The sequence below is a fragment of the Paramisgurnus dabryanus genome, chromosome 5, assembly GCF_030506205.2.
Source record: "Paramisgurnus dabryanus chromosome 5, PD_genome_1.1, whole genome shotgun sequence".
Taxonomy (NCBI): domain Eukaryota; kingdom Metazoa; phylum Chordata; class Actinopteri; order Cypriniformes; family Cobitidae; genus Paramisgurnus; species Paramisgurnus dabryanus.
Genome location: NC_133341.1, coordinates 6,850,913 through 6,967,471, shown reverse-complemented (window position 1 = coordinate 6,967,471; position 116,559 = coordinate 6,850,913). Strand labels below are relative to the sequence as shown.

The 116,559-nt window shown below is 39.0% G+C and overlaps 1 protein-coding gene and 1 pseudogene across 1 annotated transcript; one reads left to right on the top strand and one right to left on the bottom strand.

The window, feature by feature from the left end:
• Positions 1-1,419: 1,419 nt before the first annotated feature.
• On the bottom strand, positions 1,420-48,109 carry tmem161b (transmembrane protein 161B). The gene is made up of 12 exons (XM_065267247.2): positions 47,860-48,109; positions 20,898-21,001; positions 19,796-19,882; positions 16,730-16,827; positions 16,465-16,621; positions 11,322-11,473; positions 7,718-7,778; positions 7,297-7,437; positions 6,307-6,420; positions 5,729-5,903; positions 3,670-3,766; positions 1,420-3,568 (listed from the first exon to the last, which is right to left on the bottom strand). The coding sequence occupies exons 1-12, from the start codon at positions 47,860-47,862 to the stop codon at positions 3,303-3,305; spliced, it is 1,455 nt and encodes a 484-aa protein (XP_065123319.1). The 5' UTR covers positions 47,863-48,109; the 3' UTR covers positions 1,420-3,302.
• Positions 28,722-28,838, top strand: LOC135744758 (5S ribosomal RNA; annotated as a pseudogene).
• Positions 48,110-116,559: the final 68,450 nt, after the last annotated feature.

Below are 116,559 nucleotides of genomic sequence, written 5' to 3'. Positions count from 1 at the left end.
AAACAAGAGGCACAAGGGACCCATTAAGGTCAACTATGGGCTAAAGATGATTATAGATTAGCAGAAACAGAAAATAATAAGACCGTTATATCAATGATTAAACTATTATATAATGCAATTTATATATAGCATTTAAAGTAAACTACATTAAATTTCATCTAATTGATTCCTCAGAATAAATTGTAGATCAAAATACTGCATATGACCCCCACAAAAGCAATCTTGTTAAACAGTAAACCTTTAAAAGTAGTTTTTTTTTGTCTGGCCTACACTCTCAGAAAAAAAGTACAAATGTTGTCACTTTTAAAAAGGTTATGATATAAACCATTTTGGTACAGGTATGTACCTATGAGGTATCAGTACTTTTTAGGAAGCAAAAATTTATACCTTTAAGGTACCTTGTTTAGGTACTTTATTTCTGAGAGTGTACTGTATCTTCATTGTCTTTTCTTTCTGATGCTAAATCAAATTATATCCAGTAGCCTGTCTTTGACTAAACGCCATGATCTTAGGATAAGCAGATTTAATTTTGGACCAGATAACTATGCTTTTTATGTAAAACGTATGCATATACTATAAATAAGCCTCCCTCATGTTAAATGTTTCCTTGGCAACAAACCTTTAAATGAAGGCTTCATTCACTCATGGAAACGTGTCAGTACCAGCTGCTTCCATTAGGGGGCAGTCACTTCTGTTCAAATGCAATTTTGAGTATTAATAACATTACAAATCACTCTTCAAGGAACATCCAGCCTAAATTACTCACTTTTAAAATAATAACAACAACAACAACAGTACATCACTGAGTAGCTTCCACTGGCTTCATCTTAGATGGTAGATGTATCATTTCAAATTGGTTTTGAGAGCTTTTTTGCCAAATCAAAGCATTTTTACTTTTGTTAAGTGTAAAAGCCCTCAATCTATTATTTTCTGGACAAAAGAATAAAGTTTGGGCAGCCATTATTACAAGTTCTCTTTTTCTGCTCTCAACTGAGCGAACACAATAATGAAACTTTCATTATGTAGCCCAGACTGTGGTTCGGTCATTAAAAAGATACCTTTGGAGAAGATTCTCTCTTTTGTGAAATACTAACGACACTCAATGGAACTGTTTGGTGGGCCTCTGATAAAATGAATTGCGTGAATGGGTTCTAAGGAAAAGAAAAGAGCCTCTTTGGCTGTTTGTTTTGGAATTTGTCTCATTGATCCAAGAGTGGCAACTAAATGAGGAAGACCAGTGTTCATTTCATATTAACAATACCACTCAGAAAAACGTTACCGGAGCAATCACATGGACGAGTATTATTCATAGGTTGAGATCTAGACAATTTATATCTTCATTGTGTTAGTCACCCCCACACAGAACTCTGAAATAACAACAATGTAAATATTAAAACAAGACCAAATGAAACCGATATATAGATTCTTTCTTTACAATCATTTATTAAACAAATTGAAAATGTAATAAATAAAGATCATAAGTACCTAAAATACATTAAAACAAGACGAAAATGTTTAGGCTTACAGATTTTAAAACAACATCCCAGGTATTTTCCTATAGAGAAATAAGAAAACAATAAGAAAACAACAAAAAACAAAAATGATTTGTCTTTTATGTCCCAATTTAATACGGATTTGTTCTGAGCCTAACAAACTGTTATTTGGCATTAAAGTTAGACATGTTTAAAGACATGCTCATTGAAAATAACTTAAAGGGGTCATATATTTAGTAAGATTAACACAGTTTTAGTTCATATTGGTCACTTGCTTTGTCTAGGGGAAAAAAAAGGTAAATAATCAACTTTAGGCAAAGGACAAAACCCTAGAGGTTGTAAAACTAAAATGGCCCAGCTTACAATTATCAAAGGTTGTGAATGTTTACAGCTAAAATGAACACTCTTTTGGGTCCATCAATCATCACAGCTTGATAATCAACAAAGCAAACAACAGGAAAATTGATGTTTGGTCAAGCTATATTAACAAAAAATTATTGTTAGGTGTGCTGTTTATTATAACTGACAGTCGTTCACAATATAAATGCACTTGAAATCACATTTGTAATTTAACTATTATCGGTCAACTGTCGAAAGCCAATATTGTGTCATATTTTGCTATACTTATTTATTTGTGGCCCCAAGTGTAGATTTGTTCAAATAAAATCATTTTTCAAAAGTAACATGTTGTAACTACAATTGCAAATCACATAGGGTCGATACATTCATTGTCTGCATATCCTCTAAAAATTCTAAATGTAGTGAAAATAAGACTTACAGTAGGATAACACTTGCTAAAAATGACTTTAGATCTGCCCCTGTGCAATATTCGTAATGTCTTGCCCAATTCCCACAATATTAGAGTGGATTGAAAGTAAAACACAAGTTTTTTTGATCAAGCCCCATATTCTGATTTGGCCTTTTATGCTCAGTGTTTTTGTGTATGCGGTTCTGATTTTGTGTAGGAAGTATTGTATGTACTTAATTGGGAGTACATTAGACTTTTTTATGTAAGTGAGCTTCTATGCTTGATCAAAATGCCTTTTTAGATTTATACCCATAAGCAGCAGGAGTCACTTGGAGCCCGCAGGCACTGATGTTGACACGAACCATCACTCATTCATATGCACACGCACTTAAATTAGCTCTCAGTCTTTTAAGAGTCAAACTAAATGCTCCTCGTAAGAGAGCTGGCTTCAGTCTGTCTGAAATGGACAAATAAATACATCTTTAATACATACTTTTCTTCAGTCACACCCCTCACACTTATGCTTGACTAAAACACTGTTTTCTTTTCACATATCAGCAGTGAAATCCTTCCCTATGGCAGAGTCACGTTTCTACTTTGGAGAAGTTAAAACAATTTAAGAAAAAGCACACTTTACAACAATTCTGTCTCTTTTGAAAATCTTATCTCGCATCCATTTGGAACTCTAAAATATACAATACCCTATATCCAAGATCAATGTTCCTGCAAAGTAAGACTTCTTTAAACCTTTCAAACTTCTGCTGGTTCTAGGCCATCACCCTAATAAATCAGTAATGTTTTTAAGATCTACCCCAGAGGCCATCCTCCACGGACTGGCGTGTATAAAATTCAGCATGTCTGGAAAAACAGTGACTTTAATATTCCAATTGTCCTGTTTGTATTTGGCAAGTTGAATAACTTAACCACAAAAAGTCTCTAGAGGAAATTCAGCAGAAAAGAACTCTGCTGATACGGTTGTAAGAATGGGGAATGCTTTGCCACATGTTGCACAGTTCAGTCGGAGAAGCCCGGACCCTTGGGTGCGCCACAATATCCAGATGTTACGCTGCCATCAGGTACTGGTGGTAAAAGAGGCCGAAGAGAGAGGTGGAAAACAGACAGGCAGCAATCCACCAAGTGAAAAATGACAGGATGCCTCTAAACAGCAAAGGGGTGAATACAGTCCTAAGCCCCCCCAGAGCAACGGATAACTGGGCCACAGCTTGAGCGGCTTGCATCTCTGCTTGTCCCGCCTCAGCGGGGTTAAAGTCTTCAATTGGTAGACAGGGCAAACTTTCTTCGGGGTAAACCACCCACGAGTATCCACCTAAGGGTTACAACAACCGTTGAAGAAAAATTCTAGAAAACCTACGGGGACAATTGTTCTTATTTTAGTGTGAATGTGTTGAAAAGACTTGATAAACTCACCCAATGTCTTTAGCAGCAAGGTAGTATGTAAAAGCATCACCAGAGGTGCAACGTACTGTAGAGCTATCACACACAGGTAGTAAAAAACTCGGGCGACCTGTGTGGCAAAACAAATTTGCGGTTAAAACATTTAGGTAAATTTACTTCAAAACAAGCAGCTTCGCAAGAGAAGAGCTCATCAAAGAGACTCTGAAACTATCACTGAGAGCTTAAGTACAGAGGGAGGCTGTAAGCATACGATTCTTCCACAGATGTAAGACCAGACGACCATGTGACTCTACAGCCATTTGCGAGTCTCACTTATGGCTTGGAACATCAAACAGGCTCTTTCCTCAGCTCCAGCTGTGGAGTGCTGTGGGTTTTGATCTGTGCACTCCACTAAACTCAAATAGCCTCCTCATTTTAGAGCTTTGTGGGCAACAATACTACATGGTCCTTTTTCAATCCGACATATTTCCACCTTTAAGGAATGTGGACACAGTAATGTAGACCCCTGGAGCAGATGCCACAAGAGGGTCCCTGAGTGCATTTATTAAGCAGTATCAGACGAAGCATCACAAAAACGACCTTGGCACCATATTAAATACACAACTTAATGTAGTAATGATCAAATCTTGCAAAATAAGATGGCAACACATTGCATTTCAGGTCAATTGTATATCATTAGCATTACTATGTCAAGAAAGTTATGACTGCTTGCTATCGCATCAACCTTAAATGTGGTCTAAATAAAAGCTAGTTTTCTGCTCTCATGTATCAGTAGGCAGGGCTTGACATTAACTTTTTGAGGAACTTGTCCTTCGGACAAGTAAATTTGTGTTTCACTTGTCCATGCACAAAAGTCACTTGTCCGGGTAAAGATTTATAATATAATGTATTTTTTGTGTTTAGCTAATCAGTGGCGGAGCAAGGGATTTTTCATGGGTGGCCAGGCAGGGGCCAGCAGTTACTCTGGGGTGGCACATAAAATCTCTATCATCCAACCTTAAAATACTTTTAAGTATTATAGGTGTGTTAATCAGAATAATGTATAACATACAATTGCTACAATACTTAAATTTTTATTAAAATGAATTGAGATTAACATACAATTTATAGTCATAATTCAACCTCCATGTTTTTTTAAACTATTTAATCAAATAAAACTTTTGAAATTTACTTTGAAACCAGAATTTTACCTCCCATTGCTGGAAAAAAACTATAGAGACCAGAAAAGCATGTAAATTTTTAAGGCTACTTTAATGTAATTTACTAAGATTCATTTGGCTGCTTCTTGCTACTCTTTCTGAAGAAGGATGCTATATCTGCTGCCTTTCTCTTCATTTTTCCCACAGTTTAAGGATTGTCTGACATTAAAACACTAAAGCAAAACATTAAAACATTACCATGTTTTAAAAAACGTATTAGCGTAAATGTATCCAGATTATCTGTTATATATAAAATCAATCTTAATTCTAGCATTTACGCTGTAATGTTCGCGTGGGATTTTTAATGTACAGTGACGAATCATATTCAAATCGGCTGTCATGCGGCACACACATAGGCGCGCAGAAAGAGAGATTCTCATTATAAAACAGATTCTTAAACAAGATTTTAAGCCCATTATGTGTTTTTACAGAACTTTAGAAGAGAAAACGCAGTGATGAAAACGCGGTTGAAGTGTCTGTCATTTATATTCACGCCGGAGCCTGAAGAAACATCACTCTCCACTCCGTCCCGCGAATCCCGCCCCTCCGTGTTCGTCGATCAGGTTTCATGCGCGCGCAGCTTGTTTAGTAACAATAAACAGTTAACATGTAAACGTGTGTGTGTGTGTGTGTCGGCGCGCTGCGCTCTCTGTTCAATATTCCGCTCGGTGTTTGCGCTGCGCATTCTGCTCTCTCGTTGACGGCACATAACGTTAAGTAACATTGTTTAAAATTTAACTTGTCCAGTCGGACAACTAATTTTCTCTTACACTTGTCCTACAAAAAATCCACTTGTCCCGGACAAGCGGACAAGCCTTAATGTCGAGCCCTGGTAGGAACACAGCAAGACAGTTAGCGATAGGTCTACACACCATCTTTTGGAGCTCAACTGTAGAAATCCGTCCTGCTTCCTTTTTCATCTGCAGGACGCCCTTCTGAGCCAGGTTGAGGTAGGCCTGGAGATGGTGTCGCATCATGGCTAGTCTAAGCACACACAGAAGTAAAATCACCCAGAGACGCAGTGTGTCATACGCCTTCTCAGACATTCTGCAAGCAAACAAATGACAAAGATGCACTTAATAAGAGGGTAAAACACCACAAATAATGAGTCACTATGAACACACTCCACTTTTATTCTGTCAAATGTCCTAATTAAATGACTTCTTTAGACTAAATTACACTTGGTTTGATATTTTGTATGCATTCTCTATTTTGTAATGACATTCATATATGTTTACATATGTTAACAGTTTACTAAAGAATGCAAATGCAAATAACTGCTGTATTCATGTATGTATCACCATGTCAAAAATCGAAACAAATGCAGTAAGCAAAAATGTAATACCGTGGTATGATATTTAAACAACAATCAACTTGTAATTGATCTAAAACAATTCAAAGTAAACTAGTAATGAAAAATTGTAGCTTTACTGATTTTTGAGATACTCACAAAGGCACACCATCTTTCCCAAATGTGGGATTAATGAGGCAATCCTTGGTTATGGGCTTCACCCATAGCAGGACCATGATTAACGGAGACATGAAGTTGATATGCAGTAAAGTCCTAAAGGATGAACAGATGAAATGTTTAGCCATCAATATCAGCAGACTGGTAAACATTAGGGCTGCACAATAAATTGCATTTGATTGTCAAGCGCATCTCTTCAGTAAAGCTAGTTTATTTGATTAGTAGTAAATCGCCATCACCTGCTTTCAGATGGAGCAGCATTTACTACACAAAGCTGTAGTTAACTGACAAGTGGGGAAATTTGGCATTAATATTTGTGGTCGTATCGCCTGGGATATGTATGCGATATGGCCCAGCTTGTCAGGGAACTACAGCTTTATGTAGTAAATGCAGCTCCATCTAAAAGCAGGTGATGGCAATATACTACAAATCAAGGATCTGTCTTTACAGACTACATGCACATGACTTTCCCATGTGATTTATCGTGCAGCCCTAGTAAACATCAACTGTCATGATGTGCAATTGCTTTTAATACACAATTTCTTCAGGACTAGAAGCACAGACACATGTAAACCAGGCCTAAAAGGGGTCTAACTGTAAGCTCATAGTGTAATGGAAGCAGGTATGAAGAGCTGGCTACGCTGAAGAGGATTAGCTAGGTGAGATGTGTTGTGCCAAACCCCTCTTTTGTAGCACAGCACCCTAAAGCCGAACACAGGCTGAAAATTGAGACCAGGTCCATCTGCTTTCATACTTGTCTGCTAACCTGCCGAGTTTATAAATTACACTGTTACACTCTACAGGGATTTATAAAAAAACATTGTTGGTGGCTATAGTATTTCAATAAAAGCAAACAAGCTGATTGAATTCAGGCTGACTAACTAAATCATCCATTTCAGAACTAATTCATAACTGTCAAATATAAGGACAAAGTTGTAATATAAGTATCAGATAAATGGCTTGTATATTTACTGTGTGACTTTGCAGTTGTTAAGTGTGAGGGCATCAAGATGCATCTGGGCCAGTCGCAAGCCAGGGAAGGTGAGGAAGGCTCCAATGAGAGAGCATATCAGTGCCAGAATCAGCTTAAAGGTCAGTTTGGATATGGGACCCCTATGGAGACAAAGGAAAAGAGCAAGGCCTGTTCACGACAGGGAAGCACAACCATCACATACACAACCTAATCCGAAGCCACATGGACAGGGCATACTGTACACACATGCACGCACGCACGCATACACGCACACACACACGCATACACACGCATACACACGCATACACACACACACACACACACACACACACACACACACACACACACACACACACACACACATGCATTCTCTAAAGTATTGAGAATGGAAGTGGTGGTATACTGGCCAGTACTACTCACTGAGATTCAAGGCCCTGGTTCTCCAGAAACTGCATGGCACTATCGGAGAAATTAGCAAAGCCTATAAAATGAGAGAAGATTAAACAGTTAATCTTAAACAAAACTAAATCAAAATACACAAATTAATTTAAGGTACAGCTAGGGTGCAAAGTTATTAACAAATGAAAAAACGTGTAAAAACTAACCATTTTGACCGAATTAACCATTGATTAGCCAACATTGCCTCAATAGTTTAAAATATAATGCAAGAATGATAGACTGGTCTTGTTAATGTAAGTGATACATTTCAAATCAAAGACCTTAAATCATTATTAGAGAATTCTGAAAGAACATAAATTTAGCTAGGATGTGAAATAATGCTTTGATGCTCAATGACATAGGCAAGACAAAGGGTACATCATTCTTTATTCATATGGAATAAACTTTTAATAAACTAATGGAAGACAGTTTCATGGGATGCAAGTATTTAGTCACCAGTTCCCTTTCAGTCTGTCACTTCGACATCACTTCGGTGACCGACGTATTGTGAACTCAATTAGAGAATAGCAATTAGCTTGGATGTGTTGCCGCCTTCAGGCCAGGTATGGCATGGAGTGGACTCAACCTCCCCCACCTGAACCATCGCGCCTCAATGATTTGTTTCTGGGGGCTGCCTGCGCTGCAGTGCCTGCATCCAGTAACTTTTTTTCCCTGAGATGCATGAAGAGCTAACTAGGTCGCGGGGTTCTCTTTCTCCTCCCGCAACCGACCTTGGGCACCTTCACCCCTCACCTGTCTCGATGGTGGGGCAGCTAAGGGCTACACAGCTGTCCTAACAGTGGAGAGGCCGGTCGCAATGCAATTGTGTCCGGCCACCGCTGCCTCTTGGAGGGACAAGCCAGCCCTGCCCTTGCGAGTTTGCAAGCACTCATCCACTTTAACTGCAAGTGCATAGGGGCCCTTATGGGCAGGTGGCCTCTGCACGCTATGGAATTGCTGCAGGTCCATCAGGCCAAGGCACTTTCTCCGGAAACATGCCGTTTCTCAGCTATGCGTTTGAGGGGCGGGCTTACGAAAGTCGTGGAGGGGGCCCTCACTCTCATGAAAGAGCACAGCATTCACATCCTCGCTTATCTCGACAACTGGCTCATCAGAGCACAATCCCAAGAGATGCTTTGCAAACACAGAAACCTAGTGCTCAGGCACCTCGCCCATCTAGGTCTATGGGTCAACTGGGAGAAGAGCAAGCTCTGCCCCATGCAGATCATCTCTTTTCTTGGTATGGAACTGGACTTGATTGAACTAACGACACACCTAACAAAAGGATGTGTACAGTTAGTATTGAATTGCTTGAATGTGTTTAATGGCAAGATAGGGGTCCCACTGAAACTATTTCCGAGGCTCCTGGGGCATATGGCAGCTTCCTTCACTCCATGGCCAGACCCCTCATTTCTAGTGGGGTGGTGTACCCCAACTGCACCGGCACGGGACCCCAACTGCCCTGGCACATCAACTGCCTCGAGTTGTGGACAGTATATCTTTCACTTGACCGACTCAAAAGCAAGATTTAAGGCAAAGATGTCCTATTCCGCACAGACAGTTCTAGAAACAACCACCAAGGTGGTCTGCGCTCTCTTGGCATGTCACAACTAGCCCGCCACTTCCTCTTGTGGAGTTAGAAGATTCTGAGGTCCCTTTGCACTGTCCACATTCCAGGTTTGCTTAGTGTAGCGGCTGACTCGCTCTAATGAGCAGCATGCCCCGGTCAGCGGAGAATCCACCCCCTGGCGGTCCAGCTGATTTGGAGACACTTCAGCAAAGCACAGGTAGATCTGTTAGCCTCCCCAGAGATGACCTACTGCCACCCGTTTTACTCTATGACCGGGGGAACACTCAGTTCAAATGCGAACCTGTTCGTTGAGTGGTCTTCCTTTCTTCAAGAGGCCCCCGGACATGTTCAATCTCTCTTTTCTTCAGCAGCGGTTGGAGAGGAGGCTGTCCCTCTCGCCCGAAATGTCTCCAGGGGCTCCCTTCTAGCCTTTGCAGTCAGCGAGTATCAAGTTTCGTTTAATGAAAACATTGATGCTGACTACATTGGCCTCAGTACAGAGGGTAGGGGACCTACACTAATTTTGGCCGATGATTTGAGCCACTTCAGGCCCACTGACTCCATTCTAACACTGGCTTCGTGCCCAAGGTTCCCACAACTCTTTACAGAGATCAGGTGGTGAGCATGCAAGTGCTGCCCCCGGAGAAGGCAGAAGCAGCCTTAGCTTTGTTGTGTCCCGTACGCGCTCTGCGACTTTAAGTAGACTGAACATCAAGCTTCAGGACCTCAGACGAGCTCTTTGTCTGTTACGATAGACAGCAGAAGGGGAAAAGCTGTCTCCAAGCAGAGGATGTCACACTGGATAGTGGACACTATTGCCCTTGCCTCAGATCCAAAGCACGGCGTGCATGCACTCTACGAGAAGCATAAAGTCCTCGTGGGTTCCTCACTGGCAGACATTTGTAGAGCTGCAGGCTGGGCAAAACCTAACATTTTTACTATGTTTTATAGTGTTCGTGTCAAGTCGGTTTCCTCCCGTGTTCTCTCCTTAAACTGATAAAAACACTGCAAGCCCGGCTTGTGTGTCGGCCTGCAGCACTATTATGGCGCTATATTAGTGCCATAAATCCTTTTTAAGTAAAATTTTGTACTTTCTCCAATGCCCTTGGCAGTCAGACATAGTGAAGCATCTCTGCCAGACTTTCATTAGCTGAATTCTTGAAAACCTATGTTAAGGCTTCCATATGAGTGACCCCTACAGGCGGATCCCATATGCATAATGTTCGTGGAGTAAAAACTAAGCCCATGTTTTCCCTCAGCAGAGTTGCCTCTGTGGTCCCTGTACAGGTGTAGTCTCAGTAGAAAGCCACCCCAGAGACATCAATATGTAGTAAAACCCTATGTGGTTATTCCGTATTGTAATCACCACATAAGACACCTCAAAGAAATGTGGCTCCACAGCGTTCCCAGCAACCATCTATGTGGGTACGCTTCCCAGTGTTATCTAAGGTTAATGTAGTGGGTTAAAGAACAAGTAGTGACCGGCCTTCTCTGCATAAGACCCATGTTCCGCCTACCCTAAAAACAAGTGGCTGAAGGTTTATGCAGGGCACTGGAAGGTTCAGCACCCATTGCGCTTTGCAAGGGAATCCCAATACGTCGTTCACCAACATAACATCGAAGTGACCAACTGAAAGGGAATGTCTCCGTTACATATGTAACCTTTGTTTCCTGAAAGAGGGAAAAGAGACATCACATTGCCATGGTTTGCTGTACCATTTCTGAGTCGGCCGGGCACTAGATGCTTGGCTTTCTCTGCGAAAATAGCTTATTAATACATTGCAAATATTGCATGTCAACATTCATTGGCTCTTTATATGTTTCTCGAAGCATATAGGTCTCTCTTAGTGAGTCCCCAATACGTCAGTCACTGACATGACGTCTCTGTTCTCTTCCTTCAGGGAACGAGGATTACATATGTAACCGAGACATTACTGAAGAGTGTTTGGACCCTGCAAAACTCTCAAATAAATCTGTTATCTGATTGTATAATAAAAAGTCACAGTAATATTGTACCTGTCTCAAGACCAAATTCCAGGTAGTTTTCTGTGACTATAAGAATAGCCATGGCTTTAACAAAAAAGAAGGCGGCAAACGTGATGCAGAGGGAACGCTCACCACCCTCCTCTAGTCTGAAGTAGTGAGCCGTGAGGGAAAAAAGGATCTTCCTGATAGAAGCAGAAGCTAAGGAACATATTTATCAAGAACAGTTCAAAAGTACAGGTGTACATGTACTCATGTTGAGCCCCTTCTTTAAAGGTCAATTTTGTCAATAAAACCAATAGCAGGGCAGAAAAAAAATAGGCCTAAACTAAAAGATTTTGCTGATGGCCACTGGCTTCTGTTAAAGGTGCAGTGTGTAAATTTGAGAAAGATCTCTTGACAGAAATGCAAAATAATATACAAAACTATATAATCAGGGGTGTATAAAGACCTTGCATAATAAACCCTTATGTTTTTAATACCTTAGAATGAGACGTTTTTATCTACATTCCGAGGGTCCCCTTACATGGAAGTCGCCATTTTGTGCCACCATGTTTCTACAGAAGCCCTTAACGGACAAACTTTTTTTACGAAGCTGTCTCCGAAGATGACACGTTTGTCAAGTGGTGGCTACCGTAGCTTCTCTATGCTTTTTAAAAGCGATGGGTGAGCAGTTTACTGAACCATTGGTTGCAATTCGCAACCTCACCACTAGATCCCACTAAAATTTACACGCTGCAACTTTAAGATGGCGGCACTATTAGTGCTTATTACATGGCTGGTTGGTTGGAATGCTTGATTCCGATTGGTCAGTCACAACATTTGAATGTTTGTTTCCAGATAACAACCGCTCAAAACTAATAACACGCGATAACCCGGATACTGCAAATCATTTTGACAGGTACAGTAATATTACACAAAAATTAAATGTATATATGTATTTTAGTAACATATATGAAAAAATTAAACCAAAAAAATAAACATGTTTTCCTCGCAGAAGGTCTGCATTTGTAAAAATTTGCAAAAAAACTGATTAAGCTTTGGATCTTAGTATTCCTGTAAAAAAATTGTATATGGTCCTATTCAGGTAAATGGTAAATGGACTGCATTTATATAGCGCTTTTAACAGACCTATGGCCATCCAAAGCGCTTTACAATTAGCCTCACATTCACCCATTCACTCACACATTCATACACTGACGGCGGTGTAAGCCATGCAAGGCGCCAGCCAGCTTGTCGGGAGCAGCTAGGGTTAGGTAACTTGCTCAAGGACACCTCGTCACTTGGTCCGGTGGAGCCAGGGATTGAACACCAACCTTCCGGTTTGTAGATAACCTACATGAACCACTGAGCCACTGCCGCCCCATACAGTGGTTCTCAAACTGGGGGCTGCAAAATGGTGCCAAGGGGGCCCCAGTTATATGACTTTTTATAAAATATATTAATTTGTCATAAATTCAGAAAAACAAGGATACTTACCAAAAGTACAACAATGTATAATTTAATGTTTTGTTTAATTCTAAGTTTTAGAATGTTTTATGTTTTCATAAATTTTCTTTAAGGGGGCCATGAAGGGATGAACCCTACACAAGAGGGGCCACAAGCAAAAAACCTTTGAGAACTACTGATCCAACAGACATTATTCAGGGAAGTCATCATATTTTAGCCTGGTAGAACCATCCTCTGCTATTTTGCTTCGCTTCATAGACAGAGTCTGGCTGGGCATAATTGACAATCGTTTTCCTTCTCATGGGAGGGGCTTGTCTGAAGTTTAAAATCATTGGTCTAAACGTAAGCCAATCACATAACGTTTGGATATGATGTGCGTTATGCGCCAGCTCAGCCGCATCAAATTTCTGCTGTAAAACACACGCATGATGTGAAAACAAACCCATCGAGCGAAATACCGAAGTTAACATGGCTATGAACGACTTCTGCAGATTATGTAAAGTAAATCGGGCCAGAGCTAGTTGAACACTATCCTTACGGTGTCTTTCCACTCACGTCTAAGTGGAGGAACGCCCCTCTCTCCTCTCAAACTCTTCCACCAGACGGCCATAACCATATGTAAATGAAATCTTCCTACCTTTTTTTCTGGTTAATCAGGAACGTCACCAAAGAATGTTTGCCCACGCGTCCTCCACCATTAACTGTGAACAATGAAATTTCCTTCCATGATATCTCGATTGTTGTGCACGTCAAGCTGTGCTGCACACAGTTTCTCGCTGACGATCGATAATAGTTGATAAATTAAACTTTTCCCAAAACCTGTCGGGAGTAGGGCAACAACATAATCTCCATTCAAAATGTTTAACAAACACTTTTCTTGTTCGGGATTAAGTTGGCAAGTGCCGGTTCTCCACAACAGAGCAAATAGCTTTCTGTGCCTCCATGTCCACTACAAACTACAACCGTACATTCGGCGCTTAGCGTCTACGTCACGGCTCTCAGCCCGCCCTCTGTTCATTGATTCGCCGGTTGTTTTGAGACCTGAGGAAAACGGTTTGAATGGGAGGTATCTCAGACTGAGTACAGAAGCGTAATGAAATTTAGCGGAAGTACAAAGTCTGACGTAGTCAGGCTAATCATATTTAACATGAATGAAAAAAAGGCTGCAAGGGACATTAGTGATGCCCACTTTTATGAAATATTTGGCCCGCACCACTGTATCTATTTTTACAACCCACCCCGCACCTGAGATCATTAAAATAGACCTACTAGGCATTTGTAATGTAAATGAAAAGGAGTATTGTTTCAGCCTAAAAGTGCTTGGTAACAGCCATTAGATTACATCTCTCTGTAAAGTGGCAAACAACATACGCCTATGAACAAAAGAAACTAGCATGGTCATATTAATATAGATAAAGGATAATGATAAACATTTTTAACATTTACAAAGCAGTATTTGTATTATCTATTCACAAATTCCTGACCTTCATTTCTCCCGCACCTCGTCTTCCATCTTCACTTTTATTTCTTCATTTGTTTGTTGTTGTGTATGGCAGCGGGAGCTGCTTGACGCTTTCGTGATGTGACGCCAAAGGTTTGGGGATATCAAGTTACGTTGCTACGTAATTTAACCTTATCAACCCGCCACAAAATAAAGTGACAATTTCTTTACCCGCCCCAACCAGAGTTTTTATTTGCTATATTAATCAAAACATCTTCACTGACTACGGCCCATGTTGCATGACTTACGCATTTATTGTCAGTGCAGAGAAAAGCTTTAAAAAAAAAAGTAAAAATCAGCCCTTAAACAATAGATAATATAGAAATTGGTCGAAGATAATCTCCCTAATACGCAACAAAGAAAAAACAACAAGAAAAAAAATAGCCAGCTGCCCTTCTATGTCATGTATGCTTTCCAGTGTATGCATTGAATATACTAATCTAGGGTCAATCATTCAACTTCTGGCTACATTGCACAAATATGCCAGGCAAGCGGGTGGCCATCTGAGAAAATGTCTCAGTGACCATCACTTTGACAAGGCCATTTTTCCTCACCACACTCTCCACTGAGATCAGGAAAAATGGCTCCTTCCTACCCACATCCAGCCATTTGTACATATACAGACCTATCATCATTGTCATCATCTTCATCACCCACCAGCCTTCCTTCCTTCCTCTCCTTTTCCCAGGCAAATCAGTCTAGTGGGCCATGAAAATTGTGTGTCCAATCTTCTGTGGCAGGCTGTGGTAGGTGAAGAGCATTGACAAGCGAACGGAGATTGATCTTTGTGGACTGTACCGAGGTTAATGTGTGTGATTTGGTAAGCCACTAGAAGGGGAAAGTAGCAGGTAGAAGGTAACAGGTGCAGCTTTCATCACCCGCGTCTAGACTGACCCCGCTGAGATTGTTAAAATGGAGCTTCTCAACAAAGTTTTTTTTTTACAAAAGTTGTTTTAACATGTGGTGACTTTGGCGCCTTTAACTATGGATTTGATGAAAAATACTAACTATGTATAAAGTCATTAGCAGAGAAATTCTACTCTATTAAGAAGTTACTTGCAACCAGGTTTAATAAAATTTCAAAGCACTTCTTAACTAATATCAATGAGAAATGGAACTGGCCATTTAAATATACCTCTAACTTTCATTCAACTTTGGTGTTAAACTCGCAACATGAGGACATGAATGATTCGTACAAGCTGGAGATATCGCAGGCGATATGTCCGCGATAATTGATGGCATATGGCCCAGCTTGTCAGGAAACTACAACTTTGTGTAGTAAATGCTGCTCCATCTGAAAGCAGGTGATGGCGATTTACTACTTATCAAGGATCCGGCTTTCCTGACGACATGCGCATGACAATCACATGCGATTTCTCATCCAGCCCTACAGACCACAACCAAAGATTTGTTTCGTAATGTTATGCAGAGCCAATCTTCTGACACCATCACTACGATTGTGGCGACACGTGCAAATAAAATACAGGCTTGACTTTAGTTGCTTGTTTAAACAGACGTGACTGTAATCTGCTGCATGAACAGGACATATCCAGTCTCACAGCTGTAAGTAACTGTGGTTGTTGAGAGTTTTCAATCCCAAGTATCCGAGAGAAAATCAGATCATGGACTTTGACCGCGAAACAAGCTGCTGTTCATGTCCAGTACACAGCGGAGGTGGAGAAACAATAATCTTAATAATATCTTGTAGTGTGAATATGTTTGAGATGAAAATCAAATTTTTATTTATTTATATGCCTCTGTGGTGTTTTTAATATGTTTTAAATCAAATCATGTGCAAATTCATAATTTAACAGCACTTTTTAAGAATTATTAGCAATAAAACACCAAAGAAATAAACAACTGAAGACATACCGCTTCCATACACACTTGACTTATCCTTAACCCAAAACTTTCCACTGTTTAACACAGCTAACAATTTATTACTATTATTAAGCAAATATCCTGCTCTTGTATCCTATTCTGTTCTGCCCCGGCTTCACTACTATTCCTGTTTGTAAACTACCAAAGTAAGTAGACTATGCTTCTTGTTGTCTCCTAAGACATAATGGTGATTGCACCCTCATTTGTAAGTTGTTTTGGATAAAAGAGTCTGCTAAAATAATATATGTAAATGAAATGTAGACATAGTAGACAAATATAGCCATTCACAACAAGATAAAAGGAAAAGTAACAAATTCATCAGTAGTTCAACCTCAGGAAGGATACACAACAAAGGCTAAGACTAGCAGGCTCCACACCACACTAATGTTCATCTCCTCACTGGACTCAACCACGCAAAAGTACAACTCAGTGATGAGATAAACTAATGTGGCCGCAACTGTGAAGTCCACCAACCACTGAAATTCAGGGAAGTAATGCAGCGCTGCACAAAAAGAAGACAGACACAGAGGACATTTAAAAAGCATACTGACCAATAAGATTTTTGAATGCAATGTGGTTCATTATGGTATTTTAAAAACAGTTGACCTACCCAGAGTGTCCACTTCTGCAATGCACTTGGTCTCCAGTTGCAGGTCAATGTCTTTAGGGATGGTCAACGGCTTGTTCTCTAAGTGCCCATTGTATTTCCTGAGAAGCGAGATGTAAAAGCAGCACACAAATAGTTTTTGTAGAAAATGAAGGGCAGGATGATTTGCTGGCAGATAATTCTGTCAAAAATAAAGCTGTCATCACTGCAGGCTGACAGATTATTGGCTAACACAGAGGTCTTCAACATTTTTGGGGGCAGGGACCCCTTAGATGAGAGAGGCGTGGAGCAGGGACCCCCTGATACTAAATGTGTAAACCAGATATATTTAAGTAAGCAGTAAGGTACGAGAGGCTGCTTTTTCATATTATGCACAACGTAAAGTGGAGTAAACTACAACTATTAACCAATCAAAACCAAGGACTGTAACTATTTTATAAATAGAAAAACATATTGTCACACAGCCATACTAAGACAGTACATTAGCACTATTATGCTGTTGTAATACATGTGTATTTTTTGGTGAAAGTGGATTTAGTTTAATTATTATTATACTGTAAGATATGCAGTGTAATACATTTTCATTTTACTGTGAGATGGACAATTACACATTTACCTGAACCTGGGCTTTCAGTTTATAAAGATGACTGATCATGGTGAATGGCACAAATATTGTCTATTCTGGTGGGGATACAGGTTGTGACACTTTTTTTCTTCTGAGGTCTGGTGCCTTTCTCGTGGATCATCATTATCACAAGTTTCTGTTACACTCGTTTATTTTCTACAAAGCGGCATGTGAGACTCAAGAGAACAATATGCAACGAGTCTGCGCACATCTCTTTGGAGCAACTTTTTTAGATGTGGATTTCAACCTGACTATAAATCTTGCACCAAGCACTATCAATTTTTAAATGCGAGCAATAATTTGGTCACAGTTTATAATGCAGATGCAGTGTAGTGTCATTTGCCTGTTGAAATAGCGCTTTAGCAATTACAAATCTGAACAAAGTAAAACAGCCGTCCAAGATTAGAAATATAAATGAGACAACATGTCGCACTGATTCTACAATACAATTCTGAAAGAAAGACACACTTGCCTATAATATTTACCTGTTGTATGATGCTTTTTCTGTCGCTTCTGCTGCTTCCTGAGTGGACATTAACTCTTTCGCCGCCATTGATAATCTAACTCGTCAAATAAGAAAAAACGCTTCCCTGCCAATGACAAGAATTTCCGGCTTTCTGCAATACCGCTATTATCCACCAGGTGGCGCACTTTTGCAACTTATACAAACCGTAAGTAGCACCTTACATGAAAGAGAAAGAACTCTGTGTATGTTTTAAAGATCGATCTGCATCTAATCTCTATGAAAAGTCCTTCACAAAAACAGAATTATCTCAGCTTTTTGCCCAACATTGGGTGTTTTTGAAGAAACCTACCCATATTTGAGAGGTGATAAGAAGAGAACTAATGAAGGTAGGATGAAACTTTTTTTTAAAAATGCTGGCGGGAAAAGATTTAATAATCTTCAAATATTTTATTTTGGTCCACTGGCTAAACTTTTGCTGAATGCGCGTCTTCAAGCCTATGCGGCTACGCACCTGTGTAACTTAAAGAGGACATGTAACGTTTTGTAGATATGTTTAACGTTTTTAGCAAAAAAATAGCTTGTGATTAAACATCATTTGGCGGCCCCCCTGAGGCCCCCCGGTTGAAGACCAATGGGTGATTAACAGATGATTTACTGTTTTGGCTTGCTTACAAATGATTTGTTGTCTTGACTCGCTGGCAAAACTGTGATAATGCAAAAGCACTATAACACACCTATTCTTTTTGTGCAAGAGCGTATGCAAACAATGCAGTTCACTTACTTAATCTCCTGTTGTTGATATAATTTTTTTCTGGTTGTTACTCATTTTTTTTTAAAGTAAAGACCTAAGGCACAATTCAACAAAGTTTAATTAAATAATGGAGTATAGTTTAAGACGCCTGTTAGTATGCATTTTAAACAGTTTAAATAAATTACATAAGTAATACCATGGAGTCATTGTCATGCGTTAAACAAAACGAAGTGAAACAAAACAAGAAGAATTAAAAAAACGCTTGTTGGCAATCAACAACAAAGAAAACCTTTTGGGATTTAAACAGCATAAGGGTGAGTAAATAATGACTAATTTTTACTAACCCTTCATGAGAATTGCACAATGCAATTTTGTCACAATTTTGAGGATGTATACTATTTTTGGTGGACTACTGATTATTATCCAATTTAATGTAATATAGAATTTTGGATCGTTATCTATTTATTCAGTGTCCTAAAAACAAAGAAAAGGTCAATCTGTGGGATCTGCAACTATGTCGAAGTGAAAAGAAGATTTTTCAGAGACTAGCCCCAGCTGTCATCTCTGTGTCTATTGGATACCAAGCGCTGGAGTCTGCACATTTTACTGGGGATTAGAGGAGCCTTCCCTCCTCTTGAAAAAGAGCTAAATCCATTCAATGTTCAAATCAAACATATTTCGACCCATCTCTAATGCTGTCTGCATGGCAAAGAATGCAGAGATGAATGTCAGGGTCTGCTGGGAGCTGTGGGATATTGGAAAGGGGCACAGGTCTCAGAGTGAACTGGTCTAGTCTGCACACCTTCTGCCCTGTGGCTCCAAGCAAGCTGAACCTGAGACTCTTGGATGTCTCCTCTGGGCCCGCTGTTGTTTACATAGGTCAGTATGCATGATGGTATTCAGCATAAAAGCACTGTGGGCATCATAGTTTCTCTGCTCTGGATTTCAGCATACCTGCCTGACAAAATGGCCCAAGAGCTCCCTGCAGAGCAGAAATGGGCTTTTGTCTGTGAACAGGAGATTGGTATAATAGAGCTGACGATCAAAACTAAGCTGCTAGACATAGGCTGGCCTATCCTTTTAGAGAGAAGCATTTTATGCATAGTCCACAGCTTTTATCCACAGCGGTATATGAGCAAAAAAGCTGCTTGATCTTTGTTGTAGCCAGAAATGTTCTTCAAATGCAAGTCAAATCTAGAGATGTTACACAATGATTTTATGTTGTACCTGTCTTTTTTGTTCTTGGCTCCTTTCTGCTGTTTTCCAGCCAAAGTCCTCAACTCATCTTCTGTTGGGTGCTGGTACCAACGCAGACTAACATTGACAAAAAAAGTATCTTACCATCCAAACAATAAAAATAACTCTTAAAAGCAAATATAACACACTCTGCATTGGTGGTAGGAACAAACTTTTCAAAATCAGTGCAAACTAAGCAATTATGGATGGAAATAATATGTAAGGATATAATTAACGCAATATCCACTATGCTACAACATATATTAAATAACCGGTTGGACACGGATGTTATATATTACAGCTCTCCAATTTTTTATTGTCAGTAGAGATTTATCTAATCAATTTTTGTTATTTGCAAGAGTGTTTTCTTATTTCAGGGTAATTTTACTTTTTTCCCCAAAAGCTTTATTTTCAATTCACATTCAGGAACACACTCTTTTAAAACAGACTGTCTGACTGTTACAGGACACCACAGGCTCTGCAGAGTTACTTATCTAATACTAAAAACTAAGACTATAATAAAAATGGAATGGCTACAGGGGCTGTTAACTCATCACAGTTTTACATTTCTAGGCTATTTTTGTACATTTAGAAATATATTTAAAATTACATTTGAAAAAAAAAATATTATTGTTTTGCTGTATGGGTATGCTGCTTTCAGTTCTTTTGCTTCAAGTTTATACTTCCTCACTGAAAATTTAAATTACATTTAATAATGAGAGCCTCCTGGGCAACACATTAAGCTCTGCACTCAAGCCAGAGTTTTCCCAAACTATTTTTTGTAGCCAAAAACAAGCACAGATGAATTATTGAGCATATGTGGATAAGTTGTTTACTCTGGCACTAATTAGGGAGGAAACAAGTGTGGCTTCGTTAGTGGCTCTCTTGGGTTGTTGCGCTTTTTGATGATACCCTTTGGTCTTACTGATGCACCACAATGGTGCATTTTTGATGGCCTCCTAATTTAAACAAGAAAACATGGAATACAGTTGCAAAGTGAAGCAGGTTTGTGCTGTTAAGGCTGCATTTTAAATTTACTTTGACCATTGAGAAGGTTGTCAGAATGGCACACTGGGCTGTACTTTCTCATTACCTGCCACTGCAGAGGAGCCATCGTGCAAACGAAAAGTGGGGTATGATCTTCTGAATCACACTGGCCATAACCATGGTAACCACCAGTTGCACACTGATCACACCCTAAATAAAGAGTAAAATATTAGAACACTTACTGACAGGACCAGAAATACAACACAATATAATAGTTTGCACAAAAAATAAACCTCATAAATTCTAGATTTTAAACTTTCTAACTAGACATAATTTAATTGTGACTGAACGTGACTATATAGGTAAAACATTAGGAACAGGAACTAGAGGTCGACCGATAGTGGATTTTACCGATACCGATAACCAAGTTGGTCCCTACTTGCTGACAACCAATTAATCAACTGTTTTAAAACGGATACTGGATAAAAACAAACATAACACTTAAAGTGAAACAGTGTTGAATGTATCACAAAAGTAATAAAACAACAGTACTGAATCATGAAAATGTGATAAATGAAATAAAGGTAAAAGAAAAATATTAAAGAGTAACTAAACCCCTGGTCAGAGCCTGACTCCACCCACTGACAATATTTGAAAAATGCAAGAAAAGTGGGCAGATCCCAACGGAGATAGAGGGGACGAACTAAGCTCTTACCAAGTGTGTGGTGAGATCGTAACAAGGGCGTGGTGAGCTTGAAACTGCTTACGTCACGAGTCATTTTTTGGACCCAACATCCAATAGGAAAATTCAACTGCAATAGCCACCGTTCAACCTGAAGAGGGCAGCACTCAGACGTTTTTACACCATATATTGCAGTATTGAAACACTTTATATCTAAATGTCAAAAAAGTTACTAAAATCAATTAACAGCACTAATAAAGCATCATTCTTACAGATCATTAACTAAAAAAAGTTGGTTTAGGGTTTAGTTACTCTTTAATTATATTGAAGTACTGAAGTAAATACTTCTGTGAAATACTTCCACTGGTAAAATTGAAATAACAAAAATATTATATGTTTAGTCTTGTACTTGATTTCCTCATGTTTAAACATTTAATGATTATCTTATCAAAATAACAAAAGATGTATTGCAGTGATGATAAAAATGAACGGAATTCAGATTTTGATTTGTTGCTTTCTCTCTCTTGATTAACTTAAAATATGGATAAAAGTAACTAGCTGAAAATAAACAAATGCAAATCGATTTTAATAATCATGACATTAAACATTTGGGTTGGATTTATCTGGGTGTATTTGTTTTTACCAGCCACTTTCTTGTTTTTAACCGACAAATGTGTAACTGCATGTGGAAATTAATACTACAAGATCTACAATACTTAAGCAGTTTATATAATCTCAAGTCTTATGCTGCGTTTACACCAACCACGGTAGAGGCGGCAAGCGTGAGCGATTTCAATGTTAAGTCAATGAGAAGACGCGTTGACACGCGTCTGGAGGTCCCACGGCGCGGAAGACGCGGTTCCACCTCATTCGTGCCTAGTTCGTGCGAATGGTGTGAATTGAGCGTATGCCGCGGTACGAGCACTATGCGCGAATGGTGTTTTTTGTGCATTTTGCGTTTTGTGTATTTTGCGTTTGACGAGAATTTGCGCCTGATGCCCAAGTTGAGAAATTTTAACTTTGGCAGATTTTCGCGCCGCGTTAACCAATCAGGAGCCTGCAGGAGCCCCGCCTGGAGTCACTCATTCAGCATGAAGGCTTGATATTTTCCTTGAGCAGTCACCCAGAGCTATACGGCACAAGTTCTTATTTCTCACTTGGAAGAGTGTCAGTGAGAACATTGGGCAACCTGGTAAGTTGTAATAACATTTCACTTTTGAGTCAGATGACGTTTATCGATCCGTGCCGTTTATTTTCCCCCTAAAGTAAGGTAACTAAATACAAACCGGTAAATCTCTCGATAAATGCAATCAACATCAGCCATCCTACAAACAGACAACCACATAACACTTGCCCCTCCCACAAGAAGCGGATTTGGCTTCTGACGTCATCAAATGCTTGCTTTTTCAAATGAATGCATTCAAACTGTTCAAGCGGCAAACTAGGCGTGGTAGGCGGGATTTTGACACCTGAAACACGGTTGGTGTAAACGCAGCATTAATGAAATACATTTACTCTCTTATAAACACACAAACCATAAACTGATATACATTTCATTAAATGAGTAGGGATGATTAAGTAAAAAAAAAACACCTTTAAGATGTTTTCTTTTTATGTGAAATATAAGATCAGAACATACAGAGCAGAACATTGTCGGACTTGTCTGTTCAGCCTCTTACACACTGCAAACTACTTTCGGTAGTGACAACCACATTTAAATGCCCGAGTGAATCCCCTAAATGTTCGTTTTATGTCTGCACGAAAATGTGATGATTAAAAAAAGAGATAACAATAGCAACATTCTGCTGTCTCGCGTGCTCATAACTCACAGCTTTGACCAAAATAATTTAACAGCGTTATGTTTTGCACGCATTTGTGAGGCTGATCCACAGCGCAGTGTTGCCAGGTCCTCGTCTTTTTTGTACTTATATACCGTTGTGGTGCTTAAACGTTTATGGCTTTTGGTTCATGAAACGATCAAGTTTTTGGTGTTATTAAAGTGTGAACATGCTGATATGAATATTTTGATCTTTGAGATAAAGCGTTTTGATTTATTTCGGCTAATTATTAGATTTTTCTTGTTCACTGTTTTTTTTTTGTGCAAGATCTGGCAAACAGTAGTCAGCAAACGCTCGTGCCTCCGTTATTTTCTGCACCGCGCATACAGAAGACTTTTTCCCCTTCTAGGCATTTATTTTTTCAAAAGAAAGACCTGTCATGAGGCACGTTTAAACACTTTATTAACTACTTGTTGTTCAGTTTGGTTATGTTCACACTAGGGATGTCAAATTATGCATTTTCCCATATTCAATGATCATTTAAATTAACGATCAATCAATCGAATAATCGTTAACAGTAATAGTGCAATAAGCCATTACAGCAGTGGCATATAGCCAATGACATAAAAGTGTGCGTAAAAACGCCAGCTTCCTCACGCCAATTCATAGATTTTATTTTGTCTAAATAATATGCTAGTGGGATTGTAAAATGAGTCAATGTAGTTGGTGTTTTGATAAAAATCATCAATTTAATCTCGTAATGAAATATAATGACTAATAGACACAGTAAACTCCGCCTCATAACGGGCACTCCACACAGTCGCATGCATCCATGACAAAATAAAAGTTTCATTATCATCAAGTGTTATTTTTCTAGTTGTTCACCTCGCTTTCTGCGTCGTCGATATACACCGCTTGTTGTAATTATATCTAGGGCTGGAACGACGCGTCGACGTAGTCGATTACGTCGATTACGTAATTACGTCGATTTGCCGGAAATGCGTCGATGCGTCGCATTGTTTACGTTTTCAAATGAAGGCGGCTTCAGCTCCGACCGGATAATACAAGTGTTATACCAAACAGCCAGAACGTGATCAAAAGTGTGGGAATACTTTAAGCAGAGACCAAATAAAACACATACTGTGTAAAACTGAAATGGCATACCACAGCAGCGCAACATCTGTGCATGATCATCTTAAAAGAAAACAACCTGGAGCTCTCCGACCTCAGAATGACGCGACGGCTGCGTAAGTATTTTAATTTTTACAGTAAGTTTTTATACAACAATAGAATCAATGCAGGCATATATGGTGCTTAATACAGCTGTGTTTACATCTTAGTTTAATACGAGCTGCGAGACGCCTGACAGACACGACATTGCATCGCGTCTGGGCAGTATGTTGAAACAGTAAATAAAGAGCGGGACAAGTTTAACTTTTTATATTAAGAAGTTATGAAATAATAAGTTACTGTGTTACACTGAGATAGGCATGTGCCCGCGTGCACTGAAAGCCAGCTGGCAGCGCGGAGTTCCCATAGCTTATTTTTTTGCTATGTGCGCAGATATTATAAAAGCTCGTCTCGAAAGGTATTCCTGACATGCGTTTATTTAAAGTAACAGCAGCGTAAACGCCGTTTATAAAATATTAGAAGATCATGCTAACTAAATTTGTATTTACCCGAGACTTAAGAAAAGTTAAATGTTAAAGTTGATGCTAAATGAGAATGCAGTAACGGTACTACTGATAGTAATAATATTAACAGTAATAATATAATGGTTACATTTTATAATAAGGGTTCATGAATCACAATGAACTTATTTTTACTTCAGTCTGAACTAATGCTGAGTAAATGCATGTACTAATCATAAACGAAGTGAAGAGTCATCATTAAGTACAACATGACATGTTTTTTAGTTAATGTATTAATAAACAATGATTTCATGTGAGTCATTTTGTAGTTAATGATGACTCTTCATTAGTTTATGATTAGCACTAGGGCTGGAACAATAAAGAGCAGGACATGTTTTTATATTAATAAGGAGTTATTATTCAGTTTGATTTATTTTTATTTTACTTCTTTAATATTAATATATTTTATTTGTTTAAGGTGAATAATGCCCCTTTTGCACTGTTTATGTTAGGCTGAATTAATGTTGGACTTGTTTTTATGTGATTTGTTATATTTTCCTTGGCACTGGCACTGTTTGTGTATTTGTTTAATTGAGAAAATGCTTCAATAAAATGTTGGCATTAATAGCAGATGTTACATTTATTATTTGTAAAAAAAAATCTTTATTTAGACTATTCGATTAATCGAAAAAATAATCGATAGACTAATCGGTTGAAAAAATAGTCGAAATTTGCAGCTCTAATTATATCCAAGAAGCACACGAAAGGGCACTTTTCCCGTCGTTACCTCAGCTTTAGACCTGCGGCGTACTTTCAGCAAAGATGGTTATGTTATGAAGACTTCAACCTTCCATTAGAAAACCCGCAACAGTATTTAGCATGTAGCGCCTCAGCCAGTCATGATGATGATCAATGATATATGTTGCGGGCGTTCAGAGTGTAACGACAGTCAGTTACAGTTTACATTTAACAGTTTCTTGCCAGAATTTAAGTTTTTCATTTTAATCTGTTTATTAAAAACGGCTTCTGGACGCCTTCCCTGTGTAAAGCAGCGTTAGCAGCGTTAATTTGCTAATCTTGCAGGCTTCCCTGAAGAGGGTCTTTGCTTTAAGTATCCTAACTGTGTTTAGATTTTCGGCATCAGACCCTCTCAGATCCTCTGCGGATGCCATTTTGTTGCGTTAGCAGCCAGCCTCGTCTCGAATGAGGACAAAAAGCCCAAGTGTGTGTTTGGCATCGAGCATCGTTGTGATCATGGCTAGTTTAACTTCTTTGCGCTTGGTTAGTTTTTTCACCAGCTGTGTATGTGCTTTGCGCAGGCGCCGGACACACGTGCTTGCTTTTTCGACAATCGTTAAGTTTTATCGATTTAATTCTTATCGACAATTAATCGAAGACCGATTAATTGTTAACATCCCTAGTTCACACTATGCAGAGTTTCTGTAAATGCGGTTGTCACTACCTGCATTTTGCAGGAGTTAATTCGATTGTAGAATGCGGTTGTCAGTACCGTAAATTACTGAACTGTGTGTGTACAGAACAGGATTAAGTATTAAGAGGTGAAGTGACAACCGAATAATATGCAGTGTGTACGGGACCATCGGCTGGTGCATTTGGCTGGTGGTGGGTGCTAATTTCCATCCCTGCACCACATCCAAAAGCCAGGGAGCACTTTTGTGCAGAAACACCATTTGTGCCACAAAAGAAGAACCATTACAAACGCTAAGTCTTGAGGCATATTAATGTTCTTCTGTTCTTCAGAAGAGGTGAGAGCATGACACAGCTAATCGTTAAAAATCACTACAATTATAGCAAAAGACTTTGCAAAGCAGATTAAGTTTGTTTGCTGGATTTGTTTGTTTAAATATGGCATAAAATTTACTTCAAACAGATAGCCAGCCAAACCTCCCTTCAAATAGCAGTGATAAGAGGTCGACTGATTCATCGGATTTGCTGATTAATCCGTGCCGATAACAATAACTAGTGTTCATCAGCAAACATTCTGACCAATAGTTTTTTCCGGTTGCGTTTGTTGCATACTCAACAGGGAAGACAGCAGGGAAGCTATGCTACTGATCTGCATTAAACAGTAGTAGATCGCCCTCTACTGGCGAAAACTAACACCATTAATGCCTCTTGCTGATTGTTGTGACACGTGATGTGATACGCAACGCAGCAACAGGGAATCATGATCGCACGTGAATGTAAAATCAAGTAAAAAGGTACAGTACACTAGAGTTCACGTTGTCATATTATTAGGGCTGCAGGATGTGAGGAAAAGTTGCGATGTGCGGTGGCATTGTTTAATGTTGCTATGACGATGTGAGTTGCGATAAATATTTTATATTTTGTCATGTTTTAGGGGCCATTCACATGTCGCGCCTAAAAACGCGTGGAAAACGCTAGACACGTAGGTTATTGTCACATGATCTGCACGCTGGCGCTTGTGTCATTATGAAACGGTAAATGTTTTTGAAAAGCCTGGAAAAACGAGCGCATCGCACCGTGTGCGAGTCGCAACCGCAACGCTTCTAGAGTGCACATTGTGCATGCCTACATTTGAAATAATGAACTTGAGCAGGCAATAGACGCAATATGTGAATCACTTCTTCCACAGTACCTGTGTTTGCAGCGTCATCTCTCCTAAATCCAAAATAATTACATGATATAGCTGAAGTGCTGTTCCTTTTCACCACAAGGTCTTCGTCTGACAACACATTTTCCTCACTCTTCTCTCCTTTCTCCGCCATCGTTTTTTGCTAACAGGCACAGCGTTGCAACTGACACCTCACAAATCAATCTGAGCGTAGCTGACTTGGGGGTTCCCCTGATTGGCCTAATAGCATGAACGCGCAAACCATCCATGCTTTCCAAACTGCCTACTTCCATACTATATAGTAGAGCCCGACCGATTTATCGTTTTGCCGATTTTATCGGCCGATATGAGCCTGTCGCAGATATATCTGTATCGGCGTATAAGCCGCAGATATGAAGCCGATATGAACGTTCCTTACAGAAGACATTAAATGCTTTTGAAAGATGTAAGTACTTGTTTGTCCAGCAGAGTGCGCCCTACTGGTTGCTAATGGTGACCCAGGTCACTCACTGTAGTGACACCAGCCAACCCCCCTTCACTTCAGTCAGTCCCTCAGTTCAGGTGGTGGCAGTCACACGGTTTCTTCACAACATTTTACACCTGGTATTAAGACGCGCTTTGGTCGATTGGATTATAAGTGGGCGAGAAAGACACATTCCGGTTTACATTTGGTGTTTTTAATCCGTCTCTTTTGTCCACTTGCGAGTTGTTTAAAACGCAAGCGGAAGAAATGACGCAAGGCGGAGAAAGGACGCGCTTTAACTGTCGCGCAGTCTGTGGGAGTACAGCTGCTTGTGCTGTACTGAACATGCTCATTTCAAAGCAATTGATTAAATAAGCTCGCGCAACTTTACACCCTTGTTAAATTAAAGAGGCGGAGAGAAGACGCGTTTTATAAAAGTTTAAAGTACCGGCAGAACACTGTGGGTTCGCGTCATAAAAACGTTGTGCAGTACATTAAACATAAGCCTACATCAGTATGTTGTCAGTAAAGCATTGTCGTCTAAACAGTAAGTTTCTAATTAATTTGTGAAGTACATAACTTACTGTAAAGCAAATAAACAATGACTTTATAAGTTTCCATTTTCAAAATAAGCCCAATATAACATTATTCTCGTCAAAACTGACAATCATTTAAGTTATATGTATTTTGTTTTGTTTGTGTTTTAAAGTTATTTATAATTAGTCAAGTTTACTGTTTTGTGCACTTATATCAGAATCATTTTGGATAATAAAGTTTATTGCCAGCAGCCATATCACCCTGTAGCCCAAGACAGCTTGCCCACTGAAGCTAAGCAGGGCTGAGCCTGGTTAGTACTTGGATGGGAGACCACCTGGGAAAACCAGGTTGCTGCTGGTAGAGGTGTTAGTGAGACCAGCAGGGGGTGCTCACCCTGTGGTCTGTGTGGGTCCTAATGCCCCAGTATAGTGACGGGGACACTATACTGTCAAAAAAGCACCGTCCTTCGGATGAGACGTTAAACCGAGGTCCTGACTCTCCGTGGTCATTAAAAATCCCAGGATGTCCTTCGAAAAAGAGTAGGGGTGTGCCCCGGCATCCTGGCCAAACTTGCCCATTGGCCTACTAATCATCCCTCATACTAATTGGCTATATCACTCGGTCTCCTCTCCACTAATAAGCTGGTGTGTGGTGGGCGTTCTGGCGCAATATGGCTGCCGTCGCATCATCCAGGTGGATGCTGCACATTGGTGGTGGTTGAGGAGATTCCCCCATTCATATGTAAAGCGCTTTGAGCACTGGAAAAGCGCTATATAAATGTAACTAATTAATTAATTGTTAACTTGTAAAACACACCTGCCTATATTACATATCTTTGTCACGTCATTTTAAGTGTCTGATCACCACATTTGTGAGTGATCATTGCAAAAAAAGTATTTACATATAGTATATTCTGTTAATGTATATAGTGTATTATATGTACAGTAGCCTGCTGTAGTATAATATACTGTAGTATATGTGTACTGTACTATAATATACACAAAGAATATCGGCCGATATATCGTTATCGGTGTTTTTTTACTCCCTAATATCTGTATCGGCATCGGCCCCAAAAATCGGTCGGGCTCTACTATATAGTATGCAAAGAGTATGATAAGTAGTGCTTTTCGCCTACTATATAGTATGGAAGTATGCAGTTTGGGACGCAGGGCATGTCTTCAAGACTAAACGTGATAGGTCAAACGTTTATTACATGCGCTTACCGTTTTCCCTTCATTCATCGCGTCAAGGCTTTCTGTTGCGATGTGTTCATCGCGTGAGTTCATATTGCGATGACGATGAAAATTCGATGTAACGTTCAGCCCTACATATTATCTATTACAAATTACATACCCGTATAAGTAAGAAATAGATACTGCATTAGTTGTAACTTATATATTTCCTAACAAGGCTGATATGATGCTAAAATTAAAAGGCTACCTTAAGCGTAGAAATAAACAACAGCACACAAATATGAAACAATATGTACATGTCTTGATTTTTGCTGCGTTTTGCCGTAGTTATTACCAATCACGTTTGTAACGTTTGTAATAGGCTAAATACATTTTTAAAGCGTCCGATTAGAGAATGTCATTTAACCTTTATGCAGCTGAGAGAAAAGTAAATTACAAACAGTTATGGTCTGGTTTCTGCAGATATTTATAATCACTGTAATACATCATTTGGATTTATGTGCTCTTTAGGCATTTTGAGAAATCACAGGCTCGACAATGCGACTCTTTTTTGTCATAAGCTTGCATGGCGTCTTTTTTATACACCGGGAGTAGCACACAGATACGCGGTTTCTTTATACATTTATAAAGTCAGGCATGTCTGCACAAACTGCGTGTCCTCTACACAGTGCAAACTTGAGGCCACTCTGATCTGAACAGTGAGAGGTTTATGATCGCTGTACACAGCGCAGTATAGTCAAACAGACATAGCCTGCTGTAGTTTTATGATAAACTTCTATCATAACTTGTTTATGATAAACAAAAAAAAAAGCGTAATACTGACATAATTTAATTTGTAATTTTTTACAAAAGTTTATGCTTTACGGTTTATATAGTTTGAATCCGTTTTATTGTTCTGTGATGTGTTACTTGCAACACAGTTTCAAGGCAAGTCGTGTTATAGTAACAAACATTTTTATTAATTTATTCGTGTTTGATGACACAAATTTCCGCAGTTTTTCGTGTCTCTGGAGACAAATGTCTTTTTCGTCCTTCCAAGCACGAATTTCTGTCAATGGCTGTTCATGTCTGTGGCACGGCTTTCTTTGGTTAAGTATTTTTTAGTTTGCTTACTCTAAGGTTTGTTGATGGTTAATATTCATATTTACTTTTTACTTAAAATACAAATATTTTGTAAATTTTGTCAAATATTTTTTTCAATTTCTTTATTCTAATTTGGTAATAAAGTTTAACACAACTTTGTTGTGTAATGTTTGAGCTCAGTGAATGAGTTATGAGTGTTGTGTTTGAATTCAGTAAATGGTCAAAAACTATCGGTTAATTTATCGGTTATCGGCAGTTAGTGCCCACCTTGGTTATCGTTATTGGCAAAATCCAATACCGGTCGACCTCTAACGGTGATCACAGTCTCCCCTCATCTTTTGGAAACCAAAACATTTGTTATTTTTGATAAGGTATTTGTTCCAGAGTTCAGTTTAGCCACTAGTCAGACCATTAATCAAACATAGACAGGAAGTTAAGTTCCGCCCAGACACATAACCATGACAACACACATGCGTCAGATCAAACTGTCTTTATATTAAAACTATGACTAAGTTCCTAGAGAAGGCGGCATACGTACACTAGGGTTGGGTACGCTTCACATTTTTGCCGGTAACGGTTCCGATACCTGGAATTTGATACCGGTACCCACCGGTACCTTTATCGGTACTTTACCCTGACTTAAGTGACTTTCAGTGGACATAATAAGCCCAAACCTCTCATTTTTAACATTTAGTTTTTTTATTTTGAAATGTTCAATAATACACACAATCTTTACAAAAAAAAATAAATCCCTACAACATCCAGGGCATATGTCTTACATATAAATAAAATAAATAAATAAAAGATATAAGTAAGACAAATGATCAATGAACATTCATAAACACATCATAAAAGCAACATATAAGTATACTTTTATGTAGAAAACAATGCTAGCAGTTGTTTTTTAGAAAAATCAGCATGTCAACTTTCTCAGGTAAAAGCCGTGCCCGCTCCACACTCACTGTGTCCCCTGCTGTAGAGAACACTCGCTCTGAGGATGTATAAGAGGACTTTATTTAAGTCGTGGTACGGAGCACAACATTTTACGTCTTTTCTGACTTTTAGCTTGAACACACAGTGTACAACGTTATCTTTAGGCTTTCATTGATAAAACTAAAGCGGCTGATCTCAGTGTAGTTTCATTTTGCGAGCGCGTTGTGCGATCGATCTTATTTCATTAATTGCGCTGAAAAATCAGAGAAAGCTACAACATATGTACAAAACACTGTGCAGCATGTTTGCATACAACCCAAGTAGCGCCATAGTATTAGTTTGCGTCCATTTAACCCGTCATTCCTCCAGCTTGCGTTAAAACGAAAGCAGAGGGACTTCCCCGCAGTCTCCACAGACCACCACTCAAAGTAATCAGGACAGAAGCGGTCGAAAGTGGACAAAAGAGATGGACTAGTGTTGATAAATAGGGAAGTGTTGCTGCGGACCCAAGGGAGTGTAGTGCCTTTTTTTGTGCAATATGGACATGTGACACATTTAGAATAAATAAACTTTAAAAATACTACTGAACAGCGCAAGCCGGAAGCGGCGTGCCAGTCACGCGTCCTGCGAGAACAGCATTAGTGAAACAAAACACAAGAGCAATACTTTTAATAAGGTAGCCTAACATTTTTCTAACAAACAAACACTCCCCTATCAGAAATTAGCAGCACTGTAATTGCTGAAAACGTAAAGGGTAGGCTGCTTAAATAAAGCAACGAAAATAAATGAACGAAGTTCAACAAACGGTAGCATACTTTCAAAATCAAGTTTATTTATAACACTCACACCATCCAATATGTTTTTTTCATCAGTAGAACAATAAAGAAGATATTTTGCAGAAACCCTAGGGCTCCGTCATGCAAGTCAACCGATCCGCACACTTTAAGAGCTAAAGCATATATATCCAATACAAACGTAATCCCCCATAACTCTGTGTGACATATTGACGTCTTGTGAAGCAAATCAATCAGTTTTTTGCAAGAAACTGAACGTTATTTACAACACTATTAGCGTGAATGCCAAAGCAGGAAGCACGCTTTACGTTCGAGGCGATCTCTTCAACTGGTGGCATTTGGTGGCTGTTGGCTATGGATGTTGGTCTCTCTGCGCCACCTATAGAGCGGGAGCGTGAAGCGCACTTCCTACTTGGCAAAAGCTCTGCATTAACCAGTGTTGGGCAAGTTACTGAAAATTAGTAATTAGTTACAGTTACTAGTTACTTCTTTTAAAAGTAATTGAGTTACTCTGTCAGTTACTGTATATCAAAAGTAATTAGTTACTAGGGAAAGTAACTTTTAAGTTACTTTTATGTCTGCTTTTTAAATGTAAATATGAACAGTACAGTCAAACAATAAAATGATATGAATGGGCTATTTTACACGTAAGACTAACATATCACATACTGTTGGATCCTATTTTGCTTTAGATTCAACCTTTGAATATTTTTGTTAGAAATTATCTTAATATGTAAGCTTAGTTTATTTATGTATATCATTTAGACCATTTAGACAAATATTTTGTGTGTTTACAAAAATATATAATGTGTTAAAATTGTGTTGTGTCTCTTTAAAAATTTGGAGACAATTGAGTCAACATGTCATATTTTCTAAAATAAATTATAATTTTTCTGATTCCATATTTATTTTAATAAGTTAGAAACGTCTCCGCTGTGTCCTGCTGACAGGCGCGGTGCGCTTGCAGCAGGTGACGCAAATTATGGGTCCTCCGAAGGTTAGACCGTCTCATTTCAGTTCTCTTCGCGAACTTCTGAGGCTTCCACCTTGAAAGACCGAGTGCTCACCTTTTTAGGTCGCATGCTTAGCAGGGCGCGGCCATGGAATTGGGACACAGCGTGTGAAGCTTGCGGTGGTAGTGCGCTCTTTGGTCATATATTGTTTGTATATGTTTTCTGTTGGATTTAAATGATACTCGGGATTAAAGGAAGATATTTAATCAGAAGACAGAGTACGTTACGTGGATGATTTTGTCAGACGGACACAGCGAGTGGATCGTTTTGTCGGATACGGAGCAAGTGAAACCAAAACTGAAACTTAATGCGCACTCACACATACTATGGAGTTTTAACAGTTGTCATCCCAGCAGGATGAAGCACAGTGTGAATATTTTTCTGGAAACAACAATCGCGGATCGTTCTCTTCCATGAAGGCCGATGTAAACATCTAAGATATATATTAACATTTCTCAGATGTATTGCTTTTGTGGACAACAAATGCCAGTTAATGTCATACTAGAATTGCATGGCAAAGATCATTTAGAAACATGAGACCGGATGGATTATGACTTGAGCACAATTTTTAAATAAAAGGTATGTTGTCCCGTTTAGATTTTTCATGTTCATTCTATACGCACTGTCAGCTATGATGAAGTTTAATGATTCATTGCGCCGCCCACCACGGTCATGCGACGTAAATCAGAAATGTCTTGTCTGTAAGTGTTATTTTTTTTACAAAATAGAGTAAGCGAGTAACAAACTCATTTAAATTTCAGTAATTGTAATTGCGTTACTTGATTTAAAAAAATCCTTCGTTATATACTCGTTACTGATAAAAGTAGTGGAATTACAGTAACCAGTAGACCATTGTCTGCATCATCCTTTGTGAAATGTAACCACACGTTAGATCGCTTTCTGTTAGCCATTGAGCAAGTTGCAAAGGGGTGTCACTTGTCACACAATCTCTGTCTCGCGCACACGCTTTCGCTATGTACCAGCGCGCTGACGTGTTCTCCCAGGAACCGAAATTGAGCATCGATTGATTTTATGTAAATCGATACTCGGTAGTACCACACAATTCGGTCGGTGCCTATAAAAGTACAGAGTTCGGTGCCCATCCCTTTTACATTCAAAAATGTAAAACAAAATACAGTTCATCCTAATGTGGCAATTTAAAAAAATGTGTAACCCGATAAAATATAATCATATCACAAAATTCCTCAAATTTTACAGGAAAAAACGCTCCACACAGCCAGGACAGGGACTGATTTCTGTTCTCCAAATGTAAAAACCTCTACAAATAATCTTGACCTCCTCCGTCAGGCACATACTCTGTACTTGCTAGGGCTGGGCCGGTTTGGATTTTTTTTTACCGCGGTCGGTAATCAACAAATTCCCGCGGTTTTGCGGTTTATTGGCAAGACAATGAGTTAAATAACATGCATGATTTATTTATCTTTAATACAAAACACGTGCAAATTACTTAAGGAACATGTAAAGTGAATTTTATTTCCTTCCACATTTCTTCAATTTCAACATTCAACAACTTGAACAATTAGTATTATCAGTTAAAAAAAATGTTAACGCATTGTGCGTGTCCACACGTGCCTACAGACATTTCGCCACTTTTCTATCCTTAATTTGTGAATAGCCTGTACTGACGCAAATTATTGCTGCCCTGATGGTCTGGTAAAATAAACATTTGTATGAGAAATCACTTGTACTGCATATGTGTCCGTGCTTGAGTATAGCTGGGAAGCTGCACGGAGACGCGTGTGTGTGTGTGTGTGTGTGCAAGATGACGCGGTCTGTCTCGCGCGCGCCTGGGCAGTCCGCCTCTGTTGTGCGTGCTTGGACAGACCGCTTCTATCCTCGACCCTTACCATAAACATCTGTCTTTTTCCACAAACAGAGAAAGAAGACGCAAAAGCAAAACTTTTTGAAATGTGTCCTGCTTTAGAAATGGCCACTGTTGTAGGCTAGATCAGAGGTCCCCAACCACCGGGTCGCGACCCAGTACTGGGTCGTGGACAAGTTGCCACCGGGTCACAAGAACGTCCTGAAAAAATGTGTATAATAGCCACGTAATAGCTTAATCGGGTATTTTGTATTGTAAGAGCCGACTTCAAATAACATCAAACATTTCCACTTTTTAACAGAGCCGCGCTCTCTCTCTTTTTCTCCGCCTCTCTCTCTCTCTACCAGCGCATCAGTGATCACATTGCTGTCATTAAAGTTTGAGCATACAGTACTTTTAAAACACAATCGATTAAAGAATTGCGGAGGTATGACTTTATGAATCATTTGCAAATGTACGTCGCAATGATGTACATATGCGGAGACGTTCAAATGTGTGACAGCGCAAATGACTGAAAAGTAATTATTTTATTCTTCTTTAAAACAACTTCAGAATTATCCATCGATCGTAGCACCATGATCAAAATAAACTATTAGGCTAATAATATTTTAACGGCTACACTTTTAACGTACATTTAAAAGGAACCTAAACTTGTCAATCATCATTAATCATGGTAAACGATCTGCGCCCAGCCGCAATTCTTCTGGCATCTCTCCTCCTTCACTGCATTTTTCTTCTCTTCTGTTACTTGGAATTGGGTCTCGAGCCCGACCAAGATTCGAGCTGCCTTCGAGAACCGCAAGCCAAGTTCGTTTAGGTTCCATTAATTATTAAGACTAAATGGGCAGGCAAACTAGTAAAAACAATGAAAGTAAAAAACAATCCGCCAAAATATGGTTTTACACGTCTATAGAAAATATACTATAGCCTATAAAGCAATTATTCATTTTACTAATGCATGGTTGTTATCTTTACTTCCGTAAAAGGAGGATTCTCAGCACGTTTGAACAGCAACTCTACTTTAAACGAGTGACAGACAACGTCACCTGTATTTCTACTCAATGACAATTTAATATTAAAATCATATCAGTTAAAGTTCAGTTAACAAGTTGCGGTTGTTAACAAGCTGCGTGTATAACATCCGCACATAACACACAGGTGCAGGCCAATGTTTCAAGTTTTTTTTTTTTTTTTGCGGTTATGACGGTGAGGAGCTCAGACCCGCGGCATGGGTCACGTGACCGCAGTATGGCGGTAATCCGGTTACCGCCCCAGGCCTAGTACTTGCTCTTAACATCTCAGCAACAAACTAACATGGAAAGACTGCTGGCATCAATGGGCAATTTTAATGTATTTTTCTTGATCACAATTAAGTTTTATGGTTATGGCTAGAGGTGCACGATTCAGAAAATTTCACATTTCGATTCGATTCTGATTCTAAGGCTCAAGATTCGATTCAAAATCAATTTTCGATTCAAAAACGATTCTCAATTAGTAGATATACAATTTTAAAGAAAAGAAACACAACAAATTAAATGTAGTTTGATATTACTTGATGTCTTTATGCAAAAATAAAAACTGATATGAAGCAATTAGATGACCCCTTTTATCAAAGTCTATTAAATACAATAATATAGTATATTAATGATAGACAGTGCAGGTCTATAGATTATAAATGTGACTGGTGTTATAATGGTTATTATTAGGGATGCTCCGATCAATCGGCCACCGATCGTAATCGGCCGATAACGGCATTAAATGACGCGATCTGCATTAAATTTGCAGATCTCATAAGCCGATCTTTCTGTTTACTTTTGTCATCATAGCGTTCCTGATGCGGCTGCAATTAGAGACCATTTTAGACAGTGCGAGCATTTTGTAACCCGTTGCTCATGTGTGACGTGCAGATTTGGATCTCTCTCTCTCTGCCTTTACAGAGATATGCGTATTTTCTATGAGGACGCGCTCCGGTCCTCAGCGCGATGCGTCTTTACATCCCTATCAAACAGCGTATACAACACATATCTATCGCGGACAATTGCATCCTCATGCCGAAAGTTTATTACTTGCATTCGTTTTAAAGTTTTGAAGGTTTAAACTTCCATTGTCCTCACAGCTGCTCTTGTTTGCGGACACCCACCGCATGCATACACAGCAGCCGGTCATCAGTGCATGTGAAGAGAATGATCTCTCCCACGTCTTAAAGCTACAGTATCCTAATTCATCTCTCAATGAAATTACTCTCTGCTCATCAGTGAAAAACTGTTGTACTTCATACGAATGCGTGTATATTTAATTCATACAGTTAAGACTGTGAAGTGTTTTACTTTAATTACTTTTAACAGACATAAACCTTTTTAAAGGCATATTACATTTCTCTTTGCAAGAAGAAATATTTGTTGTGCTTATTTATTTGATTCTCTATTAAAACAATAATATACCTAATTTATAGTTAGTTTCATTTCTAAAAATGGTGTTAACTCTGCTAGATCAGTGGTTTTCAAACCCTGGGTCGCGACCCTCTGGTGGGTCGCTGAAATTAAAAACCGGGTCGCCACTCGCCAGAAAGATTTCAAAAAAAGGTTACTAAAATAATTTATTCAATTTTATTATAAAAACTATAATAATTACAACACACTTGAATAAAAGCACAGTAAAATATCTTTTAAATACACTAAATAAAAAAATACTCCACCACTGTGTCACATGACCCATGTGCGTGCGCAGCTTACTGTATTAAATTCATAGACAGCAGATTAAATTGCGCACGGGGTCACAGCCATTTTTTAAATGATGCAAGGGGAAATAAAAACTCCTAAATAAAAATAAAAATGTGTTTGGTCTGATTTAACAAAATATATATTTTTAATGTATTTGATTGGTTTGTCGAAAGTGAGCGCGGAAATGTTTAGTTGTTTGCTAAGCAAAGCGCCACCGTTATGACACGGTTGAGTTTTGCAGTAAGACTGACACGTTATGGTTCTGCTGTTATCTTTGAACTATTTTCGCTGCTGAAACCACAAAAACAGTCAACATTGCATCTAAAATGTAAGTGGCTTAATATTAATTACTTGTTTAGTGAACTGTCATGAAATCTGTCACATTTTCAACCGTGATGTGATGCTGCTTAACTGTATCATGTTATTAAAAACTTCACATTTTTAGCGCAGTATGTTTAACCCACTTTGTCAGTGTTAACTCAATTTGTGTTTGCTGCACTTATTTGTTTAACTTAGCGTTATTACATTATGCACTTTCGGTTGTCATTGAGACTAAAGGATGCAGAATCATTAGCGTGTTTTGGTGATTGTTATTGGCGTTTTAATCTAACGTTACTTGTCCCTGATAAGCGGACAAGCATTGATGTCGAGCCCTGCGACGTGTTTTTAGACTGCTTCAGTATAAGCTAGGTCCAATCTTTAAGACTCCTCCGTTGTGTTGCGTATGTCAGTTCTTCCTCGTTTTTTGCCCATTTTCATAATTAATGATAATATGAATTGCAGTGAGGTTGATCTCATTTGTGCCCCCTGAAAAAATGAAATGCCCATCCGTGAATTTGTGTCTGGCGTCGGGTCTGCTCATTAGGTAATACATACAGATGCGCGCGTGCACGTTTCACCGGGCTCACTCCATTATGACGGCTTTCGGCTCCGCCCTGCTTCATGCTACTAAGGGGGGGGGGGGGGTAGAGTGTGGGTCGCATAATTTTTATTTTTTTAAATTAGGGTCGCTCCTAAAAAAGTTTGAAAAACACTGTGCTAGATTATAGATAAAAGATTCCCATTCCACTGCCATTCTCTGATCGGCACTGATCGGCGATCGGCAGATCATGATCTTGGTGATCGGTGATCTGCCCCAAAAATGCTGATCGGAGCATCTCTAGTTATTATTTCTATTAGATAGAGCAGAAACAGGAAAAGTGCCTCTCTTTCTATTTCTCTCTTGCCAATTAAAAAAAAGCTAAATCCACTCATTATTTCAAAAGTCTACTTGCTGTCCCAGTGACAGGGGACTTTACGTTACAGCTTTGCGTTTTGTAAATCTTGAGTCAGCTTGACCTTTGCTCGTTCAGTGCAATAGGCTTAACATTTGCATTGTCTTTTGCTACCATCTCTGTGCAAACTTTTTAGATTTTAGAAAAGATATGGTTTATTAATAATAATAGTATAAAAAAATGGGAGAAAGAAAATCCAGCGCGTGGTCGTGACTTTCAAAACAAGAGCCATTTGTTATCGGCATAGAAACCGCAGGCACGCTGAAACTGCACACAAGCTTTAGCGCGGTAGCACTCAAGGCCATTCACCGATCGACTCGGGTTTTACACACAATATTAATCAGACTTGGGACCCTAAGTAATTTAACTATGACTGACCCGGACCCGACTGACCATTTCAAATACAAATCCGGAACCAAACAGGCCGCGGGTGCTCCGTTGAAGTCTTCTAATGGTAAAACTCTGCTCAAGTTCAGAAACATGAAGGATATGACACAAGCTTGTTCGCGTCACATCCCAATTCATTGAGAAACAGAGAGCAAGTGAACGCACACCAAACTCATCATGTCGTACACAAAATGTCATTATTAAAGTGTGTCATCATCACGGAAAAACAAAAAAGACAAAATTTGATGCCAGATATACTTGGGCACTTGTTAATATACCTAGGCAGCGCGCCCATAAGTAAAGTCAATGTGTGGGAAACACTGTGACAAGAGTGTGGTGTGCAGGGGTCAGTGTGAATTCGCCGCAGCGCCATCTATGGGAATACTAAGATAAACTCATTTCAGGACAAAAGTAACACGGCATTACAAAAAATATATGAATCGATTTTTGGAATTCTATGAATCGATTCTGAATCGGCAAAGCTTGAATCGCGATTCAAACGTGAATCGATTTTTTTGCACACCCCTAGTTATGGCCAAGAGTAGGACTGCACGATTAATCATTTTTAAACCGAAATCGCGATTCGGATGGGTGCGATTTTCGAATCGCAAAAGCTGCGATTATTTCGATTCAGAACTATCAAATATAACAATGATCTAGTACGCAGTTTTTGACAGTTCGCTTCATGCGCATTTTACGTTTGATGCAGTTTAAACCAATAGAGGGCATTAACACTGAGGTGCCATTGCGCGAGCAGCAGTTCAACTCCCCAACAAAGTGTACGGCCATATGATTACCGCGATGCGGAAAACACGGACATAATCACGAAATGCATACAAATGGAATTAACTGCACAACGCGGAATGTCATGGAAGTTGGCAGATTTTTGATTCAGTCATTTTTAAAACCCATTATAACTCATTAACCGGCAAATGAAAGGACAGAAATGCGCAAAAACATTTCCCTTTTGTGTAATGTTGGACTTAAAGAAAGGTGTATATACGTCCGTTTCTCGTCATGCATCGCAAACAATGACAAGTGCCTCATCAGACTTTAAGCAGGTTTCATTAAAGCCCATGACACAGCAGACGAAAGAGGTACAGTATACTTTCTTGCACGCGCACATCCGCACCGCTTTGAAAGTATATTTACAGGCACGAGGGTTCATGAAGCGCGCACACAGAGAGCACTCAGCACACGCGTGATTACTAAACTTAAGTTTTCTTTCTTGTCTAATTGAACATAAACAGCTGGATGTTTATCAGTACATTAAAGCAGAGCAGTTTTAAAGCTGTCTTGTGTCTTAAAGTGACAGACAGTAACCTGGTGCTTTCTGTGTCAGAAATGTTTATTACACACCAAAAATTAAAATCACTCCTTACTCTTAACTGAACAAGCTTCTGCAGCTCCACATTTAAAATCGTACAGTAAGGACTGTGCAGTGTTTTATTTGTATTTTTTGCTTATGTTAAATCATAGATTCTAATAACTAATATATTTACATTTATTACAGATGCCTGAAAAGTAAAACAAGATGATTATAGTCTTATGATTAAAAGAAAAAAACTAAACATTTGCTTGTCAGAAGCATTGTTGTAGTGACAGCCAAAATACATTGGCCTATATGTTATTTTAAATAAAACTTTCAATAAATTTTTGTTAAACTGTATTTTCTTAATGTTCTTAGAAAGATGCTGTGCTACTGTTTATTTAAGACCTCTTAAACATTGTACCAAGGTGTCTGCAGGACTTTGCTCTTCTGCAGACACCTTGGTACAATGTTTAAGAGGTCTTAAATAAACAGTAGCACAGCATCTTTCTTTGGTGCTATTAAAACCACCACAACAAACCTGGATGTAGCTTTTTTATTATATACCAATGATTCGCACTTTAAAACGCGAATCGCAATTTTGATCAGAAAAATTGCAATTAGATTTTTTCTCCGAATCGTGCAGCCTGTTGAAATATAATTTGAAGTCAATGTTTTTGTTTTGTTAATTATTATCATATGTATCTGTTCACCTAAATATGAAAGAAACAGCAAGGTAATGGAAGCTATTAGCTGGAATGCATGCCTTTGTTTTCATAGGGCATATTGACCATTTGTTATCTACTCAAAGGGAGATGATCTGGGATGCGTTTACACAGACCCCATCCTGCCGTAATGGTTATCTGATCAAAGGGGGATGATCAGGAATGCGTTTACAGCTGTCCTTTCTTGCCTGACTGTAACCTCTCTTTCATGTTTATATTGTAATCTAAAGGCATTGTTTCCATCTGAAGGGACTGCCCCCTTCGAATGGCTTTAAATGTAATGCATGTATACCCAAAGTCAGACTTGGTTACTGCAGCTCCCCGAGCTCTATGCTCTGATTCCAAGAACGCGTTCTGCAATAAAGACTACTGCTCGAGGAAATCCAAGTCTCTTGGTCTTCGCTAAAAAAGTTTCCAACAGATGGTGCCGTGACCCGGATGGAGCTTCTCATTTCACCAAATATCTACAAACATCACTCCAGACTCATTTTTCAGCTCAACTTTGATTTGGTGAGTGTCACACTATCAAAAGAACCTCTACAGACCAGTACATGTGTTTAAGTGTTAACAAACAGCTGCAGGGTTCTGTTAACAAATGTTGGTTTACCCTCTGTTTAGGCAGGGAAGATTAGCATAGCGTGCTAAAATTTGTGTTATCCTCTGTTCATCAGAGAAGAAATTTTGGTTATCCTCTGTTTAGGCAGAGAAGAATTTGGTTATCCTCTGCTTGGTCAGAGAAGAAGCTTGGTGTATCTTTTGTGTATCAGGGAAGAAGCATTTTGGTTAACTTCTGTTTAGTCAGAGAAGTTTGGTTTAACTTGTTTACCACAGATTGTTAAAAGAAATCCACTTTAAGGAAATAATGGTTAAAAGGCATCCTAGACTGATTCCCACAACTGAGAAAGGTGGACTTGAAACCCCTTTATGGTCAGACAATGAGTTTAGCTCAATCCTGAATAATCACATGGATTCTATTGTGTCAGAATCAGTTAGACAGAATCTAACACAGAAATTTGGTATTGATCCAGATAGGACGTGGACTTTTAAAGAGTGTAAGAAAGTTTTGGGGGCCTGTGTTAGAAAGAACAACACAAAAGGCATTATCTACTGTTACAGAGAATACAGTTTGGCTTTAGCTGCAAAGCAAACTGAGTGTATTGCAAAACTAGAGAAGAAAATTCAAGATTTGTATTCTCATGCCATTTCTCCTAATGAGAAGATAAGCCATAACATGTCTTCACCAGAAGACATTCAGAAACAACACTCAGATGTCCATCCTGACTTACAATCTGTTAGACAGGAACACAGTGTTTGTGTTAATCACAGAAATAATACAAGTGACAAAGCATGTGATTCAGTTAAGGTGTGTGGAGCAAGGAAAAAGGCTCAAAGTGAAAATGTTGGAACTACATTTCCTTCAATGTCAGTAGTTCAGCTACAAGATGTAGCTCCAGAAACAATAGATAGACTTGCTGAGAGTTTGCCATCAGCATATGCTAATTTTTCTGAGTTCAGAGGAGCACTGTCCAGAAAAATCTGTTTGTATGACTTGTCTTTAGCTAACATACTGCAGCTTATGTCACAAATTTTGTCTGAATCAGAATTCAGTACTTTTGAAACTGCTGTTAAAAGTTATGAGTTACAGGATGCAAATAAAGATGGGTTAAGAGAAGGAGTGTTAGCCATACTGAGGGACATTGTTGGACCAAAGGTTGATTGGACTAAGATCACTAGTTGTGTGCAAAGAAAGAATGAAACTGTGAGTGAATACACAGAAAGGTTTTGTCAGTCAGCTGCAGCATACAGTGGGATAGCAAATAATCCTGAGGACGTATTAAATCATAAAGGACCACTAGTCCGCTAATGGTTTGATGGCCTTTCATCTGAATACAGAAATGCCCTGCCCTTCCTAGACCTTACATGGTCTAATGCAACTCTGAGAGGCAATTTGGACAGATTAACCACTTGGGAACGAGATTCTGATGTTAAGACAAATGTCAAAATAGCAGCAGCATTGCTGAATAAGGCTAAAAAAGAAAGTGGGCCAAATAAATGTCTTAGGAAGGACATCAAATGTCACTACTGCGGGAAGCAAGGACATTATTTAAAAGAGTGTAGGAGAGGCAAAAAGATACTTGGAGAAATTAACAGTGTTTCTCAGCTCTTACAGAGCCTGCTCACAATACTAAAGCAGCCCCTCCCTTCTACACCTAATCTGTGGGGCAACTTGCTAAGGGTCTAATCATTATGGCTTTGGGAGATTATTGTTGTATTAAATTTTACAAGGATGAAATCTGGATGATGTCTACTATGACTGATGTTTCTTTAGAGGATTTTGTTGTGGTTTAAGAATTGATTTTACAGTTTAAAAGGGGGATGAGTTTATTTAGAATTTAAGATGTTGATAGCTCCTATGTTGACAGGGACAGACTAGGACACATTGACCAGTGAGGAGCCCAGGGCAGAACCAAATGCAATAAGCGTCGGGGGCCAAACCCTGTGGTGAAGATTCCCTCATAGCTTTTTCCCCTCATGTAGTTCATCCTCACCTCACCTGGTCCTTAGGTAACTAAAACAGACTAGGGTAAAAAATAAAAATCTATACGATCACAAGGAAGTTAAAATGATATGATAACAACGATATTTTAAACATAAAATGTAGTATGAGAGTACTGCTCTTTCGTGTCTTTCTTTTTGTGTTGCAGATACTGGACATGACAGTGACACCCTGGTGTGAGTCACCCTGGAAATCCATCAGTGTGGACAAAAGAGTCATTTCGCAAAGAATTTGGAGTGTCAAAAAATAAACATACTGTAACATCTGAAATGACTGTTAGAAGCAAAACACAACGCATCTACATTCAAGGACTGCAGAACTTTCAGTATACAGTTTTGGTTCCAGAAAAAAAAACAGAATCATGATATTCTGTGCCAATTCACACACTTCAAATTTGACTGTAACTTCCAATGTTACAAGACTAGAAGATGGGACATTATGTTAACCAACATATGTCAAAGAATGGACTTATGAAGGGTTAGAATTAAATTATGTGAGAGTTATTTAGAACTCTCAAAGGGGGAATTGTTGAAATATAATTTGAAGTCAATGTTTTTGTTTTGTTAATTATTATCATTTGTATCTGTTCACCTAAATATGAAAGAAACAGCAAGGTAATGGAAGCTATTAGCTGGAATGCATGCCTTTGTTTTCATAGGGCATATTGACCATTTGTTATCTACTCAAAGGGGGATGATCTGGGATGCGTTTACACAGACCCCATCCTGCCGTAATGGTTATCTGATCAAAGGGGGATGATCAGGAATGCGTTTACAGCTGTCCTTTCTTGCCTGACTGTAACCTCTCTTTCATGTTTATATTGTAATCTAAAGGCATTGTTTCCATCTGAAGGGACTGCCCCCTTCGAATGGCTTTAAATGTAATGCATGTATACCCAAAGTCAGACTTGGTAACTGCAGCTCCCCGAGCTCTATGCTCTGATTCCAAGAACGCTTTCTGCAATAAAGACTACTGCTTGAGGAAATCCAAGTCTCCTGGTCTTCGCTAAAAAAGTTTCCAACAAGCCCTAGCCAAGAGCTACATAGCCTCTTGTCCACTAGGGCTGGGTGATATATCAAGTGAGATTCTCATCAGTAGTTCACCAACAAGCTATGCAATATCGCCTTCATTAGTGTGGACAAATCGCCTGCGATAATGAATGCGATTTTGCCTGGATTGTCAGTGAGCTACAGCTCTGTGTAATAAATGCTGCTCCATCTGAAAGCCGGTGATGGCGATTTACTAATCAAGGAATCAGCTTTACTGACAAGATGCATGACAATACCTTCCAATATATCCCCCAGCCATATTGTCCACCAAAACATAAGGATAAGTAAACAATGACAGAATATACATTTTTGAAAGAACTGTTCCTTTAGAATAGTTCACCCAAAAAAATTTTTTTTTATCATTTACGCACCTTTATGTTTTTCTTTACCTGTATGAGTTTCTATATTCTGTTGAACAGACACAAATAAATACTTTGATAAAAGATGGTAAGCACACAGCTGATGGTACCCATTAACTTCCATGGTACTTATTTTTTCTATTATGGAAGTCAACAAGTACCGCTTATAAGGGATAACTGATTGCTTTTGTTTTCACACTGGTTTTCAATTCCCCACCTGCACTTTTACCTCATTCACACCTACAGGTTGCCAAACCCCATTACACAACTAGACCAACATAACTACTCCTCCACTGTATAAGCTAGGGCTGGGTGCATGGAATGATGTAACCCCTTCATCTTGGATATTAGGGATGGGCATTCGATTACATTTTTTTAGTCGATTGTCGGGAGAATTATCGATCGACTATCGATTAATCATTAATATTTTTATAATAAAAAATAATTATTTAACTTTTATAATTCAAAAATGTTGAATAAAAATACAGCATGTTTTCCTCCATGAGACCTTTATTACAAGATCAACTTGTGGAAGACAGTTAAACTAAATTTAGTTAGACAAACAGAATATATATGCGCTTGAATATGCGGTGCTCTAAAGCAGCGGAACCTGCAGCTGCGAGCCGCATTTTTAAACAGAGACCTCATTTGTTCCAAAAAATCATGACCTCTTCATAATTATTCTTTTGAAATCAAAACAGAAGGTCACAGATAACGGAGTATGGTGTCAAATATTGCACCCTGGTGGTAAAATGTTGAATTGCTGCCACACAGTAAAATTCATTTAATTGCTTCAAGACATATGCTACGCTAGGCAACGCAATCTGCATTAGATAAAAAAAGTATTCGATTAATCAATAACAAATCAACTTCATCGACGAAATTCTTAACGATCAATTATCGATCATCGATTAATCATGCCCATCCCAATTGGATATGGCACAATTTTTTTTCCTAAAAGTGGTGAACCTAACATTAATGCCTATTTAACTGTTAATGGATATTAATAGACAGTTTAATATAAAGCAGTGTCACAACTTACTAAACAACCTAGACAGTCTTCTTAAAAGTGTGACATGAAAATTAAAGATGTCCCCCTTGTTGAACAAGTTTGATCTGAGGTCAAGAGGTTGGGCCAGAAAGATGTTCAAAGCAGCACGAAGCACTTGTCATTCTCACTGGAAGAATAATGCACAGGGGCCAAATAAGCTTTAAGAGGGGGCACTGAACATGGACTGATTATGTGCTTGATGACATGTCATCTTTTGTGATTTTATAGATTTCATTACCCATTTTAGTGCTGATGTGTTGTTGCCTAAAATTTAACTAAAGATTACTGTGCTAGTTTAATATAAGAAATTTAGAACTATTCTTTAACCTAATAATCCTATTATTGAGTAAAATATTAATCATAACACTGCATCTACACATAAATGACATGGTCGATATAATCTAATGATTGTTGTATAAAATCTAATTATGTTTTGCCTGCAGCAGTTCAGAATAAAAAGTTTATAGTTAATATTGATAAAGAATAAATGGAGAAGTTAGGCCTTACAAAGTAATAGCTCATGTCTTTATAAAATGTGACAGGTTAGAAGCTGAGATTTCGCTAAATGCTGAAACTATATCCTTTATTTTTCTTGTTCTATAGCTTGCGTTGATGGCTTATGCACTGCTAATATAAAAATAATATAGTTGTCTTTGTTTATGGAGTATGAGATCTTTACTGGTGTGATAATACCCATGCCCTTCCAAGCTGTCCTCCACTGGAGGGCATTTTAAGGTCAACACAACCCCAGAGGTTACCTGCACCAGGTGAGCCACAACTTCTAACCAGCATCATCTTTTTGTCAGCTTTACATGTATAACACTGACCAGTGAAATGGTATTAACTATAACAATTTTTGATTATGTTTTAAAAAATAAAAAATAAATAAAACACACACATCCCTGTGATGTAATGTCAACTCAAATCTGATGATTTGAGCAATGACACAGAACAGCACAATCGTCAGCATGAATTTATAATCAGCAAATAATTAAAAACACAGTCTTAAATAATAAAACATCATCTCAAAGAAACATGTCACTACGGTAATTGCGTTTAAGATCACAAAATCTAAACAGTGCATCACTAACCATATTGATGGTGCAGTGCAGTGATAGATCTCAACGCCGGCTGACACTCTGAGCTCCCGAGTCGGAAATCCAGCGGCACGGAGCACATAAGCCTGTCTTACGTTGCTGTTATTTGAGAGCACTGTGTTGACAAGTAAAATTTAGACCCCATGCACTTCTAACTTAGCATCTCCACTGATCCTTAACTGATTCACAAGCAGCTCCGCTGTGTTTTCAACTGCAATAGAGGTCACGCTAAGACTCTCGGTTCTGAGCTGCCAATGGCAGCCTGTGAGTTTCCAGGATTGTTATGACCAAGACAAAAAACATTCATTTGTTATAAATGGTAAGAAATTAAACAAAGTGAAATTTTACTCATATACCTTCACGTTATTAAGTTATTTTGGAATCAAAACCATCAATTTCCTTTTACTTTTTAAACAGGCACTATTTTGAGGTGCTGCAGCCTCTTGTAGGACCCCTTCACCGGAAGTAGTGAATGAAGTACATGTGACTTTTTCCTACCGGTGTTGTTAACACCGTGACAACTTTGGTGAATGTTATGATTAAATTGTTTCATTTATTTACTTTTAGTAGCAGAACAAAACAACAATTCACATCTTAGCGAAATAATCCCCGCACGTTTAAAAAAAATGCGTTACCTGCTGACGGATAAGATCAACCCATTCACCTTAATGCCTTATAGTGACCCTGTCATATGTATGAATAGAACTTGAAATGGGAATCTGTTTTTCATTTTGCATTTAATATGTCATTGAAATTAATAAATATATTTTTTTAAATAATTTCTTTGGACCAGGTTGTTTAGACAAAGGCTGGCTACTTTGAAGAAGCTAAATATATAAAATGAATTTACATTTTTCCTTTTGTGGTTTTTAATATTTTGTTGGTGTTACTTTTATACTAAAATTTAAAAACGTTATGCAGGTGTGTCCCAACTTTTTGCCTGGTAGTGTAATATCCTCTGTTCCCTGTGTCCCTGTTACAGTTTACAGTAAATAAGATCTTTCTCCACTGTGTTTACTAAAGACCTTTGTAGGCATATATAGTGGGTGTTTGTTTAACTGCTGTTTGTAACTGTCAAATATGAATGGATTTGATGTTTTAAGAGTGTCATATTTTTCCCTTTATTGTGTTGTTTTCAGATTGCCTTTTAGCTTTTACCACTTTTAATTTGTCTTGTATATGAAGTCAGTAGCTTTCAAAGCATCATAATTTTCCCACCTATGATTGATTTTGGCAAACTGCATCAGAACATTATTTTAGAGGTCAGCATTATATATTACTATTCATTTTTAATATCTCCCTATAGATAATTTATTATAACATGTTAAAATTGCCACTTTGTAGGTGTTAGCAAAAATTTACAGTTTTTGGGTGTGTCCTTTTAAATGCAAATTAGCTGATATCGGCACTAAATGGCAGTGCCGTGGTTGGATAGTGCAGATTTATAAGGGGCAGTATAACTAGGGCTGGGCCGATCCACTTTTCCCAGTACCGATACGATTTCGATACCTGTATTCTGAGTATCGACCGATCCCGAGTCAATACTACTATTTTTCTTGATCCATTTAGAATTGTGTGTGTATAAACACATATATATATATATATATATATATATATATATATATATATATATATATATATATATACGCACACATATACACACAAAACATGTTGCACAAAATCAGGAGAATATCATGTCAAGTGAATTATTTTTTAAATGAGACACAAGTTAAAAGAATGTAAGTGTTCTTAAATATTTATTAATTATTTTTGAGTGGACATACGACTGAGCAAATAATAGTTCAAGTACATTTTAACTTAATTGCGCAAACTGTCACAAAACTTGTTTCATGTGTGTGTGTGTGCGTGCGTCCGTGCGTGCGTGTCTGTGTGTGTGTGTGTGTGTGTGTGTGTGTGTGTGTGTGTGTGTGTGTGTGTGTGTGTGTGTGTGTGTGTGTGTGTGTGTGTGTGTGTGTGTCTGTGTCTGTGTGTGTCTGTGTGTGTCTGTGTCTGTCTGTGTGTCTCTGTGTCTGTGTTTGTGTCTGTGTCTGTGTGTGTCTGTGTGTGTGTGTGTGTGTGTCTGTGTCTTTGTGTGTGTGTGTGTGTGTGTGTGTGTGTGTGTCTGTCTGTGTCTGTCTGTGTATGTCTGTGTGTGTGTCTGTGTGTCTGTGTGTGTGTGTGTGTGTGTGTGTGTGTGTGTGTGTGTGTGTGTGTGTGTGTGTGTGTGTCTGTGTCTGTGTGTGTGTGTGTCTGTCTGTGTCTGTCTGTGTGTCTCTGTGTCTGTGTCTGTGTCTGTGTCTGTGTGTGTGTGTGTGTGTGTGTGTGTGTGTGTGTGTGTGTGTGTGTGTGTGTGTGTGTGTGTGTGTGTGTGTGTGTGTGTGTGTGTGTGTGTGTGTGTGTGTGTGTGTGTGACATATTTAATTCACGCTACTCCAGTGTATTAACTCGGCGAGCACCAAACCATTCAGTTTTTGTGACAAATATCTTCATATACGCATTGGTGCTTTTATAATAGTTTGACTTTTCTGTATCATGACAGTAACAACCACAAGTAACGCACAGTTTCGGATTTGGATCGGCCCCGTTTTTCCGATACTCGATCCAGCAAAAAAGGTCTGGATCGACCCGATATCCGATCCAAAGTATTGGATTGGCCCACCCCTAAGTATAACCCCATTCTGACATCACAAGGGGAGTAAAAATTGAATTACTTATTTTATACATCACATTTCAGAGTGATTTACCAAAACTTAGTTACTGGGATGTTCCTTTTTTTACGTTTTTTAGGTTGATGGAAGCACTGGGGACCCATTTATAGCACTTAAACGTAAAACAATTTCATGATATGTTCCCTTTAAAACCAAAAACAATGTTCTAGTTTAATCATGGTTACCACAATATAACCATAGTTTTGCTACAAAAAAAATCATGGTTACTGTAGTGGTTTTGCCAGTTGTAATAAATAGGCTTAAACTACAAAAACATGGTTAATTGTGATAAGAGTTTAAAGGACAAGTTTGGTATTTCACACTTAAAGCCCTGTTTTCAGATCTTTTGCAGCGATTTTTGTGTGAGCATATCAGTGAACACCTCTGATCACTCGGTGAGTTTCACGTCTTTGTAAACGAAAGTTTAATGCATTTTAGGAACGATTGTTCGAGTGCACCTATGCACCCATTGTAGAGGTGGGAGGTGATAGAACAAACACCCGAAAATTCTCGGGCCAGCATCATGATGTCACACGGTGATGATTTCCAAGGGGGCGGAATCAAAGATGGGGAAGATTGGTCCCTCCCGGAAGCGTGTCCGCCCGGACGGAAGAGTCGAAACACCGGAACTTCCGGTAAACGCCGCGAGGCGTAATCAAGCCGATTAAACACAGGTGTGGATGGTAAACGTAGCGGCTGGGGATTGGACGCTGTGGAGAAGAGAGAGGTATAAAAGACAGCCTTTAATACAAAGAGATGTTCATTGTTGGGGTTGATTATTGGAGCTGCGGTGGCCGTGTGGTGTCAACAAACCATTTCGGTGATAGAGAGGAAGGACCTGGGCACAGTCTTGGAAACAGTAAGGAGTTCGTTTACTGGGAACAAAGCAGAAGAGGAAAATAGAGCCAGCGGTTGAGTAAGTGATAACCCTGAAGAGTTTGGATACGAATGGATTTATGTGCATTACTGTTGTGTTTGGAGAATTGAGGAGGAATGACTTACCCCAATAGTTGCTGATGAAGATCCGAGTGGTGTATTTGAATACGGGTGAAGAGGATCCCATTGGTCTGTAGGAGAAGGAGACAAAGGAGGTCATTGCTAAACCATTGTGAGTAATCAGTGTTTGATACAGTGTGTATTGTGGAGCTGTCTTGTCCAACGTGTGTTGTGAGCTCTCAGTATTCAGGTCGACGGCCCTGCCACGGAGTGGTGGGAGAGCCGGGGAGTAACGATCCTGGGAGGAACACGGGGCGCCACAGCGATGTCTATCTTGCTGGTTTTCGCTTCCAACGCCAACTGGTCCCAGGTGAAACTCGAGGAAGACGGGGTTGCGACCTTAATGTGCACAAAGAATGCTGTGGGTGAGTTTGAGCTTTTGCTGTGAGAATACACTTTGAGTTAGTGCAGTGGTGTGATGTGTTTGAATTGTCGGTAGCCCCCCTCCCTTCGCTGAATCCGCCGTGGGAGAACAAGAGGCTGTGGAGACCGGTTAAACAACCCATTGTATATGCTGTGTGCGTGACCCTGTATTAAAGCTTCAGTTGTGACGTCGGTTCCGGTCATCCTAACTCGCCTCTGCTTATTGTAAGGAGCTGCCCTACTAACCAGTGTGAGCTCCTGGATCTGTAACTGTAATTCCTTTTGTGCCACAGCTAAAAGCCTGCAGAAGAGAGAAAGAACCTGAATACCCCGCCTGTGAAGTACTTACCTGCACGTCGTCATAAGTCGACTAGGTGAGAGTCGAAACCCCAGTGTCTGCTACGAAACCTTCTGTGTTACAGCTACAAGCCTGCAGAAAGAGAGAAAGAACCTGAATACCATGCCTGTGAAGTACTTACCTGCATGTCGTCATAAGTCGACTAGGTGAGAGTTGAAACCCCAGTGCCTGTTACGAAACCTTCTGTGTTACAGCTGAAAGTCTATAGTAGGAGAGAGAGAACCTGAATGCCATACCTGTGAGCTACGAGCCTGTAGAAGGAGCGAACCCGAATACCATACCTGCAAAGTACTTACCTGCACGTCATCATAAATCGACTAGGTGAGAGTTGAAACCTCCGTATCTGCTACGAAACCCTCTGTGTTACAGCTACAAGCCTGCAGAAAGAGAGAGAACCTGCATACCATACCTGTGAGCTAAAGCCTGAAGAAGGAGAGAACCTGAATACCATACCTGTGAGGTACTTACCTGTATGTCGTCGCGGTGAGAGTGAAATTCCCAGTGTCTGTTACGTAATCCTCTGTGTTACAGCTAAAGATTGCAGAAGGAGAGAACCTGAATACCATACCTGTGAGGTACTTACCTGTATGTCGTCACGGTGAGAGTGAAAGTCCCATGCTGCGTCCGAAACCGCCTACTACATACTATATAGTACGCGAAAAGCAGTAGGCGAGGCGAGTAGTATGTCCGAATACATAATATTCGAAAAACAGTATGCGAAAAGTACCCGGATGACCTACTACTTCTGGTTAGATTTTGCAGTGTGCATACGATGGACGCTTCACTATCCCATGATGCCCCGGACGAGGAGTTATCCAACGAAGAAGAAGAGGCACGCGGCTGTTTTCGCGCTGAAAGACATGACGTGATGACGACGTATGTCACGTGATGTAGCAACATGGCGGATGTAGTACGTCCAAATCTTATTCATACTACCAGGATTCATACTATACAGTACCTACTGTTTTAACGCCAAGTAAGTAGGTACTTCATCCAATTCAGTACCTACTATACAGTATGCGGTTTCGGACGCAGCCCCAGTGTCTGTTACGTAATCCTCTGTGTTACAGCTAAAGCTTGCAGAAGGAGAGAACCTGCATATCGTACTTGTGAAGTACTTACCGAACACCACCCTAGGAAAGCATCAAGGGGATACCCAGCCTGACGCCAACAAGACCCCCAGGGCTCCGCAACATTTAACCACCACTTACCTTGTTTTAATCTGCTTCCAGGAGGAAAAGGAGGGTGCCACGGGATCAAGGAGCCAAGGCATAGGAGCTCTGCCCTGCTGCCCCCCCCCCTTTCTTCCCGGCTCACCTGGAGAGCAGAAGGAGATACCCTTATTTTAATTCACCCTTGCCCTTTTTCCTATCTATTTTAAGTAAATTAAATAAAGTGACTTTTAAATTTTACTTACGCTTGTGTTTGTCTGGTCATTGGGTTGACTTTGGGACCTCCTCGAGGTGGAAACTAGGAAGGGGCGTGGCTTGTTTACATCTGTGGTCCGCCCCGACCTGTGACAATAGGTCCAAATTTCAGTCAAATTTCAGTTCTATTTCATCATAAACAATCTGAAAACAGGGCTTTAAGTGTAAAATACCGAACTTGTCCTTTAACTTTGAATGCTCCTAAATTTGTGAATTTTTAAGCTTGAACATTGATTTGTTAAATTGGCACCTGACAGCCATAAACATCTGATTATTAATTTAGTTAAAGGACACACTTAATTAGCAGAAATATGTACATTTAGATGCTTAATTCATGCCATGCCTTAGTGTACATGACCCTGTGCACCATTTTTATGTTTGATATAGAGACCAGTTAAAGAGTAACTAAACCCTAAACCAACTTTTTTTAGTTAATGATCTGTAAGAATGGGGCTTTATTAGTGCTGTTCATTGATTTTAGTAAGTTTTTTGACATTTGGATACAAAGTGTTTCAATACTACAATATATGGTGTAAAACGTCTGAGTGCTGCCCTCTTCAGGTTGAACGGTGGCCATTGCAGTTGAATTTTCCTATTGGATGTTGGGTCCAAAAAAATGACTCGTGACGTAAACAGGTTCAAGCTCACCAAGCCCTTGTTACGATCTCACAACACACTTAGTTCATCCCCTCTATCTCCATTGGGATCTGCCCACTTTTCTTGCATTTTTAAATATTGCCAGTGGGTGAAGTCAGGCTCTGACCAGGGGTTTAGTTACGCTTTTATAAGGGAATACTTTTTTGAAGGACGTGTGTTATTGTAATTACATGTGTAAAGCCAATTTCCTGAATAAAGTTTTACAACAACAAATCAGTACTAAATTCCTATATGCTTTGTGTCAGCATCCTACCCCCTGTTGTTTTGCCTCCTTGTCTCTATAGAGGTCCCCTTAGTTCATCTCTCTCTTAGTTCTTCCTCATGTGGCCTTATTAGGCTTATGTAAGTCACCTGTGCCTTGTTTGTTTCTCATAGAGTATTTAAGTTGTGTTTTTTCCCCTTGTCCCTCACTTGGTTTTTGAGTCTTGGCTGTGTGTTTCCAGCTTAGTTTTTCCTGGCCATTTCAAGCTACCTCAAGTAAGGTATTCTTTATTATTTGAGTGTGAATGTTCTTTAGTTTTATTTTCTCCCCTCGTAGAGTTTTTTGTTTTTCCTTGTAGTTTTCTCATTGGAATTTATTCCTCTGTCTGAGAAGAACTTTTGTTGGATTTTTCATGCAAAACCTTTGTTTTAATAAATCAACATTAGCTGGAGTTCTGCCTTAAGTGTTTCATTTGGGTCCAACATCACTGCCTCTGTGGCCAAGTGGTAGATTTCTCTGATCACCACACCAGAGACCTGGGTTCAATCTCAGCCTGTGACAGAAAAACCAAGTCAGTCATGAACCCAAAAACACTTGGTCCCAAGGACCTGTTTGCAATGATCACTCAACATGAGGCATTGTTTCAGCGTCATGAAGCTGTTCTCAGCTGACAAGAAGAGCTGATGACCAAACACTCTCAACTTCTGGGTGATCTAATGTGTTCCATCTGCCAGCTCTTTGAACGCCTCCCTGGCCCCTCCCCTTCCTCTGTATTACCTCCATGTGGTGACAGGTCTTCTCCAGTGGCGGAGCCCTGACTACCATCTCCCAAACCCTTTCTTGGAGATCCTAGTTCCTGCCAAGGTTTCCTCACTCAGTGCTCCCTCACCTTTGAGCTCCAACCCTCAAGTTTTCCTACAGATCGCTCCAAGATAGCTTACATTATTACACTTCTCTCAGACAAGGCCCTTTCCTGGGCCTATGCAGTGTGGCAATCACAGGATGCCTGTTGTGAGTCCTACGCGGCATTTGTGGAAGAGTTCAAGCGAGTGTTTGATCATCCTATCAGTGGTCGGTATGCTTCCATGATATGCACGCTCTTAAGGCTGTGCAATTGGGCAAGTAGTTGAATTAGTTGAAAGGGGTGTGTTCAAAAAAATAGCAGTGTGGCATTCAATAACTGAGGTCATCAATTTTGTGAAGAAACAGGTGTGAATCAGGTGGCCCCATTTAAGGATGAAGCAAACACTTGTTGAACATGCATTTGAAAGCTGAGGAAAATGGGTCGTTCAAGACATTGTTCAGAAGAACAGCGTACTTTGATTAAAAAGTTGATTGGAGAGGGGAAAACCTATAAAGAGGTGCAAAAAATGATAGGCTGTTCAGCTAAAATGATCGCCAATGCCTTAAAATGGAGAGCAAAACCAGAGAGACGTGGAAGAAAACGGAAGACAACCATCAAAATGGATAGAAGAATAACCAGAATGGCAAAGGCTCAGCCAATGATCACCTCCAGGATGATCAAAGACAGTCTGGAGTTACCTGTAAGTACTGTGACAGTTAGAAGACGTCTGTGTGAAGCTATTTTCAAGAATCCCCGCAAAGTCCCTCTGTTAAAAAAAAGGCATGTGCAGAAGAGGTTACAATTTGCTAAAGAACACATCAACTGGCCTAAAGAGAAATGGAGGAAGATTTTGTGGACTGATGAGAATAAAATTGTTCTTTTTGGGTCCAAGGGCCACAGGCAGTTTGTGAGACGACCCCCAAACTCTGAATTCAAGCCACAGTACACAGTGAAGACAGTGAAGCATGGAGCATGATATGGGCATGTTTCTCCTACTATGGTGTTGGGCCTATTTATCGCATACCAGGGATCATGGATCAGTTTGCATATGTTAAAATACTTGAAGAGGTCATGTTGCCCTATGCGGAAGAGGACATGCCCTTGAAATGGTTGTTTCAACAAGACAATGACCCAAAACACACTAGTAAACGGGCAAAGTCTTGGTTCCAAACCAACAAAATTAATGTTATGGAGTGGCCAGCCCAATCTCCAGACCTTAATCCAATTGAGAACTTGTGGGGTGATATCAAAAATGCTGTTTCTGAAGCAAAACCAAGAAATGTGAATGAATTGTTAAAGAATCATGGAGTGGAATAACAGCTGAGAGGTGCCACAAGTTGGTTGACTCCATGCCACACAGATGTCAAGCAGTTTTAAAAAACTGTGGTCATACAACTAAATATTAGTTTAGTGATTCACAGGATTGCAAAATCCCAGAAAAAAAAATGTTTGTACAAAATAGTTTTGAGTTTGTACAGTCAAAGGTAGACACTGCTATTTTTTTGAACACACCCCTTTCAACTAATTGCCCAATTGCACAGCCTTAAGAGCGTGCATATCATGAATGCTGGGTCTTGTTTGTTTTCTGAGAATCTACTGAACCTACTGGTAACTTGTTTGCCACGTAGCAATAAAAAATATACTAAAAACCTTGATTATTCTGGTTAGTCACATTGTACTGCTATTATTTTGAACAAGACTGTAGATGGCAGACCTCTGGAACCTGGCAAAGTTACAGAGGCCACTCAGTCCCTGCGACTTACTACCTTTTAACACCAGCAGGAGGAGACCTTTTATCTTATTGACTCCCCCGAGTATCCTATTATCCTGGGTCACCCTTGGCTGTGCAGACATAATCCCATAATTGACTGGCCCACTGGCACCATTCTTAGTTGAGGTTTTACTTGCCAACTTACCTGTCTACCTCAGAGTCCCTCAGCCCCTAGTTCTGATTTTCAAGAGTCTATTGTCTATCTCGAGTCCCCAGTGTTTATCATCAGTTTAAAGCAGTATTCTGCAAGACCTGGGCTACCTCCTTATCACCTCACTGCACTTACGACTGTGCTATTGATCTTCTCCCTGGTTCCTGCCCTCCCAGAGGTCGAATCTTCTCTTTATCTCCTCCCGAGCGCTCAGCTATGGATGTCTATATTAAGGAGTCCTTGGCAGCTGGCATTATCTGGACCTCCACTTCTCCAGCTGGGGCAGGTTTCTTCTTTGTTGAGAAGAAAGATGGAGGTCTTCGGCCTTGTAAAGATTACCGGGGCCTCAACAAGATCACAGTTCGGAATCAATACCCCCTACCTCTCATGGCCACTGCTTTTGAGCTGCTTCAAGGAGCTTCAATATTCACTAAGCTGGATCTCCGTAATGCTTACCATCTCATGCGGATCCGGTAAGGGGATGAATGGCAAACAGCCTTCAACACTCCCACAGGCCACTATGAGTATCTTGTGATGTCATTCAGGCTTACCAATGCCCCAGCTGTGTTTCAGGCACTAATTAATGACGTTCTCCAGGACATACTCAATAAATTTGTCTTTGTATATCTTGACGATATACTCATTTTCTCAAAGTCACTGCAGGAGCACGAGGGGCATGTCAGCAGGGTTCTCCAGACTCCTTGACAATCACCTCTACGTAAAACCAGAGAAGTGTGAATTTCATGTAACCCAGGCCCAATTTCTCGGATTCATCATCACTCCTGGCCACCTGGAGATGGAACCCAAGAAAGTCAAAGCAGTCCACAACTGGCCCATACCTGCCACAGTCAAGGAGGTTCAACTTTTCATTGGCTTTTCAAACTTCCACAGAAAGTTCATTAAGAATTTCAGTTCTGTTGTGGCCCGCTTGACAGCACTTACCAAGGGAGGAGGAACCAAGATTCACTGGGGTCTGGAAGCAGCACGGGCCTTTGAAGATCTCAAGCGTCGATTCACTTCTGCTCCTATTCTTTTGATCCCTGACCCAAAGAGACATTTTGTGGTGGAGGTGGACGCCTCAGAGGTGGGGGTAGGAGCCATCCTGTCACAGAGGGCTGAAGATGGAAAATTACACCCTTGCGCCTTCATGTCTCGCCGCCTGTCGGATGCTAAGCGCAACTACCACGTGGGGGATCGTGAGTTGCTTGCAGTAAAACTTACTTTGGAGGAGTGGCGCCACTGGCTTGAGGGGGCTCAGCACCCTTTCCAGGTTCTTACAGACCACAAGAATCTGGAATATCTCCAACAGGCTAAGAGGTTGAACCTTCGGCAAGCTCGATGGTCCTTGTTTTTTAACCCTCTGGGGTCTAAGGGGTTTTTAGGGCCCTGGGGAAGTTTTGACATGCACTGACATTTGTGCTTTTTTCAGTTGCTTAACTCTTTCCCCGCCATTGACGAGATATCTCGTCAATTAAGAGAAAACGCTTCCCCGCCAATGACGAGATTTTCCGTCTTTCCGCAATACCGCTATTACTTTTTAAAACCGGAAGTATTGCCCTATGGCAAGCTGCTGCATGTCCGTGTCTGTTTTAAAGATCGCTCTGAATGGGATCTCTATGAAAAGTCCGTCACAAAAATGGAATTATTTTTGCTTTTTGGTCAAAATATGGTGTTTTTGCAAAAACCTACCCATATTCAAAAGCTGATTGCAAAAGAACCACTAAAGGTAGGATGAAACGTTTTTTTTGTTTGAAAGCAGAGGGTCTGTTCTTTCATTTGGTATATTGTATGTTTATTTATTTAAAGAAGAACATTTTCTGGAAGGCATTAAACTTTGGTGAAAATCATGAAAAACGCTGGCGCTGGCTGGCAACTTTTTTTAAAGACGCTGGCGGTGAAAGAGTTAAAAACATATTAATGGCAAAAGTCTCATAACACTGCGTTCAGCACAAACTGGGCTACAATATTATATGATCAACATGTATGTACATGTTTGTATTTTTGAGAGAAAAATGTTTATGCGTAGTTTTTGAAAAAGCTAAATCTTTAAGTCACTGATATAAGTCCACAAAACCCATACTAAACATGTTTTCCCAAGACTTTTCAAAACAGGATCTAGTAGTCTAGAGTTTTTTCTTCAAAATGATGTGAAAATCATTTGGCCTGCTCATTCACATAAAACAATATATTGATTTACAATTTCTAAGACACTTTTGCTCGGGAAAGGCTGTATGCGTGGGGGTGGGAAAGCTCCTGAATAATCAGTTATTGACAGCTGAGGAACAATAGAGTTGAATAATGAGCCACATAATGAGCCTTGTGGGGATGTTTAACAGGAATGTAACTTTCTCTGTAGTAAAACCATGATAAGGTTTACTTGGGAATTTATAACAAACATTTTCAATAAAATGTAAACACACACACATTATATATATATATATATATATATATATATATATACACACACACACACACAAACACACACACGCACGCACGCACGCACACACACACACACACACACACACACACACACACATTAAAAGAAATATTTTCTATTAATTTCACAAGTATACCTTTAAAAACCATAGTAATCATGGTGAAGGTACTGTTTGGATAGTAGAAACACAACAAGGGACAAGCGTGATAAACGTATCAATGTTTGTTCACAGCCGCCGCCATTACTCCCTCACGTGTTGATCATGAAAGCAGTACAAGGAATGTTTGCACACGCGAGTGATCCTGTGTTTAATAAACTTGCTGTGCGGAGATATACGTCAATAAACAAGGTTTTAGATGTGTTTAGATGCGTCTTAATACAAAGTGCATCAAATGTGAGACATAATGTGTTTGTGTGTGCATTTGGCCGTCGATCGCGTCTGACGGAAGCACAAAGAAAACATTAGCGTCTGGAGATAGTTTTTATTTACAGGCGAGAGTAAACAAGTAGATGTGATGTTTGCAATCGCATCTTTTATAAGAATACCACAAAGCGCGTCAAATGTGAGGCATCGTGTGTTTGTGTGTGCTTTTGGACATCGATCTCGCGTCACAGTGACGAAGCACACACACTCGCGTCTTGTGTTTGTGTGTGCGTTTGGACATCGATCTTGCGTCACACTGACGAAGCACACACACTCGCATCTGGAGATAACTTTAGTTACAGTCGCCAGTAAACAAGTAGATGTCATGTTTCCAGCACTCGGATTAAAACTCAACACAGCACTGAATGGCTGCAGAGACGGAGTCTCCATTGACTGGGTTGACTAATGAATATGGATGATCTCAGCTTTTCTCTTCAATGGAGCGGGGCATGGCTCATTATAGATAATGAAGTAACAGGAGAAAGACGGTACATCTCCCTCTTCTAATACAGTTAACAACGAATTACAATATTTGTTTTCGATTTCACTCACATCATTTAAAAGAAAACATTTCAAGCATTATGTAGACATGTATCTTTTGTTTCTATGACAAGTATTCTTTAAGTTACAGTTAATTTTTCTGACGCGTTTCTGAAAGGACTTCACTGAGGGAGGGAGAACAAAACGCGCATCATGTTTATTTTCTTAATTTTGCGAAAAGCACAACATTCTGTTTTTATTGTGAGTGGACAGAAACACTTTAACGTTTTAAATGATGTATAAGTAATATCTGTGTGTCCAAAATCAGCAGAGTTATCTAAGTCTCTTTGTGGAGTGATTGAAAAATAAAGAGTTTGCGGCGCGCGCGTCGCAGTTGACCCCAGAGTGTTAATCGATTCCAGTTTCTCCTATCTTACAGACCTGGCACCAAAAATGTGAAGCCGGATGCCCTGTCCTGAGCATACTCTCCTGAGACACAAGAAAAGCCTTTGGCATCGATTATTCCTAGCTCTAGGATCATTGCACCCCTTCAATGGGAACTGGAGAGAGGCCCTTGCCCATGAGCCTGATCCAGGTGGTGGTCCCACTGGATGCCTTTACGTTCCTAAATCTGCCCGGGCCCGGGTCCTGCAATGGGGTCATGAGTCTCTTTTGACATGCCATCCAGGAAGTGCTCGCAAACTTGACTTCCTCCAGCGGCGGTTTTGGTGGCATCAATCAAGAATGATGTTAAGGTATATGTAGATGCCTGCATTGTGTGCAACCAGGGAAAATCTACACATCAGCGACCACAGGGATCGCTTCATGCCTTACCTGTTCCCCGCAGACCATGGTCGCACCATTCTCTAGACTTTGTGACAGGACTTCCACCATCCCAAAGCAACACTGTCATCCTGGTGGTTGTAGATCGGTTCTCTAAGGCTGCCCGGTTCATTCCCCTGCCCAAGCTGCCTTCGGCCAAGGAGACTGCTGAGCTCCTCATGAACCATGTCTTCTGCTTATTTGGTATTCCCCTGGACATTGTCTCTGACAGGGGTCCCCAGTTCTCATCCCGGTTCTGGTCGGCCTTTTGCAAGCTTATTGGCGCCACAGCCAGCCTGTCATCTGGGTTTCATCCTTAATCTAATGGCCAGACGGAACGGATTAATCAAGTTCTGGAGACCACCCTGCGCTGTATGGCGGCCAATAATCCTATATCTTGGGCCACCTACATCATTTGGGCGGAATATGCCCACAACACCCTCCAGTCCTCTGCCACTGGACTATACCCCTTCGAATGCAAGTTTGGATATACTCCCCCTTTATTTCCCAAAGAAGAAGCTCAAGTTGGTGTACCTTCTGCCCAGCGCTTTGTCCAACGTTGTCGACTGACCTGTAGAAAGGCCAGGCATAATCTCCTTCAGGCCTCTCAATGATACCAAAGTCAGGCTAACCGCCGCCGCCGGACAGCCCCTAGTTTCCGAGCAGGTCAAAGAGTTTGGCTAGCAACCAAGAACCTACCCCTCCGGGTTGAGTCCAAGAAGCTTTCCCAGAAATTAATCGGGCCTTTCCGCATAGCAAGGAAAGTTAACCCTGTTTCTTATCGTTTGTTTCTCCCTCGTTCCCTTAGAATTAACCCCACATTTCATGTCTCATTACTAAAACCTGTCTTGTTATCCTTTTGCCCCCCTCACAGACCCCCTCCACCTCCCAGGATCATCAACGGCCAGCCAGCCTACACAGTGTGCCGGATACTGGACTCCCGGAGGGTCCAGAACTTATTACAGTATCTGGTGGACTGGGAGGGCTACGGGCTGGAGGAACGGTCCTGGGTTCCAGCCAAGGACATCCTGGACCCAAGCTTGATCTGAGATTTTTGCACCCAGAGGCGAGGATGTTCTGGAAGGAACGTCAGGAGCGATTCCTAAATGAGGGGTCCTGTCAGCATCCTACCTCCTGTTGTTTCGCCTCCTTTCCTCTAGAGGTCGCCCTAGTTCCTCTCTCTCTTAGTTCTTCCTCATGTGGCCTTATTAGGCTTATGTAAGTCACCTGTGCCTTGTTTCTCATAGAGTATTTAAGTTGTGTTTTTTCCCCTTGTCCCTCACTTGGTTTGAGTCTTGGCTGTGTGTTTCCAGCTTAGTTTTTCCTGGCCATTTCAAGCTACCTCAAGTAAGGTAGTCTTTATTATTTGATTGTAAATGTTCTTTAGTTTTATTTTCTCCCCTCATGGAGTTTTTTGTTTTTCCTTGTAGTTTTTTTCCATTGCAATTTATTCCTCTGTCTGAGAAGAACTTTTGTTGGATTTTTCATGCAAAACCTTTTTTTTTAATAAATCAACATTAGCTGGAGTTTGCCTTAAGTGTTTCATTTGTGTCTAACATCACTGCCTCTGTGGCCAACTGGTAGATTTCTCTGATCACCACACCAGAGACCCGGGTTAAATCCCAGCCCGTGACACGTTGTCTCTCTGGATATTTAAGGAAATCTTGTAAATGGTTCAGGGGGATTTTTTTATATTTAGGAATACACCCCCATGAAGCTGTATTTTTGACATAGCATCATGTATTTAATTTTACTTTGAGGAATCTGTAACCAGATCTTCATCATTTGCAAGGTATGCAATATTCTAATTTGATTATATTTGTTTCTTCGTAAATAGTAAATTACAATGTATCCTTGTTACCGCAATGACTGAAATCAGGCTAGTAGCAGACTATTCCAGTCTAGATGGCATAGTGGTACATCAGCAGAGGATTTTGGAGATCAGACTAGCACTTGGCATTAGTTTAAGTTAAATTAGATGTGTGGATGCTAATAGTGTATTTCCTGTTTAGAGTAACATAAATTTTGTCTGACCACTCTAAATCAGATGAGCCTCAACCTTTGGTTATTTCAATAATATTCTAAGTTGCATAGAATATTATGGCACGGTTATACAAAGCTATAATTGGAGAAGACGGTCCGTTTTTGTTTTATGATAGTGGCCGTGAACCTCTGTTTAGAAATAACTATTGTAATAATTAATTGCACCTCTATGGGGACTAAATAAAGTATATTCAGAGATGAGCAAGCATAAGGCGAACTTCTGAGCATATGGTCCAACTTCTAGCAGCGACCAAGCCTGGTTCGATTGTGATGGGCCCTCATGATTATTAAATATTAATAAACAGCCAGTGTGTGAGTCCAAAGCGTAGCCGAATGAACGGATGCGGTAACACTTTATTTCGATAGTCCACTTTAGACATTTTACTAACTATAAGTAACTTTGCAACTACTTATCAACTACCAATCTTTAGAGAATTAGTAGAATGTCTGCTTAATATCTACTAACACTTTATTGTGATGAAATCTCAACAGACATTCAACTGTCTATAAGTATCTTTGCAGGTGCATGTCAACTTATTCCACTAACCCAAACCTCTTCCCTAACCCCAACCCTTACAGTCTACTAATACACTAATGACAGTTAGTTGACGTATAGTTGCAAATTATTGAAAGTTAGTTGACATGTAGTTGCAAAGTTATTTATAGTTAGTAGAATGTCTAAAGTGGACTATCAAAATAAAGTGTAACCACGGATGCAATACCAAGTAGAGCTAAATCAGAATAATCTTACATCCACCAAAATTCTGTAATACTGTAATTGTTACTAATGATCAATCCGATTTGTATTAACTTTATCTTTTGGAGTCAGATAACACTACCTAAATTGCATAATGCCAAAACGTCATCAATTAGCGCCAGAAAAGACTGAATGCGCTAGAATTCTTCACCATGCCATTGGTTTCTGCCATTTGGGCCAACGGATGGATGGGTGTAATATTTTTCCCCTTACACATGTATAAAAGGATAAGATATGCCCCTCATACAGTCCCGCTGGTGTCAGCACCAAATATATATATATTTTTTTAATCAGCATAAATTTTCCTTACAATATATCCAAACTCTTCAGATATTTAGAAACATGCCTTGAAGAGAATGTCAAACCTACGAGTATATTTAATGACAGAGTCTTTATAATATTTGAAATTCACAGGTGTTAATAAATGTGGTTTTCTTTTATCATTTTTGGTTTTTACAGTTTGATGGCAAATTTCCTTCATTGCTATCCATACGGCATGTTTTCTTTTTTTTTTTAGAAAAGCCATATCTGGGTCAGAAGAGAATCACAGTAAACATTCACAGGCATTTCTGCTTTTCATCCTAGCTTTCTCCTTGGTGTCTGTTCCCTTATTTCAGCTCTGCAATATAAATATAAAACACTACTGCCCAGCTTTTGTATTTCAAACCCACTTGTTTCTAAAAGGCACTTGTTATATTTCATGTTTTTTTTAACCCTTGTGCATCAATTTAAAAAAGTTACACATAGGTTCACAGGGGACAAAAATGTCCATGTCCAAAAAGTGTCATAAAAATATTATAGATTTATATTTTTTTCCACTTTCACTGATGCCATTCTTTTAACCAGCATCAGCTCTAATCACAATGACCAAACATTCATTAATTTTCCGAATTTTAACCCTTTAAATGCTGGTTTGTTTACACAATGTCACTGCTGTTTTTATGAAAAAAAAAATTTAATTATTTTCATTTTACTAAATGCTAAGTAGATTTTTTTTCTTTGAGTATTACAGCCTTGGATATGTCAATGATTAACAACAACATTAATTTTTATGCATTCATATTTTTTATGCAGTATCAGATAAAAAAAAGTTACCTCTCAGGTCCATAAAGGACAAAAATGTCCATATCAAAAAAGTGTCATAAAAATATTATAGATTAATATTTTTTTCCACTTTTACTGATCCCATTTTTTAACCAGCATCAGCTCTAATCACAATGACCAAACATTCATTAATTTTCAGAATTTTAACCCTTCAAATGCTGGTTTGTTTACACAATGCCACTTTTGTTTTTTATGAACAAAAACGACACCTCCTTTGCAGCGGTTGTAGTCTTGTGATATCCAGTACAATATATTTTTTTTTTCATTCAAACACGCACACACACACACGCACACACACACACACACACACACACACACACACACACACACACACACACACACACACACACACACACACACGCACGCACACACACACACACACACACACACACACACACACGCGCACATTCTGGTTTCCATGTTTTGTGGGGACATTTCATAGACGTAATGCATTTTATACCATACAAACTGTATATTCTATTCCCCTTACCTACCCCATTCTCTAACCCCAACCATCACAGAAACCCTTCTACTACTTCACATTTTTAAGAAACATCATTCTGTTTGATTTATAAGCTTGTTTTCTCATGGGGACCTCAAAATGTCCCCACAAGGTCACAAAAATACTGGTACTCCTATCTTTGTGGGGACAATTGGTCACCACAACGTGATAATTACCAGGTACACACACACATACACATAATATTTTCAGTACACACATACAAACCACACTCTGACATCCATACCAACACACCCACACAATTATAGCTTCATAATATATCTAATTGGCTCTATAATATGCATAAGCAGAAAACAACAATAAAGCGATAATTTGCGGTAACACTTTATTTCGATAGTCCACTTTAGACATTTTACTAACTATAAGTAACTTTGCATCTACTTATTAACTACCAATCTTTAGAGAACTAGTAGAATGTTTGCTTAATATCTACTAACACTTTATTGCGATGATATCTCAACAGACAATCAACTGTCTATAAGTATCTTTGCAGGTGCATGTCAACTTATTCCACTAACCCAAACCTCTTCCCTAACCCCAACCCTTACAGTCTACTTATACTCTAATGACAGTTAGTTGACGTATAGTTGCAAAAAATTGAATGTTAGTTGACATGTAGTTGCAAAGTTATTTGAAGAGTTTGGTTCCAAAACGCAATAAATCCATTTTGACAAATTTTGGTAAAAACATGTTTTCTATACCAAGAAAGTGACAAGATGAAAACCACTATTTTCTGTTACAAACTTTCACATAGCATCTTTAGGTTATAAAAACATAAAAAATTCAAATCCATAACTTGATTTTCAAAGATTTATTATAAAAACTGATTATTTTTTTCCACAAAATGCAATAAATCCATGACAAGTTTTTATTCAAAGTGCTATAAATCTATTGAATCAATAGCCTATATAAATGTACATTCATCTTTGCCATGTTATATTCATTTAGTTGACTAGTTGTACACACTAATTAAAAATATAAACATTAATGTCATTAATCAAAACACTTACTTTGTCATATTAAGAACACTGTCATTGCTGCAGTTATACTTGACGTCGTGGCTTAACGTTTTTCACAGCGATCAGCTGTAAAATGTTTTGGTCCTGCTCGATTTTCGTTGACTTTGAGTAAAATTATGGAAAGTTTTTCATAAGATCCCCTGGGGTCAAAGTGTTAGCATGACAGAAGCTTGATGCTGTCGGCCCGGGCAAACAAGCACCCGTCTCTTGCGTAAATTATTAGATGTTGATGGCTTACGTTTCTTTCCCGTCACAGAAAACCATCACAGGTTTATCAATGCCATTAAAGTATTATTTTGTTTTTGTTTGTTTGTTCACGAAGTACATAGTAGATGAGGATAACTAGGATTCCGTGTACTCAGCGCGCCGCCATTGTTTGTTTACATTGCGTGAATGGTGCGCTGCAATCTGTGGAGTGGATTTATGGCATTCTGTAGAAAAGGGAGTGGCGTTTATTGCATTTTGGAAAAAAAGGGAGAAAAGATGACAGAATAACACGGCGGATAATGGATTTTGCGTAAAATTAAGAATTTACTTTTTAATACTGACCTGATATAATACTGATTCTGGCAGGAACTCATTTTTTTCAAAAATGGCGTTTATTGCGTTTTGGAACCAAACTCTTCATTTATAGTTAGTAGAATGTCTAAAGTGGACTATCAAAATAAAGTGTAACCTAATTTGCTTTATATGCCAAACCTAAAAAAATGGCACCATCTGGTAAAAAATAGTAAAAATTTAAATTTTGAAGCCTTGCCAACAGAATGAAAGCCTGTTAACAAAGATTGCATCATTTTATAGTTGAATGGCACCGGGATTAAAAATTGTAGTTTTAATGGGTTTCAATGGGGACATTTTTGTCCAAAAGGTCCTGAGAGGAAGTATTTTGTGTACCTAGTAGGAAATAGATTTTTTAAAGGAAATGAAGGTGAAATATTAAAATTCCAATAAAAATGCACACCTGTGGCAAATTTTATGCAGTTAGCATTAACGCAGGCAAAGTTATCAAAAAAACAAAACTGAAAAGGACAAAAATATCCTCAAGGATGCACAAGGGTTAATGAAACATTATGGGCCCTATTTTAACGATCTGAAACGCAAGTGCGAAGCGCAACGCGCAAGTGAGTTTGTGGGCGGATCTTGGGCGCTGTTGCTATTTTCCCGGCGTGAGAAATAACTCTTGCACCGGGCGCAAATCAATAAGAGGTTGGTCTGAAGTAGGTTCATTATTCATAGGTGTGGCTTGGGCGTAACGTCAAATAAACCAATCAGAACGCTATCCAACATTCCCTTTAAACGCAAGGGCGCAAGTTCCATGGTGGGTTGCTATTATTATGACGGATTTACCAGGCGTACACCAGGAGCGGTTCACAGCCGAGGAGACCCACGTCAAAGACAGAGAAGTTGTTTTGTATGGGGATAGGAGAAACCCGCCCAAATCAGCATAGGTTAAACAGGCGTGAGAGGAAATAGCCACAATTGTCTCATCAGCTGGCATCCCCATCGTTGCGCCAGCATAAATCGGGCACGCCGTGTTACGGGAGGTGGATCTGCCTCTACACAGACGCCAGCAGAGGACATCGCTGCGTCCACCCTCACCGCTGAAAGGGTTTGGGGGCTTTGAAATCGGACCCAAGAAACGCAAGCAAGGTCCAACCCCAAAGTACTCTTACAAATCAAGTTCATATACATTAAGGTTTCTTATGAAAACATTTTAATTATTATTTACATAAAATAAACGTAATACAGCCACACAACAAAGTTATGAAAATATTTTAATCGTTATTTGCATGAGAATAAATAAAAACTATCACCACAATGCTCACCACTATGATTCCCCTTATCTCGTGTATTAATATTTTTAAGTGTAACAATTTATGATTTGCAAAAATAACTGTTGCATCTGTGTAGATTAGATAAGCAAAGTGTATGCGCGTTGTGCACGCTATACATTATGGTCAAGCATGCGCCCTTAAAATAGCATAATGAACAACGCGCAACGCGCAACTGACTTTAAACTTTTTTTTCTGGTCAGTGGCGCAATTGTTTTTTGAAACTGCAAAATAGCATCAGGGATGGTTTGCGCCGGAACACGCCTCTATTTTTGCGCTGAACCACCCAGGGAGCGCAAGTTCATTCCCTAGTTTGCCGACGTGCTTCTGTGACGGGAAAAACCCGCTGTGCGCCGGGGCAAAATACGAATGATACATGCGTCACGGACAAAGTCAATTGCGCTGGGTGCAAGATAGAGCCCTATATGTATATATGTGTATATATATATATATATATATATATATATATATATATATATATATATATATATATATATATATATATATATATATATATATATATATATATATACTGTATATATATATATATATATATATATATATATATATATATATATATATATATATATATATAACAGAATTGTGTTTGAATGATGTTTCTTGGAAATCTGAAATAGCAGAAAGTTTTATGTGAGGGTTGGGGTTATAGGGGAATAGAATATACACTTTGTACAGTATGAAAACCATTACGTCTATGACATGTCCTCACAAATAATGTAAACCACTGTGAGTGTTTGTGTTTGTTTGTTTTTGCTATATATACAAAAATACAGTTATACCCCTATCAATGCCAATAAAATATTAAAATACACTTTTTCCAGTTTTTTATATTTAATCATCATACACTCTTCCTCAAAGAACCATTCAGAAGAACAATTTCTTCCCCACTGTTTTATAATCTAAATAACAATTTTATATTTTAAACATAAAGGTTCTTTGGATGTTGTAGGTTCTTTATAGATCCATTCAGTCAGTAATGGTTCTTCCATGATATTGTGTGTGCAGAATGGTATAGTGTAATGGCTATTGACTATGTGTCAATTTATAATTTGTTATATATAAAAACATTATTAGTATAATATTATTATTATTAATATTATTATTTAAATGCACTTATCTACCTTAGCTTTATACAGGATTTATTTTTTCTGTTGTTTCAAGCAAAGGAAGTGTGGCATTTACATCCAGTCCACTTAGAAATATTTTACATTTCCTATCAAATGTCATACAATTTTTCTAGAGACATAATATTGTATAAAGGAATTAAATTGGTGGTGCTTTTCCTGCATATACACTCTCAATGTAAATGTCACCTCCAGTACATTGTTAACATTAGACCCTGCTCTTATGCCCCAAACATCTTTTACACAGGGAATGATGGAAGAAATACTATGAAAATAAATGTATGCTTCTTGTACATTTTTAGTGAAACCACAGGGAAAGAGTGAATTTTTTGGCTTTAGGCATGTTCTTGAAACAAACACATTAAATTCTAAATATATCTTGTAAACACATCTTTCAAACTGTAATGCTGCATATATTTCTGGCAACTCACAGGCAATGGTGTAACAGGATTATTGCGTTTAGAAAAGCATGTCTTTCTTAACGTTTAGTGTTTTCTAAATGAGGCTTTTTCAACATACACCAAGCCGCTTTGAAAGATGGGTGGACCATCTCGAAGAGGCGCGCTTTGTGGGCCCATTGGGTCAGATAGATTCCCTGCTGTGAACTCCTACACCTTACAATTCATCTAACCCTACTGGTGCCCACTCTGTTGCCCATGGGCGGCGCTAGAGGTGGGCTAGCGGGGCTTGAGCCCCGGATCTATTTTGTAAAGCCCCGATTGTTATAATATGCGCGTCACTAATTTTAATCTGTTAAAATATTTTCTATTACACCCAAACTGTTAATCTCTCGTCAAGAACTGTCAACTTGCTTGTTTGATAATTTATGTAAACGGTTAAAAACGCGTGTTATAGACCTTTCTTTTCCCTTCCAAAGCGCGTGAGAGGTGGCGCGTCTTTCGTTGCTATGTACGCAACCATGAGCGCGCTCTCCGTGACGGCGAGTAAACTGAATGCGTGATCGGATTTAAATTGCTCATATGCACCACAGGTCAATCATATCATTGCCACCATGCAATCAGTTAATCTTGTCGGGACTTTGGAGTTTTCGTCTAGAGAAGATCTGTTACTCTCTCTGTCTGTGGGGTTACTCAGCTGTTACTCAAAGAGCTGCGCGGGGTTATTTCACGCCAAGTCACAGCTTATAGCAACACATATACTGTAGAGATGGAGATGTAACACATACTAAACCACGGATTAAAAATAGAGTCATCAGTGCCCAGGTTAATGAAAGAGGAAAGATGAGGAGAAAGGTGCAAAAAATAAAAATCTGTATGCTATGAAGCTCACTCATCTCAATATTGTATGAAGTATATATCATTATGTTGCTTGCTGTGTCTGTGCTTAAGTTACACATAGAGCAGTAGCCTTATTCAGTTTAACAGAGATTGAACATAACCAAGTCAAGTCTGTAACTTAAAAAAATCCTAAATAAATCAAAACAGAAACACTACCTGGTTGCAGAAAATGTAAAATCATTAATACATTCATACTCAGGAATTTAATGTGTTAGTTTAGTGCCAAGTTTTTAATAAAGTTATTTAAGATAATGTTAAGAAAATGTTTATACTGTTAAATATACAGTGCAATATAAACAGTGCTTTCTGTGGTAAATAATAGAAAAATATGTAATTTACAGAAATATTGTGTATTTTATGTTAAAATAGCTCTGCAGCCCTGCAACGAGATGTCAATCTTGGGTTTGAGTTTGAGATCCAGGAACATATCCTGGATGAAATTCTTATTTATCCTGGCTGAATTAAGAGATGAGTGTGAAAGGGGGAAAATATGACATTAAAAAGAAATCCAACAAGAAAAATTAAGATGTATATTAAAGAGAAAACAGTTGTGGATAAAATAAAGGAACAAGGAATTAAGTGGAGAGTAAAAAAAGAGCCAATATGTTAAGAAAAAAACTGTTGGCCCCCCTTTGACTTACATTAGTCAAAGTCATGGGGGAGTAGTGTTAGGTTTACTAATATTTTTTAAAATATATTATTTTGTGTTCTGCAGAAGTCATATAGGTTTAAAATGACAAGAAGTGGGGTAAAAGATGACAGAATTTTTATTTTGAGGTGAACAACTACTTTGATATCAGTGTAAAGTGTTCTCAGTTTAACTCAGTGGAACATTGTTAATTTAATGAGCACTATTAAAAAGTTAATCTGTCAAAAATAATACCACTTAGAAAATGTTTATCATGTTTTAGCTATTAAAAGTGTATTTTTGACACATGCTTGGATGTCTTTGGGCTAAGCCCCGGATATCCACTGACCCTAGAACCGCCCCTGCTGTTGCCTAATAGCAAAAGCCCCTTAAGCCCAGTGCTGCTCGGCACAGAAACAGAAAAAGACGTTATCCCCATGTCCTTTATGCATATAACTATAAAATAAGCCTCACATACAGTATGCCAGAAAAGTGGATATAAAAAAGTCGAAGAAAATTTCCAAATGCAATTTTTAGAAATCCAGCAGCCACACTAAGACATCCTGAGCAAAAATGGCCTGCTGTGTATATTATATGTCTACTAAGGGTATTAGATTGAATAGAATCTGCCACAGCTCTGCATGGCACGTGCAATCCAGAAATGTGATAATTAAAATAGTGGGGCAGGCGGGCTCTTCTAGCCTAAGCTTTTATATGGAGCCAGTCCGCAGCCTTATTATTTTGCATTGGGTTGATGGCGGACCAAAAAGGAATCACGGACACGCACAGCTGACATGGCACATCATTAAAACAGTAAGATCACGGGGATGAAAGCTGTCTGAATGCAGTACAATTATTTGCTGTTATTTGCATGTCCGGTTCCATACTTCTTTTCTGATTGTATTATGTATCTGCTTTAGAACGATCAGGTTTGTGTCAAAATAAGCAGAAAATTATTTCAAGGCACCATTTTCGTGGCACCATAGGATAATTTGCACTGACATTCCTAATACATAATTTAATTTAGCCTTTTTTTTTGCCTAATTTATCTGTCTGTATGGGCCTACCATTTTTTTCTGTTTGAAAGCTTTTCAATGTACAAATAGATAAACACAATTTCATGAGACATACATATCTGTAATATTTTAGTCACTGATCTAAAGTTTGTAAAAACCTTTAGAAAACAAAATGTTTTGCAATGATAAAGAGCTTGGCCTTTTGGGTAAAGAGTGTTCGGCCAGAATTTGACCTTGACCTCTCAGCGTGTTATCTGCTGACCTTCTTTTGTTAAAGTCAAATTGATTAGTTATCCCCAGAGACCAGAGCTCACTGACCACTCACCTCATTCTCTTTATGGGACTTGTTTATTTAGCAGATTTTTGTTAGTGTCTGTTTTTCTCCAAATAGGCCTACTTCTCCATTCATCCCCCTTTTTGTCACAATATCATTAAAATGAAATTAAAAGAAAAATGTTAAACTGATTTGATTAATCAAATTTACATTGTGATGTGCCCTTTGAAATCTGACCTATATATATATATTGGACCAAGTTGCCCTCACAGACTCTGTGAGGTGCCCGCCAAAGCACATTCTATTAAAAGTCTCAATTGTAATATTTATTCCTTACATATTTTTTATATTAGCTTGGCTTATTTTATGTATGTTAACATTTTAAACAATTATAAAACATATTAACAAGTAATCGTAAATAAAACCAACAAAAGTTAAACAAAAGAGTGTTGAGTAGACTCTTAAGTAGCCGTCCAGATTGTTTTATCCATTGTGTTAGCCCTTTTTTTTACAAAAAGGTTGGAGACCCCTGATTTAAACCATAATAAAAGGAACTACCAATTTCTACAACGGTAACTTAAAAAAATATTTTGAATATAAATCAGAAAATTTGAAGCATTATTACATTAAATGTAATAATATAAAACAAAATTACAGTTATAGTAAAATATCCCCAAAATAGCAATTGTAATCCTTTAGACCTCATTATTTATTCAAATACAACAAGCTAATGGCAGGTCTCCAGCAGCATACCTTCCAATATGTTTATATTTTGTGTAATACATAATAGATATAAAAAATATAAGATGTTTATACAGTGAGCATATAATATCTTACGGAAAGTGTGATTAATTTATTTGTGACAATGGCACGAATTTCTATAAATAGTTTTTTTGTGTCTGTTGCTTGACTATCTTATTGTTTAATTTTATCTACTGTTTTCTCATTGTTTTTTCCTATTTTCTTACCATTATCGCTTGGGGTTGGGGTTAGAATCACTTTTGTTACGTTTTTTCACATCCTTACTCTAACCCCAACTCCAGGCGAGAATAGTTTTAAAAGCGGAAGAAAAAAAGTAGAAACCAAAACATAAAAGTACATCCTAACCCAAACCCCAAATCTAACCCCAAGTGACAATGATTTAAAAATAGGGGGACAAAAAGAGACTACAAAAAAATGACACGCTGCCACCAGCAACCCCATGCACATCTTTAAGAAACAGGCCTGTGTACTGAGCATGCAAACCACCCTTTAACAACAACATTTTTTTTAAATTTTAGTTTTTAAGAAAAAGTTTCTGTCCGGTCATAGGGTGGGGGCTGGAACTTTAGCATAACAAAAACCCTAGAGCATGTGAACTTGAGGAACCTTTCGACCCTGCAGCTCAACGTATGAATGCCGCTTGGGCCTCTTCATAGAGTATCTCCACCACTCTACTTTTTGTGGTTAAATTGTTAATTAATAATTTAATAATAAATTTTTCAATATGCCCTTTTTTATCTTTTATCATGAGATGCATTCACAGCCTTTGGTCCTTTTTACACAAACATATCACACCCATATAGAAAGGTTGTTCACTTTCTTTTTTGTTGTTGGTTAAGATAGGCAGCTGTTGTTCTTTGCACAAATAAAATGCATTGTGTGTGCTAGCAGTGTGTACATCAATGACATAACATCGCAATTAATCACTTATGGTCATTATGACACTACACTTTAAATAAATGGTGTTTAATAGCGCCAAAAGCTCGTAATCATAGGGTAGCTATTTTAAGTATATAGCACCTATAAAGCAGCTATGAAGAACCATACGGGGTGATATAGCACCACTATAGCACCACATACACTGTAAAAAAAATCTGTAGAAATTACAATGTTATTGCAGCTGGGTTGCCGGTAATTTACCGTAGATTTAAATTTATGTTATTTACTGGCAAGAGTTTGTTCAAAGTTAAATAATTTTTAAATATTAACAAGTCTTTATCTGTACAGAATAAAACTATACAATAACAGCCTCATGCAAAGCATTCTGGGAACCAGAAATCATCATCAACCTTTTTCAGTTTTTTGCATCAGATTTTGTTTCCCAGAATGTTTTGCTTGATGCTGTTTTTTAGTTTTACTCTGTAAAGACAAAGACTTGGAAATGTTTAATGTTCATTTAACTTTGAACAAAATGTTGCCAGTAAATAACATACATTTAAATCTACGGTAAATTACCGGCAACCCAGCTGCAATTTCTACTGATTTTTTTTACAGTGTATGGTTCTAAATAGCACAATATGGTTCTATACAGGTGCTACACAGGTTCTACATAGGCGCTATATGGCACTTAAAATGGTTCCCCTATGATAACAAGCCAGTGAACCACTTTTAGTGTACATCAGGAATATCAAAACGCAATGCATTTTATTTTTGCTCATATTTTAACCCTCGTGGGGTGTTCATACTTTTGTTACTCGGGCAATGTCTGTGGGTCTAGTGGAGAATACGTGTGTATTTTTAATGTAAAGTGTGGTTGTACCACATATCCCTATACTTACGTTTTCATACACATTGAAAAGTATAATATTGACATATTGACAGGATTAATACGTAAATTATTTACGTATTAGCAGCTTTACAGACATGCAGATTTGTACCTATTCCTATTCATAAATATTAAAATCGAGGGCATTGGCATGTCTTACTAATATTAATGACATGTTTATTCAATTACATAAAATGAAATGTTCATGACTTCCAGAGAATTACATAATATTAAACTTGAAACCTCATTTATCCATTTTGAAATATTTAGTGGTTTGATCTTGAACCCAGCTCTCAGCAGTGACCGTAAATGGCAAATCTCAAATTTGTTATGAATTCAAATATTGCGCCTCAAGAAGCTTGCGACACGGCAATGATATCAAACGCTCATTGGCTCGTGCTACGTCACAGATTTGCGAAAGTGTCGTCTTTCTGTCAATGTACAGTGGACCCGAACCCCACATACACACACAGTTTACAGTCATGGAAAAGTTGTTTATTTTAATGTTCTTTATAGAAAAAGACCAATGAATCCGTGGTTGATAAAACAATTTAATGCATATTTTCTGTTTTAGTAAACATTAAAAACACCACACAAAAAAACTGCATTGTTCACATAAATGTCTCTCTCGCTCTGTGTATGTTTCTCTCGCGCATTTGCGGTAAATGTGGCATTCATTCTTCCTAAACAAACCAACACAGGTCTAACATCTATTTTAACCACTGGCAATGATTGTGACTTTCTAACAAGCCTGCTGTATGATTGCCCTCTAGATTCCTCTCATTTTGCAAAATGTCGTTTTGCTTTCTTGTCATTTTCTCTTGCACGTTTGGAGGTCCTTAGCAAATATGGTAACTTAAATAAGAGTGACGTCATTGTACTTATAATGACAGGATGATGTCAGTACAGTGATGGTGTATGCTAATGACTCAGAGCCTAGGCTGAAGTATATTATTGATGAAGATCAGGGGCCGTATTCACAAAGAATTTTAAGGCTAAAAGTAGCTCCTAACTGGCGAATTTAGGAGCAACTCCTAAAAATACTGGGCGTGTCACTCCTAAATTTACACTGTAAGCCCGGATAAGTTGAATATACTTAAAAAAATGAAGCAAACTTGTTGCCCTAAAAACTTTAAGTAATGATTACTTAAACATATAAACTGTTCTAACAACAATTTTAAGTTGAATAGACTTCTTCCAATATTCCTGCACTCTTAACCCAGATTAGTTGACATTACTAGAAATTTGTGAGGAAACCCCTTGCATATAACTTTAGTTTTTATCACTTTATATTACTTTTGATGTTATAAATGGTATTATAACACAGAATTGATGACTGATTTTAAGTCAGTCATTGAATAAACCTGATTCTCCACAGAAACACACACAAAACTGTGTTTTTGACATGCATTGTCAGTACAGTGGAGAGAAATATAATAAAATGTTTTGAACAGGGTTTATTTACGGAAACACTGATCACCTGAACGGTGACTTTACAAAATTATAATTTACAACAAAACAACATCAATAATGTAAGAGCTTAAACCTATATGACATTTTATTAACAAATATTTAAGTAGTGAAAGTTCTTATCAGTTTTTATTCTGTAAAAAAGCAGAAAATAATCAAAGAATTCAGGCGCAAAGGATTATGGGTATTCCTCACAACATGAACTAATAATTTTAAGTTCATTCTACTTGAATGTTTTAGTTTAATGAATTTTGTAAGCTTAAAAGTTAAATCAACTAAACCTTTTTAAGCTTTGGCTTCAAAACAGAAAATATTAAGTGATGTGTATTTGATTGTTTAAGTAAAGACAATATCAGGGTTAACAGTGTAGGACTCCTAATTTTTTTCACTAAGAGTAATTCACAAAGCATTTTAGCCCTAAAAGTAGCACCTAAGTCTGGGACAGCTTAAAAGAAGTCGAGAGGACTCCTAACTCACTAATGGCGCTTTTCCATTGCATAGTACCCCACGGTTTAGTTTAGTTTGGGTCGAGTCAGTTTACTTTTGGGAGCTTTTCCATTGGGTGCAGTACGTAGTACCCGATACTTTTTTTCGTACCACATCGGTTGGGGTTCCAAGCGACCCGAGCTGATACCAAACGTGACGCGAAAACATTGTAGATCACTGATTGGTCTGAGAGAATCGTCACGTCATCGCTATAATGTAAATATTAGCTTTAGCTTACTGCTAGCTTGCGCTGTCTCAAGCAAACATGTTGTTATCTGTGTTCTGCTATAAGTTTCCAAACACCCTTTTAGCGATGAAAAACATCCGCAGGTTGAGAATCCGGGACACCATAACAGTTTTTTCCAGACTTACAGTTTGTGGCGGCACATTCGCGACGTGCACGTCCGCATTATATATGCTTATATGCAACTTAAATGAGGCTCAGCGGAGCGCCGTCGACTGACGCCACGGGTCGGGTGTTTGAACAGAAACTGTCATGTGAGACAGAGGTAGTTATAAACGCGATGTGCAAACATCTATTTGTGGTGGCCAATTTGAATTTTGTGGCAGACTGAGAAATAAATGAATGTATGGGAATGTACAACAACGCTCTCACGTGTATGATGTCACTGCAGTAGGCAGCGTAAATATAACGACACGCCTATAATCCCTCCCACTCCGAAGTGATACTAAACTCGATGGAAAAGCTAACCACGCCAAAGTGAGGTGAGCTGACCCGACCCAAACTAAACTAAACCGTGGGGTACTATGCAATGGAAAAGCGCCATTAGACCTATTCACAAAGGATCTTAAAATGTCTTAGGTGCTGATCCTCCTTAACATGGACAGTTTCACCAACTCAAAAGCATTGCACATACTTAAAAGCACACTTTAATGTAAGCATTGTTTATAACATTTGTTTCATAATTCATTACATTCATGACAAGCAGGAAGTTTTTTAGAATTACATGAAACAATAATGAAATTAAATATTTAATATTATAGGCATACCTGTTGCCATGCTAGTCTGTTTAAAGGCTGCAATCTCAACCCTCTACTGCGATTGTAATGCATACCACTGCCTCTCGCAGTCGTCCGGGGTCCGCGACACAAGCGGGAATGCTGCATTGATCTGCAACAAATCCTCTCCCATCAGTAATGCGCGGGTTGATCCGAAATGAGCGGATGCCTGAGGTCACCCGCGGATTTTTTGCGGTCCGACTTGCGGGCGGGTTAGTTGAAAACGTTGGTCGGGTGCCGGTTGTTTTGTACATTGACCCGCGCATCATTGTCTCGCATGTCTCACGCTTAGTTTTGCTTGATATATCAGTGCCGAATTTCCCTTTTATTACGTTTCTTTTTTCCAGCACCAACTGGAACAGCAGCAGCAGAGGCGATTCTAGGGTCTATGGGGGCCCCAAGCAGAAAATTCCCCGTGTGTAAGAAGTGTGCAATACTTCTATACAATATCCTTTGCTTAAGCCACTTTTCTACAGTGCAATAGTTACTGCGAAAGATACATATATACAAGTGTAATCTTCATCATACCTGATCATTATTAACATGTTTAGATGCATAAATGGCATAACATGTTTGGAAATAATGACAGCAGAGAAATATTTTCTACATTATACAATGTTAGCAATGATTAATGACTTATTTTTACAAGAATATTTTTACAAGAATATTTTAAGAAACCAGTCATTTTATGACTGCTACTAAATAATCTCAGTCATAGTTACTGCTAACTGTTATGTAAGTTAGTGTCCTAGAGTTAAATATTAGTAAACTTAATATTAATTTCATATCTGAAAATACAGAACAGTATAACACATACATCTGTTGATTTTCTCAGCAACAATGCAGTTCTACAGACTTGACAAAAGGTTTTCCTGAGATTTGTTTGATAATGTTTGAGACCTGACAGGGTGAGGATGTAGTTTTTCTTACCTCCCTTTATGAACTCATCAACTCTCATTTCTTCTTCCCTTTCCCTGCTTTGCACAAAACATTTCTGATGTATATTTACAGAAGCCAATAATGATCGAGTCAAAATAAGATTAGCATTGTTATTTAGAAACTTCCTTTAGTCTCGTCATGTTTTCATAAGCTAACTCACTCGCGTGACGTCTTTTGAATGCGGTTGTGCGCGAATGAACGCAAAGACGCGCGCGGACATGAATACGTGCGTGCACGCGTCATTGCGACTGCTTCGTAACTTTTACAAGCGTAAATTGGGTAACTACATTGCATATAGATCCGTTTTTGCCGCGATTGTCTTTGTAAAGGATTGCACTAGTTAACTGTTAAAATTTAAACTTGAGATTTACACCAGAAGATTTACACTTGGGCACGTGCCTGACTGGAGCTGGACCGGGCACATTAAACCACATGTGGGTACAGAGGGCTGCTCACTTTAGCGCCTTTTATATGCGGTTAAATTGTTTTAAATCACTTGAGTGTTAGCATTTGCAAGCCTTTGAAACACGTGCAAATGATAAACTTTTCCTATTTAAATTTGCGTATTAATCTGGCAATCACATGCGAGCCAAACCGTGGGTTGTGATCCATACGGATCAACTGAAACATCACGACTGAACGATACAACGTCACCCATTCGCTACGTTCATTTTTGAAACTGGCAAGTTATCCACCTGGGTTGGATTTTGACTGGGCTAAGCTAATGTCAATCAACATTCCATCCAATCGGAATTTTGATATGCAGTCATGTTGTTCATCTGTGTAGCTGGCCATCCGAGAAACAAACTCGGGGGCCCTCTAGTGGCTCGGGGCTCCAAGCAGTTGCTTGCCTTGCCTGTTGACAAGGTGCGCCTCTGAGCAGCAGTAACTGATCCTGCATCCAGTTGGGTTTCTTTTCCGTTTTGGCAAGTTCATAATCCACCGTCATTTATTTATTACATTAGGATTCTTCAATATGGGCAACATTTCCTTGCTTTAAGTAGTCTATTTAGGCTAATAGGATGTCAATTAATCAAGCAAGTGTTAATGTAATGTCGTTTTTTATTATTAGGCAATTGGCGGTTTTCATTTGGGTATTAGGCTACCTTGATTTAATTTAATTTCATTCACGACTTTTCTTTAATATATGCATTTCGATGGCATTACTATTATTATTTTGTGTAGGACACAGACATATTTCGATGTTGTAATTCCATGATTTGATGCGTCTGTGTTATGTTACGCATGACAGCCCTGTCATCTAACAACCAATCACCGTGGTCATTGCGAGGCAGCTCGTGCATGAGAATTGACGTCATCCGTAGCAACGAAGACTCACTCTTAGTTTAGGAGTTATAATTTTTCCTTACTAAAAGTAGGTTTGAAAGGCGTTGTGAATAACTTTTAAGAGAAAACTCCTAGCTTAAATCTTTTAGTGCGATTTAGGAGTACTCTTAGTGGTAAGATAAAATGCTTTGTGAATACGGCCCCAGGTCTGTCTCAATACCCCATAAATTCAACACTGGTAAAATATGACTCATCTCACCAAATTAATACATGTTACATTATACAAGCGAGCCTGGGATGTTAAGATGTGTATGAGATTATTCCTTGGAATACTTTTCATGTAAAAGCTGTTGTTGAGAGATTTTTTTCTATGGATGCAACAATGTATTTAGCTATTAAGAAATTTAAATTCATGCTATTTTGTACCAAATCCAGCTGCAAGAAAAAAATAAGCTGCTACAGCTGAGTTAGATTAATTTATTTAATGTGTAAATCTGAATTTTGACTACATAAAATAAAATTCTGCTATGATTGTAAAAGTGGAGAACAATTCTTTAAAATAAAAAGTATACAAATACCAAAAAAATATAAAATATGCCTTTAAGGTTTAGATTTTAGTTTTTTTTTAACATTTACAAAGTGAATTTAAAAAAGTCTCAGGGGTGGGCCTTTGTACAAAAGATTATTGCAAGAACAGAATATTGGATCATACAACTGGAATTTATTCCAACACAGAAAACAATTGTCTTTATGAGTCTGGGGCTTGTTAAATCTCTTGTTAATAGTGATCCAAGGTTGGAGACATGCTGTCTTTTTGTGGAAATGTAAGCCAGTCTGTATTTAAACAACACTTCAGGCATGGAGATGGTGAAGTGTTTTTTTTTATACAGATATCATGCTCTCAGGGTGTTTTGCATAGAGTTAGCCATGGTCAGGCCTTTCTCACACATATGAATACAGGAATAGTCAAATAGAACTGTCGGAGACCACTCCCTTAAGGATAATACAATGAGGATGTGCTGTTTGTGATCTGCAGGTGTCTGTCTTAAAAGTTATTTAAAAACATTGTCTGGTCTAGACTATTAATAAATGTAGACCAGCAGACATCCATGTTAAAATAATGTAGCTTCTTTGTAAAAGCATTATGAAAACATGTCACTAAAATTTCAGTTGCTTTTATTTTTATTTAAATTAAAATTATATGATATTTTTAAAGACACTTGATCAGGGCATCGTTTTGTCATTTTTTATTCCTCCACATATATTCCTTTTTTTATTATTATGCTTTGTTTTGTCTGAAGTTCAAGTTGAAGGTCTTAGGGAGGTTAGCAGATGACATTTGGTGTCTGACCAGGCAAGTAGTGACAGAATATGAAAACAAATGAATGATGTGTCTCTAAGGATTTCAATCGTGCCATGAGCACTGGGTAAGGGGACTTTGTCTAGACCAAACCTCTTTGGTCCCCAGTTCAATTAAATTAAATTCAGTCTTATTTATATAGCGCTTTTCACAATTGGTAATTGTTTCAAAGCAGCTTTACATTAATAGAAGCAGGGGAAACACATACTATTTGACAGACAATATAAAATACAGTGGCTATGAATGAACTTTAAAAGCGAGCGTATTAATAATATCTCGTATTCAAGAGGGTGCTAAGTTAAGCCAATGTTGGCTGACTCCTCTGGGTTGAAAACCCCCCCTAGGAGAAAAACCTCCCGAAAAGTCCTAGGAGGGAAACAAACCCTTGGGAGATATACACTCACCTAAAGGATTATTAGGAACACCTGTTCAATTTCTCATTAATGCAATTATCTAATCAACCAATTGTTGATTGGTTATAGTTGTTCCAGTGCATTTAGGGGTGTGGTCCTAGTCAAGACAATCTCCTCAACTCCAAACTGAATGTCAGAATGGGAAAGAAATGTGATTTAAGCAATTTTGAGCATTGGTTCCAGACGGGCCGGTCTGAGTATTTCACAATCTGCTCAGTTACTGGGATTTTCACGCACAACCATTTCTAGGGTTTACATAGAATGGTGTGAAAATGAAAAAAAAAAAAAAAAATGCTGCAGTCCTGTGGGCGAAAATGCATTGTTGATGCTAGAGGTCAGAGGTGAATGGGCAGACTGATTCAAGCTGATAGAAGAGCAACTTTGACTGAAATAACCACTCGTTACAACCGATGTGTGCAGCAAAGCATTTGTGAAGCCACAACACACACAACCTTGTGGTGGATGGGCTACAACAGCAGAAGACCCCCACCGGGTACCATCATCTTCACTACAAATACAAAAAAGAGGCTACAATTTGCATGAGCTCACCAAAATTGGACAGTTAAAGACTGGAAAATGTTACCTGGTCTGATGATTCTCGATTTCTTTTAAGACATTCAGATGGTAGAGTCAGAATTTGGGGTAAACAAAATGAGAACATGGATCCATCGTGCCTTGTTACCACTGTGCAGGCTGGTGGTGTAATGGTGTGGGGGATGTTTTCTTGGCACACTTTAGGCCCCTTAGTGCCAGTTGGGCATCATTTAAAGGAGACATATCATGCTAAATCCACTTTCTTAGCTCTTAAATGCATTTTGTTGTATATTTGTAGTGTTTAGAAGTACATAAAAGTTGAAATTAGTCTCTTCAGGTGCTTTGTTGATATCTTTATATTCTGTTTTGGTCATATTTTCCAACCTGTTCTGATTTTTCTATTATCTATTAAGTTTTTTGAACAATTACGTCACAGTATTTGCAGCGGAACTGCCAAAGAAGGACATCGACTCCCAACCCAACACTACGAGCAATCCGCCATTTTAAATTTCTTGCTGCGATATTGTAGTCCAAGCTCAAGGATGCAGAAGTTACGAGAGAGTAAATAAAAATGTTCAGTTGTTGAACCTGTGCCTGGTTGAGTTTTATTTTTCACAGAAATGTCATTTTAGTGCGCGAAGCACTTCAAGGATAACTATTTCACCAACCTCCACCAGTATAAAGTAGGATTTGCCGATAGACTTTGTCTGATTGAGGGGTCAATTACTTCTATCTTTGGAGACGACGAGCAGAGCACTTCGGTAAGCTGTAAATAATTTTAAAAACAGTAAAGTACACGGTGGTCATAGTTTATCAGTGCTGTTTCTAAATCCGAATGCTGCAGCCTGTGGATGTCGCATGTGGTCATCAACCCGGGATTAAGTTATAGCATATTACAACAACTTACAATTATTTAACTAAGAATGATAGTCAACTATATAATTGTTAATATTCGGAAATAAGACAGCCGGCATTAACACACCATTGCGATACCTCCATATGAAGACGTTGTTCTGCAGGTTCGTCATCTTCATTTTCATCTCGCTCCATTTCCGACTCTGGCGCGAACATATAAGGCTGGATGGACAAGTCTTCCGTTGTTGACATTTTGTGAATAACGAGTAAATAAAACGTTTCTGTGCCGCTAGATAATTGTATCTCTGCTATAAAACTACAAAAATGGCTGAACGGGGTGGACTTTAACCGAGTGTCACCTCTGCAACCTGGAGAGGGGGTAGGGTATGTATGACGTGCATTTAAAAAGACAGTACCAAAACGAGTTGCTCTCAGATGCACATCAGAAAAGGGGTAGAAAGGGGGCCTGTGGGGCTATAATAATGAGGAATTCAGACCCAAGCATTGCAGTTTCACTTTATATAGACCACAAATAGATGATTTATATGTAAAAAGGACAGATTTAAAAGCATGATATGTCTGCTTTAAATGCCACGGCCTACCTGAGCATTGTTTCTGACCATGTCCATCCCTTTATGACCACCATGTACCCATCCTCTGATGGCTACTTCCAGAAGGATAATGCACCATGTCACAAAGCTCGAATAATTTCAAATTGGTTTCTTGACCATGACAAAGAGTTCACTGTACTAAAATGGCCCCCACAGTCACCAGATCTCAACCCAATAGAGGATCTTTGGGATGTGGTGGAACTGAGCTTCGTTCCCTGGATGTGCAGCCGACAAATCTCCATCAACTGCAAGATGATTTCCTATCAATATGGGCCAACATATCTAAAGAATGCTTTCAGCACCTTGTTGAATCAGTGCCACGTAGAATTAAGGCAGTTCTGAAGGCGAAAGGGGGTCAAACACAGTATTAGTATGGTGTTCCTAATATTTCTTTAGGTGAGTGTATATTTATATATATATTGACTGTGTATATATATATATTTATATATATTTATATGGGATGTAAACAGTATGTAAATGAATAAGGAGATTAAATGGGTTCCGCCAGTGGTCTTTGGTCAGGCATCGGCTGGGCATCACTTTGAAGGACGGCCAGTAGATCATTGGTTTGTTGACCTCCATGGCAGCCGGAACTGGGTCTGTTTGTCTCAATGTCCTTGCGTTCGAAGGTGAGACAGGGAGAGAGAAACAAAATCCTATTAGCGTAGGGGCGGTTCGCATGTAATGCAAGTGTCACACAGCGTTGTGTTTTAATATATGCTCGGTTTAATATAAGCTATCTATGAGCAACTTGTAATCTGACATATTTTGTTTTAAGCAATTCGGTTCAATAATAAGTATCTCTGTCTTATTAGAGTTTAGCATAAGGAAGTTATGTGCCATCCAGTCACTTATATCTCTAATACAGTCTGTTAGTTTACAGAGCTGGTGTGTTTCGCTAGGATGAGAGGAGATGTAAAGCTGGGTGTCCTCCGCACAGCAGTGAAAACTTATGTTATGTTGTTATGATGTCTCCTAGAGGTAACATGTATAACGAGAACAGTATAGGACCTAAAACTGATCACTGCGGTACGCCGTATTGAACCGGGGAGTGATATGACTCTTCCTCATTTACATAAACAAAATGATAGTGATTGGTTAGATATGATCTAAACCATGCTTGCACCTGACCACTGATGCCAACATAGTTTTCTAGTCTATTGAGGAAGATTGTGTGATCTATTGTGTCACAGTCTGCACTAAAGTCTAGTAATATAAGAATTGAGATTTCACCACGATCGGATGTTAAAAGGAGGTCATCTGTAACTTAAAGCAGTGCTGTCAATGTGCTGGGGCCTGAATCCTGATTGGAACTTTTCATATGTACTATTATTCACTAATAATGTGCATAGCTGACTCGCCACTACTTTTTCTAATATTTTATAAAGAAAAGGGAGATTTGAGATTGGTCTAAAGTTATTAAGATCTCCCTGGTCAAGGTGTGTTTTTAATGAGCGGTCTAACAACTGCTAGTTTGAAGTCTGTTGGAACGTACCCTAGTTTTAGCGATGAGTTGAAGATATTTAATACTGGGTCAGACATTACAAGGAATACCTCTAAGTAATTTTGTGGGAACGGGGTGTAATATACAGGAAGATGATTTGGATGATGTTACTAATTTAGAGAGCTCTTCTATTGTAGTAGCCTTAAATTACTCAAGATGTTCGTATGGTAATCTAGTATTAAATGTACTAATGGGTAGAGTGGTGGCTGCTTGCTGAGCTACAATGTTTTCCCTAATAACCGTAATTTTGTTAGTAAAGAAGTTCATGAAGTCATTACTACGGTGTTGAAATTTAGTATAGGTTTCTGTTTGTTCTTTGTTTCTAGTCAGTTTCGCAACTGTACTAAAGAGGAAACCTGGGTTATTATGATTTTCATTAATGAGCTTGCTAGTGGTGGGCGATACTGCAAAATTTGGTATCGATCCGATACTAAATACATATAGGATATTGCCGATTCCGATCCTTTTTACCAATCCGATACTTTTTACTTTAAAAAATACTTTTGTGTAAGGGAGAGCAGTATTTCATTATTTCTGAGGTGAATGAATGATAAATTCTTTAGGCTTTTTTTATTAAAGTATTGAAGTCCACAAAATTATTAGTTATTAGGAACTGTAGAATTAATTTGTTACAACCTTTTAAAAAAAAAATAAAGAATAACAAAAATCTCTTCCTTTTTTCTGGTTTTAAAAGCAAATGAAATAAAGTAAAATAAAGTGCACACAATTATTACTTTTTACACGTATCAAGTTACAGTATTATTATTTAGAGACGTAAAATAGCTCCACACAACGCTTCTCTTCCTCTCGGCCATCCTGATCTCTCACTCAGTTCGCTGCTCCTCGGCGCGTTGTGTCAGTGAGTCACGTGATGACACAACAACGAATCACAGCAGAGCAGCAGGAGGGGGAGGAGTAGCAAAGTTGGCCAGGATGTGAAAGCAGCGTTTCCTCAGGATTGTAGAGGTAGAAGACACGAGCAAAGTATAATGAACGTAGAGGAGATATATTTAAATTGAAGTATCGATTCAATTACAATTGTATCGATCTGATACCAATACCAGTGTTGGCATCGATACTATCGATATTTAGATCGATCCGCCCACCCCTAGAGCTTGCTGAGATAGGTAGATCTGGCGGTTTTTATTGCCTGTCTGTAGTGTTGAACACTCTCTCCCCATGCTGCACACCATACCTCTAATTTTGTGCTTCTATAATTTCGTTCAATTTTTCAAGCTACCTTTTTAAGGGCTGCAGTATGATGGTCATACCATGGAGCTGGCGTTTTTTCTTTAATTTTATTTTTCCAAATGGGAGAAACGGCTTCCAGCGTGCTAGAACAAACTTTGTTCAGGTTTTCTATTACAATATCCAGATCTTCACAGTTATCTGATACATTTTTCATCTGGGACAGGCCTGGAAGCAGGGTCGGACTGGGAACAAAATTCGGCCCTGGCAATTTCCTCGTGGAACGGCCCACCACTGGACCGACGACCCCCCCCCCCCTCCACACACAATCCCACCGATACCAAAATCGCCCCTCTAACCCAATGCTTTGATTTATTGAACATTAATATTAATTTCACAGTATATTTAAAATTCAACCACCTCAAACTCTCTTTGCCATGAACAAAGCTGACACTGTTTGTCGAAGCACCACAAAAACACTTTACTATTTTTGCACTGTTATATGAAGCAATACTTGTGTAGATGACCCCTTTTATCAAACTCTATTGAATACAATAATATGTAAAGTATATTAATGATAGACAGTGCAGGTCTATAGATTATAAATAGGTCTATAGATTATAAATGTGACCGGTGTTATAATGGTTTATGTAGCTTTCTTCACTTTATATTAGATAGAGCAGAAGCAGTAAAAGTGCCTCTCTTTCTATTTCTCTCTTGCAGATTAAAAGATAACAATCTCTTATATCTAAAATGTTTGCTCAGAAAGCAAAGATGGTTAATTAATACTATTTATAAAAATATAAGAAAGAAAGTGCATTGTGACTTTCAAAACAAGAGCCAGTTGTTATAGCCATAGAAACCAGAGCTTTAACGCATTGGCGCCGACTGGTCGATCAGACCCAGGACCCGAAGTGGCATAATTAAACTGGGACCGACCCAGACCCAACTGCCCCTTTAAAACAAAGACCCGGAACTGTACGGGTCCTCTGTGAAGACCTCTAATGCATACAACTCTGCTCAAGTTCAGAAACATGGACACAACGTGACACTGAGCTTGCCTCGGCTCACACCCAATTCATAGAGAAACAAAGAGCACGCGAACACATACCGAACTCGTTGGAAGAGACACGTGCTCGCACTCAAATGTCATTATCAAATAGTGTCATTATCACGGAAGAACAAAAAAAAGTTATGCCAGATATATTTGGGCGGTTGTTAATATACCTGGGCGACTTTTTCTCGCGGATCTTCTCCGCTCCCCCTTTCTTCTTTTTGGAGCCTGTTGTCCATAATGATTTTTCTTAAGTGCAAGGCTAAATGATGCGCTATCATCACTGTATATTTCCCCATAAACCTAGCGGCTGCTTGGACAAATCCATTTGAGGGGTGGGGCATGGGTGCGCGATCGTAACACACACTGAACCTGTCATGAAGAAGCCAAAAATATTTTCCTATCACCCGCCCCCAAAGCCAAATGCAACTGCATTTATACATGACGGACCGAAAATAAATAACTTAAACATTTTGGCATGTAAAAAAAATAAATCTCGGAGGCCACCGGCACACATGTCGAGCGGCCCACCGGGCATTTGCCCGGTTGTACAGATTACCAGTCCGAGCCTGCCTGGAAGAGTGCTAATAAACCTATCTTTGGTGGTGGAAATTATTGTTCTGGCTAATCAGTAGCATGTTGTGGACTGTGTGGTCCTATTTAAAAGTATGGTGTACGAGACAAGGCTGTGGTCTGAAACAGCATCGCTCTGAGGTGATATTTTGATGTCATTAATATTGAGCCCAAGTGACAGAATTAAGTCTAATGTGTGTTTACGGGTATGCGTGGGCCCTAACAGATTTTGTTTAATACTGAGAGAATTTAGAACATCTATAAATGCTTTTCACTATAAAGTTTTACATAAATAGCCTAATGATTAATACAGCTATTTCCATACTTGATATTTGATTTGACATATTGTGAAATAGTGGGATCTGTAGCTTGTTTGCTAAGCACTATCGTTCTCAAAATTGCACGCTATACCTCTGTGTTTCTCAGCTAGTGGGCCACAGCAAAAAATGGGTCATGGATCTATTCTGATGGAGATCAGGGAAAACAAGGTGGAATCAAGTAAAGTAAAGCAAGTAATAATATAATTATGCATAATGTCAGATAACAGAATAATGTTTATCAATGTTTAAAAGAAATGAGAAAATGTTTTGTTATTTGAATGTTCTGCATCTAATCAAACTAATGTAATGCAAATGATAATACAAATTTGGCATATAGTGTTTGTTTCCCATGCTTTTGCATTTGCTTGCTTATACGTAAATTTGCTGATTTTACCATTCAGTATGTTTGTTTGGTAGATGTCACTACACTCCATATAAAGACATAAGTGAATATACCTTAGTGAACTTGGTGAACCAGAAATAAATCATATAGGAAGCAAAGGGCTTTAACTGACCTGCTATTGACCAATATAAATGTTTTACTCTCACCACCATCGAAAACAGTGGTTAACAGTAAACATCAATGTTACATATCAACACCAAATCATAGTGAGAAAAGATAAAGCTGAACTTGTGTCTGTGTTTTCTACATCTCTGGAGATCTTACAGACCTCACTTACATACACTGCAGAATCAACACTTAATTCACAAAATGCATTGAGACATGTAACATATGTAATAGTACTGATGCACATAAATACAAACACACACAAATTGCTTAATCAGATCATTGGACTTGATACATGTAATAAGAAAAAATGTCCGTAAAAACATTTCTTTATAAAAAAAGTATTATTATGTAAATTGCTGCTGCGAATAAAATAAAAAATATATGGAAGTTACTTGCATTTTCAAATCAATTCACACAGAATTCATTCTACTCATGTATCATGAAAAACCCTATTGTGTTTAGGTTTTGTATGTGGTACAAAATGAGAACTATAATGTCTGTTAAACCCGCTATAGTGTGGCCTACTACAGTATTACTTGTCATTCTCAGTGTGAGGAGAGAGAGTGAGAGAAACCTCACAGGCCATTGCAACCCATCTGTGAAAATCAGTGCAGTATGTGTTCTGTCATAGGGCTCTCTTGCGCAGGTAGATCTGTGCTTTGGAGGACATCACCTAGTATGCTTGGGAATTCTGACTGGCAGACAGACACTCTGGGAATATGTCACACAGTTCTGTCTTTAAAAGTTCTCTTTGTGCCATACAGCTCGACTCTATGCGCGTACATATACGCAAACACACACAAATGCATGCATACCGTGGCATATGCTCTGCTTTTCAGATGTATCCCTCTATTTGTCTGTAGAGCAATCCAAGAGAAGCTCCTATTACATTGCAACTGGCTCTCATCTCTTTTAGCATGAAAGTGTGGAAAGTTTGGAAAGAAAGTGTTTGATATCTCGCCATCCATGGGGAGTGCGTTGTGTATCGCGCCTTGGAGCATTTTTCCCTCCTTTCCGTTTCTCCCTTCTTACCAGTAAAAATAAGATAACACTGACCTGCTATCGGGAGATTAAAGTAAAATACTGCACAGTACTTTCCTCTTTCTTAAAGCAAAAAAGACAGACCAAGTTGTTGGATGGGTTATGGAGTTTTAAAGTTAGATACCTCTTCCTGACTTCAACCAGGTCACTTGGCCTTAAAAGCTCTCGTGGTTGTTGTATTTTCTCACAAATTCAAATATCAACAAAAGGTATATTGAATTTCATTGTTTGCTACTGATTTAGGATTATTCGTAAGCGATTCCAAAGCAATGCTTGCAGGCTTTTTGCGGTTTTACGCACTTTCAGACAATTCAATTGTGCCGAGGAGTTTCGGCAGGCAGATGCATTGTTCTGGGAAGATCTGCTCTAAAGCTGTGTTTCATAACTGAAGAATAGAGCATCAGTCATCATAGATTTACAATGGACATCAGTCAGTCAATATGCCTAATCAAATTTTACCCCTGCCCGTCATTTCTAATTCTTTATTATTTTCAATATCTGGATTTAAGATTATAAGTCTGAGATCATTAATCTGAAGGTTTGGACTGGAACAACTCATAGAGTGAATTCATGTGTTCGTCAGATGCCAGATAGAGTGGCTGCATCACTAAATGATCCAAATGTTGATCCATGGAATATGAGTCAAAAACTGCTCTCAGAAACACACACACACACACACACACACACATACTGGTTTTTGTGATTTACAAGGACACTTCAGCCCAAACCAGTTTTTTGCTGAATTAGGGGGACACCCCTTTCCACTTGCTCTACAGTGATGTGGAGGATATCAAAAATTTTATTTTGAGCCATACAACACAGATTTCACTTCAAAGTTTGTTTACACACAACACAATGTATAATATAGCAACCAGACAAAATACGCATTTATGAGGACATTTGATAATTAGATGGAAGCCCCACCCATGACAAACGTTATTATGAGGACAGTGATTATGAACACACACACACATGACTTTAAAGTGTATTACAGGGTCCAACGTGAATTAATGGGACATAGCTTAACACAAACACAAAAGTGATGGCAGTGTGCATTAAAGGGACACAACTGATTTACAAGGACAAATGATTAAACACAAACACAAAAGTGATGGCAGTGTGCATTAAAGGGACACAACTGATTTATAAGGACAAATGATTAAACACAAACACAAAAGTGATGGCAGTGTGTATTAAAGGGACACAACTGAGTTATAAGGACAATAGATTAAACACAAACACAAAAGTGATGGCAGTGTGTATTAAAGGGACACAACTGAGTTATAAGGACAATCGATTAAACACAAACACAAAAGTGATGGCAGTGTGTATTAATGGGACACAACTGAGTTATAAGGACAATAGATTAAACACAAACACAAAAGTGATGGCAGTGTGTATTAAAGGGACACAACTGAGTTATAAGGACAATCGATTAAACACAAACACAAAAGTGATGGCAGTGTGTATTAATGGGACACAACTGAGTTATAAGGACAATAGATTAAACACAAACACAAAAGTGATGGCAGTGTGCATTAAAGGGACACAACTGATTTATAAGGACAAATGATTAAACACAAACACAAAAGTGATGGCAGTGTGTATTAAAGGGACACAACTGAGTTATAAGGACAATAGATTAAACACAAACACAAAAGTGATGGCAGTGTGTATTAAAGGGACACAACTGAGTTATAAGGACAATCGATTAAACACAAACACAAAAGTGATGGCAGTGTGTATTAATGGGACACAACTGAGTTATAAGGACAATAGATTAAACACAAACACAAAAGTGATGGCAGTGTGTATTAAAGGGACACAACTGAGTTATAAGGACAATAGATTAAACACAAACACAAAAGTGATGGCAGTGTGTATTAAAGGGACACAACTGATTTATAAGGACAATCGATTAAACACAAACACAAAAGTGATGGCAGTGTGTATTAAAGGGACACAACTGATCTATAAGGACAATCGATTAAACACAAACACAAAAGTGATGGCAGTGTGTATTAAAGGGACACAACTGATTTATAAGGACAATCGATTAAACACAAAAGTGATGGCAGTGTGTATTAAAGGGACACAACTGATTTATAAGGACAATCGATTAAACACAAACACAAAAGTGATGGCAGTGTGTATTAAAGGGACACAACTGATTTATAAGGACAATCGATTAAACACAAACACAAAAGTGATAGCAGTGTGTATTAAAGGGACACAACTGATCTATAAGGACATTAGACTCAGCACACAGTAACATTAACATTATAACCTTTCATAAACATACAGTAAAAAACAGCAGTAAACACTGTTAAAACCACAATAAAAGGTTCATGACATATGGGCTTTTAATTTTTTATGTTCACCAAGTTTTTATGTTACTACAGTTTTTGCATAGAAAACGTGCAAAATTAAGTAATTTATGACCTTTTGCACCCTGTTTCTAGTGATAGAAATGGCAAAATATGTGTTCAAGTGTGACAATGTCACACAAGAAACATGTTGTACCGCTCATCTTATACAGTATATTGTGATTTTATGTATATTTGAGTTTTAATAGGTTTTACATGTTTTCATTTATTCTATTTTATTCCGTTAGCTATTTTGTTTTATGTCTTTTGGGCTTATTTAAACAAGAATTCTGACCCTCAAAGACCTGTTAGTCTGGCTTTAAAATGTCCACCTCCACTCCATTTATTATCCTAAATTAGATGCACCTGTTAGCTGCATAAAGACACCTGTCCACCCCATACAATCAGTAAGAATCCAACTACTAACATGGCCAAGACCAAAGAGCTTTCCAAAGACAGAGACAAAATTGTACTGGAAAGGGCAACGGGGAAATTGCCAAGCTGCTTGGTAAAAAAAGGTCCACTGTTGGAGCAATCATTAGAAAATGGAAGAAGCTAAACATGACTGTTAATCTCCCTCGGACTGGGGCTCCATGCAAGATCTCACCTCAATGATCCTAAGGTGAGAAATCAGCCCAGAACTACATGGGAGGAGCTGGTCAATGACCTGAAAAGAGCTGAGACCACCATTTCCAAGGTTACTGTTGGTAATACACTAAGACATCATGGTTTGAAATCATGCATGGCACGGAAGGTTCCCCTGCTTAAACCAGCATATGTCCAGGCCCGTCTTAAGTTTGCCAATGACCATTTGGATGATCCAGAGGAGACATGGGAGAAAGTCATGTGGTCAGATGAGACCAAAATAGAACTTTTTGGTCATAATTCCACTAAACGTGTTTGAAGGAAGAAGAATGATGAGTACCATCCCAAGAACACCATCCCTACTGTGAAGCATGGGGGTGGTATTATCATGCTTTTGGGCAATTTCAGACCCCTCCATGATTTACTCCATAAATACTTATTTTCCTCATATACAATATATATACAATGGAGTGATGAGGGTGATGACTGTCAGGTGAAGAAGATATATACCGTGGCCAGCGTCATCACAGCTGCCACAACGACTTCAGGATCCAGTTCTGAGGGTGCTGGGCTAAGTTTGGGGTAGACAGTGAGTGCTGGGCTGAGTTCAGGGAAGCCAGGAGAATGAGCGCTTAAGAGATAAATTGCATAGATGGGGAGAAATCATCATGAATATATGATCATCCAGCCCCACCTTAAAACACGCATTAGGGATGGCATCACCCCAGCTTTCCAGATGAGCCAACTCCATGATCTCAGCTACATATTCCTCCAGAGGCAATCCATTTTGCTGAAGGTGAAGAAGCAAGTAGTCCTCTGGAGAATCAATTTTATAAGGTCTGTTCTGTTACGGTTTAGTGGTGGATGATGACGAAGAAGATGAGGATAAATATAAACAAGAACTTCAATATACATTCCCTATGAAATAAACAATAAATCTACATCACAATAACGCAACTTAAACGAGAAAGGACAATGACAAAAAAACAACAGGGTATATATACACAATGGAGTGATGAGTGTGATGACTGGTCAGGTGAAGAGGATTGAAGATGATGATCAAGTGAGGGAGAGTGGAGGATGATGGGAAATTGAGTTCTTAGAGAGATAACTGGGAAAACAAAGGAAAACAGGCAGGCTGACAAAACGGGACTGTAACACACTTAAATCTGATTACAAATTATATTAAGTGAGTATTTAGTAAACGCAAGTGTCTCTTTTATCATAAACCCTTATGTGATGCGATGCACATAGGTTCACATGACGCACAGAACACGTATTTTGACATGACAAGCCACATATATGATGGAAAAGCCGCCACTGGAAAGGGTATTTCTGTTTTCACCTTAAGACTTCAGTGTAACCACCCACTTCAGGTGTTTCACAGGATCAGTCTGATTGACAGACTACATCTTTTAAAGAGTTAGTTCACTACAAAATGTAAATGTTGTCATTAATTACTCTCCCTCATACCATTCCACACCCATAACACCTTCATTCATCTTCAGAACACAAATGAAGATATGTAACACAACTATTAGGTTCAAAGCTCATAAAGAACTTATTGTACGAGCTGTATTACAGGCTGCTGGGATCAGAATGATGACATTAAAGTCTACAGGTTCCCTCAATGCAGACAGACCTTCACCACAAGACCTGTTTTAGGTAAAAACGCGGTGCTGAGTGAAGTGGTGGAGAAACTGAGGACTAAACCACAAGCTGAATATGCTGGATCCGAAACATGTGACATTTGTACTGGGAAAAAAAGTATCCTGTCTGGTGTGTCTGGAATCATACTGTTAGAAAAATTCATCGAGTTTCACTCCAGTAAGCGACACAAAATAAGAGATGACACTGAACGTCCTTAGATGAGCTGCCCTTTAACACGATAAAATCTAAAGTAAATTCTACATTGTATCAGAAGTTGCTTGAAGAACAAGTGAGACCACCTGTCAAAAATGTTTTACCTAAAGTGGAACTGGACCTTGGAACATGACAATGACCCAAAACATAACAAATCCACCAAGGACTGGCTGCAAACTGGCAAAGTGAAAATCCCAGATCCTAAAACCTATTGAGGTCCTGTGGGGGGATTTAAAATGGACTGTATTGCAAGAAACTTCTTAAAGGGTGATGAAGGTCATTAATGATGTTATGATGCGCTAAAAGTTGTATATGTGTAGCAAATCACTTAAAACAATAATAGCTGTCACAAATGATATTACAAAGTGGAAACTAGTTATTTTTGCATTTATTGAGGCCATATTGTTTATCCTGTTTGAAAAGTTAAGTTAAAGCCATGTCACAACGTGAAGTTTGGGTGCATGCTGCTGGTTTGTGGTGGCCTACAAACATACACAGAAAATATGCTTGTAAGGAACATTTCTTTACCAGACAGTTTTGTGAATTTGTATTGAGTGCAATCCAGTTCCACATATCTTCATCTTTTAAAGACACCATACAGGTTAGTTTGTATTAATACACTGTTTAGTATTATAAGTGTTTTCAATACGTCAGGATTTATATGCAAGATAAACTTTGAATAGTTATTTTTTATAGTTATTACTTCTATATACACTTCATTAGGTTCATATTCACGTTCTCCTGTATGCACATGATGGTCTAACGGCTCAAACTTATAAGGAAGTTAACCTGCACTGTCATCTATCTGATCATACTGTGATTCAGGGAATTCTGGTGCCACTTTAGCTGCTACTCTTGGCATCACTATCCAACTTGCCAATCTGTGTGTGTGTGTTGTACTTATTTACTTAATGTAACTCCCCTTGATGCAATTGCCACCTTTTCTCCATGCTCTACTCTCCCATCTTACCCCCAGATAACAGCCGCTTTTTAAAAAGTTTTTCAAATCCTGTCCCAATTTTTCAACTCTGTGAAAAAAGGTAAAAAAATGAGCCCAATTCACTTGCATTAGATGAAGAAAAATCCTGGACTGTTTACCTCCAAAACCTTAATTTGTCTTCAGGTTGAAAAAGAATGCCAGATACATCTTTGACAACCTAAGAGTGAAGAAATAATCAGCTTATATTCATTTTTGGGTGAAATATCATTTAATTATACACATAAAATACACTTACAAATGTGACCATTCACGGAAAGTAGGGACACAAGTCGGATCTGGGGCATTTTGAGTTATTCATAGATTCTGAAAGTGCAGTTTCTAATCTTTCTAACGATGTGTAACACATGGAAATCTGAGAAGATCTGGAGAAGTTGTGGTCATTTGAATGTAACACATTCAAGAAAGAGAATGCTGAGAAATTTGAGAAAGCAAAAAGTTAACACTTTCCCTTTTCCCTGGCTGGAGAGACAATAGGGCTTATTTACATCTAATTTAGCTTAGCCATACCCCCTGTAAAGCCTTTTTGAGATACAGATGTTCTAGCATCATATGTAGTATTTTATTACAGAAGTCCGAATGAACAACATGCAAAAATAAACAGGACTTTTACCTTTGTGGGGTTTACAAGTCGAATCCAGTCTGTTTCCGATGTGTGAATCATCCAATGATTTTTTTTCACAAATGCGTATAATCCGTGAAATATAGATATATAGTCTATTGTTTACATCAGATTTCGCATGAACTTCTGGTAATACAATATAATATACAATCTGAGGACTATTTACATCGTAACATGTAAGGGTATATCAGATTACACTCCGGTATTTACGTTCCGTTAAACACATGAACCCGCCTTCAAATTTTGTATTTAAAATAGGGAGGTAGTATAATAGATAATCCAAACAACGCCGTCGAAAACGTGAAGTCCTTAAGGGATGTTACCAATCGCTCGATCGTTGCTCCATCAGCCAGTGACTTCATGGAAAATATTGATAGACAAAACATGTAGCCAATTATATAAAGAATTCAACGATCTCTGTGTAACTTATGAGTTTGACTTCATGCTGCGCTGCAAGACTGCGACGCCCCATAAAGTCAGTGACGCAGCTGACGTACGATGCGGCTGTCTATTATTTGTTCCGCCCCCAGCTTCTTTTATATTTCTTTTGTTTTGTGTGCCCGAGCTTCATTTACAGTCTGGGGAGACGCACGCTATAAGTTTGAAAAAATAAATAAAACTAAGCAAACATGTCTGAGGAACAGGGCAGCCGCGTCACTACAGTCACGTGACTTCACGCTCGAGCCGGAAGAGTAGACAATGCTGAATAAAGTCGTAATTCTTGCTATTTTTGGAACAGAATGTATTTCCGATGCCCACTGATGTCACATGGACTACTTTGATGATGTTTTTATTACCTTTCTGGACATGGAAACCGTACATAGATTTTCAATGGAGTAGACAGAAAGCTTTCGGACTAAATCTAAAGTTAAAACATCTTAAAGTGCCCATCTTATGACTGCTTTTCCACAAGTTAAATAGGTGTATGAGTTCAATAAAGCATGTTTCAAAAGTTGTTTGCTCGAAATAGCTTGTAGGAAAAGATTGTTACCCATCTCTAGTAGCCTCTGTTTCAGTGCATTTCAGATTGTGCCGTTTTGAGGTGGTCATTACATATTTATGAGCTGCTTCTCCTTTGGCCACGCCCCACTACTAACGTCATGTGCGCGTGCTCAGTGATATCGTGAGCAGTACAGTCCATACTGTGTTATTATTTTTATATTATTATTAACGGTTTATGTTGCCAACAGACAAATCAAGACCGCGTGCTAATTGCTAAAAGCTAGCGGGAGGTCCGGACCGTAAAGTTATAAGAGACTCGGGGGTACGTTAGCCTCGGTTGGTTTGGCAAAACACTCTTAGTTTGGCAAAGCACTATTACTTAGTTCATGTAGAATTGTCAAATAAAGCCGTTAAATATTTTTTTTAACTTCCGAAACCACGTTGCAAACTATCTAGCCTGCAAAAAATATATATATAGCCTAACGTTACTGTCTTTAAACAATAATATTAACATCACTATACATTTAAAAGGCAAAATATAACGTGACTTCTTACCTTTTGTGTTGATATAACGATCGCGAATCGAATCCAGTCTGTTTCAGATGTGTGAATGATCCATGAAAGTCCAATAAAATACATCCAATGACCATTTTTGTCCACAAATGCGTATAATCCGTGAAATATAGTCTGTTGTTTACATCAGATTTCACATGAACGTCTTATCGCCTACAATCTGAGGACTATTTGCGTCGTAACACACTGTATATGAGATCACATTTTAGGTTCAAATAAACACACGTTAAAACTTTGTTTTTAAAAGTAGGCGGGAGTATAATCCATAATATCCAAATAGCGCTGTTATTTCCGTGAGCCATGATAACAGTATAGAGGATATCAGCGAAGTGACTGCTCTGTGCTCTCTAGTTACCTGGTGGGTGGAGACCTGCGAGTGGGATGGTGGGCGGGAAAATTCAAACGGAATGTGACGAAACGGCTAGTTACGTCACTTCGGAGCGGAGTTTGAACTTGTGGAATCTGAGACTCAAGGCAGAGGACATTCAGAAACCTGTATCTCACTCAAAACAGCATGGATGGATTTTTTTCCAAGTTTGTATGCGTGTGGAAGCACCAGAGACACAAAATAACACACCAAAACCCAGAAAAAGTGAGTTTTTCATAATATGGGCACTTTAAACTGTGTTCTGAAGATGAACGGAGGTCTTCCAAGTTTAGAACGACATAAGGGTAAGTCATTAATTACATTATTTTCAGTTTTGGGCGAACTATCCTTATTCAGTAGTCACGCTGTTCCCTTTGGGGGCGGAGGCGAAAACACAAGCTTATACAGTATGTAAATATACACACAGACAATGACGCCCCCCGCTGCACGCTAGAATCTCCGGAAAAACAAGCCTATTTCAACCGCAAAATGTACGCTTTTAAATATACATAAACTGCTATCTCAAACTCAAGTGTTTGTTATTTCATTGTGTACATTTTATTTTGAACTCACCGGTGTCATAAACAATATAAATAACTTAAATGTTACCAAATAAAAATTACAATGTAAAATTCTACTCTTTGATCTATCACATTATATTGCATTTTAACACAACTCAATGCTATTTTACATATTATCTGTTCTGTTGTCAGACATAAAACGAGTAGCCTATAAAATAGTGACTAAACACGACCCATTACACCTCGTGTTTAATCCAACCAGCTGTTCCTTTAACTGCTGCTAAAATCCTGATTTAGATATGCAACATTGTCTGACAAAATCACCATACATTTACATTGTAGCTTTACTGCTGTTGCTCTTAATTATAATTAATAATCATAATTGTTGTTGTGTTTTGAGCCATTTTTTGATTTTAAATGCGAGTGATATAGCGCAGACAATTCGGTGCAAATTCAGAAATATAAGAGAATACACTGTTGTTGTTGTTACACAGACTTCAGAACACGTGCACGGGCACTAGTGCGACAGCACTAGACTTCACAATTTAATCATAGCGTGTGTGTGTGGCACAAGTAGAAGCACACTATGTCATGATTCTCAGGGAACACAGAATACAGGAGCAGACTGATGAAACACAACACTATTTAAATAGAAAAACATGTAAAAGAAAAAAGACCCGCAAGAAGTAAAAACAACACGGAACCAGTAAACAACAATAAACAGACTAGGTAAAACAAACAATAAACTTGACAATGACTTAACTAGACTTAGATTAGACTTAAACACTAGGACTTACTTGGCACAGAGTACAAAACTAACCGGCACAAGCAAACAAAAGGGCATTAAATAAGGAGCAAATCAAGAGGGCAATCATGAAACAATAATAAGATAATTAACGAGGAGACGGGGGTCAGGGTAAGGAGATGAGACAAGGAAGCACACAGGAGGTGTTTCTCAATGTCAAGGAAGGATCCTCGGAAGCCAGAATTTCGAGGATGTTACGTCATCGACATCCGTCGAAGGACTGTTCCAATGTCGAGGATCCTCTAAATTTCAACTAAGGACTAAGTCCTTCGATCGAGAAATATCCCATATACAGGAAAGGATGCATATGTGTAGCCGTCGCGCTCTTCGTGCTCTCAAATCACCCACAATCCTATGCTCACAGTGCTGAAAGCACACCTTTTCACTGACGTAATGACCCAATGATGTGCACTTGCTAGCCTGTTCCATTTACGTGTTCTTAGTGTTTCCCATACATTGATTGAACAGTGAAACGTATTTTAACTCCGCGTTCCTCCGTGTACTTTCTTTTTTGCGCAAACGTCAACAGTCACGGCTGTTACCGACAGAGAAGACACCTGATCGAGTTCATCATGACTTAACGAAAGGTTAGCAGTAGTGTTTCACACACATACCCGTTTTCTTGGTCTGAGTCTGTGTGCAAGCTCTCTCCCTCCCCTATGATACAGTATGCTTGTGCACGTGTTCTATAGTCGTAACATAGCAACAGTGTATTCTCTAATTTTTCTAAATGTAATATATGACGTCACATATATGCTAATAGGCGTGTCACGTCATCACCGCCACAGTCTCTCAAAATTCTGTGGGAAACACTGAATGCTAAAGAGGAGCATCGCATGGCCTCTGAAGGAAGTGACTTGTAAGGACCAGTCCTGCCAAGGAAGTATCCTTGACATTGAGAAACAGCTACAGTATAAACAAAGGCCTTGTGCTACCTCAAAAAAGATTTGGGCCTGTTATAATCCTGAAGAGAAAACAGGATACGCACATCCAAAAAAGTCTTGACCAGGTGCAAGATCAAAAGATGAATAAAAAAAACAGAAAAAGATCTGCACACTGTAAAAAGTCCCTTTTATTTCAAAAGTTAAGAAAGCAAAGTTTCAGTCGAAGACCTTCGTCTGGGAAACACTGGTTTGCCAGACGAAGGTCTTCGACCGAAACTTAGCTTTTTTAACTTTTGAAATAAAAGGGACTTTTTACAGTATGCAGATCTTTTTCTGTTTTTTTCCTGTTATAATCCTGCCACAAAGGACAAAGACTATTACAGGAAGGTAGGGCCATGACACACTATACAGGTGCTGCGTCCGAAACCGCCTTCTTCCATACCATATTTTGGGCAAAAAACAGTAGGCGAGGTGAGTAGTATGTCCGAATACATAGTATTAAAAAAACAGTATGCGAAATGTACCTGGATGACCTACTACTTCCGGTTAGATTTTGCAGTGTGCATATGACTGACACTTCTCTATCCCATGATGCCCCGGGAGTGGAGTTATCCACTGAAGAAGAGGCGTCGTCATATTAGGAAATGTCAGAAACGACAATGAGGCTGTATTCGCACTGGTATGACATGACGTAATGTTGACATATGTGACGTATCAACATGGCGGATGTAGTATGTCTGAATGGTATTTATATTACCAGGATTCATACTGTAAGTAGGTACTCTCATTCAGTACGTGCTGTACAGTATGCGGTTTCAGACGTAGCCAGGGTATAGACCCTTTTACAGTTGGTAAACATTGTGACGTATTTGTGTGGGCGGGGCTTAGCTGGAGGCAAAAAGAGCCGCAGAGGCAATGTTGACAAGCTTAAGATAGCACGTTTTAGGAGGGATTTATTAAACATGAATGCAAACACTGTCAGGACCGCGGGACTGTGACACGTATTTTTGTAAATTAACTCTTGCGATTTTAAGGTTTTAGATATTTCCTAGACAACATTTGAATTACTTTCAGGTGGTTTGGGTAATTTTGTCTAGGCTTACTGTCTTATGTAACCTATCGCTGGGCTAACTATTGATTATTTTAAGAGACTATTCAAACGATGGCATACACATCTATCGCTGTATGTTTGTTTAACATTTAAGCTAAACAATAGCGCGGTTGGCGACTTTTCACCTATAAAACAGAAACTTGCTGATTTGTACTAGATAAAACCAACACAACAGTAAATATGCATAGATTATTTTACCTGATATGAAGTGTGCACTGCAAACACGAGCATTATTTATGATAGTCTCCGTCTAGTCTGTACGCCGTATTGCATTCAACCACAATTGTCTTCTTGATTTCTGTGAAGCAATGTCTGCTGGGATCCGGTAAAACTTTATTTTTGAACCAAAAGTGCTGTTCCTTTTAATCTGGCAGCCAAAAACACAACAAGATGACATTTTAAAGTCAAAAACTCAAACTTTTAGCGCGCCGGCTATGAGTTCCTACTTATTTTTTGCCTCCAGCTAGAGCGGTGACGTTACAGTGACGTGGGCGATTAAGGGGTCTATATAATAAACATATGGATGTAATTCACTCTGTACGTATCAAATAGCATTTAAACAATAAAACATTACAAAGTTGTTGCATACAAAGAATTACAAACACAAAACCATGGTTCATTCTGAGTGTACTGCTACCCATCCCCCAGAGTGTACAGTAAGACACCATTAGTAATTACGAGGACGTACAAACACAAAACCATGGTCCATTCTGAGTGTAGTTAGAGAAACACTGAACTGCTGAACATCCCCCGGAGTGTACAGTAATACACCATCAGTAATTACAAGGACGTACAAACACAAAACCATGGTCTATTCTGAGTGTACTGCTACCCATCCCCCAGAGTGTACAGTAAGACACCATCAGTAATTACGAGGACGTACAAACACAAAACCATGGTACATTCTGAATGTAGTTAGAGAAACTCTGAACTGCTGCCAATCCCCCACGGTGAAAAGTAAGACACAATCAGTAATTATGAGGACATATGAGCACAAAAACCTGGTCCATTCTGAATGTAGTTAGAGAAACACTGAACTGCTGAACATCCCCCAGAGTGTACAGTAAGACACCATCAGTAATTACATTGACATACAAACACAAAACCATGATCTATTCTAAGTGTACTGCTACCCATCCCCCAGAGTGTACAGTAAGACACCATCAGTAATTTAGAGGACGTACAAACACAAAACCATGGTCCATTCTGAGTGTAGTTAGAGAAACACTGAACTGCTGAACATCCCCCAGAGTGTACAGTAAGACACCATGAGTAATTACAAGGACGTACAAACACAAAACCATGGTCTATTCTGAGTGTAGTTAGAGAAACACTGAACTGCTGCCCATCCCCCAGAGTGTACAGTAAGACACCATCAGTAATTACATGGACATACAAACACAAAACCATGATCTATTCTAAGTGTACTGCTACCTATCCCCCAGAGTGTACAGTAAGACACCATCAGTAATTACGAGGACGTACAAACACAAAACCATGGTACATTCTGAATGTAGTGAGAGAAACTCTGAACTGCTGCCAATCCCCCACGGTGAAAAGTAAAACACAATCAGTAATTATGAGGACGTATGAGCACAAAACCCTGGTCCATTCTGAATGTAGTTAGAGAAACACTGAACTGCTGAACATCCCCCGGAGTGTACAGTAATACACCATCAGTAATTACAAGGACGTACAAACACAAAACCATGGTCTATTCTGAGTGTACTGCTACCCATCCCCCAGAGTGTACAGTAAGACACCATCAGTAATTACGAGGACGTACAAACACAAAACCATGGTACATTCTGAATGTAGTTAGAGAAACTCTGAACTGCTGCCAATCCCCCACGGTGAAAAGTAAGACACAATCAGTAATTATGAGGACGTATGAGCACAAAACCCTGGTCCATTCTGAATGTAGTTAGAGAAACACTGAACTGCTGAACATCCCCCGGAGTGTACAGTAATACACCATCAGTAATTACAAGGACGTACAAACACAAAACCATGGTCTATTCTGAGTGTAGTTAGAGAAACACTGAACTGCTGCCTATCCCCCAGATTGTACAGTAATACACCATCAGTAATTACGAGGACATACAAACACAAAATCATGATCTATTCTAAGTGTACTGCTACCTATCCCCCAAAGTGTACAGTAAGACACCATCAGTAATTACGAGGACGTACAAACACAAAACCATGGTCCATTCTGAGTGTAGTTAGAGAAACACTGAACTGCTGAACATCCCCCAGAGTGTACAGTAAGACACCATGAGTAATTACAAGGACGTACAAACACAAAACCATGGTCTATTCTGAGTGTAGTTAGAGAAACACTGAACTGCTGAACATCCCCCAGAGTGTACAGTAAGACACCATCAGTAATTACATGGACATACAAACACAAAACCATGATCTATTCTAAGTGTACTGCTACCTATCCCCCAGAGTGTACAGTAAGACACCATCAGTAATTACGAGGACGTTCAAACACAAAACCATGGTACATTCTGAATGTAGTTAGAGAAACTCTGAACTGCTGCCAATCCCCCACGGTGAAAAGTAAAACACAATCAGTAATTATGAGGACGTATGAGCACAAAACCCTGGTCCATTCTCAGTGTAGTTAGAGAAACACTGAACTGCTGAACATCCCCCGGAGTGTACAGTAAGACACCATTAGTAATTACGAGGACGTACAAACACAAAACCCTGGTCCATTCTGAGTGTAGTTAGAGAAACACTGAACTGCTGAACATCCCCCAGAGTGTACAGTAAGACACCATGAGTAATTACAAGGACGTACAAACACAAAACCATGGTCTATTCTGAGTGTAGTTAGAGAAACACTGAACTGCTGAACATCCCCCAGAGTGTACAGTAAGACACCATCAGTAATTACATGGACATACAAACACAAAACCATGATCTATTCTAAGTGTACTGCTACCTATCCCCCAGAGTGTACAGTAAGACACCATCAGTAATTACGAGGACGTACAAACACAAAACCATGGTACATTCTGAATGTAGTGAGAGAAACTCTGAACTGCTGCCAATCCCCCACGGTGAAAAGTAAAACACAATCAGTAATTATGAGGACGTATGAGCACAAAACCCTGGTCCATTCTGAATGTAGTTAGAGAAACACTGAACTGCTGAACATCCCCCGGAGTGTACAGTAAGTAGGGGTGGGCAAAAAAATCGATTCTTAGATGAATCGCGATTCGGACGTGGGCCGATTCTGAATCGATTCACAAATGTCAAGAATCGATTCTTAAATGTTAGTTTACAAAATAACGTCACGTTATCAGAACCAAAAGGCGGAACTCAACTGGGGGAGCGGTGATGCACACGGACAACTTAAGAGAGCGCGCCCTGCAAGAGCGCATAGCGGAGCTTACAAGAGCAGAAGAGAAAGAACACTTTAAATGCTTGTAGGACTATACTGCATATATCTCTACATTGAATTTAGGGCTGTCACCATTACTCTATTCTTTTTGAGGAGTTTTAAAAAAAATCCTTGAGTACATGTCGAGTACTCCTTAAAATAGCGGAGATGCGGTTTAGTGAAACTAACAGTATTAGAAGCATACAAATCAGCGCTACGCTGCCTCTCTCTCCCTCTCGTTTGCTCGCTCACACACACCGTGCGTGTGAATCAGCAACTGCGTGAGACAAGAATACGCATCCATGTGAATTTTGGAAGTTAAAGACGACTGAGCTGCAGTGGCATGGCAAAACACATTTGAGAAGAAAGGCGCAGCAACTAAAAAAAGACCTGCGTGTTTCACAATTACTCCAAAAGACCATAATGACAATTTTGCGCGTGGAGCAGCAGTTGTGCGATCTACCGGCATTGCCTTTGCGATCGACGTATTGTACACCCCTGCCCTAAACCATCCGCAGACTGTTTAGATATAACATGAATATACTTCTGTAAAAATATGCACATAGTTTGTTATTCAGTCGCTGGGTGCGCTGCATTATATAAATACAGTAATACTGCCAATCACTGTGTATAATGATGATGATTAGACGCTTAACGTTCGTGGAAGTTAATGCCGGTTAACATATAGAATTAATATGTCACGTTAAATTAATATTTTTACTGGTTTTAATGTCTTACAACAGAAACAACACATGTATGTATATAAGAATGACATTATTTATCCCTAGTTGCATTAAAGTACAGTATATGACAGTTCAGAGACTAGCAAAAGCGCAAACATTAACCTGGCTTTGAAAGCAAATGCGACGTAATGACATCACAGATATGCAAATTAGTACGTCAAGAATCGATTCTGAATCGAATCGGGACCCTAAGAATCGATTCTGAATCGATTCATGAGGGTCCAAGCGATTCCCACCCCTAACAGTAAGACACCATGAGTAATTACGAGGACGTACAAACACAAAACCATGGTCTATTCTGAGTGTAGTTAGAGAAACACTGAACTGCTGCCCATCCCCCAGAGTGTACAGTAAGACATCATCAGTAATTACATGGACATACAAACACAAAACCATGATCTATTCTAAGTGTACTGCTACCTATCCCCCAGAGTGTACAGTAAGACACCATCAGTAATTACGAGGACGTACAAACACAAAACCATGGTACATTCTGAATGTAGTTAGAGAAACTCTGAACTGCTGCCAATCCCCCACGGTGAAAAGTAAAACACAATCAGTAATTATGAGGACGTATGAGCACAAAACCCTGGTCCATTCTGAATGTAGTTAGAGAAACACTGAACTCAACACTGAACTTTAGCCTGCCAGTGTTAAGTCAGCACTGCAGTCACAATATAGTGAGTGTTCAACTAGCAGACACAGTGCGGTGACACTGTTCAACTAGCAGACACAGTGCGGTGACAGTGTTCAACTAGCAGACACAGTGCGGTGACAGTGTTCAACTAGCAGACACAGTGCGGTGACAGTGTTCAACTAGCAGACACAGTGCGGTGACAGTGTTCAACTAGCAGACACAGTGCGGTGAAAGTGTTCAACTAGCAGACACAGTGCGGTGACAGTGTTAAACTAGCAGACACAGTATGGTGACAGTGTTTAACTAAAAGACACAGTATGGTGTCAGTGTTTAAGTAGTAGTCACAGTTAGTTACAGTGCTTTCCTAGTAGTCACAGTGCGGGACAGTGTTTACCTAGCAGACACAGTAGAGTGACAGTGTTTAACTAGAAGTCAAAGTATGGTGACAGTGTTTAACTAGAAGTCATAGTTAATGACAGTGTTTTATTAGCAGTCACAGTGCGGTGACAGTGTTTAACTAGCAGACATATTGCAGTCAAAGTGTTTTATTAGCAGTCACAGACTAGCGTGGTGACAGTGTTAAACTAGCAGACACAGTATGGTGACAGTGTTTAACTACAAGTCAAAGTATAGTGACAGTGTTTAACTAGAAGTCATAGTTAATGACAGTGTTTTATTAGCAGTCACAGTGCGGTGACAGTGTTAAACTAGCAGACATATTGCAGTCAAAGTGTTTTACTAACAGTCACAGTTAGTGACAGTATTTAATTAGCAGTCACAGTGTGGTGACAGTGTTTTACTAGCAGACATATTGCAGTCAAAGTGTTTTACTAGCAGTCACAGTTAGTGACAGTGTTTAATTAGCAGTCACAGTATGGTGACAGTGTTTAACTAGAAGTCACAGTTAGTGACAGTGTTTTATTAGCAGTCACAGTGTGGTGACAGTGTTTAAATAGCAGACACAGTATGGTGACAGTGTTTAACTAGCAGGCACAGTATGGTGACAGTGTTTAACTAGTAGTCACAGTTAATGACAGTGATTTATTAGCAGTCACAGTGCGGTGACAGTGATAAACTAGCAGACATATTGCAGTCAAAGTGTTTTACTAGCAGTCACAGTTAGTGACAGTGTTTAATTAGCAGTCACAGTGCAGTGACAGTGTTCAACCAGAAGACCCAGTGTGGTAACAGTGTTCAAATAGCAGACACAGTATGGTGACAGTGTTTAACTATCAGACACAGTAAGGTGACAGTGTTTAACTAGAAGTCATAGTTAGTCACAGTGTTTTACTATCAATCACAATGCGGTGAGATTGTTTAACTAGCAGACATATTGCAGTTAAAGTGTTTTACTAGCAGTCACAGTAAGTGACAGTGTTTAAAAGCAGTCACAGTGTGGTGACAGTGTTTAACTAGCAGACATATTGCAGTCAAAGTGTTTTACTCGCAGTCACAGTTAGTGACAGTGTTTAATTAGCAGACACAGTGTGGTGACAGTGTTCAACTAGCAGACACAGTGTGGTGACAGTGTTCAACTAGCAGACACAGTGCGGTGACAGTGTTCAACTAGCAGACACAGTGCGGTGACAGTGTTTAACTAGCAGACACAGTGCGGTGAAAGTGTTTAATTAGCAGTCACAGTGCGGTGACAGTGTTTAACTATCAGACACAGTACGGTGACAGTGTTAAACTAGCAGACACAGTACGGTGACAGTGTTTAACTAGAAGACACAGTATGGTGTCAGTGTTTAAGTAGTAGTCACAGTTAGTTACAGTGCTTTCCTAGTAGTCACAGTATAGTGACAGTGTTTAACTAGAAGTCAAAGTATGGTGACAGTGTTTAACTAGAAGTCATAGTTAATGACAGTGTTTTATTAGCAGTCACAGTGCGGTGACAGTGTTTAACTAGCAGACATATTGCAGTCAAAGTGTTTTATTAGCAGTCACAGACTAGCGTGGTGACAGTGTTAAACTAGCAGTCACAGTATGGTGACAGTGTTTAACTAGAAGTCATAGTTAATGACAGTGTTTTATTAGCAGTCACAGTGCGGTGACAGTGTTAAACTAGCAGACATATTGCAGTCAAAGTGTTTTACTAACAGTCACAGTTAGTGACAGTATTTAATTAGCAGTCACAGTGTGGTGACAGTGTTTTACTAGCAGACATATTGCAGTCAAAGTGTTTTATTAGCAGTCACAGACTAGCGTGGTGACAGTGTTAAACTAGCAGACACAGTATAGTGACAGGGTTTAACTAGAAGTCATAGTTAATGACAGTGTTTAACTAGAAGTCATAGTTAATGACAGTGTTTTATTAGCAGTCACAGTGCGGTGACAGTGTTAAACTAGCAGACATATTGCAGTCAAAGTGTTTTACTAACAGTCACAGTTAGTGACAGTATTTAATTAGCAGTCACAGTGTGGTGACAGTGTTTTACTAGCAGACATATTGCAGTCAAAGTGTTTTATTAGCAGTCACAGACTAGCGTGGTGACAGTGTTAAACTAGCAGACACAGTATAGTGACAGGGTTTAACTAGAAGTCATAGTTAATGACAGTGTTTTATTAGCAGTCACAGTGCGGTGACAGTGTTAAACTAGCAGACATATTGCAGTCAAAGTGTTTTACTAACAGTCACAGTTAGTGACAGTATTTAATTAGCAGTCACAGTGTGGTGACAGTGTTTTACTAGCAGACATATTGCAGTAAAAGTGTTTTACTAGCAGTCACAGTTAGTGACAGTGTTTAATTAGCAGTCACAGTATGGTGACAGTGTTTAACTAGAAGTCACAGTTAGTGACAGTGTTTTATTAGCAGACACAGTATGGTGACAGTGTTTAACTAGCAGGCACAGTATGGTGACAGTGTTTAACTAGTAGTCACAGTTAATGACAGTGTTTTATTAGCAGTCACAGTGTGGTGACAGGGATAAACTAGCAGACATATTGCAGTCAAAGTGTTTTACTAGCAGTCACAGTTAGTGACAGTATTTAATTAGCAGGCACAGTATGGTGACAGTGTTTAACTAGTAGTCACAGTTAATGACAGTGTTTTATTAGCAGTCACAGTGTGGTGACAGGGATAAACTAGCAGACATATTGCAGTCAAAGTGTTTTACTAGCAGTCACAGTTAGTGACAGTATTTAATTAGCAGTCACAGTGCAGTGACACTGTTCAACTAGCAGACACAGTGTGGTAACAGTGTTCAAATAGCAGACACAGTATGGTGACAGTGTTTTACTATCAGACACAGTACAGTGACGGTGTTCAACTATCAGACACAGTAAGGTGACAGTGTTTAACTAGAAGTCAGAGTTAGTCACAGTGTTTTACTATCAGTCACAATGCGGTGAGATTGTTTAATTAGCAGCACAGTGCGAAGAGATTGTTTAATTAGCTGCACAGTGCGGTGACAGTGTTTAACAAGAAGTCACAGTTAGTGAGTTTTACTAGCAGTCAGAGTCAGTGACAGTGTTTTACTAGCAGTCAAGTGTGGTGAAAGTGTTTAAGTAGCAGTCACAGTGCGGTGAGAGTGTTTAACTAGAAGTCACAGTTAGTTACAGTGCTTTCCTAGTAGGGGTGGAACGGTACACAGAAGTCACGGTTCGGTTCGTACCTCGGTTCAGGCGTCACGGTTCGATTAAATTTCGGTACAATGGAGGGAAAAGCAAAACAAAAATGCAGAAGGCAATTTTTTTAGTACTTAAGATAATCTTAAAAACATAGGTGTCCTTATCTGTGTTATTTTGAGATGTCATGAATATGAACTGAAATGCATTTAACATACTATCTCGTATTACAAAAATCAGGGATGTGATTCTTCCGGATTAATCCGGAATTCCGGATTATCCGACCTGAAAATGTGACCTACGTGAATCATGCAGATACGTAAAAAAATAGGGGGGAGGGGGGTATCTCACAGCCGTCACCATGGTAACCCGGGACGAAACCACAATCGCCGTCCCCGCGCAACAGGGCCACACCGGGCGGCACGTTAGATGACAAAGAGATGCATTTTCCTTCCTTTCCAAGTATCAACAAGGACGTGTTTCCGACCGTTCGCAAATGGCGGATGGCGAAGTATGATTGTATTGGTCAGATCAATAAAGCTCCCTGCGAGGGGTCCTGCAGTGTACCTCAGTCGCCCTCGCGGTACAGTGGTATCGTGAAAAGAACATCTCCAGATCGGATGATCTGGGTATGTATTATTGCTTGTGTCTATCAAAAAAGGAATCACGATCTCGATTCATACCCTGCATTCAGATGCACGTGTTCACGTATTTACATTAAAACAATCCAGATGTTATGTTGTCAAACTTGCTTACACTCACACAGTGCAAAACCAAACCCTATTCATTCACCAATCAGACCCGATCGTTTCTCTCTTCTCTTCTCCTCATTTGCGACGTTTGGCTGTCACCCGCGTGACGCGAAACAAAGCGGCAAACATATTCTGCGTGATTCACGTAGGTCACATTTTCAGGTCGGAAAATCCGGAATTCCGGATTAATCCGGAAGAATCACATCCCTGAAAAATGTATACCACTTTAAGTAATCTTGTATTCATCTTACATACAAATATGAGTTCAAATGTATTACAAGTGTTACCTAAATACATTTTAAAATTACATTTTGGCCTTATTTCATATTAATGTACTAAAGAACAAAAAAAATAGGCTTGTAGGATGAATTAATAAGGTGTGTACGACTTCACGGGGCGCTGTAAGAAACGTCAAGTGGATGACGTCAGAGTAACGCAAGAGCGATTTGAAATCAGCATCCTCTGCAAGATTTCTCGCGGTACTCTGACGCTGATGGCGCTGCGTAAAGTTGAGCACACTTAAAAAAAGCAGCTGGACTCGACAGAACTGCCCTGTATTTGCCTGCGCTTTGTCCATAAATTGTATATACAGGACAATTTATCTCCTACTTCTCAGCGTGAGAAACACAAAGTGTGGCGTGTGAGCGTGTAAACTAACTGAAATGCGTGTGTCTCAAGGTGAATGCGTGAGACTTGAAAGCCCTCATTAGATGTATTTCCACTCACATACCCAACAACTGCTGAGCAACGCCCACACACAGTCCTCGTCTTTACCAACACTCTCTCGCCTGTACTACTATAACTGACTGGAAAACCGTAGTTTTGCCAAACTTGCGATCTTAAAAAGGCCGGCGGATCTCCTAACTCCTGTGGAACATCACCACTTGCCATACTCGCTGTCGCTGCTCGCTCACTCACTGACTGGACCGGCGTCGACCTGACAAAAAACTGCAGAGTGACAGAGAATGTAGACAGGCTCTGATAAAGCGCATACATAGGCGGAGTTCGGCTGCATCGGCGCCAATCAGAGCTTCAGAGCTAAAGCGGGGCTACAGATTAGCTGTCCATAAAAAGCCCGCGTATCTAACAGTAGTTCCACATACATTAATTATTTTGCACGTAAGTTTTTTTATTTTCATACCGTGCATTCTCCGTTTAAATTCATGCACCGAACCGTGACCACCGTACCGATTCGGTTCGAAACGAATACATGTACCGTTCCACCCCTATTTCCTAGTAGTCACTGTGCGGGACAGTGTTTACCTAGCAAACACCGTATAGTGACAGTCTTTAACTAGAAGTCACAGTATGGTGACAGTGTTTTACTAGAAGTCAGAGTTAGTCACAGTGTTTTCCTTGTAGTGACAGTGCAGTGAGAGTGTTTATGTAGCAGCACCAGTGTTTGGAATAACGCCGTTTAAAAGAACGGCGTTACGTAACGACGTTCATTTTTTAGTAACGGGCTAATCTAATTAATTACTTTTCCCGCCGTTACAACGCCGTTAACGTTACCGGACGTTAAATGCGGTGCGTTACTATGCACTGACTTAACCTGTGTGATCCAAACGCAACCCTGGCTCACACAGCTAGTGAGGAGGTAGGTTAATAACGAGATAAGCGATTATGATTGGCTAAGGCAGAGTAATGTGTTTCATGGTAGCCAATCAGAGCCAGTGTTGTTATACACATGCCAGCGCACGCGCCTGCGGCGACACACACACACAGGGCGAATTCCAATCGAAAGTGATGATCACTATGCCCTATTCCCTTCGAAGATCAAATCTCTTGATGTATAAACTCTAGATAAAGTTGCGCAATGTTGTCTGATAGTGTGGCTAATTAAAATACACTTGGTGATAAAATACAGCGTCTTTTTCTGTTTATTTGGATTTTACATCCCCTTCGCGAAGTGCCCTTCAAGGGTGCACAAACGGCATTTGGAATTTACCCACACACACCGAACAGCTAAACAGAGATTCGCGGTAGCAAAAGAGATATGGCGAGTCAGGAGGAGCAATGCGATGAAAAGTTGGCATAAATGTGCATGTAATGTGTACATTATGTCCGGGAGCGAAGACTTTGTCGACATCCGTTGTAAGCAACTCTAATTTAATGAATCATATTGTTAAACTGTTTACTTTTTTAATGAAGAAAACGAAATACAGCAGCCTATGTCTTCCAGACTATTTATCTCAGTTTGATTTATTTAATTTGCTACAGTTATTGCAAACACACTTTATATTACTTAACTGTTTACTTTTGAAGAAAATACCTGAAGTACAGAATGTCTACCAGACCAGTTGTCTGACATTGGGAGTTTGATTTATTTAATTAAGAATACGACTACAGAGCAAACACACTTTTTGTGAACAAAACACTTGGAAGTACAGGTTGTTTACTTGACCAGTTGTCTCAGGTTGAGAGAGTTTTATTTCATTTAGTTTGCTGAAGTTAAATGCACTTTATATGGTGTAACTGTTTACTTTTCTTACAAAGATAATACTTGAAGTGTAGGATAAAACTTTTGCTGTCTGTTGACGTGCAATAAATATGGAAAGTTATGTATGAACACCTGTCTGTTCTACTCATTTCAACTGACATGTGAAAACTGCTAAAAAAATACAAATTCTTTGACATATAGCAACTTTTTTTTAACCGTAAAGCAAATAGTTACTTTCCCTGTTAACGAGTTACTTTTATTATAGAGTAATTCAGTTACTAACTCAGTTACTTTTTGGAACAAGTAGTGAGTAACTATAACTAATTACTTTTTTTAAGTAACGTTCCCAACACTGAGCAGCACAGTGCGGTGACAGTGTTTAACTATCAGTATGGTGACAGAGTTTAATGGCAATCACAGTGCAGTGAAATTAGTCAGTTTATGATATTTTGTTTTACGTGGTATTGCTAATGAATAGCCAAACTCTTGAAAACGAACTGTAGCAACAGTTTTTATCTGGGTAGGACCTAAACTCTGCAGGACAGTGGTTCTCCAAAAGCAGAGTTCCCTTTACCTTGGTCATCATCTTTCCAGGATACAAACAAACACTTCACTGGCAAATACCTTCTTTGTTCTATCATCTGCTGGACAGTTGAGCAAACCTTCTGTCTGTTTTTCATCTTAGAAGTTACCTGTGAAAAGTGAAGCAAGCTTTAATGATGAACAACATATTCTTTGTTCTTGTGTAATTGATAGTACTTGTGCAATAAGTTATTTCACAGAGCAGATGTTTACATTTAGGCTTAGTCCAAGACCAAAATTTAAATACACGTGATTCTTAGTACTGTGTGATGTTATCTAGATCAGTGGTTCTTAAACTGATGTATGGTGAATTTGCCTTTCCAGCAACTTCTATATATTTGACCTCTTGCCAACAGTGACAGTAAAATGTTTAAAATCATCTTTTCATACTAAAAACTGAGGCTCACACACATTAAAAAAGATTTAAAAATGCACTGATGATCAAAAAGGCAAAACCATAGGTGAAGGTTGAAATGATAATTATTATTGGTGTCAATTTTTTTTTTGTTGTCTGAAAAAACAGTTTCTAAAGACCACAACTAAGCTATAACTAAACAACCAAATGAATAAAAACTCTAAAAAAAAATAACTCTTTACACTGTTCACCCTGTCCAATATTCCACATACACCTGACTTTGAAAGTATGGTGCTACATTCTTGCTCTTTAAATTGAAGTAAAAATGAAATCCCAGGACACTTAAAACAACCAAGAGAGATTAACTTTGCTACCTGTTCTATCACTGATGTGAAAGTGCGAGACAAGTGGTTATTTTAATTCAGTCAAGTTTGAAATCGCTTTTATCCAGTCATGACGGTTCACACCACAAATTAAAACGCAGGGTTTAGGGATGACAGTGTGAAACGTCAGCTTATGAATACCCAGGGTTATCTCTTAACCTCTGGTTAAGTATGAACAATGTGAAACGTGAAACAGATAACCCAGGATTCTGTTAACCCAGGGTTTAGAATAACCCAGGGTTAACTTTTCCAGTGTGAAAAGCCCTATTGTGTCAGAAGCTGATGCTATGAGAGCTCCTCCCACTTCCATTTTCTCTGAAGCTGGCGTGCAGACTGTCCTTCTATGTCCACACACAGGCTTAGATGGGATAGCGCTGCAACCTGTGAACGTGTGCTGGGCTAAATAGATCCCAGCATAAATGTGATTTCAGGCATTTAGCTGCAATTTCTCAAAACCTGTCGGCGAGTCAAAATCAGGGTTAAAATCGTGCAGTCTGAACTCTGAACTCAGCATAAGTTAAAGTGGTAAACACTGCTGGGTAAGATAAAGGGGTAAACACTGCCGAATGATTGAGACATTGCGCCCCCATTATGACATGCATGCGGGTGCCCATTATATGCTGTCCGCTGTGGAATAACCCCCCTGCTAAAGACAGGCATGTGGGGTTTGCAGTAGTGAAAAACATTACCAAAATATTAAACATAAACAACTGTTTTAAATCAAAATTAGATACAGCATGTTTTCGGTTGTGTAGATGTAGTAGTTTGCTATTAATTTTGAAACGTAAACATTCAGACCCTTTGCGCTGTTTCTATCTCATGTTAAAGCAGTAAAGCAGGGCTATTCAATTGGCGGCCCGCGGGCCAAACCCGGCCCCCAAGGTAATTTGATCCGGCCCTTTATGTAGTCTGTTAAAAAGACATCTCTAGAATAAAGTTAGACAACGGGCCCTACAGTTACGAGTTGATGCGCGTGCGTCTGTTTCATACAGCATGAGCTGCAGAGCGCGAGTCATGTGACTGGTGCGAGCAGCTGTGTCACGTGTTTATATTCGCGCTTTGGTCCACAAGTTCAACGCGATCGCCTCCCCCGCTCGCGTCTCAAGACGCGATAGCTGACAGTGGTGAGTTAAGAGACCGGACTCTATGGTGGTTTTAACTTTATTTGTAGTATTTCCAGCTTAAAAACACTACCCTATCGCTCACAGCCCAGCACCTGCACCACTTTATG

Excerpts from the sequence above, each read along its gene's own strand:
- tmem161b (XM_065267247.2), bottom strand. Across the intron at positions 6,421-7,296 it reads AACAACTGCAAAGTCACACA|GACTTTACTGCATATCAACT; the intron begins GTAAATATACAA and ends TTCATCCTTTAG. Across the intron at positions 3,767-5,728 it reads CAGTTGAGCTCCAAAAGATG|GTCGCCCGAGTTTTTTACTA; the intron begins GTGTGTAGACCT and ends TTTGCCACACAG.